The sequence below is a fragment of the Pseudochaenichthys georgianus genome, chromosome 8, assembly GCF_902827115.2.
Source record: "Pseudochaenichthys georgianus chromosome 8, fPseGeo1.2, whole genome shotgun sequence".
Taxonomy (NCBI): domain Eukaryota; kingdom Metazoa; phylum Chordata; class Actinopteri; order Perciformes; family Channichthyidae; genus Pseudochaenichthys; species Pseudochaenichthys georgianus.
This window is the reverse complement of record NC_047510.2, coordinates 27,948,005-28,092,183: the sequence shown is the minus strand read 5'-3', so window position 1 is coordinate 28,092,183 and position 144,179 is coordinate 27,948,005. Positions and strand designations below refer to the sequence as shown.

Genomic DNA, 144,179 nt, shown 5'->3' with positions numbered 1-144,179 from the left:
AGTGCACAACACCTGGGGAGTGAGAGCCACGTTTGCGTGCTCTAATCCCCGGCAGGACTCACACCGTGAGCTCCGGTCGTAACCCATATGTTGGGTTGACACCGGGCCCACGCCCTGTTTCCCCCGTCCGGAGGAGAGGGAGGATGGGCCCAGGGGAACCAGGAATGTTTGCTTTTTAGTAGTGCTGTCAAAATTATCGCGTTAACGGCGGTAATTTTTTGAATTAATTGCGTTAAAATATTTAACGCATTTAACGCATGTGCAGAATGGCCCGCCCCATACAGTGGCAGCGCCAGGGTATGGCTGGGGTAGGCTACACCCATACCAAGAAATGGCTTAGCCCCACCATGAAAAATGATGTTAAAGTTAGCAAAATAAAGTCTGCCAACTCGCGCGGAGTAAATTGCACAGACAGCAGTTAGTAAGATTGATTTCAGTAGCCACGGTTTTGAAAACTTTTGTCACGTAGTGATCGTCTTCTCAATAGAACATCTTTGATAACAGCGTGGTGTTGTTGCAGGAAGTCCCGACGGAGAATACTTTTGCTGTAGTACAGGGCAGGGCCATATAATAGTAATAATATGGCTCTGGTACAGGGGTGCACATAACTGGTACGCAGTTTATGTGCGTAATCTGAAATGCGTACCGTCACTTGTGTCACAAAGCGCATTTGCGTACCGACGTACTTGTGAAGCTTTTCCAGAAGGCGGTTAGATCACCGGACGACAGAGTCGGTCTCCGTGTGCACAGACAGGGCTGCTGTTAACGTCGGTCTGTACAACGGAATTGTGCCAAAACTACGCCAACCGGCTGCGGAGGGAGACTCCCCCCTTCACTGGAGAACTGCGCTAAAACAGCTGATCACAACATTCACACTCTGTGGTCACGAAGTACTCCACTAGCCGCCGCCCCCCTGTCGACTTTCCTGAAGTACTCCCCCTTTGATAGAAATCAACACGTAATGAATTAAGACCCCACGGTTTGATGATTGATAGGTGTGTGGGTTGTCTTTCATTTTGACACGCAGACATTTTTTATCATAAACATAGATACTGTATGTTAAATGGATATATCCGCCATCTTTCATTTATCTTTCCATTCCCACAACAATATACATAAATAAATGGCATATTTTGGACATAGTTCGAATGGTGATTAATCATGATTAATTAATTTTTAAGCTGTGATTAATCTGATTAAAACATTTAATCGTTTGACAGCCCTACTTTTTAGTAAACAGCTCTGACAAGAGCTTTGTGCCTGACAGTGCTTCTGCAACGGAGTGCTGAAGAAAAGTGGGAGTTGATTGTAGGGCCTACTTCCTATTTATACAGAAGTGAGCCCGAAGGTGGGGCCCACGTCATACCCACGGACCTTTTCCCTCTCTGTCTGTGTCTGTGTCAGTGTTGTAGTCAAGTCACCAATTCACGAGTCCAAGTCACTCTCGAGTCCCCACTCTTCGAGTCCGAGTCCAAGTCCGAGTCACCTAGGGAGAGTCGTAGTCGAGTCCGAGTCCAAGTCCGAGTCACCTAGGGAGAGTCGTAGTCGAGTCCGAGTCCAAGTCCAAGTCCGAGTCACCCAAGGAGTGTCTGAGTCGAGTCCGAGTCACCATTACCTGTGTTCGAGTCCGAGTCCGAGTCCGAGTCACCCAAGAAGAGTCCAAGTCAAGTCCGAGTCACAAGTCTTCATGTATTAATCTTAGTGGATATATGTGTTGAAATGTAGCTGTAGCTCCTCTACATTGCTTTTATCCTGTCATGGTATACTAATGTGTCTATTGAACTGCTGTGAAGCGAGTGTGGCTACAATCGCTGTATTAAAAAAGGTGCTATACAAATATAAAGCTTATTACTAATAATAATAATTATTATTATTATTATTATCATCATCATCATCAAGGTTGAGTCCAGTTCCAATATTGCCTCCAGTGCTCCGTTCTGGCATCTTCAAAGAGCTGCTTTACAAATGAAAATGGTATACATTAAACACAGTGACACAATGTCACAATTGAACTTATTTAATGGTTTGAAAACCCACAGAAACTGAAAATACATTATTAAGAACAATCCTTAGAGTAATGTGTTATGGCAACACACTCTCACTCCCTAAGCGTCCAATAGCGACGTTTGGTCAGTGTCCGTGGCGTCCAATTGTGACGCTCCTAGGCTCCTTCAGCGTCATAAAGGGACGCAAATAGCTTTCAACTGATTGCAATGTATTCCCATCTGCGTCGGGATTTGACGCTCATGGAAGCACGGCATTCGTTTATGTCGGCTGCCCTTAAAGGTAATGTGAGCGTCCATTCCCAGGAGTAAAGGATGGCAGAAGACACTACACTACCCAGAATCCCCAGCTATCGTTTGGACTACACCATGTGCTCTTGACAAACCCCGTGATAGTCCTCAAGCTCTGTGATTGGAGAGTGTGCTCCGAGGGTTAAGCCGATTCTCGAACAGCACTTGAAATGGGATGGAACCACGGCAGACTGTCCAAAACTGGATTTGAACGGGTCCACCGCGTCAGAAGAGCTTTATTTAACAGCTGGTCTTATGTGTGTGACCCCTGTGATAACATTACATTACATTAATTGATAAGCCTGAAACATGCACTTGTCAAGGTTCAGAGGCACATTGTGCAAATATGGCAGTAGCCATCGATCAGCTTAAGATAAGATATACTTTATTGATCCCAAGTTGGAACATTTGCGTTATATCAGCATGTGTAACAGTTAAATATGCAGTTGTGTTTATTTGAAAATCATTTAGTATAATCACATAAATTCTGTGTTTTATATTCAACAATTCTGTGTTCTTTATTTATTGATTGTTCAATACCTGACAAGGCCGGAGATGAAATATCTACATACATCTATAAGAGTATAATACATTATGTATAATATCAGTTAAAATAAGTGCTTCAACATAGTTAACATAGCTGGAGGCATGCACAAATATTGATAGATGTCTTGTAATGCACTATTGAGGAACCTGCAACCCAAGTTTTTCATTCAGTGCAGAACTACACCACAGTTGTGTAGGCCTATATGATATGTCAATAAACCTTAGAAAATCTTGAAATCTTGAAAGGGATGTGCAAAATAGTCATTACATACAGTCTTTAATTAACAATTAGTAGAGAATAACGAGTAATGAATACTTTATAGGGATCGTATTAATATCTAATAATAAAAATATTGAAATTCAATAACATGCTTTAACCACCAGGTGTCCCTTTATATCAACTGTGCACCTTTATGGTGTAAATACAGCCTATCTACCAATTGGATCAAATATAAAAGTGAGCCGAATTAGTGTTGATACTGCAAGGAGACGCATTGTGTGAAAAGAAATGTAAGATGTTGTTTAATGGCTGATATATTTATGATCCACGTCACGTTTTCAGTTCCTCATGTTTGTCTTCTCATCAGGGCTCTATAAATACAGAACTACGGCAGATATGTAATATGTAATGCAGCCGAACCGTGTATTACAATGCCGTTATGTGATGACTTTGAAAGAGAAAAGCAAGCACACTCGGAATAAGGTATTATTATTATTTCGGTCTGTTTCCGGTATTTGTTAATGACGGTGTGCTCTGAGATGTGAGACTGGAATTGCACAGGGGGGAAATAACGTAGGCTATCTTTAGATGCGGATTTTGTTAAACTAATATGTTTAGGCTGTGGACCAACACTATACATTGACGGGGAAGGGGGTAGCAATAAAGATAACACCATTAAACAGTTACACAACATAACAGAAATAATATCGATAGCAGCGTCCCTAGCAACCACCTTGGTAACAATGAAAACGTCGCGATTTCCTGAAGTAATCTTCGTAATAACTAGCAAACTAAAGATCATGTACATCCACTGCACACATAATCTGAAATAACAACTCATATTTCTCGCATCAAATGACATCAAAACGCATTTTAATGGCCAAACTAACTTTAAAATAGGCATTTTACACCTAGAATAAAATGAAGTTCGGCCATGTTTTCTTTTTCTGCAGGGAGACATTTGAAGATCACGTGACATAGACGCCAGCCATCGGAATGAATGGTGAAAAAAACGGGGTTTGTCAAACAGAGCACATGGTGTAGGCCAAACGATAGCTGGGGATTCTGGGTAGTGTAGTGTCTTCTGCCATCCTTTACTCAGAAAACATATTTGTTTCTCCGAATCGAAGGGGAAAAATACAAAAGCATTGTACACAATTTAAACCAATCAATGTTGTGTAATTAACAAGGATAATCTGGTGTTTTTTAGTCGATGAGTAGTGCAGATATCACTGTAAAATCAATCACAGTAAGAGGAGTACTTACTTCCGGGTGTAAAATTCTCCGTTATCCAATGGGAATGGATGCTCACATTGCCTTTAAGGGCAGCCGGCATAAACGAATGCCGTGCTTCCATGAGCGTCAAATCCCGACGCAGATGGGAATACATTGCAATCAGTTGAAAGCTATTTGCGTCCCTTTATGACGCTGAAGGAGCCTAGGAGCGTCACAATTGGACGCCACGGACACTGACCAAACGTCGCTATTGGACGCTTAGGGAGTGAGAGTGTGTTGGTTATGGAGCCTCCGTGACGGAGATCATTTTCAGTCTCTAATTTTCACGTTCATTGTAGGCTAGGGCTAGGCTACTCATCATCTGCAGTATCACCAAGGACATGTATAGCTTTTTAACAGTATCTATCTAGACAATAAAACTGCACTTGGTCTCTAGGATGTGATATCAACCCCTACCTCCATCTAACCCGACATCTTAAAACCTTTGTGGAGTCAATTTAGTGGCTAACGTTAACGTGGGTTAGCAAGCTAACAATAGCATTTCTACTTACTTTTCTGGGTGCCGCCGTGAAAGGTGTCGATTGAAATTCGACGTTGTCCCAGTCTTCTCTTCAATCTTCTGTCCACATAATGTGCATTTTGCGCTGCTCTTTCCCAAAATGGAAACGACATTTTAAAAAGCATACAGCACGATGCGGGGTGTGTCTCTGGACATCTTTAGACTGGTATAGCAGCGGGGGCGCGCCCAGTACGTGAACTCGCCTCGCAGGTGCACACGCCAGGACACAGAGGACATCAGACTCCAGAGAAAACTTGCTCGAGTCCGAGTCATCCAAGGAGTGTCCGAGCCGAGTCCGAGTACGAGTCATCATTACCTGTGTTCGAGTCCGAGTCCATGTCATCGTGCGGGAGAATTCACGAGTCCGAGTCCGAGTCCGAGTCGCGTCAATCAGTGCGCGAGTCCGAGTCAAGTCACGAGTCCCGAAAATCGGCACTCGAGTCCGACTTGAGTCCGAGTCCGGGACTCGAGTACTCCATCTCTGGTCTGTGTATTCTCTTGTTCCGATTAACCCAGCCAAATCTTTTTTCTTGTTTTGTGTCTATATCTACGCCGGGATCCGGAGTTGAGGCTGATCCTCTTGCTGTAGTCCTGTGTCTTGGATCCTATATCCTGAGTTCTGGATTAAGTCGTGGACTTCGGGTCGTGGCTGAACCTGTCTCTGCGGTCCTGCCTTGGGTCTCATCATGCTGCTTCCCTGATGGCTTCCACAGGATTGTAGCTGACATCCTCGTGGATTCATCTTCTTATTACAGACACATGCATTTCCTAACATTCGGTCTATATGCTGTAAAATGTATTATCTCTTCGATTTACACACGGCATCTATTACACGTCTGTCCGTCCTGGGAGAGGGATCCCTCCTCCTCCTTCAGATCATGTCTGCGGTTACTGGGGCTCATGGCGTCAGCCGTCCTGGTGGTACGACTGGGACGCTTACACATGAGGGACACGTACGCCATTTTTTGAGCGTATATCCCTTTATAAATGAGGCCCCTGGGCATTAAGCTCAAGCTCCTCACTGTTCCTATTCCTACTATATATCAAACGTATTCTATAGAGTTTAAAGGCCAATCACTTTCATAGTACTTTATTCATCCGCCCGACTAAACCTCAGGGAACTGATACTCTTAAATGCACTTCATTTATCTGACAGATTTGGTTACGAGTTACTTAAAAAATCTGGACTTTTGCAGACAAAACATAAAATATTAAAAACAAACAGCTGGAATGATTAGTCACTGAAACTATTTACAGATTTAAATAGTTTTAATCCTTTCTTATAAGAAATATATATGTTTAGTTTAGTTAAGTACTTTGTTGTGATTATTTGTACATACATTTACTTAAGTCACATTAAATGCAGTTTAAAGTTATACTTGTACCAGAGTATTTGTACAGTGTGTTATTAGTAAATGATCTGAATGCTTTCTCCACCACTGGAGGGTGAACATGAAGTTTATGATTGCTAACATGTTCTTTCTTATGAGTTATTTCTAAGAAAATGAAAGATATATAGTCTGTTCTCTCCATGCAATTTTTTTAGATTCCATTAATGTCATCTTATCTTCTTATTTTGGTTTGCGGCTCTGTCTTGCTGGCAGGAGCTTTAAGAAACATGACAGAACAGGTAGAAACGCAAAGTCATGGATGATCTACTTGTGGTTTTCACATGTCTCACCCCATTGGATGACTGGTACTCTAATGATTTAATTGTTAAATAAGGGAGGGGTTGCTTTTGTTAATGACATTCCTTTATATAATCAAGTCAAACTCAAACATGTAAAACGTTTTCTCCTTTCAGTGGTGTTAATTTACTCAAGTACTGTACTTAAGTACCATTTTGAGGTATTTGTACTTGACTATAACATTTGTATTCATATGTATAATCCACTACAGAGGCAAATATTTTACATTTACTCCACTACATATTTAGTTGCAGATATAGACTATTGATATCTATCAATAATCTATACCATACAATATGATAAACACTTAAATAAGACTTACTTATACCAATAAATTACATCTGGATTAAATGTGCATGCTACCAAGCAGTACATTAATTCATTAAATGGTGTTCCTTTACCAGCTTGATAAACAAATCAATAATTATAATCAAAACATATGATTGTGAAATGTACCAATCTAATGAGTACTTTTACTAGGCGATTGATACTTTAAATATATTTAGATGCCAATACTTTTATACTTTTACTTGAGTGACATTTTGAATACAGGACTTTTACTACCAACAGACTATTCCTACACTTTGGTATTTCTACTTTTATTTAAGTACAAGATCTGAGTACTTTCACCTCTGATGGTATGTTTTGATATCTGTACATGGCACCTGACAAAGGTGCGCATGCTTCTGTGTGTGGGTGTTTTGCTGTCACAGGGTCACACCTGTCGGGTGGTGCCTTCAGCGGGGTGTCACTCACTCTGCCTCTCGCTCTCTCTCTGCCCCGTCAAGTCTTTCGTTTGGAAGTGGGGATGACAATGTCCGAGTGTTAACGCACCATGGCCGCTCAAAGGAATCTGGGCGAACTACGTGAAGTTATGTGCAACAAGTCTGGAGATGATCTACTCAGCTGTTTAGACCACAGAGGGAAACTTTTATGCAACACGTTTGGAGAAGTTTGGAAGAGGAACTAAACTGAATTTTTAGTGTTTATTTTTTAGACATGGCTCTGTCCCAGGTACAGTGCCTGGACGATAACAACGTGAACCTCCGGACCATCGAGTCCAAACCGGAGTTTTTGTACAGCGAGGACCAGCGGGTCGCGCTCGAGGCTTTCCTTCGAGATGGTCGCGAGGCGTTTGTTAAGTACCTGGAGACTCGCACCTTGCGCGGCTTCCTGTCGGACCTGGAGTTAGACTCTCTCGCGGACACGGTGGAGCCCTATGACCCGGGCACGGACATCTTCCCGGAGGACGGCGGGGACGACCAGTCTCCGCTGTCTCTGCACTACTGGCCCGAGTTGTCGGATAGGTCCATCCCGCAGATGGACCTGGGTTGGCCGGACTGCGCTTCTTACCGGGGGGTCACGCGCACAACCGTGTACACGCAGCCACCCCTGGATGATCAGGCTCACATCAAGGAGGTCGTCAGGAAAATGATTGCGCAGGCGCAAAAGGTATGTTGGGCCACTTATAAAGAAGAAGACAAACATTAAAGAATACCATTTAATACAATACAATTTAGCTTTATTTGTTAAGAACTTTAAAACCTCCAGACCAACGTGCTTTATGGAGAAAGAAAGAAAGAAAGAAAGAAAGAAAGAAAGAAGGAAGGAAGGCAGAATAGGTATATTTAAGCATTGTCCTGTCTGTTTCTGCCTTAATTTTTACTTTCAAATAAAAGTAAACTACTAAAATTGAAAGTTAACACTCTCCGCATACAGGTCCAAAGCTATATACAAATATTTAAAGCATATTCATGTGTGGTTGTCTTCCCTTGGGTTATTGGGAAATATGAAACGGTTTAGTTTAAGATCTTTAGTATTTACATATAGGCTGGGCAATATGTGCCTCTCTATATGTGTTTATTTGTGCTCTTCTTTGTTGCTTATGTTGGCTGACACTGACATGCTGTACCCTTTAAAAAATAACTGTAACATTGATATAGTAAATGGCTGTGCAATAAGAAACACTGCTGTGTCAAATATTTCCTTTATGGTTTAACTATTTTGTAGTAGTTGCAGTGTGTTTCAGGTGTACTATTCAGAGGGTACACCAAAGAAAATATGTAGAAACACATGCATGTTACATATTAAATATTGTTGTCAAAAGGGATTTTGTTTTACACTTATTTCTCTGACCTGCTGTACTCATTCAAAAGATAAACTGTAACGTTGACATTGTGTTAACACGGGCAGCAATGACATCAGTCTGTGTGAGGTAAGAGTACAGACTGATGACAACATGAGACAGTGAAGAGTAAAGTGCAACTTGATTAAGCTGCTTTATCAGGGACTAAAAGAAGTACCGCCACTGTAACAAGGGAGCAAGATTATGTTGGATATTTGCATGATGTGCTTTTTTGCATAGGTTGATGATGCATATGAGTGTGCTTTTTTGTCTGTCTAGCAGCTGACTCATCTGAAGGCACAAGTTTAATGTGACATGTTTTATTTCATGGCAGCTGTTCTCAGAGACATGTGTCTCTCGAATGCACCAACCTATGGGAACTGAAAAGCTTCTGACAGGCTAAATTAACCTATAAGCGGAGAGCTGTGAGAACCTGCACAACTTCCCCTGAAATTATACCTTAAAGGTCCCATGTACTGGCCATTTCTACTGATCAAAATTCCATTGTTGAGGTATAGAATAGATTTACATTGTTACATTTTCCAAACTCACATTGGTTTCTCATACAGCATCTCTGCATAGTATGTGTATTCACTCTCTGTCCTAAACGGCTTGTTGGAGCTCCTGCCCCCCCCCCTCCCTGTGAGCCCAGTGTGCTCTGATTGGTCAGCTCACCCACTCTGTTCTGATGAGTCCACCAACGTTACAGCGGAACATCAGTGATTATGTGTTACCATGGTGTTAGCAACCAGAAAATGACACCAGTAATGACAAACAGATGAGAATGCTGCGTGGGGTCTGGGTGCCGTGTTGGCCGGATGTTGCGCGGCTCGCTGCTGTGAGGAGCGGACAGTTTGAGCTGGGTTACTGGTGTCGTTTCCTGGTTGCTGCGTGGGGTCTGCGAGACAGCGAGATATCGCGAATGGATGCGGGAAGGGGGGGTGCAGAGGGGGCTGCAGCACCCCCTTCTGCGAGGCTCCACTAGCTGTGACTTTGCAGACGGTTTACATGCATAAAAAGCTACATAACACACAAGGGGATGGGTAATAACCGGAAAAGCATGAGATGGGACCTTTAATAATTTGTGTGATTGTCAAACCTGTGAAACAACTTGAATCTTATTTGCCTTAGCACAAAAGAGTCAATGTGTCATGTTTTCAGTAACCTCACAGTTATGCCTGAGGCTTGATCTTGCTGCGTAGTTATACGTATGTGCATGTATTTCCTTACTTTCCTGCATAAACAATGTCTTTTTGAGTATTTTCCAGTGTGTGTGATGCAGGTGTTGTGTGTTTTTGCCTTCAGGTTATAGCAGTAGTGATGGATGTGTTTACTGATGTTGACATCTTCAGGGATTTGCTTGATGCTGGTTTCAAGAGGAAGGTTTCTGTCTACATCCTTTTGGAAAGCTCAACACTACCTCATTTCCGGTCCATGTGTCAGAGGGCACAAATGCATCCCGGACACCTCAAGGTGAGTCAGCACCAGTCTGATGTTAAGCATCAAAGAGTAAGGATTAGTTGTAGCTAGAATTAAAGAGGGCATATTATGCTCATTTTCAGGTTTATATTTGCATTTCGTGCCTCTACTCTGACATGTTCACATGCTTTAATGTTCAAAAAGCTCTTTATTTTCTCAAACTGCCTGTGCTGCAGCACCTCTTTTCACCCTCTGTCTGAAACCAGAGGCCAGTCTGCTCTGATTGGTTTGCTGGTCAGCTCTATTGTGGTTGGTCAACCGCTTCCAGATGTCCCACCCCTTAGCCAACAGTTGGAGCGCTAGCCAATAGGAATGTGAGTGTTATAGTGATGTCATTAAGATACGGAAGTAAGCAAAGGAGTCCAATCGAGGCCTTTCAGGCAGGGGGGTGTGTGAGGGATGTTAGCCTTTGCAGACCATTTACATGCACAAAAAACAATATAACACACTACAGGAAGGGGAAAACCCAATAAAGCATAATAAGGCCTCTTTAAAACAAATCCCCCATTATTATTATTGAGAGCCAATCTGTGCTACGTAAAATTAATTTGTGTTTTTGAAAAATGTTATGACAATCTTGCCACATATTGCTCTAGAGACCACCCTGTTCAACTGACTAACCAATGTGATGACCAGAATAAAAACAGAACATTTGAGTTAATTATCTATTCTGTTAGGATAAAATCTCAAAGTTGCAGTTTCATTCAGTGTCATTTCATGTGTCACTAAAGCGGAAGTAATCTTTGCTCTTTGATCACAGGGGGGAATTTCCAGATGTTCAGTAATGCAGAAAATGATCAAGTCATTATGAGACTGTAAGGCACTGTCAAGAAGTTTTCGTTATGCATGGATAAGTGAAAGCACATGCCTTCTATCATTTTCTCACACACGCACTCACACAAAGGCTCAAATAACAACCAGCTGGCACTGTACCATATGAATCTTTTACCTCCTTGTGTCTACCTTGGGTGTTTGTTTCATTGCATAATTGGCCGGCTACCATGAAAAACCCAAGTTAGAACACACATTTGGTCATGTACAGACACTTAAGCTAAAGGGAAAGTACAGCTGTCCATCTCCAGTGAATTGTTCTCCTGAGAATGGAATCTTTTAATCTAGCTGCCAGTACGCCTGTAAGAATATCTCTGTAGTGTTTCCTCCAGCCGGTGACTCTTTTAAGAACAGGATTAAAACAGTTCTTAATTTTAAGTCATCAACAACATCTTTATTAAAATGTTGTGAGCCAGGCAGGTCTCTATGTATATTGGTATGTTTACAAAGAGTTCCTTGTTTGGTTTTTATTTAATGCTGATGTCATTCTTCCTATAGTCCTCCTATCAACTGTTTTAAAGCTTATTATAAAGTATATTATTTGAGTCCGCTTGTTAGGAACATTGAAATCTTCCCAGACACGTGACTAGCACAATTGTTTTATTTGTACATGTAATTGCTGCTCTGTACATGATAAGCATTTTAGCATCTAACATTGCAATTTGTGTATTTACTAGCGGCTGAGTTTGTCCTCCTTTCCATGGGGCGATCATTTCAATTAAATAACTTACAGTATAATAAGGTTGGGCATTTTCCACAAGGGCTTACAATGTGTTTAACTAATTATGTTCCTAGTTTACTGTTAAGGTATACACTGGTTTAGATCCTAATTTGGCAGGAAGAAGTCAAACATTGAAGAACAAACACACACACACACACACACACACACACACACACACACACACACACACACACACATACACACACACACACACACTCACTCTCTGTCTCAGCTCTGCCAGTGTATGCCTTGGAGGAATTTAAGTGAATCGCAAATGCAGTAACAGCTTGACTGCCTTAAAGTACCATCTGTATCTGGATCATAAGCAAAACAGCAGACATTTTCACAGTCTCATGTGGCAGTTTGTGACTTCTAAACATAAACATATGACAATTACACATGGAAAATGAATGTCTTATTTTAGCTTAACTGGATGGCTGTTCTCTCCCTGTATTATTTGCATCGCAACTGCTTGCTTTCTGAAATGCCCACAGTGCACTCAGCCTCAAAACCTAGATTTAATTAAGTCTGATGTTTGATCCCTGAAATAAACCATTGGCTCATGGTTATCCATTTAATAAAAATCAGCTCATACAACTACTCGTTTCATGCATGGTTTCATATTTTGTACAATATACTGTTATAGTGTAACACAGCTTTACCGCTAAGGCATGGTAGTTGCAGAAATACAATCTAGTTGTCAAAGCGAATATCATTAAATAAGACAGATTTATTTTAAGACACAGTATCAATCAATCAATCAATCAATCAATGTTTATTTATATAGCCCAATATCACAAATGTTACATTTGTCTCAGTGGTCTTCACAGTGTGTACAGAATATCAGTATGACAATACGACACCCTCTGTCCTTAGACCCTCACATCGTACAAGGAAAAACTTCCAAAGAAAACCCAGTTTAAAGGGAAAAATGGGAGAAACCTCAGGGAGAGCAACAGAGGAGGGATCCCTCTCCCAGGACGGACAGACGTGCAATAGATGCCGTATCATTCACTTGTTCACAATGCTTTGTGTTTGAACACATAAATCATGGGTTTAGATTGAGCACAGTGAGGTGTGTTTGACAGCTGTATACTTCGAAACCACAGCGATGTTATGTGTTCATATATCCTGGTCATATTCTGTGTCTGTGGGGGTATCTGTCATTTAAATGATCCTGTACCTTTCTGACAGAAACCACTGTCGCAGGTCTTTGGTCTGCTCTGCCTTATTAAGATGAGGGTTGACAGAAAGAGTAGAAGACAGGTGTTTTACTGTTACTGTAAGTGACAAGAGGGAGTAGGTGGAGGATAGAATAGAGAGGATAGTAGGAAGTGCTGATATGTTGCAAGATATATATGTGTATAGGTAAAAAGGTGCCAGATTATTCTCTCCCACGCCCTCTGGCATGGATGTACAAAGAGAACTGGATACAGCATTGAAAGAAGGGCCCCCATTCATTCCCATGAAAGTTGCTCAGTGGGGCATGAAGCCAAATTGGCCTAACTTTTGAATATAAAACTCCCTACATCTTCTCTGGATCTCCCGGCAACATCATTGGGGTGAGAAAGCATGCCCGCTTGCATTTTCATTAAGCCACGCCTCCTTGCCACTGTTTTTCAGTTAGTTCTGGTGTTATGCAGAGCTATGTTTGCTTTGCAATCTAATACGGTGGTTGTGCTTTTACACAGCATTCTTTATAGGACATCTTAAGCACTCATCATCTAGAGTTTAATACACAAAGAAATGCAAGTTGCTGATTTGATCGAATCAGTTGGTAAAAGGAATGTACTGCGGGGAAGAGAGAGTCAAGGGTGGGACCAAAGTAGGGTGGAGTGTACTGTGAGAAAAGCTATACCAGGAATAATCTGCTGCATCAGGATAACTGGTTATACAATTAGTTGGCTGCTTTTCAGTTCACGACCTGGCCCTAGACACCGACGTGACTCATTAAGCTGTGTCTTTTCAAAGAAACTTATGGCTTTCCCGAAAACAAGATAGTTAAATCTAAACTACCCAAAGTGGTATGGTAATTCAAAATGTTTCAATCTATCACCAGGAAAGAGAGCTCAATCAGCGTACAAAGAGTTGAACATGTACTACCAAACCATGTCAGACAGAAAGCAAAAGCTGAAGCTAGGTTGCAATCATTTTTATTTGACCCCATATTTAAAATATATTATTTACACTATGCATTAATGCTATATGGACCATTTACTGATCACTAACATAATCGAAACACCTTGTAAAAAACCTGAATCGCATGCCGTTTCCTGATTGTTTGGAATGTTTAAAAGGACCAAATAAACGCTTCATAACTACCGAACCTAATCGAAAACTACTGATGTTCAACAATGGATTATGGGAAACAAAGGTCTGCATATCTCTCACAGAATTAGGATGCAGTTTTCGTGTTTAATGTCGGACAGATGTTGGTGAATACATCTGTTCTTAAGAAATAAAAGAAGATAGGAAAGAAGAAACAAAGAAACACAAAGTGAGTCAGAGCGATTTAACCGAGAAAGTGTTTGTTCGACGTTCCTTTCATGTGTAATCTCTTATCTGAAACATTATTACAGTCTTTTATGATTGCAGGTACATAAACTGTACCACCCATTTATTATCATAACGATTGGTTAAGTGTTAGCCCTCATTTAATATATTGCTTTACAGCTACACAGTCACGCGTGTAGGCCTTTCAGAGCAAAACAACAAAAGTGGACAGAGAACTGAGCCCTGAGGGACACCAGCTTTGAATCTGAGGGAATCCCGATACAGAAGAATTGCTTACAGTAAACATGGTGTGTTTTTCAGACGGAGATGAGCGAAAAACAAGTCAGATTAAAGACAAGACATAGATTACATTAGGATCAATTGAAATTATATTATTGTTGGTTGTGTAATATTTAATCACAGTTTTACTTTGAATGTGCTGTGTAATTGCAGTTTGAATAAGTGTGGCTACTTGGTTAAATGAAAATAAATTACTGCTAATAGTCTCTATATATGGCTCAGTGGCCTAACTATCGACGGTGCAGCCAGTGCAACAGAGCCGGCCAGGGGCCCATACAATACTTCTTTTTTTTTTTTTTAATATTTTTGTAATATCTTTTTTATTTTTTGGGGCCCCAATGGCATTGACCGGTTCACGCAGTCTTCAAAGTAACCAAGCAACCTAAATACATTTGTAATTTTTCTTTCCAATGACCTTGCTCCCTTTCATGTCATGTGATACCTTGCATGACGAGCGAACCGTTTAATCAACCTGTACTGTAGTGTAGCTAGCAGCAGCAAGTTTGGCAGCATAATAAAAAATGTAATAGCTTGCATTTATAATGTACAGCAAACCAAAGCACAAGAGTGGTGCTCAAAAGATAAAGGACAAGAGAGAAACTGACTAAATTGGACAGTTTTTTTTGTCATACATCGTCCTCGAAATCGAGCGCTAACATTAGCATTGTTGACGTGCAGCGACAGCCGGAGCCGGAGACTAACGATAGCTCACCACCATCATTGCCATCTAGCTCCACAAGTGAAGCTGTATCCGTGGCCGTGGCTGTGCAACCTTCTTCTCCAGCCAGCCAGGAGGAGAGGCTGGATTGGCCCTGGTGCAAATATTGTTTTTCACCGGGGCCAATCATAACCTTGTTACGCCACTGATATGGCTGTAGGGTTTTCTTTAAAAAAAGTACACGTAGAGTCCACAGTTTTTTTCAACTTCTATAGAATATGGTTAGATGTACACATAGAAAACCTAAATCATAGTTAAAGAAACTGTAAACACCTGGACACACCTACTGTAGCGAAAACTCCCAGGAAGAGATCTGGATTACTTTGCCATGTGTTTATATGTCTGTCTATCTGTGGATAGATTTGTCAACGCCATAAAATACAGTTATGAAACTTTACAATTGTGTAGTTGAGATCAAAACAAAGGCAGAGTTCATCGAAGGGTGTGACCCGAGCAAGGGCCCTGGAGGTTGAGAGTAGGAATGGACAAAGTAGAAAGCAGCCCCCCTGCACCACACACTGCAAAAATCTGTCCGGTTTGGTGTTGTGGCTGGCGTGATCCCATCTGTAGCCTACTTTCTTAACTTAATCGGGAAATATCATTCAAATAAACGCTTTTTTAATGCTTGTGCACATACATTTTGCTATCTAGATTGCCTACCAACCGTCAATTTGATAAAAAGGACAACCCGGTCAGCTTTCTTACTTCCTATGTCACATTCAGGCTCAATAAAATACACCTCCCCATTTGAGTATCTAAATGCGTTGAGAACTACCTTGGCAAAGGTGTGCCATACTTTTCCCGCACGCCAATCTGAGCAGATTAGGCTTTTTTTTTTCTGCAGCTGGGTTTAAACAAAACGTGTCAGATAGAGAGCAAATGCAGGTATATTCAGATAGACAACATGAGAAATATGTTGTGCTTTTTTAACGTAAAGCATGTAAACATGTTCCATTGACACCAAAATACATGTATGAACCTCAGACATTTGCATAATCCGACCCATTAATGGAAGATGAATTGGTCCCTGTCATTGTTGTGTAACCATTACATCATGCAGGTCACAGGTTAAAAAATAGCTCTGAATTTGGAGAAGATTATATTCATCTTCTTTGCATGTATGTGCGTGTTACAGAACCTCAGGGTACGCTGCACAGATGGAGCAGAGTTCTACACCCGGTCCTGCACTAAGGTCAGAGGGCGAATGGGACACAGATTCATGTTCATCGATGGAGACAAAGCTGTGTCTGGGTCTTACAGGTCAGTGCACTTAGAGTGTGTGAATGTGTGAATGTGCGTGTGAGCATTTTTTAAAGAGATTGTAAGAAAGAGATAAATATAGACAAAGAAAGAAACAGATTATCTATGTGTGCTCCACCTCTCTTTGTGTCTTTGAGCCTAGCGTGAAATGTGAATAAAGAATGTACTGTTAGTGTCTGGTAGCATTATCTCTACAAGCAAGACCAACAGGTTTTAAATGTATCCAATGCACAAGAGACATAAATGCATGCACAGTGCAGTCTCTAAATTAATGGATGGTTCAGTCATTAGTATTTTGCCAACATTTAATATCCTGTTGTGCTTAGAGGTAGACTAACTTTGTATCTGTTGTATGTTCTGTAGTTTCACTTGGTCGGCATCGAGACTGGACAGAAATCTCATCACCGTGGTTAAAGGCCAGGCAGTGGAGTCCTTTGACAAGCTGTTTCGAGTCCTCTACGCAACCTCCAACTCAGTAGACCTCCGTAAGGACGCCATCGAGCCTGAACCTGAAGCGGAGCTCATCCCAGCGCCGGCCGCAGTCGTCCCTCCTTCTGCTGAAATGGTTAGGAAACTGTACAGTGCCAAATATGTTGCTTTGGGCAACTCATACTCCACTCCTCCTCCAAAGACCAACAATCCAGAGGACTCCAAGAACCAGGAAACCAAGAAGCGTGGGGGGAAAGGGGCTAATAAAGAATCTACACAGGAGGCTCCGCCCATCCACCCTGGACTCATAGATCTAGAGAAAGTGTGCATGATGTCATACCTGCCCACCTGGCCAGAGCCCGACCCGGCCAGGGATGTAATCGGGTTCATTAACATTCGTGATAACAAAAAACAAAATCAGGTCCATCTACAGAGGTCAGAGATGTATGAAACCAGCCAAGCAGTCAGGTTCAGCAGTCCCTTCTGTAAGCCAAAAGAAACTCTGCCCGACGTCGCTAAGCCAAGAGACTTTACGACTAAACAGAAGGAGGTGAATGAACTCCAACCAGCACAAGATAAAACCAAGACTAAAGAGGTGGTGGTAGGTGTAGCCCAGCAAACTAAAACTAACAAAGGTCCGAGTGAGATCAAAAGCAAAACAGAGGAACCTGTCAAGAAATTACCTGCATCCGGACCACAGTGTGAGTCCAACAAAGACACTACGACCACTCCCAACACTGAGAAGAAACAGCATTCTCATACCTTCCCCAAAGAAGATGCAGGCCACAACAACACACCTCACCTCAATGCACACACTCCTCCCCAATCCAGAAGCAGCGCATCCACTCCTAACTCTAAGGGGTCTTCACAAACCACACAAACTGTCACCACCCTCTCTGAATCTAACACTAAAACCGATGTCGACAGTATTTTAAACACACAACAGGAGGTTGTGAGCAGGAAACAAGCCCTGAAGGCGAGCTGTACACAAGACTCACACCTGGATCGTCCCACTGAAGGGAACACAGAGCCACACCCACAAACAAAGACAGTGCTGCCACATATGGACTCACAATTGCAGGCTGATCACACACAGTCACACAACTCCTCTGAAATAACCCTTATCATCCAGACTCCCACCATCAACAGCCACAAGTCTTCTCCACAGTCTGTCAGCTCCACCCCCCTCTCTGAAAACAGTCACATCTCCATCACTACAAGCAAGAGTCCCAAGTCTTCCATTAGCTCTTCTTCCATTCCCCCTCCTGCCCTCCCTTTGTCCCCAGCATCCCCATCTGAGACTTCAACACCACCCATTCCTAAAGCTCGTACTGTCCATCTGGTTATCAAGGGCGACTTCACCGACAAAGGCCAGGAAATCCAGGATATTAGTGTTGTCCCAATGGCTGAGACAAGCACAGCACCAGAAAAGGTCAGACATGCACCTGCTGTAGCAACAACGGTGACAACATTGTCTCAAAAAGTTGCCGAGACAGTCCCAGAACTGCAGAACAACAGCAAAGGTGAGGTAGGGGCGCAGAAAATGACGAAGGACATTTTGGTAGAAGCACCACAACAAAAGCAGAGTGGGACTTCCCAAAATACAATCAATGAGAAAGCAGTTGGAGGCGATGACAGAGCAGGAATGCAATCGATAGCCGGAAACAAAGCCAAGTCAGATGTTTTGATAACAAAAGTAGAGAATGTGATTACTCAAGAAGTCATTCCAAAAAGTGTCAAGCCCAAGACTTTGGTGTCAATGCATGTCAAACTAACCCCACAGAAAGATAGTGTTGCAACAGTAAAGAAGGAGATTAAGGCCCCAGAACAAGTTTCAATGGATGTTTCTGGAGTGACAAATGAAAAAACTGAGAATGTGACAGAATGCAAAACATACCTTGCAAAAGTACACGTACCACAGAGAATATCGTATAGTGAGTTACCTGCACCAGTTAACAATGTATCAGATACTGTGGACTCTTTAAAAGCACCAACACACACTCCTATTTCTGCCACACACATATTTAAAGACAGTGCTGGTGATAGCACACACACAGTTATACACAATCAGCAAGGTAATGCAAGTTTAACACCCGAACGCCCCACAGACAGTATGCCAGATACTGCCAAACATAACACTCACAACAACATTCAAGAAAAACCTTCTAAAGCACCAGGAGGCACACACACACCTGAGAAACCCCTGCGATTACATCTCTCTGAAATACACACGCCAGACTTGCTTTCACCGACATCAGAGAGAGGATTGCAGTCACTCATGGCTCTGACCCGCAGTGCCACCCCGGATGGATTTCTCCCACGTACGCCCACCCCAGACTTTTGCACGCCTCCCTCCGATTCTCGCACATACCCTCCAGACTTTCGAACGCCAACACCTGACGGGTATTTATCACCAAGAACAGACTCCGCTCTCTCCACCACTTCAGAGGAGTTTTATGAATGTTACGACTCCCCTCTCCAAGAGCCTGTTTTGGAGCGATTAGCTTCCCTGAACCACGCAATGACAGAGGAGCATATTAGCTTAGCACACACAAATAACGCTAATGCTACCAGTCCTGTATACATAAATTCAAACTCTCCTGCTGGTACATTAGGCACTATAGACAGGTATACCTCTAGCACTGAAACTGAAAGTTTAGAGCGAAAGCGATCATCCACCGGTGACATTCAACCCACGAAAGAGAGGCCGGGGACAGAGAAGGCCGGGGACAGCGTGGAGAGGATGGGCAGACCTCAGGCGGCTGACGGACAAAAGGTATGGCATACAGTAAGGCGAAGGGTGATTTATTCTCTAAATTCCACAACAAATGTCCTCACCACACAACAAATTATATTTTTAAAGCTACTGTGAAGGTTATTAACCTAAATAATTTGTACTTTTTAATTTTCTTAACCACTCAGCGAACACCAGTCGCATAAAAGGTAAGCACGGCTAAACCAAGTTTTCAAGGGGACGTGCCGCACATCTAACAGGTGGTAGTGAAAGTAGTTTTAGACTAGAATCATTTTACCCTATTCTCCTGTAGTGTCTTGCAAAATCCACTTTGGAAATGTCTTCTTAATAACTTAATAACTAAATAATAACTCACATTTCCATTTACCCTTAAGCCTATCTATATTTGTATGCCTGTATTTTCTGATGTATTGAGCATTACAATAGCCTCTGATATGTGACTATAATTAAATGATTTGTGTAAGAAATTGTAACTAACTAACTAACACAATGAAGCTTCCACAGTTGATTACTTGCGTTGAAACAATATCTGAGATCCTCATTTTGAAACCAATCAATCCTGTTTCAAAAGCATCTTTTTCTAATGATCTTATGTTTAATAAAATCACCTTGAACATTAACATGACATTGCTATTATTAAATCATCAATTACATATACTGCCTTAACCAAAATTAATTTAACCATGCTAATCAGACTATTACTAAATCAGCTGTTGGTTTATACAAATGAAATGTCCTATTGGAAAATCGAATCTCACTAACTGTGTGTGTGTGTGTGTGTGTGTGTGTGTGTGTGTGTGTGTGTGTGTGTGTGTGTGTGTGTGTGGGTGTGTGTGTGTGTGTGTGTGTGTGTGTGTGTGTGTGTGTGTGTGTGTGTGTGTGTGTGTGTGTGTGTGTGTGTGTGTGTGTGTGTGTGTGTGTGTGTGTGTGTGTGTGTGTGTGTGTGTGTGTGTGTGTGTGTGAACAGAGCGTCACTGCCTTCAAACACACGACACTTGTTCATTATTGAACAAGGAGACTGTGTGTGAATTAAAGTGACATACTTTTAATGAAGCGCAGCACACGCTCACACTGATGCAATATTGATGAATCGGTAAAAGATTGATAGTTTCACATTCATTGCCGTAGAATAGATTAACTCACCACTGACCTGAGACCACGCTTTTCATCTAACAATAGTCCTTTCCAGTCAGAGAGGTGTTGCTGGCATGTTTTAACTGTGAACTGTCATGTAATATTAACAAAACGGACATTAAAACATATCTTACATTTGCACCCAAGTACTTCTCTTTTACATTTGCAACAATTCCATTTACGCTCAAGGCATGTTTCTTATCTGAATATAGCTCAATAATATGAGCCACTAGACCAGTGACCATCAACTGGCGGCACGCGGGCCAAATCTGGCACGCCAGACATTCTCATCCGGGACGCGCTGTGGTGCGTGAGTGGTTAGTGTGTTCGCCCCCCCCACTAATTTTTTTTACAACATCTCGTGAGTAATGTGCAGTACCGGAGTTCAACAGAGAGGCAGCAGCTGCGGGACAGTAGACTGCGTACTGCGTAGCCTTATCTGCCCTGAAGAAGAAGTGATCCTTCGTTAGGGTGAAGAGTCTGCTTTATGCGCTCCGCAGTACCTGAGCGTGCTCCACTAGCTCCCCCCCCCGCCCCCCCCCCCTCCAGAGTTATAGGATTTGTGTTTAGACGAGATAAAAAGGGACAATGAGTTCCGGTATTGAATTTGGAGGCAAACAAGGCTTTATGTGTTGGCCAGATATAAGTAGTTTAGCAGGTGATTAGAGGTGTGGTTGAGATGTTGCTCTGCTCCTGCAAAAAAATGTAGTTCAATGTATTGATACCTCCATTATACATAAATGTATTCTCATCCCCATTTTCCTTGTCTTTCCTAGCTTTCGCATGCTTCTCCCGAATTTCAACGAGGACGGCAGCAGGACAGCAAGACGTTCTCCTCCTACCAACCATCGAGGCGCTTACGAGTCCTCTCACCCAACTGGGCTATGGGGCCTCATCCCAGCCGCCAGCAGAACCAGGCAGAAAGCAACGCCTTATTTCCTCGTAGACCGCCATCCAGACCGCCTCCTCCTCTGAAAGCTGGTGCTGTCGGGCCAGCAACTAGGCAGGCCAAAGTCTCCCAAAGCCAGCAGAGGTTCTTCTCTCGACAGCCTCCAGCAGCGCAGGACAGAACGAGAGCTGGACAGACGCAGAATCCATCCCCTTACCCAAAACCCCAGGGCTCTTTTCTCCTCCCACAGTCCAACAGAGAGGCGCTGCTTCATTCTCAGACCCAGAACCAGGCTGGATCACCGCAGGAGGAAGGAAAGAATCCATTTAGCGTCACTTTTAGCAGGTTGTACAGCCTGAATGGCCTGAAGGAGAAGATGAGCAAGCTGCCAGCGCAGAGCAAGAGAGGCAGTGGCAGCTCGCATGGACAGAGACACAGCAGCATGAGCTAGTCTGCTACTGTCAGTCATTCATTTTCTATAATCTTACTGTAGCACATCAAGCCAAAGAAAGGCAAGTTAAACACAAATTAAGATACACCTCTGAGAAAAAGCTTGCATTGACACGGTATGTGTACTGTGAAAGCAAAAGGGATCCAACAGAGCAAGCTAAGACTTTTACCTTACACGTTGAACTGAACTTTGAACTTTGACCCATGACTCGTGGTATTGACCTGCTCCTGTCTCGTCATATGGCGGATGCACTTTAGTATGAAACCACTGCTATGCATAACGTTGCTCATTATAAGACCAAACAAAGTGTGATTGGATAGGTAGTTTTCCTTTTCCTTTCAATTCTTCTTCTACTTTTCTGAATATTAAACTTGAAATGTACTTTTTCACCCACGGGGCCCTAGATATTGAACAACAATGGAGTTGATTGTAAACATTTGTATGTGAAAATGCGGATACTAAATGCTTAAATTGTTTGTATGACCATCAAAATGGATATATGTAAACAATAAATAAACCCAGAAGCTGTAGGTATTTCACTCAACATAGCACTGCTGATGTTACTCCATTAACTTTACATAAACTGTGGATCGAGCAAAAAATTACTTTTTCAGCTAAATATAAATATACCCTCTTATCTTTTTTTTCTCTTTTGCTTTGTAATTTAATTCAGAAAACTTTCAAATGTGGTGGATTTCTTTCCTTACAGCAGTGTAGTATGTGAATGTGTGCTTCCAATATACACTATAAGTAACATGAGTCAACGCAATGCTCAGTATAGAAATAGGTACTATGACATGTTTAATGAAAATCAAATATTACCATGTGCACACATACTGTATGTACAGATGTACTGTATTTTGTGTGATACTGAACAATTGGAAACCATGGAATTACACACAGACATTTACTTTTTTTAGTAAATGTTGACTAAAAACAGTTTTGTACTATTCATTTACAATTTACTATTCGCTTCAATTACTTTCCACTCTGGTGGCAGAAATAATTGAAATGGCTAACCTCATGACAGTAGCTGTTTATACTATGTTTATATGAGTGAGTGGGAACATTGTTCCCACATTTGTATTATTAAAGTACAAGCTGAGTGTTTCTTCTTCTGTTCATTCAAGTGTTTGTGGTACAAACTTGAATTAAAAAAACTGTTGATGCAGATGTGTTAGACCTTTTTTTGTATTCTTTCATTGTGTGCTATACGCTAAAAATATCAAAACATTAAAGAGGCCTTGTAAATGATTTATTTTTTGTTTGCACCACATCCGATTTATATTCAAAATGCTTTTCTCTGGAAGACAAAGTTACTGTGCTCAGGCAGAACTCTTTACTCTGAAGACACATACAGATCTCTTGCTAATTTTTACAAAGGTCTACAAATTGGTGTCCTTTTTTGAAGGATGGTCCTTTGTTACAGCGGTGCTTTTTGCATGACAAATAAATTCCTAAATGACATAAATTGGCTGTTGTGCACATAATCCACGTGTTTTATCCAGAAAAGTACCTGTCTTATCTTGTAATGACAAAAGCTCCAGTCTTTTCTGTTATTATAATAAACAGACATTACATTTGTGCACTTGCTTAATGTTTGTTTAGTTGTTTTTTTCTAAACCTGCTTTTATCACTGCAGAAGGCTGCCGTGAATGCGGACTGATTTATTTCAATGTGTTTCTTCAGCCCTGTCAAAAACGGTCCAAAAGAGGTGAGCAGAGCTAATGTACAGTCCCTCGATGCCACTGGGCTTTTGGATGATTCAGTCATCTTTCACAGGGCGATACAATTCTGAAAATATCAACTGTAATTAAAATCTATGGTAAAAAGAACATTAAATATGGTCCCAAAGAACATTTTTACCAGACAGGCTGCACAGAAGCATCTCTTGAAAAAATAAACAGGTTGTGTAAGTGGTGTAAAATCTGCAGCTGAGGTGTGAGGATGTACAATTTAATTTCACAGTTAAAGATCTTGCTGCTATATTGTGTGAAACATGATTTGAAGTTGTCTATGTGTGCCGTACAAGCAGATGGCATGCCAGTAGAGACAAGTGATGAATTTGAGGGCTGAATGAATGAATTTGCATGTAAGAAGAAGACACAATGAGGGAGGGCTGATGTGAAAACTTTCACACATTGCTTATTATTCATGATGTCAGCTGGTGAAGAAAAACTAGATTTGGCTCTGTGGCTCGTCTCCAAATATTTTAAATGTAATACTCTTCTAAAACTCTCATAGCAAAATAAAACCTAATCATTTGATGAGAATATGATTAATGTGTAATACAGGGGCTGGACAAAACAATCAAATGCTGCTACAAAAGTTAATCGTATTGGGATTATAGAATATTTCAGACAACAATCAATTCCATTCTTGTTTGTACAGTGAAAATGAAGCTACAGCTAGCTGCTGATTAGTTCAACACAAAGACTGGAGTAACAGCTAGTCTCCAAGAAAACATCTAGCACACAACAAAGCTCCCTCAGTAACATGTTATATGTTTGGGTTTTTTGGAAAACTGCAAGGCAAACAACGGAAACCCCACGTAGTAACTGATCCTAACGAATCCTCTCGGTACCAGTGGCGAACCGTCAGGCCCTCCAAAGTTTTCAGAGAATACCCTGGAACACTCAGATAAAACAAACAAAAAATCGATTTAATTATATAAATAAAATGTATATAAAATGAATAAATGAGAATCGTATCTGTGTTGTTGATCTGTAATATTACAGTGTTACGTTGATTTGTTTGTTCTTCTCGGACCATGCACTACGCATTTCAGTGGTTTTGTGTTAGAAAATAAAGCAACCAATCAGATCTTGTTCTGGGTCTAGTGGCGTAGTCACGCCGATCTACTTCCGGTCCATGGGACCTTATTTCGGAAAAATTATGTATTGAAGTCAACGGAGTGAGAAAACCTATCTTTCGATCCCGTTTGAATTGTGCCACAAATTACACATATAATGTTTGTCAATCTTAAAAAATTATTTCCATGTCAAAAAAGTCACAGTTTGTCGTTAAACTGTTGAAATATAAGACTATGACAAATATGCAACTAGAAAGACTACAAATCCCAGAGTAAGTGATGTCATAACTGATGTCACAATTGTTTTCCTCCGCTAAATATAAGAGATAGCTAAGATAAGATAACTTTAACAAGATGCCTGTGTGCTTAGTACCAGCTTGTTATCATACCAGCAATGGGTCTTGCTCGTTCTTTCGCTTCCCGTCTGATGAAAGGACCAGGAGTGGCTGGATCAAGTTAGCTACCTAGCTAGTAGCAAGCACGTTAGTTAGCATTACAGCCTTAGCCTTGTCATTTTTATTAGCCTTAACATGAAGTAACATGAAGTAACATTAAGTAACCCAAAATGTTAAACAGTAAGAGTAGTAGTCATATTTCGTGAACCCTTTGAAGAGTATGCTACTGTCACACCGGTGTGATCATTCTATAATACACCATTTAAGCCCGGGGGAGAAATGCAAACGCTACATTAGCATCGGCGATCTTTTGTACTTCATGCTATCTGCACAAAATGTGTTACTTCACAGTTATACTACACTTTTTTTTTTTTTTACTGGCAAAATTATCTTTTCAATTGACAAACATTATATGTGTAATTCGTGGCACAATTCAAACGGGATGGAAAGATAATCTTTATCTCTTCATTGACTTCAATACATCATGCAGGTCCACCGGAAGGGGAGGGTCTTCGCCTCTCTATATCCTTCAACCAAGGTATTCTACATCCTTGATCGAATGCCCTGGCCGTTGCACTGAATGAGAGCGTACGTTTGGACTGACTGTTTGATCAACCAATCATATATTGATTTGTAGCCAATGGGCGTATTATTTCAGAGTTTCCCTCGGTTCCAGGTTACTCAAGAAGGCCCGCTAGTTAACTGGCTCGAGACAGACTATCTAGATGAATGCGACGAAGCAATTCATGGCGTTTTATTGTTTTAACGTTGAAATGACAAGTGCAACAGGTGAAGATGAAGTTGTTGCGGAATTGTTGTGAGTACCCTTTTCAAGACGACAATTCAGTGAAAAGACGCACATTATAATGCGGCAGGGGGTGTGTGTGTCTACAGAAGGTCCAGTTGTGATAGACACGGTTCGCCACTTGTACAAATAGCAATTAGCTGTTTTCATGGATACTTTTGGAATGGACCATTCCTTGGCTGGGAACAGTATAACTTCCTTGAATTAATTACAAGGCAATTTCTCAGCGCCATGAGATACTCAGGCACACAATATCGCCTAGAGTTTTTGTTCAGTTTTGTACTAAAGTACCTTCCTTTGAACAGAGCTATGCTAACTAACCGGCAGTTAGTTAGCATAGCAGTTAGTTAGCATAGCTGTTTTATGCTATCAGGCATAAAGACACGAAAATTCTAACAATCTTTTCATGAAACTCATGGAAAAAAAGTGTATAAGACAATAATTGTTTACAGAAATGTAAAACTATTTCTTTAAACACAAGACAGCAGCATGTGTAAGCAACAGCATAAAAGAGGCCTGAGGCAGAGAGAGGTATTTTGATAATAAGAGTTTAGAAAACATTAAAAAGTGATCTATGAAAGACCAGAAACACAAAAAGTTATATTTGGATTACATATTTTGGATATGCTAAAAAAAATTAATATATGAAAACTGTGTAAATGTACTTTTGTTTACCTCCTCTGCAGGAATCAAGTGACATATGTGCGAATAAAACTAAATTCGAAATTCATATAGGCATGAGATGCAATATGTTTTATGAATCGTTTTCTGGGTCACACATCCAGATTTAGAATGAGTCAGACACTGTCAAACACACACACACACACACACACACACACACACACACACACACACACACACACACACACACACACACACACACACACACACTCATAGCACACACAAGGAGAAAACAGGCTGAAGAGGAGAGCAGTGATTGAGATGCAGAAAGCAGAAAGAGATAGAGTGAGAAACTGAAAATCCCTCCTTATCAAAATCGACTGAGATGCAAAAGGCGAGGAACAGAAAGGAACTGAGACTAAAGCACGACGCAGGGGAAGATGGAAAGACAGAGATATACAGCGAGAGAAACAGGGACCTGAAATCTGCAAAACAGACTGTTGGTGTCAGCATCTACGACAGGCTTTTCACAAGTTTTATCGTTTATATTTAAGTGCGATGCAACAATCTATAACAACATCTCACAATACTTACTCTACCTTCCCTGTCTGTGGCTGTCAGTCCCACCTACTGAAATTGAAAATCCTTCAAAGAAAGCTGAAAATATATAGTTTGTCGTTTTTGAGGTTCAGTAATTTCCCGGAAAAAGATGGGCACTGTGATTTTCAGGCCATGGGGACTTTTTTCAGCAGTGGATTTATACACACAAGGCACTGTGAGTATTTGAAAAAGCAGGACTGTGTATGTGCGTATGTCAAATTAAACTATAGGGCCAATAGGCGCATTCACACCGCAGTACTTTTCCCACAAAGGTTCATGAGAACTTAGTTCATGAGAACTCTTTAGTTCTCATGAACTCATGAAGCGTTCACACCGGAATAAGTTCCTGGGGAAGGATTAGGCCAGTGGTTCCCAAACTTTTTCTGTCAGGCCCCCCCTTTGGAGAAAAAAAAGTCGGGCCCCCCCCAACACAAGTCAGGCTCAGTGGCGGCGCCAGAGAGTTATTTTGGGGGTGCTGTGGGGTAGCTTGACGTTTCATAGAGGGTGCTCAAACATTTAGGGTTTCCCATTAATGTACCAGGCGCTACAGTGGAATTTTCTACTGCAACAATCCCCACGCATATACACAACGTACCCGCAACTGTTACAATGAAGGCTCGATAATCAGCTCACGGCATATAGGTGTAAGCAGGGTTAAAGTGCTATTTTTATAAGTGGTGTGTGGACCTCACATAAGGGGGTCCGGGAGCAAGCTCCCCCGGGAAGATTTATTTTTAAATGTTGAAGTTAAAAGCATCAATCTGGTGCACTTGAAGAGATCTATGGATACCTCTCTCAACACCCATTTGAAACAGAACTGTTAACAGATTTACTTTTTCTTTATGGATATTTTACATATCACTCCCCTTTTAAACTTTATTCTTTTTTTACTGTCATATAGTATTTCATACCTGTTTTTCATTTATTCTCTTATTTTTTTATAACTATAATGATCATATAAATGTGTGCCTCGGAAATAATTGTTTACATTAATGGTGACCAAAACGTTTGAGACCCACTGAGATAACACTGAGAGAGTCCTTTAGTTCCCTGAGTCTCTCAGTCTGACAGGAGAGGACTCTCCTCCACTTTGTTGTTGAAAAAACTCCTTATATCCGTTAGCGTAGCTCGCTAGCACCAGAAGCTAACAACAACCACCTCCGGTACCGGTGCGCTCTCTCTCTCTCCCTCGCGCACGCACACAAAATGGCTCATTCCACACACACAGAGCCGAGCTTTCATGAAACACAGAGACCCAGACGTAATACTACTGTATCATATTATGTTCGAATCAATCATTTTTCAAATTATGATTTTGGCGGCTTCACAAAACCTTTTGGGAGTTTTACGGGGCGTGGTTTGCATTCCGCCCAGCCAATCAGACATAGGAACCTTTTTCTCCCACGAATGTCCCTGCTCTCTAGCACGGAAAAGGGGGTAAAAAAGGTTCTGATCAACTAATTTTAGTTTCGGCTCTTTTTGGTGTGAACGCAACATTTCTGAACTATATCGGAACTAAAGTGGGAAAAGTACTGCGGTGTTAACGCGGCTAATGTTTTAAACAATTTAAAGAGGCCTTATTATGCTTCTTTTATTTTTTATTTCCTGTAGTGAGTTATATAGGTTTTTGTGCATGTAAATGGTCTCCTAAGGCTAAAATTCCATAGTTCCCTACAGAGGGGTTTTCTCTCCCACACACTTGAAATGCTTCCATGAAGCAAGTATGAGACAAATAAATATATTTTTGAACATTCAAGCATGTTCATGTCACAGAAGAGACACTAAATACTACGTGAAAATGAGCATAATAAGGCAACAATAAAAAGCTGACTTTCTTGTGAATCCAAAAGTTATTTTTTATTATCAGTGGAATAAGGGAATGTTTATATTCACATCTGTTTTATTACTATGAAGCAATGTTTTTCTCACCTGCGGTTTGCGTTATTATTGTTATTTGTGGATAGAATGTAGGTGGGACAGACAAGCAGCAACCCGAAGGAAAAAATCATGTGGTGTGAATATGTGCCACAGGTAACCTGTTCAGTCAGCCAGCACTGCGACATTAACTGGAACTCAGCAGCAACACACTGCAAGGCTTTGTTTATCTCAAACACCATGCAAAACTCCTGACCAGGGAAACACACACACTAGCTTTCATGGAAGTCTTGTGATCATGGTTTGTGGAAGATTTGACTCCATGATGGTGGCTCTATCCCAGAATAGCCGTACAAACACTCACATTTAAATAGAAAGCTCCCCTCTCCCTCAGGCCATTTATATGGAGATGAGAGACTTAGTTACTATGCTGATACACACACACACACACACACACACACACACACACACACATACACACACAAAATGGCTCGTATAGGCCTCATCGTAACATCATCCATCATCCATTCAGCTTAGCCCTCCAAACTCATCATAAATGATAATGCCAGACTTCCACTCAGCCTCAGGGGTTGCAACACAGACAATGATGACACAATGGGCTCACACACACACACACACACACACACACACACACACACACTCACAAGGCAGTGACTCAGCCCACTTTTTGGTCTTTCTGCTTTGTGGATATCCCTTTGGCCCCTGCAATGCCAGATTTGCACACCCACACACACAAATATAGAAGTTGTGTGTGTGTGTGTGTGTGTGTGTGTGTGTGTGTGTGTGTGTGTGTGTGTGTGTGTGTGTGTGTGTGTGTGTGTGTGTGTGTGTGTGTGTGTGTGTGTGTGTGTGTGTGTGCGTGTGTGTGTGTGTGTGTGTGTGTGTGTGTGTGTGTGTGTGTGTGTGTGTGTGTGTGTGTGTGTGTGTGTGTGTGTGTGTGTGTGTGTGTGTGTGTGTGTGTGTGTGTGTGTGTGTGGGAAGGTGGGAAGGTGGGAAGGTGGGAAGGTGGGAAGGTGGGAAGGTGGGAAGGTGCAGGTGGTCAGGGGATTTAGTCAAGACACCCTCTGATGTCAACATCTTCCGACACAAGATGTGAGTCGCTCTTTAATAAGCAAGTATTCGTGCTCACTCGGTCCTCGGGGTAATGAAGTGTCCCATTAGCCTGTTTGGACTTGATTAAATACACACACGTTCCATTTCTTTATGTGACTCTGGGCGAAGATGGAAGATGAAGATGTTGCGTGTCTCGTTCACTGATCCCTGGTGTCTGTGTTTAACTGCTGAAACATCCTCCTTGTGACCAAACAGGAATCATAATAATGTTATGGTTTCTGAAGTAGAGAATCAAGTGTTTCTTTTTTTACTTTTCCATTGAATAAATGTCGACAATAATCCATTTTTTCCCCGGAGTTAACACAAGTCGAAATTGCTGCTGGCTCTTGGTTTACAGTTATATGACAGAACTACAGGTTTAAGTGAGGGCTAAAAAAACATCCATGTTTATTTTTGTGTTTTACTAGTAGTTAGGGCATTTTCTCAACATCATGTGCAACTGAAATAGGATCCCTCACTGGCTTCCCACTTTTGAGCATAACCATTATGAGAAGCAAGAAACCAGACGTTACTGTACAAAATACGCTCATAAATCGATATGGACAGATGTTATTGTTCGACAAAGGGGAAGTACAAAGTATCAGTATCAGATAACTGAGGTTGGTGGGTTTTTGAGGTTCTGTGTACAGATCTTATAGTTCCACAAAGGGGAAGTGCAAAGTATCTCTCACGATCTTAGTTTTATGTCACGATTTTAGTTTTGTCTGTCTTGTCATGGTTTTATTTTGCAATTCTGTTCTCCCTGTGTCTTGTCTTCCTTCCTGTGTTTTCCCTCCTGTGTCTGATTGTCTGATTGTGTTCACCTGTTGCCCTTGTGTTTCTGCCTCCCCTGCCCAGCTGTGTCTTGTCCTATGATTACCCTTCTTTGTATTTAGTCTTGTCTTCCCCTGTGCTCCATGTCGGTTCATTGTCTTTCCTGTCACCCTCCATGTTTGTCACGGTCAGTTTTTGTCTAGTTGCTGCCTCGTGCTACCTGCTTTTTGGATTCATCGTTCAGTTTTTTCATTGTCAACATTTTTGTTTTTGTAAATAAAGCTTGCCTTATGTTACATTTTGAAACCCGCTTCCCTTTTTAAACTGCATTTGGGTCCAACCTTTTCCCAAATCCTGACAGTATCAGTATTCCAGTATGTGATGACAATATTGAAGAAAATAGCCACTGATGGGACAGTTTTGTTACAACAGAATGGACATGTAGTTTGAGGGGCAGCAACAACACATTTGCAATTAAATGTGTTCGAAGAGATGATGAAAATAACTGTTTTTACTTTACTTTATATCAAACTTTAAAGAGTAAAAAATAAAGGGATTTGGCAATGCTGGGAAGAAACGTGAAACGGCAGAGAAATCCCTGATGCAGCAATATTTGGCATTTTGGTGGCAAACCAAGACACTTAAATGTATAGCTTGCAGAATAGCAGTATACTGCAATAGCAGAATTGCAGTATAGCTTCAGCTTGCAGAAGCTGCAGGGCTCACCCTGTTACACAATCACATCGCTGAACAACAGTTTTATCACCTGGCTGTAAGTTCAGTTTTTCTGCTTTCCTCAGGGAGCAACAAGCACAAAGCCGCCTCGATTCAGACGCTGACTGCACAGACTTTTTAAGGTACAACTCTCTCTCGGTTTCATGTACTCTGGAGGCCTTACAGTTTCTAACACTGACAGGGTGTCCAATAGACTTAGAGAAAGTGTTAATGTGTGGCACTGAATCAGAAGCCCTATTTGGATTTAAAAATAACTTTTATAAAACTATCACAGTCCCCACTGCAAAAGTGTAATGCTGTTATGCTGTGTGACCAAGCAGCACCTCTCTCATCTAAATGATATGTCTCCGCAGAGAGGAAGAGCGTGAGAGGCATGTTTGCATATTTCACAGGGCAGTCAGGTGCATGGGCTTGTTTAACTCCTCCTAAAGATCAGTGGGTTGTTAACTTTGGCATTTAAATGTCACGTCTAGAGCCTGAACCTTTGTTATTTATTCTTTTAAGATATCGGGAGGAAAATTCAACTTGACTCTTGAAATTATACAAGTCATTGAAATCAGAGAAAATAATCCTCAAATGACAGAAAACATAAGCCACAGGAATCGAAACACATTTCAATTAAAATGCCGACATCCTGTTTGATTTTAATTAATAATAGAAGATTATTGGGGTCGGTCGAGGGGCATAATCTTTTTTTTTCCTTCAAAAAAGTCCATGTTCTGTTCTATTTACACACCCCTTCTCAAGAGATCACAAATAAATAAGCAATGCACTCAAACGTAACAAGCAAAAATTCACATCGTCTGTCATTTTAGTTGAGGTCTTCATTTAGTTATTGGTGAGAATTAATTCAGAATCGTAAAAGGACGAACCTGTCAAACTCATTGAACTTAGTTTGTTATCCTTTTTCCCCCCAGGACTCCCCAATCTTCTCCAGTCACCTGCCAAAATCGTTCAGCCTCTGAACGCACTCAAAGGGGTTTAAACAAAAAAAAATCTTTGTCTGAATGTGGTGCAGCATCCTGTGTTATTGAAACATGATGTATTGACTCCTAAAAGTTATTGGTGAGACTTTGAAATCAACAATAGAGCCGCTTCAGCCCTCGGCAGGATCAAATCACGCTGGCACACCCGGGTGTTTAGGGGATGCTCTGCTCTGACATCTGGAGACTAGCTCAGGGCTAACTGGCAACTTTTAAAAGACGCTTGAGATGATCTTCACTGGTGTTGTTTAATAAAAGTGTGATGTTGAAAGAGGATATTTAAACCAGATCATTACAACAGCTTGGAGATTAAAGCTCTTAAGGAAGAAGAGAAGTCACAGATAGGACACAAAACAAGGTAACTATCTCCTTACAGTTACATACAAAGGACAGAATCAGATTACTGTTACATTTCTAAAAATGAGGAATGACTTTCAAGATGACAATGTTAAAATAACTTGACAGGCCACTTGTGAGTAACCCTCCCAGACCTACAGATAATGATTTTAAATCGGTTGAAGCTGAGCAACACTGACTCACACCATGAGGTTCACTCCCTCCGCTGGCATGCAGCTGATTGTTGGAGTGGCATTTAATTAATCTTGCCAGAAAAGGTTAAGGGAAATAAAAAAGAGGAAGGGAGGAACATTTAAAACTCTGACAGAGGAAGAGAACTTAAAAAAAACACAATTTCACATTCAAGCAATTAAGTTTAGCTTCACCCTTCAGATAACTGAGGTTGGTGTGTTTTGAGGTTCTGTGTTTGCATGACAAAGATGAAAGGGCAAGCAATGAAGGTGTTTCAGATTGGCTTTAAATGTGTGAAGTCACTAAAAGACTAAGTGATTTGCGGCAATGCTCTGGATGTTGCGTTACATGACACTGCTTTAAAGCCAAATCCAGGTGGGATATGTAAAGGTCATCCCCTCCCTTTACAACTATCTAGCCCTTGGGCAAGGTATTCAACCCTTCAGAGAGGCGCAGGAGGAGACTTGTTGTCGGTGTGAACATAGTGTCAAAAGCTTTTTCATGGAGAACATATTGTTTGTGCGGATTCCTTTACATAAGAACAGGACGTTTTAAGACAGGACTTATTTTTTCACAGAGGTTTTGACTGCTCTGTACCACAAAATGTCATGCAGTATCTGAAGAGGCTGGTCTGGTTGTTGATTTACTCATGAGGATTTGAGCTTTCTGTCATTTAAAATGTATTTTCCCCGACTAATTTTACTTAGGAGATTCATGATTGTCGTGATGTTAGTTTCAGGTTGGATGTTTGACAGACATTCACTGCAGATAGAGTAGCATCGTCTTAGTTTCACAGACTGTCTGCAGTCAGAGGATGGTTAGCTCACAGCCAGTCCTCACTCTTTACCACAGGGTTTCACTAAGGGACCGTCAACAAATTACTGTTTGAGAGAAAACCAATGTTTTTTTCAATCCTAACTTGGCCATAGTATTGAAAATGATGCTAAACATGTGTAAATAAACTATCTAATGAGGCACACATTTTCTAATGACTTGTCTATTTGAATATATCAATGAAATAATCAACAGTTTTTTTATTTAACAAGTCTTGAATTTTTTCAATAGTATCTTTAACATGTGAATCAATTACTCCAAATCGAGGCAGAACTCTCTTACTACAATGGAATATTGGAGACGCCTCTTGACGACCTGAGCTTTAATGACTCAACTCTTCTATATTGTGAAGCTTTATTGGTAAAGAAGTTACAGGACGCTGTCATTAAGTTGGATGCAATCTGTAGTCAGAGGTTAATCAAACCGATATATTACTTTGTGCCACATAAACATTTGCATAATGGGTTTAAAGTTGGCCTGTACTGTATCTGTTTATTTATTTACATGGTTGCAGGCCCGGTTCTACGGGGGTGCATAAGGGTGCACCCTCAGTTGAGTCGTTATGTACCCTCATTTTAATAATGAAAAGTGAAAAAAATGAAAAGTGAAAAACAAAAGTGAAAAATATTACATATATAGTAGTAATAATAAGAATTTAGTTGAAATAAAATAAATTGTAATTGTGGTTAAATAACATTGTCTGCTGCATTTATTTGGTCAATTTAAACGGTAAGTAACGTTATTATGTCAGGTGCGCGTGACCTGTGCCGCTGCACATTCATCATCTGCAAGGTGCTTACACAGCAGTCAGTGATGGACATCAGAACATGGTTAAAACAACCAGCCCTTATCGCCAGCAGTAACACTGCATCTACTGCAGGTAATAACAGTTCAGATCATGGGGACATTACGTTACCCGCGGCCACTGTCGCGGGCAGTCCTCCCGCCCGACTCGCCGGCTTTGCCCGCCTCGCCCACGGAGGCGGAGCAGCCGCAGCCGTCTTCGTTGCCCCAAACGCCGCCACCTCTCAGTGGCCCGCAAGTGCCAGAGGACCTCGGCAAAACAGAGCCTGCCCAGGTATATTTAAAAAAGTACCCAACTCGCCTGTACAGTGGGGTAAGGCGCTCATTTTACAGATCATGGTTTCAAAACAGAGATTGGCTGGAATATTCATGTAAAAAAGATGCCCTCTTCTGCTATGCATGTAGACATTTCGGTTCAAGTAAGTCAGGTGCCTTCACCACAACTGGCTACAACAACTGGTGCCATGCTCTTATAGGCTATACGTGATAAATAGCACTTTACCACTGCACCCTCTCTAATCTTAGATGCACCCTGAGTCATTTTGTTCTGGAACCGGGCCTGGTTGAGACATAGGCAGCCTAAAGGTGACCTTCGTTGTGACTCATGTTTGTGGCTGTCAGTGAAAGCGGCATAGCGAACAGCAGAGACAAAGACAGGACGCGCCACAACGATCTGCTGCTTCCTGTTGAACAATACTTTTCTAACCTTTCTAACAACTGCTCTGGGTCGCTCCATTAAACGCACACATAGAGACACACACACAGGCCGTTTCTCAATGTCGAGTAAACCTGCTGCAGAGCCACTATTTCAAGTATACTACGTCATCGAGTGGCGTTGAATTCTGGGCATTTAGCATATATTTAAACAGTCCTTCGGCGCCACTCGATGACGTAGTATACTTGAAATAGTGGCTCTGCAGCAGGTTTACTCGACATTGAGAAAGAGCCACATACTAAGCTGTTCTCCCCTGCTCACAAAGATAACTATTACTACTTGGATTAGATTGCCATCTGCAGGCCATACAGTTAATTTGATTCTTCGGCTAGAAATGCTTGTGAGAAGCAAGTGAGAACAATTATTCTGGTGATCAATTTCAAGAATTATTTCAGACTTTTACATTTCTTCTGTGTTTATAATTGTTTGTATAATTGTCAGGTTTTTCTGGCCCACTATGAAGTGAACCCTACATTCTAAAAATGACTACAACTTTTGAGGTGATCTATAAAGTTTAATATTTTACATATAACTTAAATATCAAGGCACTTAAATATAGTTCTCATGAGTTCAGACCATGGATGTATGGTTCATACACAGTCTCTGTCCCCCTCTGGTGGAGGAATAGGACAGTGACCACAACATTTCTGTATCTCTCACTGCTCAATCATATATGCACATGCCCTTGGCAAGAGCCTCTCCTCTCTCCCCCTGCCACTCTGTGGAGCAGTGATCACAAGTTTGGAAGTTTATATAGCTTATTTTACATAGTTAACACATTTATTTCTTCATGCATATTTTTACTAATCACTCCCCTTTTTAAATTGTTTTTGTTTTACTGTCCTATAGTAAACATTGGAATTATTTCATACCTGTTATTATTTATGCTGTTCTTTTATTTACAACTATAATAATTATAAACGTGTCCCTTGGAAATAGTTGTTTACATAAATGATGACCAAAACGTTTGCGACCCACTGAGATAACTGAGACTAAAGTTAACTATTTAAACACTCGGAGAGTCCTCTATCTTTCCAAGTACATCTGTATGCCAAGTTTTCTAAGCAACATTTATTTTATTTTTTTTAAATGAACGAAGTACCAAATGAAAATAAAAATGAAAAACGTGAAACTTTAATCAAAAGGAAAAACCTGGATCTACACCGGAGGACGATAAAGTCATAAAAGTCCATATTTGAGCAGGTCTTGATGTAGTTTTTAAGACATTAAAGAGATTAATATGGAGTTTTGAACACATCGTAGGGCTCCGCTCTGCAGCTGCAATACCACCAGCGGCCACGGCGGCGTTATGTCGCCTAAATAAAATTGGTTTTTGTGTTTTTATATGTATTGTTCAAACTATTTAAAATAAAGTTTTCAAAAAAGGCAAAAGGACATCTCCTTCCTTTTTTTAAACCTGCTGAACTTCAATTGAAGCGCAACAACAGCAGAGGAAGACTCACAGCGCTGGGGGGGAACCCGGCGGACTGCTGTCCGCTCCTCAGCCTGAAGGAGAGGAGCCCCGAGCAGAGGAGCCCCTGCCTGGCCCTGGCACCACTACCAAGAGATGCGGCCCCTGGAAGAAGAATAGCCCTTTCCTGCCACCCCCTCTTCCTCCTCCTCCTCCTCCTCTGCCCCGTCCCTTTTCCCTCTTCCTCCTCCGCCCCTCCTCTTCCTCCTCCTCCTCCTCATCACTGCTCCTCAGAAGGAGAGGAGCTCCGATACTGCCCTGCTCCTGCTGGAGGGAGGAGCCCTGAGGAGTGGCTGGACTTCCTCCAATAACACAATATTTTTCAAATAAAGAGTTCAAACTTAAATATCTGTTTGGATGTACTTCCTGTAGTTTTCAACACTCGTGCTGTCTTCCTCTGCTGTTGTTGCACTTCAATTGAAGTTCAGCAGGTTTCAAAAAGGAAGGAGATGTCCTTTTGCCTTTTTTAGAAAACTTTATTTTAAATAGTTTGAACAATACATATAAAAATACTGCATTGAAAATACACATAATACATGAGTAATTAATCCTAATAGGTGCTCAATGACTGAGATGTCCTAATTTTAATTTGTAAAAGTTGTTAATAAATAAATGAAAAGGTATTTTTTTTAAACTTGAATATCTCCATATGCTTATTCCTTGCTTTTGACAAGTTCCTAACATTTCTTTACCTTCATATCAAGCATGCAGCCAGCAGGGGGTCTCACAGAGTATTTGGGGTGGGGGGATCTGGGTGGTTGGTACACTGGCTTGAATTGATTTAAGGGTCTCTGTTCTGATTGGATGACAGGCTCCGGTCCCCCAGCTGATACCTTCTCATCCCAGAAGGTCTTTAATGTAAGACCCCTTCGGATCTTCTGGATTGAGAAGGTCTCAGAGATATTCAAGTTCAAAAATACGTTTTTATTTATTTATTTACAAGTTTTACAAATTAAAATTAGGACATCTCAGTCATTGAGCAACTCTCCCTCCAAGGAAATTAGGATTAATTACTCGTATTATGTGTATTTTCAATGCAGTGTTTTTATATGTATTGTTCAAACTATTTAAAATAAAGTTTTCTAAAAAGGCAAAAATCAGAATCAGAATACCTTTATTACTCCTGTTCTGGCTGCCTTACACTGGCTCCCTATAGAACACAGGATAGAATTTAAAATTCTTCTTCTCGTCTACAAAGCCCTTAATGGGCAGGCGCCATCTTACCTTAAAGAACTCATTCTACCCTACTGTCCTACTAGGGCATTGCGTTCCAAGAATGCACGGTTGTTGGTTGTTCCTAGAGTCTCTAAAAGTACAATGGGAGCCAGAGCCTTTTCTTATCAAGCTCCACATTTGTGGAATCAGCTTCCAGTTTGTGTTCGGGCGGCAGACACCCTATCCGTTTTTAAGAGTGCACTTAAGACCTTCCTTTTTGATAAAGCTTATAGTTAGGGCTGACTAGATTCAGCCCCTAGTTTTGCTGATATGCTTAGTTTGTCGGGGGACATCTTACTTCTTCCTTCTCTCTGTCTATACCTGTGTACTCTCATGTTCCGATTAACGCAGCTTCCCCACATTTCTTTCTTTTTGGTGTCTATATACGCCGGGATCCGGAGTCATGGATGATCCTGCGGTCCTGTGTCCTGGATCGCGAGCCCTGGATCTTGAGTCGTGGCTGTGGTCCTGGATCATAAGTCCTGGATGGATATCCTCGTGGATTCATCTTCTTATTATACACACATGCATTTCCAAACATTTGGACTACCTATGTTGCAAATGTATTATCTTTTCAATTTACACACAGCATCTATTGCACGTCTGTCCGTCCTGGGAGAGGGATCCCTCCTCTGTTGCTCTCCCTGAGGTTTCTCCCATTTTTCCCTTTAAACTGTGGGTTTTCTCCGGAAGTTTTTCCTTGTACGATGTGAGGGTCTAAGGACAGAGGGTGTCGTATTGTCATACTGATATTCTGTACACACTGTGAAGACCACTGAGACAAATGTAACATTTGTGATATTGGGCTATATAAATAAACATTGATTGATTGATCAATCACCCTCTCTCTCTTCTCTTGATCGCCCTCTTGATCTTCCATGGAAACGGCATATGACAACCCATAATTGACGTAGAGCTGTTGAGGGCAGGACCATTAACCATTATCTGAAGTCTGCTGCTCTGAGCATGTCAGTTGGAGTTAGGACATCATCGTGGTCCATGACACAGGTGTTTATATTTGAGCTAACGAGGTGTCCAGAGATCAAAGGTTTCCATTGTTCTGAATGAGAGATAAACCTGTTACATGTAGACGTTTTGATGAAGAACCGTAACAGATATCGGTGAAATTTCAAAGCGTGAAGCATCTCAAGGACCTTGAGTATCTGAAGTGTGCTTTTTGTGTACTTTCGGGGTCAATAATGTGGCCTTTTTTGGCAGATTAACTAAAGGTGTGCGTCTGCTGCTGTGAGGAAATATCAGCCTGAAATTACAATGGGCTTTAATGGAGACATGTTGAACGTTGTTGTCACTTCATGCCCTCAAGAGGCATTTTGTTTAATTATGTTTTGCTTAATTATATGTCATTTTTCAAGCTACGAGATGTTTTCCTACGTTTGTCATGCAAAATTATGTCCCAGGCATGTAGGGTTTGGGAATTATGGCAGTTTAAAAAAAAAATATGAAGGCAAATTTCAAGATTTCCTAGCTGTGACATCACACACTGTTTAAATCTGAAGAAAGCCTATTTACCAAGGTCTGAACAATGTTTAATATCTCTAAAAGTAAGAATCAGATTTAAAAGTTGTGTTACACGAATAATGTCAGAAAGATTTGTAACATTTTAAAGTTGGAATGAGGTTTCTGAGTGAAAGTATGAATGAACAGTTAGCAGTTGAAGTAGCATGAAGATTTGTTGAAGTGTGAAGAATTTCTCCATTGACTTCAATGGTTAAAAATGTGATGAATTATGGGATGTATCTCTGGAATTATGAAAGTTATGAATGGTAAAAGTAATAGCAATCGATTTCCGACAGAGCTGAACGTTTTGATGTTTGAACGGAGTTTCTGCGATGTTCAATGCGGGAGAAGAAGACCGGCAAAATAATAAGAATAAAGAATTCCGTGCGTAGAAGAACAGATAGTTCTCATATAAGATGGAAACAACCAACACTGGAGGGATTTTGGTGACAGTGTGACTATCTTGGACAAAGTTATAGTATAGTCAAAACGTGCAGCACCAACACCTGGTCTGCCACATGTGGAAGCCCCTCTTTAATTTTTCACCTGCTGAGGCTAGAGTAAAATGATTGTGTGTGCACAAACTACAGGGGGACAGCAAACACCAGTGTGATTTTGGTGCGAGTACGACAACCCTGGACAACGTTTTTATTTCCCAAATGTGAAAATCCACTGCCAACACTCAGATGTAACTCCTATTTGAAACACCTTGATTATAATCAGCACACAAAGAAGCACATTTTTCATATGAATATTTGTATTGGTCTTTTAAAAAAAGAAGTCAATGAACAAAGAATTACAACAAAATAAACATCAACAGCCAGTTAAAAATAAGCAATAACAACCTTGTTAAAACCAGTCAACTCTTTTACAGAAAGCTTTACATATCATACAGAATCCTGCTTATAATAAGGAAGATCATGTGCTAAATGATTTATTTTTTTAAAATATGTTTCCCTTGGTTTTTGATTTCTGTGCACCACCTATCTGCTGTCTTGGGTAATGGCTAAGGCACTCTTTAGAGAACTTTGTTTCCCTATTTACTTCAAAGTAGAAAGCTGCAACTACCTGGCGGACATTTTCTTCAACTAACAAGGAGAGAATAAAACATTCAATCCTTCCACTTGGATCACCTTATCTACTGCAATAAAACCCAGTTTATATCACCTCATTAACAGAAAATAAAACATTCATCGCCTTTCGGTCATGTTCAGTCTTTAGATTAAGTGAACTGAGCAGTTTTTGAGTTAAACATAGAATACAGAAAGCATTTCATATTCAGTACCATAAAAACGTCATGGGTTCAGGTCTGTGACGCAACCTTCTTAACTCGTTCATAAAATGCAATGACAGTAATGACAAAGACAAGTATTAACAGTTGTGTTAAAAAAAAATGCGGTTACATTAAAGCAGTAAATAACAATTTAACAGTATAGTAGCATAAGTTAACAGTAGTGTTTTTTCTGAGATGTAGCATTGTTGTTTATATTTGCAGCAGTGTTTCTATGCAAGTATCAAGTCCATTTCTCTTAATTACAATAAGCTGGATGTTGGATTCCATTATTGAACATTTGTAAGAAGAATGCAATGTCTCCTGCGGCTGAGCTAAATAAATCTAATCCATTAAAGGTGGGGTAGGTACGTTTGAGAAACCGGCTCGAGATACACTTTTTGTTATATTCCATGGAAAGCTCTTAACATCCCGATAGCAATGAATATCTTAAGTGCTTTGACAACAAATCCATACAAAAATGTCATCTGTAGAAGCCATAATACTGTAAAAAGTACAACCTACCTGCCTGTCAGCCTTCCATCGGGGCACAAATGTATCTCGTGCCCTCATTGGTCATGTGCGCGTTCGTGTGTGTTGGAGGAGGGGCTCTGGAAGTGGCAGATTTTCTCCGGTTGTGTATTTTCAAATTCTAGCGATCTCGAGCCGGTTTCTCAAATGTACCTACCCCACCTTTAATGACTGTAAATATAAGAAGCAAGAAACAGTCGATTGCATTGTACAACATAAGATAAAATTGTGAATTTATGAGCGGTCCAGCAGAGGACGCCCTAACCCCAGATATCTGCAGCCATGAAAAGGCATTTGCATAGCTAATCCCTACCCATATGAGATGTACTTCATACATTTAGTAATGAACTGTGCACGTGGGCAGCTGCTAGTTCATGAGTGAGAACATGAAAATGCCTTCAAAGCACCTGGATCACTTTGCTGAGGATACAGTAATGGTAGGAGGTACAGTATGTTGGACATGAGTTGAAGCTATGACTCACACAGTAGTATATGATAATGTCTCAGAATGTGAAATCAAGATCGGCACTGCAGTGAAGATGGTAGAGGTCAACTTCAAGTATGTTATGGGTTATCAAGGGAAGAGAATTAAGTGCACAAAATTAAGGCTTTTGCGCACGTTGTGAGTCATGATGGATGTTGCCTTATGAGGAAGAACAATGTGTATCTTTGCAGTAGCTAACAGCGTCGGTGTGTCAGGTATAAGGAAGCATAATAACATGGTTCTTTATATGTAGTTGTTAGCCGAGGTGTGGAATCGAGTAGAAAGTAATCACAAATATTTTTTGACCAGTTTCGGGTTTTTAAGCTCAAATAATAAGGATTTGGGGTTTACGATTTACTTGTTAAACAATTACTTAGTTTGACTTCTGGTTATTAGTGATTGATTTTACATAATCTCAGCAGATTTGAATAGTTTCTAACTTTACCAGCAGCAGAATACCAGTAAGAATGTATTGCAGGGCTGGGCAATTCATTTATAAAATAAATTGGACTCATCCAAATTTTGCTTTCCACAACACGAAAAATGTAGGATTTGCTTTAGATTTTTTTTTAAATATTGACAAAAAGTTTCGTTTTTGAAGGAGTCAAGAGATCAGTTTGCGTAATCTTCTTTTTTCACTTCGTCTTGGTGTCGAACGCCGGCTTGCACCTGTTTGCAGCTGAAGCCTTGTCGAGGGACACATATTAGGATCTATTGCTGCAAGAACTGAATGTGCATAATTCAGTTTGTCAATATCGCTCAACTATCTTTTTACTTGAAGTTCTAATAAAATGCTATTTCAATCATACTTTAGTCATGTGGCATTTAATAAAAATGTTTGGCCATATTGTCCAGCCCTGACAGGCAACACAATCATTTTCATACAGTCCCTAAAGAAGGAAGGTTTTCTCTGAATTTATGATGTGAAGAAATGTTAGCATTTACGCTTCTTCTTGCAGACACTTCACAAGCTCCAGAAAAAATCAGCAGGAAAATAATGTGCACTATCAGCTTATACCATTGACTGTATTGCACTCAGGATGACAGTGTAAAACCTCTATCATCTAAAACCTTCCACCATCTAAAACCTTCCACCATCTAAAACTTTCCACCATCTAAAACTTTCCACCATCTAAAACCTTCCACCATCTAAAACCTTCCACCATCTAAAACCTTCCACCATCTAGAACCTTCCACCATCTAAAACCTTCCACCATCTAGAACCTTCCACCATCTAGAACCTTCCACCATCTAAAACCTTCCACCATCTAAAACTTTCCACCATCTAAAACCTTCCACCATCTAGAACCTTCCACCATCTAGAACCTTCCACCATCTAAAACCTTCCACCATCTAGAACCTTCCACCATCTAAAACCTTCCACCATCTAAAACCTTCCACCATCTAGAACCTTCCACCATCTAAAACCTTCCACCATCTAAAACCTTCCACCATCTAGAACCTTCCACCATCTAAAACCTTCCACCATCTAGAACCTTCCACCATCTAAAACCTTCCACCATCTAAAACCTTCCACCATCTAAAACCTTCCACCATCTAGAACCTTCCACCATCTAGAACCTTCCACCATCTAAAACCTTCCACCATCTAAAACCTTCCACCATCTAGAACCTTCCACCATCTAGAACCTTCCACCATCTAGAACCTTCCACCATCTAAAACCTTCCACCATCTAGAACCTTCCACCATCTAAAACCTTCCACCATCTAAAACCTTTAAAAGCTGGTAATAAGCATTTATTTGAACCCCATTTGTCCGTCAACATTTTGTTTTTCACCTTCAACATGAGAGGTGATTTTGTTGTTATGCATCAGCATTCAGAATGTCTCCTTAACCTTGCTGATATTCCTTTCTGAATATTCACCATACCTGTGGGTGGGGATGTAGTGACCTGAAATAAACTAGTGTGTGAGGGTATAGGGAGAAACTGATGATAAAGCTCATCACCAGCAAACCAGAGAAAAAGGCCACACAGTGAAACAGAGCACTTGACTACGTCCAGCTCACATTGATCTGATGTCTCTCAATATGCAACGCTGAGAGACCCGGTGTGAAACCCTGCTCTCTCTACTTTACTCAACCGGTCCAGTAAGTGTGAAACGCTAAAACTCACTTTAAAGCTTTCGTGTGATTAGCAACTCGTATTGTGCACGCTTCTGCAGATGTAAAGCTCGCTATTAAGGGCACATTAGGTGCTGATGGCTCATTAACCAAAGGAGGGAGGGAGCGTACAATCTTAAGACGGCAAGAGGAGAGGGGATCATATGCACAGTAGCAGACCATGCCCCTCCCCCTCGCTAAGCGCTGCAGAGATGCAAGGGAATGTGTGTGTATGAGTGTGTGTATGTGAGGAGCTGTACACTACATACGGTAGGAGGAGGGGGGATGGGGGAAAGAAAGTGTGTGTTTATGTGCGAGTGGAGGCAGTTTGATGATGGTTGCAGATGAAGCAGGAGCGCACAGGACAGGAAGTGGAGGTGTAACCACAGCTGGCCATGTTTTTTTCTGCTCCACCTTCTAATGTCGTGTGTGTGTGTGACTGGTTTTGCAATTGTTTGAGTAATATAAGCTATGCAAAGATTAAAGATTTTTCAACATCAAATCCCTGGGGGATTTATAATATCTCCTTAGTAAGAAAGCTCCACTTTACCAGGCTAAGGGGGGTGGTGGAAGAGGAGGGGGGGGCTGTCAGAGCGGTTTGCCCAGGAGGGAGATTGTCGGCCTGGGGTAGCACAGTGGAACAGGGGGCGTGGCTACTCCGCGAGCCTCCCAGGACGGGGAAATGTGCTTCTCTTCACATGTTCAATGCTTATGAGGACCGACAGCAGAATGCACAATGCACTCCTCTGCCCCTGCACCGCTATGTGCCAAAGCTCCTCATGCACAATCTCACACATACACACACATGAGTGCACACACACATACATAAAGATCTCCATTGGTGATGAACACTCACACAATTTCTAACCGTTTGTCTAAGCTGGGACCAGCCAGCAGCCAGAACAACCATACATGGCTTTGACCCTGAATCAAACATTGCCAGAAAGAGGGGACGGGAGGGGGTTCATAAAAATAGGACGAGTTACTTCTGTAGAAAAATAGAGGAATTTCCAGAGGCTGATAAAATGTCTTTGGCACTTCTGAAAACACAGCATACAGAGAGGAATTGGCACTGAGTATAAAAGGCCAGACTAAAAAGTTCTACAGGCAGAAAAAGATCAAGATAATCTCAGTTCATCCACAAATGAATTTGGCCAGTCCTGGGTGGATTTGAGCCTGAACTGGCCCGTACTCCACCATCTCCCCGTCCACAGTGATCATGCCTTGTGGCGAGACGGGCTCCAGCCGCAGGGCCTTCACCTTCTCATACACCAGGTGGGGGCAGCCGCACGCCAAGTGGCCGCCCTTCTCCATGGCGAGGAACAGCCGCAAGAGGGCTGGACGGGAGATTCCTGCTGTCACATAGAACAGATGAATCACCCCGTCGTCCGCCATCGCCCCCGGCGCTGTCCACAGATCCTCGGCCAGGTGGGACTGGTAAATAGCCAGCACCAAGACAAAGTCCTCCTCCTTGACGACCGTCCAGCTGTCTGGTATCGGCTGATCGAGCCCGGGGAGAAGAGAGTCCTCCGGTGCTCTGGTCTTTCCGTCGCTCTGAGTCTCCGGTCTCTTGGTGGTGATAGCGTTGTTGGAGGAGTTGGTGAGGGTGTTGTGGTTGGAATTTGTGCTGTTGTGATTGTGTCGAGAGTTTTGGTTCGGAGAGGTGTTGGGGATGAGTTGGCAGGGAAGGGAGGAGCAGAGCGACTGATGCTGAGGGGTGGAGGGAGGCTGGTTAGACTTGATGCTCCCTTTTGGAAGTGTTGGCGCCTCTTTAACTGGAAGATACGCCAACCTGCCCTGGTAGACTCTGAGGGAGGCCAGGCGCACCAGGGTGCCCATCAGGAAGCGAATGGCTCCGACGTGGCGGTACTTCTCGCTCTCGATGTCGACGTCGGCCACGAAACCCCAGGCCAGGGACAGGAAGGAGAAGAGGCGCTGTCTAGAGGCCAGGTGGATCGACACCAGGTCCATGGAGCCAACAAGACCTTTGCACAGCATGAAGCCACAGCTCAGCAGAAGCTCCTCGTTCCAAGCTGGAGGCGACCTGAGAGATGGTTACAAACATCAAGAGTTAGAAACAATCCGTAAGACAATAATCACGATAAATTGTTTTTGCAGAATTGCAGAATTTTCAGTCAAAGGGATTTTCGAAGATTCCGTCAGAAGCACTATAGTTTCCATTTGTAGTCTAAGAAGTATTGTCCAATCAAGTTTGAGTAGACTCTGGTGGATTGCTGTTTAACAGTCTGTGTGGAACGCATTGGCCGAAATGCAATCTAAAAGTCCATCGCCTATCTTCGATCGAGAATTTAGCATATAATAAGCTTAAAATAAGCTTCAACCTGGATATTTCGGATCCCATCCTAGGCTTTGTCTCTCAACTCCAACTCCATTCTCATATATTAATATGCTAAGTGGACTGTTATCAACAAACAGCGCCTAGAAAAGGAAATATTGTCCCAAATATCGGATTGCCACACCAATACCATAAAGATATTACCAGACGCTATTAGATTGGCAGAACCAAACATCATGTAAATGTGTAATCACTGGGGTTGGGAACCAAACTTTCGTGGGTACCGACCAAATTATTAGTTGGATTTGCCGAGTACTTTATCATGTTATGTCTGTTACACATTTTCAGTACCTTGGAGAAACTGTTGGCTAATGATATTGGTTCAAAAGTGAATAGTACCCAACTAGTTTTCAGTAACTATTTCTGTGACAATAATCGGGACACATGACCACAGTAATGTTTAAATTCTGCCCACACCTGCACCCTGTAGAGCAGCATAAGTAAACACCTCAAGGTGATAGATACTGTATAGTTTTTTTAATTGACGTTGTGCCCACTGCCAACCAGCAGATGGAGATGAAAACCTGGACCACAACTGGTTCCACCGCTGTATTCTGGAATATAATCGCTCATAATGTGGACGTTTTTAAACCCATTACATCATTCCTTTGAGAGTTATCAGCGGCCTGGAATGACCTCTGTTGCACAGCGAAGCAGTTCCAGTTTTTGCTCCGCTGTCTCTCCTCCCTCCTGAGAGGTGATGTGCCCAGTCAGCCTTTGGCATAATTACAGCGAAAGGAGATAAATCGTTCTTTCTTTAAGGCAGAGTGTGGTTGTTCTCCTGCACTCTGGGTCCATGCATTTAAATGACTCATTAACGGACTGACTCACTGTGAGTAGTGGTGGACAGAGGCAGCCAGGGCGTTGCCGGAGCCACCTGGCAGAATACCCAGAGGGGTCTGGATGGCCTCCTGCCAGTCCTCCCGCTCCATCAGGCCATTTATCACCTGGATGAACAAGAACAAACAGAAACATATCATGAGCCTAATGGAAAGTAGAGTCCGTGTGTGATAAGATTAAAGGTGTTTCTTTGAGAGCTACAGTTGTTTTGTGTCAAGTAAAATAATTAATGGGAACCATCTGGACTCAAGAATAATAAATTCCTAATTATAATAAATAAACATTATCATCACTAAAGATATTGTACGTCAACAGTAAAAGAAACATAAGCCATCATTAGAAGAAAATGTAAGACTTAAAACGTTATTATTAAAGATGGCAGAGATTGCAGGTGCTGGAATCCCAGACACTGAGCTATTTTGTAGTATAAATAAATAATAAATCCAAGCCTATTCTGAAAAAAAAATACGGCTAAGAGAGCTCATGATTTTCCTCTGTATTTGATTGATTTACTGTCAGGTTTGAAATGCACAAGTAGAAGCCAAAAAAAGAAGAACAAATCTACTTCTGCAATCTCTACATGAAATATTGAATAACAATTTCTCTTAGACCATGGTGTATAATTATTAAAAACAAATACAACAAGGGTTCTAAAAATGCTAAACTAAATAATAATAATTACCAAAAAATGTACAAATACAGATGAAAAACTGTGCAGGTATAATGCTAAATTGTTAGCTATATTTTACTGTCTAGCGTGTATAGACTTTATCAATCCAACAATAAATTCATCGAATATCATATGTAAATGAAAATAAATGAATAAAGATACCAATGTGTCTTGTATTTCAAATAACTTGTTTTTTTCATGTGTTTCAATCCTGGCATTTTACATCTTCTATATTGATTATCATATCACATTAGTCTCAGTAGAGTCAAAGCACCTCAAAAAGCAGCCCGTCTCCAGACATGATAACCAGAGCGTCACATTGCGACAGGTCGGCCTTCCTCACCAGCTCCCGCGCATGGTTCTGGTGCTCTGAGGAAAGAAACAAGAGCAAGAGAGAGGACAAACAATAAAAGCAAGGGCAATGGCAGAGAAAGTGGCGAGCTGCCTTCATCGCCGGCCTCTGGGGGGTATCAGGGAGATTAGGCGGAAAAGAGATTCCATTTCCCCGTATAAGGCCAAACACATCACATTAGCCCAACCAGCGGCTACTCAACAGCTCAGAGGCAGCTGAGCCGCCCTGCAAACATCTGGGACTGACAAATATCGTGTGTATGTGCATTGACTGGATGCATGTGTTTGTGTGTGTGTTCGTGCATGTGAGTGTTTGTTAATGCGCCGGCGGAGAACTGAGCTATTTGTTCAGCCTAGATTCATTGGCGGCGTCCTTGAGAGGGTCCCTGCAGGGGCTCATCCTGCCAGCATTAAAGTCTACAGTCCTACCAACCGAGACTCCCCAGAGTGTATGTGTGAGTGTGTGTAGAGGAAGTCAGCTTTGAAGAGAGTGAAAGACAGAGACAGGAAGGCAGACAGCAAAGAAGTTAGCAAGTATCGACGCACTGCCATCACTAAGGATATATGTTTCCGCTCTAGCTCAGGTATCGATCGAGTACAGGACAGAAATAAAAACAACTTTCCTCTCACTTTGCTCAACCTCTACCTGTCTCCCCCCTTTACTCTCTCCCGGGCCTCTGTTGCTGCCGTTTGTTTGCTGTGGAGGCTGGAGGCAGCGAGGCAGTGCTGTGTTGACAGACAGAGGCAGTTAGGGAGTAACTGCTCGGCTCAGCTGACTCAGCCCTTTTAACCTGCTTGGGTTGATGCTGTGCTTCCCAGCTACTTCCTTATTCAAGGGGTCACAGACTAAACCCTAAAGGCAGGGGCCGCTTGTGGTTGGGAAGATAACTTTGGAAATGGAATAGGATTTAGATTGCTAGTTACCCTGTGTCAAAGTAATGTCAATGAATGTGGAGGAAATGCATTCCTCCGCATAAGGCGGAGGTGGTTGCAGGCATGACAGACAAAAGGCGGCGCAAATCAAACTAACTAACCAATGAAAACACTCACATTTTTATGGCATACTGTCAAATTAATTACGCGTGTCTGGGCGTAGAGACAATGGATGTAAAAAGAGAACATAGATAAAGCTCCTTAATGCTTTTATTGGTCCTTGCTGACCTGCGTGTCAAAAAGAAGGCAAACATATATAAAGCAAAAGAATGATTGTTTGTTGTCTGTGATTTACTTTTTTCTCAGTAACTGTAACAGACTACATTTATTTATTTAATTACGCAATACCGTTGTGTGTCTGTCACTACTCCACAGCCCTGGTTTTCATGTAATCCAATTATCATATCCACTGTTGATTCTTCTTTAAGCTGCAAAGACTATGGCTGATATTTACACTCTGTTAAGACGATAAATACTGTTGGTGAAGACTAGAAATCTCAGGTAAGTTTCAGTCCAATCTACCATTTCCCTCCATCTCTACCGGCTGCCTCTGAGGTTATTCAGGGTAAAGATGCAGCTTGGTGCTCTGGATGCTTCATACACTATGTAAAAGGTACATGCAGACACAAGAGGCGCCTCCACTGGAACGTGTCCTTCCTCGGGCAAACGCTGTGTGATACATTCATCAAGGAGCTGCGTGCAGGACAAGTGGGTTGTGCCAGTTAATCCACTCATGGTCGCTCCTCACAGGCTACGGTATCTGACCACTGAAGGCCCTCAGCGACCCATCTTTTCCCCCCTCCTTAGGCCTCTGCTCGCCCTAAGTCAACGTCAGTAACTAATTACTCCGCCTTTTTCCATCACCATCCAGCTGCTGACCTTTCTTTAAATCCCAGGAGTCGGCACAAGAGCCTGCATACGCATCAGCACTCAATTTGTAAAATAAACAACCGCAGATTCTCCCTATTTTTGGCCGTTATATTTAATCTCTCTTTGGTAAATATCAGATATTCAGCTCATGCTCTGCCAAACTGACACTGGGTGAGCGAATTCTAACCTGTCAAATCCTGGGGTTGGAGTAAAAGGTGCATGAAAATGAAGCTGAACATTGTTTTTCTTTGTTTCTGATCCTTAGTATTCAGGGGGGTCAGTTTAAGTTCAGCATCTCTGACGACCTTAACCAACACACTGTTTAACGTCACAAAGAACCACCAGCATTTCTCACAGAATGTGGAGCAGCTGGGGCGACTGATGGAGATTGGATGTGCATCAGAGCTCGGGTGCCTGCAGATGTGGCCTGTAAATGTATGACACAAATAATGCATCATAACCTAACATGAAGGTTAGTTTAAGGAGGACACTACAGGCAAATAATAATAATAATAATAATAATAATGCATTACATTTTTTATTAGAGCGCTTTTACAGGTGCTCAAAGCGCTTTACAAGTACACATTACACATATTAGACATGTAAGAGTCATTACTGCGGACATGACCCACAGGATAAAACAGTTGTTTTCATCCAATGATCAATGTTGAGATTATGGGCTATTTGCATTCATAAAGTATTTTTTTTAGATAAGGGGAAAAATCATGTGAGATACACTTTGTCTATTTGGGTCTGTATGTCTCTTCTAAATGCACCAACAGATAGCATTCGATAATGTGTATCGACTTTTATGATACATATTTGTAATGGCTGTTGAGCGAAAAAATCTCCACTTTAGTAGCACTTATCAATTGAACACAACTTTCCAGTTTGACTCTTATCTAAATGTTGAGGATTTGTAGACAGTGGTTTGTTCATATCATTAATAGTCTTATTAATATAACATTTGACTCTAATATGTCAACACAATGAAACAGGAACTTGCAGATTTATTTTCTGGAGATCTATTCAAATGAAGCATATTTTACAAAACAATGCTTATTTTTTTCACTTTCAGTATAGAGTTTCAGAAAACAAAAAATTGCTATAAAGTATTCACTGAAATGTTTACGCTTTTCACCTGGGGGGTGTGTGTGAGAGCTCTGAGCGTAATTGTCCCACGCTGGGGTTAAAGGTGTAATCCCTTTGTCATGGCAGGGTGACTTTGAGAAAGCGCGGGTTAAATACATGAATAATAAAGATGTGCATGTGTGTGAACACTACTGACCTGTGATGACGAGCGTGTAGGGAACAGCGGCCTCGGTCAGCATGCCCTGCACGTGGCCGGTGAAGAGCTGCAGAGCCTGGCCCCGGCCGCTGTGAGGATTCACCAGAATCATGACTCTGCAGGGCCGACGCACCTCCGCATACACCGCACCTGAGCCAGAGAGAGAAGTGAGCAAAGGCCTTGGAAGAAATGAAGCAAGAAGACAAGGGGAGGTCTTTGTATGCATGATCAAATATTCAAAAGCATGTATAAGGACAGCCTTGTCCCTGAGGGAAATAAAAGAGCATGAAAGACTAAAGTCAGAGGCTATGAAAGCATTCAGATGCCTACTGTTAATGTGACTTGCTGCTTTCTTCAAGGAGAGGACATACAGGTAGAGTGACCAGACGTCCCCGTTTTCCGGGGACAGTCCCCGTTTGTATTACCCTGTCCCCGGTTGAAACTGTCCCCGGAAATGTCCACGTTTTTTAATATGCGTTAAAAACACATAGCAACGTGAAATAAAACGTTTCATGTCAGGAAACACTGGGTGAACAGACTGCGGTCAAGCCAGCCCCCACTCCGGAAAACACAGTCAAGCCACCCCGCACGTTGTATTGCGGTCTGATTGCGGTGTGCGAATATCCTATGCATTACAGTAGAGGCCTGTAAAAACTGCCTTCAAAATAAAAGCGTTTACTCGGTCAAAAACAAATATACCTAAAAAACACACCAAACATATTCATATATACTGGAGCTTAAATTAAGAAATATGTACTATATAATGTGATCAATACTAATTTAAAACATACTACGTATAACTACCACATTATAACTGAGTGAATGTAAAATGTAAGGATACAGTTATGAAGACAGGGGTCCCTCAGGGCTCTGTTCTTGGTCCTCTCCTCTTCTCCCTGTACACAAACTCGCTCGGATCTGTCATTAGCCCGCATGGTTTTTCATACCACTGCTACGCTGACGACACCCAATTAATTCTGTCCTTTCCCCGCTCAGAGACCCAGGTCGTCGCACGCATCTCTGCTTGTTTAGCTGACATCTCTCAGTGGATGTCCGCTCATCATCTCAAGCTCAACCTTGACAAAACTGAAGTGCTTTTCCTTCCGGGAAAAGATTGTCCCTCTCTTGACCTAACTATCAACATTGGCCCCTCTGTTGTTTCCCCGACTCAGACTGCAAGGAATCTGGGTGTTATCCTAGATAACAACCTGTCGTTTACTGCAAACATCGCTGCTACAACCCGCTGCTGCAGATACACGCTTTTCAACATCAGGAAGATACGCCCACAGCTGACCCAGAAATCGACGCAGGTTCTGGTCCAGGCTCTCGTCACCTCACGCCTAGACTACTGCAACTCCCTCCTGGCTGGTTTACCTGCATGTGCCATCCGACCTCTGCAGCTCATCCAGAATGCAGCGGCTCGTCTGGTCTTCAACCTTCCAAAATTTTCCCACACCACGCCGCTCCTCCGCTCCCTCCACTGGCTTCCGGTAACTGCTAGAATCCACTTCAAGACACTGGTACTTGCGTACCATGCTGCGAATGGATCTGGCCCTTCCTACATCCAGGACATGGTTAAACCGTACACCCCAGCACGTGCACTACGCTCTGCATCAACCAAACGACTCGCTGCACCCTCGCTGCGAGGGGGACCCAAGTTCCCATCAGCAAAAACACGTGGGTTTGCTATCCTGGCTCCAAAATGGTGGAATGAGCTCCCCATTGAAATCAGGACCGCAGAAAGCTTACACACCTTCCGGCGCAGACTGAAAACTCATTTCTTTCGACTCCACTTCGAGCGATAGAATGACTAACAAAGAACTGCTAACAGAGCACTTATATACTAATAAAGGACTGGCTTAGCCAGTTGAGCAGCACTTGAAACGATTGGCTCTTTGAAACCTGATGTTCTTATATGATTCTGTTTTCCTCAAGGTTGTGTCTTCCTGGTCGAATGTACTTATTGTAAGTCGCTTTGGATAAAAGCGTCAGCTAAATGCAATGTAATGTAATGTAAAAGACATATCTGACATTTCCACTGGGTGACTCATTTCAATTGATGTTGACACCATCTCACAACACTCCTAAAATAACATTACTTTCTGAAGCACCATTTAAAATGTATGCTGTTTAAAATCTCAAATTAGATCTATTGTCCATCTATATTTTGATTATTATTTAATGGAAACTGTCCATAATCAAAGAGTCATTCGAAGTCAATCAAATACTTATTTCACTTCAGGGTGATAGCAGGTGACCCCATCTAGTCACTCAGAGAGAATCTGGACAATCTGATGTAGAGTTTCAAAATAAAAGACCTTTGAAGTCTCATATATGAGCTATCATCCCTCTATTTTTAGATAAGAATAAAACAAAAACTATCCAGTATCAAATACTTATTTCACTTCAGGGTGATAGCAGGTGACCCCATCTAATCACTCAGAGGGAATCTGGAAAATCTGATGTAGAGTTTCAAAATAAAAGACCTTTGTAGTCTCATATATGGGCTATCTTCCTTCAAGAATAAATAAAAAACTGTCAAATTATCAAAGACTTATTTCACTTCAGGGTGATAGCAGGTGACCCCATCTAATCACTCTGATGTGCAGTTTCAAAATTAAAGACCTTTGAAGTCTCATATGAGATATTGTCCTTCTGTTTGTATCCAACAGTTAAAATGTTCGAATTACATTGAACCAGAATTGTCTCCCTTTTTTCTGGTCACCTTACATACAGGTGCCTTTCAAACCATTATTAATAGCAAATCTGTGACATATTGTCAATCCCCCATGAGAAAATCATACTGTTGCTCGCTGAGTAGCTAACGGAGTGACTATACTTTGAAGCACTGGGGTAATGTAGCATCTAGCTCGAGAAGCGCAACTTGGTCAATTGACATATTACAAATAAGAAAAGTAAATCAAAGATGTTAAAAAAGAAACATGGAGATGGGAAGTCACTTGCACTACTGTTAAATCAATAGTTTGACATGTTGCTATATAGCTTAGCTTAGCAGTAAGAAACGTAATACGAAAAACACTAGCTTCATCAAGGCAATAAAATCCATCTAGAGCTCACTAATAACAGGTTCGCCTAAACTAAAAGCTGCTGTCTGTCAAACAGCTGAGACTCCAGGAAGTTACTGGTCTCGGTCAAGAATAAGCCTAACCCACAACCCCAATGAACTAGCAAATTGTTGTTTCTGCACATTGGTTTTTGTAAGGACAAAACAAATGATAGACAGAGTTAGGCTAGCTGTTTCTGCTCTTTATGATAAGCTAAGACGATCAGATGCTAGCTGTAGCTACTGTACCATACAAATAAGTGTTCGTATTAAACTCTCAGAAGTTAGCTCATAAAAGTATTTCTCCTAATGTTATATCGCGTTGAAGTGAGGAGGGGGGAGAGAGGCATATTATTTATTGTATAAGCCATTGTGTCGTGGTTGAATATCACCTGCTAAATATAATTAAAATAAAGGCCTATCAAAGTATCGTATGCATTAATAGCAATTACATGACTTCTTTAAAGAGTATTGAGTTATGTGTTTAACTTAGATAAAGTTCCCATTCTTTTTAAATCTGTTTTTAAGTGGGAGGATCAGGTTAAGCCACTGAACTGTTGCTGCCACTTAAATGGTTTGCAGCTTTTTAAAATACATTTGGAGAGAAGCTTTGCCCAGAGCTGGATTTTTCCGCTGATGCCCTTTAAAGCAGACACAGACTCACTGGACACCATAAGATGAGTCAGAGGACACAAAATGCAATGTGTGGAGGACAGAAACGTATATAAGTATTCATTTCCACCAGACTTCTTTTGTGATGCTGACTTTGGTATAAGGATGACACAATTAGAAGCACAACATATATAATGTAATATATCATGTAAATTAATTAAGATGGATACAGTAAGATGCCAGAAGCCTTGTGACTCTGTATATCTTTCTTAGCATCAATTTCCAGTCCTGTGACCTTCACTGCACTGATGCTGCTTTCACCACCCTCCACCTCATTTGGCCCGTGATGATGGGACTCGGCAGAGGTACAAAAATATCTTCCAAAGAAAAAGTGTAAACCAGCCAGGAAGGGTGAGGAGGGAGTGTGAAAACACACAGGCACATGCCAAACTCTGCCTCCATTCACTAACACAGGGTTTTGTATCAGAGCACAATGCAGCTTTCAGACACAAAGAGTCCTCTCTGCACTTCCAGAATATAGTGGAAACTGGCTTTTGACGGTAAAAGACCTTTAGAAAACAGGTTTTGCACTCAAGTGTGCTGAGCTACATAGCATATCCTCAATAAGGCCGGTTTAATATATTGTATTTGTCCTTCAATACCCTGCACGGCTCCAGGTTTCTGACTCAAAGCACTAAACTCTGATGACTCAAACAGAATTATGAATGAGGGAGTAAAGAAAAATGGCAATTAATTTGGATTATCATGCTACATCTTCAGACCCATGGGTTGCTCTAAAGTCCCCTGTGCTTCAAGGGGATTTATTTAATAGCCTAAAAAAGGTGCATTTCTAATAGATCCTTAGTCTTTTTATTATAATGAAGAACCATAATCATAATTCAAGACATGGTTTTACTTTCCTTCGGTATTTAAATAATGTAAAGTAAAGCTAAAATAACTACTCCATTAAGAGTATTGATTGAGTCATTAATCGACAGAAATATAATGGCCAACTACATCAACTACTGGTCCATAAATGTATGTAACCTACTGTAAAAAAAAAAAAGTTTTAAATGCATTCATACAAGCAATACATACTTACGATTATGTTTTTGTGTAATCAAATGGCAGTCTAGATACCATTAAGCAAAAGTACTATAAAGTCGAGTCTTCCCATTGATAAATGCGTATTACCTTCAGACTTGCCTGATGCATAGATGAATATAAGAAGGAAACCAAACGGGAAAAGTATGAATCATAAAAGTCCCTCTTTAGCTGAACTTGTCATAAAAACCCTGGGTCTGGAACCCACTGGTGTAAACAATCTGTCTTTGGCTTTACAACTAAATAAAACTCCCAAAATCAAGGCAGCTCAACACTAAACGTATGAAACATTATTGTTATGTGGTGCTCCCAATTCACGTCTCCAAAAACGTGTTTTCCCCAGACATTCCTCCTGTGCAGTGCCTGTTCGTGTGTGACAGGAAGATAGAATCAGGGTATGTGGGTGAATGGGAAATGTGTCCGTGACGTGAAGTGAGATACCTGCGGCAGTTCCTGACAGTCACACCGGCAAGCAAACTTCCACTGAAGTGTGAGTATTCTACAGTCAGATAGACACTCACACATGTAGGCAGCCTGAATGTGACAGGGCTGACAAGTGCAGAGCTGATAGGAACACCTCTCATCTCTGTGCCACAAAGTGTTTCACCATGCTGTTCAAAAGTTCTAAATAAATATGCAGCGCACCTTCCGCATCTCATAAAGAAGAACAGGTGGGAGCTGTTGAAGCGTGACACCATTCAACAAATATGTGAGCTATTCAGTGGAAGCTGCAGAAGTAGCACCGTATCCAAACCAGACTGACGTGTCCGCAAACAAGCTGCATTCCAAGGTTGGGTGAAAGTTTGCCGGAGAGATTTAAACACAGCTGCCCACTGAGGCATCACCAGACTGCGGTCAGGCGGGGCGGGGGGGGGGGGGTTGACAGGCTATCTCAGCCGTGTGTCACAGAGCAGGAGACGAAGGCTCCGGAGGGGAAGAGATGTTGGGCGGGGTTAGAGGTCGGACGTACGGTGAGGCATTTTTAGCTCTTGCTCTTGTCTCCTTCATTGAGGAGGCAGCTCAGCCTCAGGGAGGATAGATCACACTGACCGACACACACCTGACCCTGCGGCTGCTTTTGTCGCTAGCTAGTGGAATACTTTGTAAGAATTTGCAATTTTCACATCAAGGGTGCACTGGGGCCAGACCAACAAGTTTGTGAGAAATCAAGATCATCTACAATGAAATTTACAATCTCCAATCTTCAATCTTTATTGGCATCATTGCCAAGATTTCTGGCATGCAGTCAAATTCCCGTCAGTTAGGATTCCTTTAGGGTTCATCGTTCAGGAAGGTTTTAACCGGTATCAGATATTACTGATACCAAGCACTGATCAAATGTGTTGCTTCTCCAACACAGCTTGGTGGATGACAGTTGCCCCGGAGGGCTTCAAGCTAAGTTAACACAAATATTTGCAAACTTTTTTTCTCTTTACTTATTCTATGGTAACCTAAGATCCAGACATCCAATGACTTAAAACTAAATCTGGTTTAAATATAGGTTAAAAACGAAGATCTAAAAAAACAATATTGTTAAAATGTGTCTTAAAACTGGATAAACGGTTATTCTGGCACACAACCACAACCACGAGGAGACCTTTAAAGACGACCAAAGGAAACAGTCCTTTACGTTGATTTGAATGACTGATTCCTCTTCATTTGAGAACTTTTATAAATATTTGGAAGCATGGGACCTTTAAATCTCTATCTGGCTTGCTAGCAGCTGTTTGAAAAGCAGAAAAGGAAACAGCCAGTAGCAATGAAGGCAGACACTAGTTGACAAAAGTCAAAGGGAGTATCCATCATCTCCTTCCTTTGCATGCAAACTCTCTGTGGATCCTCTAAGCAGGGGCTACTGTAGCAGACCATTAGCGAGTGCGGTACTATATCATAAGCACTTAATTATTAACAGCTCATTCATTCCAATGAACCTGCCGTGAGAGTCAAAAACCCAGTGAGAGTATTGTTGGAATCAACCAAACCCAACCAATCAATAAGTAGAGTTACAATTACATGTTAGACTCCATGTTCACTCACTTTATACTCAGGGCACCACCTCCCAGACACAATTCCAATCTTGCGCTGCAATTACACTTTTAATCCAACCTTTCCATCTGCAGTACCAGATGAGATGACACGCAATTAACTTAGTTGGCAAATAGGGGATTAGTGAATCCGACTGACCTTCATTTATCCTCCCCAACAAGGCATCTATTACCAAAACATTACTCAGTTAAATCACATATCATTCTCCGTTAAATACTGTATTATTGGCTGGCCTGGATGTGGTGTACTGAAACAGGCTTATCAAATAATAATATGATCTCATCCTCGCCGAGACGCTGTTCAAAAGAGGCACACAAAAAAAGATGAGAGGACATGTTAGAGCTCTGTTAGATCCATGAGCTGGTTCATTAGTATGTGCGATTTGAAAACCTCCCAAGCTGGAGCTCTTTGATGAGTCCAGTGAGAGGACAGGGACAGAGGGGAGGGGGGGTCGCCAGATACTTCTTAGGTTACCATCTGCCTGCATGAAATAAAGGATGAAACCCAAACTGGTGCTGGCTGCAGACCAGTTCCTCTCCACACAGGAGCTCTCTGTATTCACCTGCTTGTACAGCTCGAGGCTTATTCCTTCCTACTCCGTCTTCTGAAACCAACATTCCAAATTAATCACTGTCAAGTCAAATATCCGCTTCCCTCTTTGAAAATGCCCACTGTTAAATATTTCTATATGAGTGAAAATGATATGATATAACTCGACATTCTGAGTTTGCTCCCAAATGATGAACAATTTTTTGGACAGAAACAGCTTTGTTCCATCATCAGCGAGTATCATCACCACCACCTCCTCCCAAAGGACTGATAGGGATAATTCGCTGCATACACACTTCTCGTATGGTATTCATGTTCATTACGGTCACATTGTATAACCAGGATGGAGCACGGCGTCACTAATGAGACTGGAAGACAAAAGAACCTGAGGACAGTCTGCGAGACATGTTGAGACCTAATTAGACGTAGCTGCTCGAAAAAGCAGGATGAAAAACAGGCTTTGTTTTGATGCGATTTCTCCACCCGTCAACAAAGAATCCCTCAATGGGAAATAACTGCGGGGATAATTAAGCCTGAGCACAACTACACTCTCTGCTGACAGGATCAGTGGAAAGTCTAACTGTTTAAGTGATCAGTTGTGTGAGTGTGTGTTTAAAGCATGCTCCACATCCACCATCACCCGGGCTGTTTAATAAAGGCAGCTGTAGGGGCTGCTGGCAGGCAGGTGGATCACCTTTCACGGCAGGTAGAGCAGGTTATTGAGAGCATAATGGAATGTGCACATTCTTCCTGACAAACCTGCTTGCAATAGAAAGCTGAGCTGTGGTTGCATTTTGTAAAAAAAAGTAATACGATAACCTACAGAATAGTCTTATAGGATACCACTGTGACCAAGTTTCATACAATTCAGGGATTTATCCCTCAGGCAGCAAGACTGTTAAACTCCTGAGCTCGTACTCGCATAAGCTTCTGATAGTGTGTGTGTGTGTGTGTGTGTGTGTGTGTGTGTGTGTGTGTGTGTGTGTGTGTGTGTGTGTGTGTGTGTGTGTGTGTGTGTGTGTGTGTGTGTGTGTGTGTGTGTTTATCTGTGTTTAATTCACATTTCCACATTATGTATTAAGAGTATAACATTATTCTACTTTACAGTATTTCACTTTACATGATTTGACTATATCTATCTTATGTACACAGAATACTTTTTGTTATCCCTGCATTTTACTCTATTGACTCTACTTGCATTGTTTTTATATTTGCACACTTTGACTTCCTTATTTCTAAGTATTGTGTTGCACTGGAGGAGCCTAATGCTCAAGATGTCTATTGCTTAAGATGCCTAATGCTTAAGATGAACAAAAACTACATGTTTCTCTGTTGTAACACATAGGTCTAGTATTTGTAATATACAGTTGATGTTAATTTCCACGCTGCTCACTGACCCACGGTCCCCACAGTGCTCACCTTCTCTCCGGGGAGCCTGCAGCACGGAGGCATCTCTGATGGCCCGAGCCCACCTCTCCGCCTCCTGGAGGTTAGCGAGCGGGTCCTGGACCAGCGCCACCCGAAAGCCCTGCTCCACTCTCTGCCGGGCCACTCCGGCGCTCATCCAGCGCCTCTTGAACGGGTAGAAATAGGCTGCAAAGTAGGCGCCGACGTCCGCGCTGTCCGGCCCTCTGTACGCCCGGCAGCCCACACAGTCTGTCAAGTTAAACAGCACCTTGCTCCGGCCGGGTGAGGAGCAGATCCTCTGCACGTTGAGGACGCTCTCCGTGAGGCTCACCGAGTACCGGACCCTGTCGTCGAGCGGGTCCGTGAACTCCCCGTACAGCACGCCCACCGCCCCGTTCCTCTGGCGGGATGGGTCCGCTTCGTCTTTCTCCATCCCGGGTGGACTCGGAGAGAGCGTCCCGCAGGCCGGTGTGCGGATGGCGGTGCAGACTCCTCTCAGCCTGCTTTGGGACCCTCTGACTGACAGCAGCAGCTTCCCCAGTCCACAGTCTCTCCCTAGTGACTGGAGGAGGAATGGCAGTGATGGAGCAGGAGGAGCACAGCTGACTGTCGTGCATCAGGGTTATTGTCAAGCAGGTTTGTATTTGCTTTGGCGTATTGGTGCACAGACATGATACAAATGCAGATAAACAAATATTAAAAACTAGGCTTAAAAAATGCTAATTTCTGTGAAATCAATATTTGTTTGACATGACAGAGCAATGGGAAGCAATATATGGTTGAGTATATTTCAGAAGTTGTGCCAAGATTAACAGCAATAAGAATAGAACAAGACACATGCTATACAGAGATAATAGTCCAAGAGCATGTGGATCCCGTGGAAATATACAGGAAACCAGATCGAATAGAATATTTTGAGCAAACAAACATTGTCAATTTTCAAGCCTACTACAACTAAGAAGTTCTGAACACTCCACCAAAAAGGCACACATAATGAATTGATGAATTACAAATTAAACTATTGGTTATATTGACCAATACAGATGTATTCCTTGCTCAGGCAATGCAAATGTTGTTTTCCCTTACAAAATAAGTCAATGAAATAAATCAAATGTAGGCCTATACAGTTATTTTGTTTAATGTGATACAAATAACCAGTATGAAGTTACTTTTACGTATGCTACTCGCATGTTTAATGTATGTTTAATGCATACACATTAGTGTTTTTCCGTATATGATTCATACAGTTTATATCATTATTATGGTTAAATAGTACTTAGTGTATGGAGATGTAACGTTACCATTAGACTATACGTTACTTACAAACTTTTTGCCACACCCAGTCAGTAGTCACGTGGGATGTGACGTTTCCAACCTATAAAAGCCTCTCCACGCGAGACTTCCGTTCCTGTTCTCCTTCACTGTCTGCGTTGAAGCTACACTCTGCAGCATGTGGCTCTCACAGGGCGTGATGCTTCTATATCTAAATATGAAGTTTGCTGCAGACGAAACACCCTGAAAAGGTAATACTTTATGATGATATAATGATACATAAATGTGAGAATCTGTATGTGGGTTTATGGGAATTATGCTAGCTTTCACCGTTAGCCGTTAGCTCTTCTTGACTAAGGCCAACACGTGCTTGAATCCATTTGGGCTTAAGTTGAAAAGTACGCTATTTTGAACAAGTTTTTTTGCATTAAATTCACTGGCACATTCCTTTTAACATGCATATAAGGTAAGTTGTTAAATTAAGCATTTCATGTCTTAGTAATTTTGTTTTCCTTTACCTTACAGCCACTTTTCCTCATGCAGAATGAAGCTAATCTTCCTACAACAGATGCGAAGTCCATCTTCGTGATGAAAGGTAAGAATGACGAGCTGGTGTGCATTAAATTATTGACTCAATGCAGTCTATATGATGATTCTGTTATCCCTGTCAGAAATACAAGTGTTGAAACCAATGGTATCTGACTAGCTGCATACTTACTTATGGAGTCACATGCTGCTGATGAATTGCCACTAAAGAAGCTTCTCTTTTCAGGTTCACGTGGGTCCTCGTTGACACTCTGAAAATGAGGAGGCCTGGTGAAAGGTGTGTACCACCCTACTGTGCATTATATAATTACCTTTATGCAGTCTATATGATGATTCTGTTATCCCTGTCAGAAATACAAGTGTTGAAACCAATGGTATCTGACTAGCTGCGTACTTGCTTGTAGAGTCCCATACTGCTGATGAATTATCACTAAAGAAGTTTCTCTTATTTTTTTCAGATGAGGGTCCTCATTGAGACTGGCTGGAAATGATGCGGGCCTGTTGAAAGGTGTGTACCACCCTGCTGCGTTTCATCCATGTGTCCAATTATTCAGTGATGATAACGGCTGCATAGGAAGTGCCGTCTTATGCGAAACTGACGATTGAAGCTGTTCTGAGAATTGTTAAACCGTGAGGGTTTATGTTGACCGTGCATAATCTAAACAGTTAATCTAGATGTTAAATATCTCCCTTCAGGTCCTGATCAGTAATAACAGACTATGACGTCCCTCTGGTGCTGAGAAAAGATGCTCAGGTTCATTTGGGTCCTCGTTGACACTGGCTGAAAATGATGCAGGCCTGGTGAAAGGTGTGTACCACCCTACTGTGCATTCAATAATGGTCTTTATGCAGTCTATATGATGATTCTGTTATCCCTGTCAGAATAAGAAGTGTTGAAACCAATGGTATCTGACTAGCTGCGTACTTACTTGTAGAGTTCCATGCTGCTGATGAACTATCACTAAAGAAGTGTCTTTTTTTCAGGTTCATTAGGGTCCTCGTTGAGACTGGCTGAAAATGATGCGGGCCTGGTGAAAGGTGTGTACCACCCTACTGCCTTTGATCCATGTTTCCAATTATTCAGTGATGATAACTGCTGCATAGGAAGTGCCGTCTTATGCGAAACTGACGATTGAAGCTGTTCTGAGAATTTTTGAAACTTCAGGGTTTATGTTGCCGGTGTGCATAATCTAAACACTTAATAATCTAGATGTAAAATGTCTCCCAGCAGGTCCTGATCAGTAATTAAAGACTATGACGTCCCTCTGGTGCTGAGAAAAGTTCACGTGGGTCCTCGTTGACACAACGAAAATGAGGAGGGCTGGTGAAAGGTGTGTACCACCCTACTGTGCATTCAATAATTAACTCACTGCAGTCTATATGATGATTCTGTTATCCCTGTCAGAAATACAAGTGTTGAAACCAATGGTATCTGACTATCTGCATACGTACTTGTAGAGTTCCATGCTACTGATGAACTATCACTAAAGAAGTTTCTCTTTTCAGGTTCAAGTGGGTCCTCGTTGACACTCTGAAAATGAGGATGCCTGGTGAAAGGTGTGTACCACCCTACGGTGCAGTCTATAATTAACTCTGTGCAGTCTATATGATGATTCTGTTATCCCTGTCAGAAATACAAGTGTTGAAACCAATGGTATCTGACTAGCTGCGTACTTACTTGTAGCGTCTCATGCTGCTGATGAACTATCACTAAAGAAGTTTTTTTTTAAGGTTCTTGAGGGTCCTCGTTGGGTCGGTGGGAAATGATGCGAGCCCGGTGAAAGGTGTGTACCACCCTACTGCCTTTCATCCATGTTTCCAATTATTCAGTGACGATAACTGCTGCATAGGAAGTGCCGTCTTATGCGAAACTGACGATTGAAGCTGTTCTGAGAATTGTTGAACCTTCATGTTTATGCGGTGCATAATCTGAACACTTAATAATCTAGATGTTAAATCTCTCCCTTCAGGTCCTGATCAGTAATGAAAGCCTGTGACGTCCCCCTGGTGCTGAGAAAAGTTGCTCAGGTAATTTCAAATGCTAATGTTGACTTAAAGTCAAGCCGGTGATGAGAAAAGTTATCCCTTTCTGAACATAAGTGTGGACCTATTGCTTGACTGCAGAAACAGTTCGCTAACTGTAGTAGTTTTTGTTTCCTTGCAGAACAAATGTAAGGAGAAACCGATTGGATTGATCCAGAAGTCAGACTCTGCAGTAGATTTGTTGGTGTACAAATTAAAAACAATGTTTGCTCTAAAATGTGTTTAATAAAATGGTTTGTACAATGGCACATCGAAAGTAACATGAATCTTACTGGGAGCAACCGCCATGCATTGGTCAATCTGTGTTGAAGGTCGATCTGTATGATTTCTTCTTTAAATTCTCTAAGAACACTTGCTCTTCTTGGAGGTATTCACGGTCCTGGTGGGGAGGTGGAGAAAGGCATTATGAAGAAAGTCAATGTTAAAATGTACTGATGAATATGTGACTGAGCCACTGTGGCATTTTGTTCCTATTGACAATAAAAAAACCTCAATATCAATCTTTTGGTGCTTTAATTGTATTTATGCATTCTAAGGTCTAGACCAGCTTCAGTTACATTTACCATAACTTGGATACTGTGGCTGTCACTTGTTAAATGGAAGAATAATACTTTAAATGTTATGCACCCATATAAATAATCGCATAACTTTGTCATACTAGTAAGAAATCCTAATGAAGGCATTTCTGTCAGACTCCAGTGGATACCTTTTCTGCTGTGTACTTCCAGAGAGTCAGACTAGCCTGGAGAGCCATGGACTGAGAGTTGGCCAACGAAGTCAGGGGTGGGAAGATCAGGGTAGAGGTCAGCTCTGGGTTTGGCAACACTGAATCTACACATAGAAATAAAACATCAAATGGTGATTTTGGGTTACTCTTTATTTGTTATTATAGTCAGCTGGATAAAGACCTCACCTGGTAGGCTTGGAGTAATTTGTGCAAACGAGCTAATGGGAGCGTCTTGTCTCGGCATCTTGGTGTCCTTCTGCAGATGACTTAACCGCGTTCGCTCCTGGATGAAAAATAGTTGATGTACCGTTACAATCCGTGTGATCAAAATATTTGTATAAAATAGAAGCCAAATCTGAAGAATATGGCAAAGAGCTGTCGGAGACCCTCACCTGGAGGATTCGTTGCTCTTGCTGCCTCAGCCGCTCTGTCTGCGAATGGATATGTCCGAGTCTCGCCTCGTGGTCAGTCTCCACTCGTTTTGCCTCCTGCAACGCTCGCTCTCCTTCCTCAAACTTCTCTGCAGCAAGCTGTAGAAAGCATGCATTGTCCAAACTCAAGATATTGCACTGTTTCCTGCACTTCATTTAAGAACCACGGTGTTAATGTACCTTGCTGAAGGCCTCCACCTCCTGGGCTCGTGTCTTGAGTCTCAGCGCGGTGCTGCTGATTCTGTCTTTCTCGCTGTCCAGTTCCTCTCTCAGTCTTTCCAGAGTCTCCCTCTCCTGTGCCACAACCACCTGCTTCTGTTTCAGCTCCCCGGTGTGAAGCTTTAAGTCCGCTTGTTCCTACAAGACAAAAGTACATTTATTATGTCCTTCAGTGTCCCGTCTATCCCAGGGAGCTCAACAACATGTACTCTTGAATATACCCCCATTACATTATTTTACTGTAAGGAAAAACATTTTTAAAGTATTATAATTAAAATCACTTTAAAATACATTAAAAAAACAGGCATTAAAAAGAGGAATGAATAGAAACAAACTCAAATAGAATACGAAGTTACAAAGTAGATTGATTTATTAAAAAATGGATGTTCTTAAATCTTGATTCAAAAGTAGTTTGAGTTGCAGCGGACCTGCCGTTTTATGGTAGTTTTTTCCAGATATATGGAGAATAATAACTAAAAGCTCGTTGTCTCTCTTGACTGAGGGCAGAAAGCACCTGTCCCAGAACACCTAAGAGCTCTGGAAGGTTAATAAATGAACCACATAATAAACACAATGACGACATTAGTTTTTAACAGAAAGCACCATCACCTGTGCCAGACCTATGATGGAGCCCTCCCTCCTCTCCAACAGACTGCTGACCTCCCGCTCGGCCCTCTCGTGCCTCTGCTTCTCCAGGGCGTGGAAGTGGGTCCAGTCAGCAGCCAGCTTCCTCCTCTCCTCCGCACAGTGCTGCATCACGGACTTCTGCTCCTCCAGGAGTGCACTCTGATGGAGCACGGAGACACGCAGGAGACGTAAGAAGGAACCAAGCATTGATTGGAGTTTGATGTGGATGTTCACCTGGCTCACCTTAGCTCTCTCCAGCTCCTCTCGTTCCATGTTGATCTGCAAACTGAGGGCGTGCCGCTCTCCCTCCAGCCCTCTGTGGGTCGACTCTGCCTTGGCCTGCTCGGCTGTCATCTTCCAGCGGTCCTGAGAAATACAACAATGAAGTTCGATTGTCAGTTGTTGACAGACGAGGGGAGTAACTGTACTAACTTACAGTTACATAAAAAAGTACTGTAGGAAAACATCAGATTACTAGTACATTAAAACAAATCTGAGATTGCTAACAAGATTAAAATACATACACCTGCTTTTTGGTCTTCATTTAGACTTTTTTCAAATACCTTTGACTTTTTTTAAATCAATTAGCTGGATACCTGATTTGTTAAACAAAAATACTCTTCTCCCTGTACACAAACTCGCTCGGATCAGTCATTAGCCCGCATGGTTTTTCATACCACTGCTACGCTGACGACACCCAATTAATTCTGTCCTCTCCCCGCTCAGAGACCCAGGTCGTCGCACGCATCTCTGCCTGTCTAGCTGACATCTCTCAGTGGATGTCTGATCATCACCTCAAGCTCAACCTTGACAAAACTGAAGTGCTTTTCCTTCCGGGAAAAGATTGTCCCACTCTTGACCTGACCATCAACATCGGCACCTCTGTTGTTTCCCCGACTCAGACTGCAAGGAATCTGAGTGTGACCCTGGATAACAACCTGTCCTTCACTGCAAACATCGCTGCTACAACCCGCTGCTGCAGATACACGCTTTACAACATCAGGAGGATGCGTCCCCAGCTGACCCAGAAAGGGACGCAGGTTCTGGTCCAGGCTCTCGTCATCTCACGCCTAGACTACTGCAACTCCCTCCTGGCAGGTCTACCTGCATGTGCCATCCGACCTCTGCAGCTCATCCAGAATGCAGCGGCTCGTCTGGTCTTCAACCTTCCTAAATGTTTTCACACCACGCCGCTCCTCCGCTCCCTCCACTGGCTTCCGGTAACTGCTAGAATCCACTTCAAGACACTGGTACTTGCGTATCATGCTGCGAATGGATCTGGCCCTTCCTACATCCAGGACATGGTTAAACCGTACACCCCAGCACGTGCACTCCGCTCTGCATCAGCCAAACGACTCGCTGCACCCTCGCTGCGAGGGGGACCCAAGTTCCCATCAGCAAAAACACGTGGGTTTGCTATCCTGGCTCCAAAATGGTGGAATGAGCTCCCCATTGACATCAGGACAGCAGATAGCTTACACACCTTCCGGCGCAGACTGAAAACTCATTTCTTTCGACTCCACTTCGAGCAATAGAACTATTAACAAAGAACTGCTAACAGAGCACGTATATACTAATAAAGGACTGGCTTATCTATAGCCAGTTGAGTAGCACTTGAAATGTTTGGCTCTATGAAACCTGTTTTCTTCAAGGTTGTGTCTTCCTGGTCGAATGTACTTATTGTAAGTCGCTTTGGATAAAAGCGTCAGCTAAATGCAATGTAATGTTTAAAATACTTTTAAATTCATGCATTATACTAAACCTAAAGACAATTTGTTTTCTTTATGGTTAGGGTTATTTTTGCATTGCATTTGATTTGAAGGTAATCCAAAAGTAACGGTAAGTAATCAGGTGACATTACATTTATGTTCTACAGCAGTGCTTCTCAAAGTGTGGTCCGCGGCCCACTGGTGGTCCTTGAGCGCCCCCTAGTGGTCCGTGAGTATATTGGTAACATTTCATATTGGAAATAAATTAATTTAAGTTTTCCGCACTCTCGCGGGAATATCTCCGCAATGGAGCGAGTTTAAGTTTCACTTTCGATTGCATGATATAGCCCAGCGCAACACCTTCATCAAACATGTTGCCACTTGTTTGTACCATTTTCAGGCGATTTGTAATCTGTTCTAGAAAAACGATGTGTTTTTGGATATTTGTGGAGTTGATAAAAATATCACAATAAATTAATAAATACATTTTTGATAAAATCAAATATCACAATTTTTGTTGGTTAAGTGGTCCTTGGTATGAAACAGTTTGAGAAACACTGTTCTACAGGTTACTAGTAATTGTAAACAAAGACATTTTTAAAGAAACCCTCCCAGACCTGGTTGGTGAGGGGAAAGTATCAATCTTCATTGCAAGCGTGTGTACTTTATGTATGCACTTGTGTAATGCTTAATCCTACAGATTGACCCTGACCTTCTCAAGTTGTCTCTGCTGCTCATTGAGCTGAGAGTCCATCCTGGAGATTATTTCCTTCAGGTACGTTCTCTCCTCCGCCATGGCCTTCTGCTGCTGAGCCAGACGCTCCTGCATCACTGAAACGAGCATTTAGAGAATGACCTTAACCCACTTGCAATGCGACACCGACCACAGTATGCTGTTAGCCAACTTGTGTTTTGACCCATTTGAACAAAGTGTGCACGTCTATGTGTGTGTGATGTACTTCGAAGCTGCTCGTCTCGGTGCCGTGCCCCCTGCTCCAGGCCCTGCGCCGTGTGTTCATGTGTGCTCTCCACCCGGGAAGAGAGATCCCCCAGCCGAGAGGAGAACTGCTCCATCTGCTCAATCACCCCCGTGAGGGACCTGGACCAAGGACACACAGTTGTACGACAGTAATGTTGCACAAATCACAAAAAACCCTGAATAAGATTGATTAGTGTTGAAAATGTGCTTAAATACAGAAAATAAGAAAAATAATAATTCTCGACTCACTTTTCAAGGTGAAATAACAACGTAACTCTTCCCACATAGTGTATTCAACATATCAGCACTGATTTCACACAAACACACATGGAACATACTACTAGTGTTAACAGCAGTATGTATTGCAGTGCCATTCGTTTCCATCCAACCTGGTCTGTGATGTTGCGCTTGTGACAGCATCAATCTCCTCCTCCTTTAGTTTCTTCAGTCTCTTGACCTGGTCTTCGTGGTCCTTCTTCATCTCCAAGACAGATTTCCTTAACGGAGAAAATACAGTCAGCTTCGGTCATTTGTTTATCATACAACTAATACGTTTATTGTCGGATTTAGATTTAGATTTTTTGCTTGGTTATCGGAAAAATGTGGTGCTTTTTCAATAAGTTAGTTCTTTAGACATCTGTCCACATTCCAGATAAGAGGGGATTATGGGTATTACTCTGCTAGTCTACGCAGATAACTCGGTGAACGTGCCTCTTGAATCAGGCGCCGAATGTGCAGGAAGATTAAATCGCATTATGCAATATGAAGACTAAGCCGAGTGATCTGATTACTAGGTTTCTGTCTTTTGCTTCAAATGGAACAATGATCCTGTGTATCCCCTTTGTTATTTTTCTTTCAGTCAGCATGTGTTGAGTACATTTTATATTACTGGCTAGTGTGAAATAATCACTTACTGTAATTAGGGCTTCTCTGCTCCCAATAGAAGTGCTTTATGTCAGGGAATCACTTCCATAGCTGTTGACCTTTTGCCCTCTGACGCAGATGACCAACCTTGGCATCTGTTATCTCCCTTAAGGAGGGGGCTGCCTTAGCCATATGTTGACCAGTCTATGACCGGGCAACTTTCGGTCAGAGATAGTTTGTTGTTATGAGGACGTATGGAACACTTTCTTCCGTTTGATGAACCCACGGTGTGAAATCTTCGAGGCCATAAGCGTCAACTGCAAAGTAATTCAGTGTCCCAGCTGTTTAGTCTATCGAGTGAAGAATGTTGATTACCCTCATCCAAACTAGTTCAAACCTCTACGAGAGGAAGGGTTCTTCAGAATTGATTGTGGCATCTGAACCGTGTGGTCAACTCGTGGCCCGTGACACGTCTTGTGAATTCTCCGGCCGAAGCTCCAAATAAACCGTCAGTGTTTGCCATCAAAGCTCCAGCTCCCCTCGTGTCTCTCGGAGTCCTGTTTCTAATTGCTTCAGAAGTTTCCCCCACACTTTATACGATACAATAATGGTTTAAAATCCAATGCGATGTTTAGGTATGTACTGTGCCTGTGTAGAGAAGGAACAGCTGTGTTTGCAGACCTCATGTTGACCTTATTCTGATTTCGTATAGACTTTACACAACACACAACAAATTGGGTCAACGCTGTGAAAATGATAGTACATGGAGGGGGCATGCACTTCTATAGAATGTAAGGTTGACTCAGAAGCTCTTGTGATGGTTGATCTCTGGAGTATTAAACACCTGTGATATTGTCAACTGTAAGTGTTGGCAAGAGACCCTGACTCAAATGTGTCCCAGACTTCGCATCGTTCAACATTTCTCGCTGTACCTCTGGAGGTCTCGGAGCCTCTCCACCTCGCGGTCTCGGTCCTGCTGGGCCTGGGTCAGTTTGCGCTGGTACTGAGCCTGCAGCTCGGAGCGTTCCTGCTCGGCGGATCGCGTTGCTGCCGCCAGACGTTCCATTAGGTCTTCGCACTCCTGCCGCGCTTGTGTCTCCCTCTGGGCTGCCGATTCCTCGAGCAGCTTCACGCGAGCCCTGCACGTGCACAGAGATACGGAAAGCATGTGCTAAGCAAACATAAGCAGCTTGACGTGCAGGGAATTATGCATAATGTATGTTAAACATGTACATAGGAACACATTCGCCCTACATATGTGCGTGTGTGTGTGTGTGTGTGTGCCGAGGAATTAACTACTTGTTTGTGTTCTCCATGAGTTCCATATCCTGTTTATGCCGCTGCTGGACACTCGCTAGCAACATTTGGCTTTGCTCTCGCTCCAGCTGCAGAGTCTTCACCTAGACAGTAACACATAGGATGAAATATAGGAATCTTTTTTGCAGCATTGAAGGTTATTTGTGTCCTTTACAGATTACACCAACATTGATATACCTGTCCCTCCAGTTGGACGATGCGAGCCTGTAAAGCTTGATAATCTCCAGCTTGCTGCTCTCTTCCATTGACCCCCCCGAGACCCAGCAACTGAGACTGCATCATCTTCAGGAGAAGAGTAAACAAGTCAAGAACAATCCATGTGCATGCACAGCTGGAGTATATGTGCAAGTAACATTCCTAACCTGCTGTTGTAGAAGCAGCTGCTGCAGAAAGTCTGCTGAGAGTGGCACCTTCACAGAGAAAATAGAGAAGGGTTATTCACTAAAAACACATGTGATTGCCAAAATGGTGGCAAACCTTAAAGGGGCCCTATTATGCTCCTTTTCACGTTTCATAATTGTATAAATGTATTTCAGGTTTCATAATAATTCATAATGTTGTGTCTCTACTCTGACATGTTTACATGCTTTAACATTAAACAGCTCTTTATTTTCCTCATACTGCCTGTGCTGCAGCACCTCTTTTCACCCTCTGTCTGAAACCAGAGCCCAGTCTGCTCTGATTGGTTAGCTGGCTGGCTCTGTTGTGATTGGTCAACTGCTTAGAGATGTCCCGCCCCTTAGCCTATTAATATAATGTGTAGGAGCACTATCCAATAGGAGCGCACGTGTTACATAGTGATGTCACTATGTTACAGAAGTAAACAGAAGGTCCTTCTTTCCTGTAGTGATCAGGCCGTGCAACCACTACGGCCCCTGGTAGACCCCCCACACACATAGACTGGAATACCCCTGATTTGCAATAACACCGTCTGAAACAATAACACTTTGTGGAATATACCCTCCTGCAATTTCACGTTTACTACCATGGTACACACATCTGCTATTTTTGTTGTTTTTAACTTATCGTGTTATTAATAACGTGTGCATACTTAGCAATTTTTTTATCTTGTTTGTTTATCGGCTGTTGTACATTTTCCCGTGCGGGACAAATAAAGGATTTCTGATTCTGATTCCAATGGAAGGCAGGAGGGGGAAACCCCAGAAAGCATAACAGGGGCTCTTTAAAACAGACAAGTATGAATACCTGTTGTTGGACGGCACTTGATGTATTCTGCATTTGGTTTGGCTGCTGAACAGCTGCAAAGAAAACAACCATGAGTAACAACATTATTCAAACGATCACATTTCATATTACAGCAATGGTGGATACTGCATGGAGAACTACTTCAGCTCGGCCCTAGATTACCTACACCACATTGAGCCAGGCAGTGAAGTAGAGGTAGGGTGGAGCAGTGGCAGCTGTTGGGGCGTTTCATCCGCAGCCTGACTGGGTCCTCTGAGGATCCCGGATCCCTTATGGGGGGGCAGGTGGTGTGGCTGGGATTGAGGCTGGGTGTGGCTAACGCTAGCAGTAGAGACTGGCAGAGGGTGAGGTAATTGAGGAGGGTAATCTGAGGGAGGAGAGGAATTAAGAGTTTGCTGGAGCTCTACATCGGCATGGACAGCTGAGGAGGATGTTAAGATGGAGGGGTTTGTGGTTGGTGTATATTCTGTAACGACTGACGGGGATTGTGGTGGAGTTAAGGTGTAAGAGGGAAGGGTATCTGTACGAAAGGAGTGGCAGAATGTGAGTTGATGATCCAATGAGATGGGCAGGACGTTATACAAAATAGAAAAAGGTTTTGGATGTGGGTTTTGTGAAAATGACTGGATGACTGATCAATTGACGGGGTATTATGAAACGTTTCCACGCTTTTGAAAGTCACCATTCAAATTATATCTATAAAAATGTAAGACTAGTAATGTCGATAAATACCTTGCCTGGTCCTCGTCTCTCTGACGGGAGTGGAGTGAGCGTTTGGGCTTTGCTGTCCGAGAAAAGTGCTGCTGTACAAAACAAAAGTAAAATGACAGAAATATCAAACAAAAAATCCACTTACAGTTCAATGGTTTTATGGATTTACACAACAAATATCTTACTTAGCTTCCGTGACGGATGTAAGAGTGTCCTCTCTGGCCCTGGGAGCCACTTGTTGACTGAAAAAACAAACATTCAGTACTGAGAAACAAACTTCGTCTGTGTGTTTTAATGTATTTGTATTTTCTTTCTTGTGTACCTCACAGTCGACTCCAGATCCACTTCTTCTCCCAGGCCTAAAGACTCTTCCTGTTTGGATGTTTTTGCCTCAGAGCGTGTCACAGACAGACCCTTCTTCCTGCTCAGAGCTCCTGCTAACCAATCGTCTTCCTCCTCCTCTTTCGGCTGGCTTTTAGAGACCTCTGGCTGGGTTTGTTTGGCGATAGTAGCAGGTACGGTAGGGGTGTCTGCTGCCACCTTAACAGCCAATGTGGCATTACTACCAGTCAGAGAGGGTCTCTTCTCTAATGAAGGGGAGGAGGGAGGTATTGGAGAGTCTGTTGAAGTCTCTTTGGCGTCATCCTCCGCAAACATCTGGTCGTCATTTGTCTTCAGGCCGAGCCAATCAGCGGATGGGCGCTGCCGTGTCGAGATGGGGGTGGAGGGCTTTGGCTTCTTCTCCGGGGTAGAGGGACTGACATCCTCTGTGGAGAATCTGATATGAAAAGAAAGGTAAGGGTAGAAAGATGGTGATGGCGACAGCACCACAAAAACAAGATAGCAACACCCCAAAACCAAGACATTGGCCGTTTCTCAATGTCGAGTAAAGCTGCTGCAGAGCCACTATTTCAAGTATACTACGTCATCGAGTGGCGCTGAATGCTGGGCATTTAAACAGTCCTTCGGCGCCACTCGATGACGTAGTATACTTGAAATAGTGGCTCTGCAGCAGCTTTACTCGACATTGAGAAACGGCCATTGACCCCCTTAAACCAAGATGGCGACGGCCCAAAACCAAGATGGCAACTGCCTAGAAAGCTAAAAGGGCAACCGATTAAGACACTGAGATTAGGCTTTACACACACCTGACAGAGTGTCTGCGGGACTGGCGCGCCTCAGGCGTGGACCCCAGAGTGGGCTGATAGGAGCCAAATGCGAGGTCTTCTTCTGGAAGTGTTTCTGAGAAGAAGGCAAACATATTAGCCCTTTGAAAGAGTAGTTGCTCATAATACTGACAGCAGAAGGACATGGTGCCCCGTTACCTTTCACGGTAAACGTCTTATCTTGTTGCGGCTTCTCTTGAGTTTGTTCCTTCTTCTCGCCCGTCGGAGGTCTCTCCAGAAGACGAGGGGAAGTCAAACTCTCCAGAATCTCATCTAGTTTGGTACGAGGCCTCTGAGGGGTCTCACTCCTGAGGAAGGAGGCAGAACAGAGGGAAATGAGAGACAAAAGGGGGCAGGGAAAGCATTAAATAGTGAAGGCAAAACAACAAGTATATATGCCCTGGGCGAGAGATGCTGCTTTCTTTGTGCAGCTTTGTTTTTAGCGGCACCCTGAAGCCCATAGCACTAATTATTTATTGTTTGAGCGCTATAAATAAGGACACCAGTAAGCGTGAGAACAGAGCTGTTACCTGTCCTTGTTGGACCAAAGCGCAGCCTCTTTTTTCTTCGGAGCGTTTTTATTATCACCGTCAAATCCGAGTGCGTCCATTAGATCCTCCTTATCGTCATCAAATGTGAGATCACTTCGTTTAGTTGCTGCTTTGGCTGGTGAACAAATATATAAACACAAACACATTCAGTAGCTCGTTTGTTTTTGAGAATCAAATAATAATAATAATAATAATAATTTCAATTTATATAGCGCCTTTCACGAAACCCAAGGACGCTTTACAATGGGAAGTAACTAAAGACGGATGTATCATTTAAAGACTCACATGTCTTTAGGACAGGCGACGCTGGAGGAGATGGCGGTGCTTTTTCACGTTTGGCTTTCTGTATGATAGATTTCGGCTCGGGCTTAGTTTCATCTGGAAGCAAATCATCAAGTAGATCCGCCAGGGGGTCGTCAACATCTGCAGAGGAAATGAAACGCTTTACATTATTTATACTTCTTCTTTATACACCAGGCTGTTAAGCAGTCAATGCTAAACAGGCATCACATATGTACGAATGTGCAAATATGTTTAAATGAAGAGGTTTACACATTTCAGCATGTGTTTATACACTGAGTCACATTAGGGACATCTGTTAGCACCAATATGACGCAGTAATTAGAGATTGTTATGTATTGGAATACAAGCATTTCTAGACTTGTATTATAAGAATAGATTTTATGTACTTTACTGATCCCAAATTTGGAAATTGTTTTGTTATAGCGACAAGTAAAAACACATTTCACATAAATTCAAAATAATCAGTTAAAAAATACTTTAACAATGGAAAGATATTTGTATGGAGTATTTCTAATGTAAATAATATAAAAACATGATATATTGTCAACCTCTTGTATGTGAAAAAGGGTGGACAAAATATTAGAAACACCTTTCAACATAAGGATGGATTTAATGGAAGATTGCTTTCATTGTACCGGTGTACCAAATACATTTGAACTTGTTTACAGTGTGGATATCTGTTGGATACACATCTCTTGTCTAAACTACACACAAAAAACACCTTTAACTACCAACTGATATTATTCAACTACACACATATCGGTACTAATGTACCTTTAGTGTCAGGAGTCTGACCTTCATCTTCACCCCCACTGTCTACATAAGTGCAGCAGTTTGAGGAAGAAAACAGCTAACATATAGTTATATAGTGTGTGATGGATGGGACGGGGGGGGGCGGGGGACGGGGGGGGGTGGCTAACCCACCTGAGAAAGTGAACTTCTTGTAGTCATGCGCTGTGGACGCGGGTGCAGAGTATATCTTCCTCCCTCCTGTGGTGGGTTCATCTGAGTGGAGAGGGGAAGACAAACAGCTCTCTGTTACTGCTGCTTTAAATGCAAACTTCAGTGGTAATAATGTGAAGCTGATAATGAGGAAATAATGAATTCAAGAACACTGCGTTGAATTACCTGCTCCCCCCGGCTTTGCTTTACTTTCTATGGTGGATGAGTCTTTCTTTGGCCTTTCGTTACCAAACGGCTTTAATTGTGCAGGAGCTGAGCTGGGCTTTTTCTTTGGTGCAAACAGGTCAGCATCCATATCATCCATGTCCTGTGCAAAAACAAAGGACAGTAGAGCTGAGGCTATGTGCAAAGAACTAGATATCTGAATTCTTGTATTGGTATTTCTACATGTTTCATGATGACCTACCTTCATGTTCTTCAAAATGTCATTGGGATCTGCTGCTGAGACGTCAGAGTCCTGGACAGGAAAGTAAATAGTAACAAATAAATAATGCTAGAAATATAAGACTGTGTCTATGTGTGTATTTTCATATATCGGTCTACATACCTCAGTGTCCCCACCATCCCTCTTCACCTCCTCTGCGAGCATACTGAAGATGTTATCAGTGGCAGACGTGCTGGAGAAGGAAACATTTTTATTGCAAGCAGTTGTGATTTATAATTGTTGGCATGTAACTTTGGATTCCTCCAACTTACCGATTCAGTTGCCCACTGCGGGTTGATTTGCCCCTTACTGGGAGTTCTGGTAAGTCAATCAAATAGTAAAACACACAAAACTCTTACAATAATACAAATGAAAATACTGGAGATCTGACTACTTACTTTCGTCATCAAATAAGCTGTCAAGCAAATCTTCATCTCCGAAAGAACCTAGGGAAAACCGTGGAGGGGCAGAAATAAACAAGCTTGAGACTCTTCAACTTTAGTGTCTCCTGGGGAAATGTTGTCTTGCAGACGTAACTAGACCCAGGTACAAAAACATAACAAAACAGCCTACATAAAAACATCTAGTGAGAACAGTAAACCTACAATATAGCAGCAAGAAAATGTATGTATATTACATTTTCATTATGATGTCACCAGCTGAATACTACTTTATTTTTTTGTATTCTAATATTGTGTGGCATAGCCTACTCTAAATGCTACAATACATAGTAATACAATATGAGAAATAAAATATGGAACACAGCATTACAATAATACTTGAATAACTTACTTTTGGATGGTTTGCCCTTCCGCTTTGAAGCCTGTAAAAGCAGTGATATATCATGAGTTATATTACAGCTGGGAGAGATGTACCTAGTGTCACTAAACCATGGACCTACTGCAGATAGCACATCATTGCATGTTTACAAAGAGATTGAAAACAAGGATTTAACTTGAAGAATCGAGCAAACATTGAGGCACAAGTTTGACTCACCATGTTGAATATCTCCTTGTAGCTTTAATGTTATTGTAGCTAGCTAACTAGCTTACTTAGCTAAATCTGATTAGGCGTCTCCTGTCTCCATTGGTAACCGCTCCGTTACACCGGTGAGCTTTCATTTCAAGGACATAATTTACACGATTGTAGTTTTTATTAATCTTGGTTACACGTCGTATTGTTTCATGCTTTTATACAGCCATGTTTGATCAGTTAGCAGTCCAAACAATACTCAGTTAATTTAAAGTAAATTAACATTCAAGCGAATCACACCGCCGCTACACACTACATTAGACATACATTAGACAACATCGACATGGCTGTCCGTTAGCCATATAGCACACCTAGTTATGCTAATTCAGACTTTTAAATTATTTTCAACTATGAGCTAGGAAAATCACAAGCATCTGTTTTTGAGATTTACTGTAGCATTATCGTTACCACAACCAGCGCGAGACACACACTTCCTGTTTACAGTTCGCTTTGCATTGTGGGTAGGGTAGTTTTTAAGAGTACCCTTTTAGCGTGGCCTTTGAAGAATAATGTTTCAGAAAAATGCGTTGTTTTTTTACCTGTGATTATGTATGAAGTTGCTAGTTTTACATGTTCTGCTCCATTTTTTAGATGCTTGCTTACTTTGTGAATCCTACCAAACCACCAGGTTTACCACCAGGTGGCGTCAAAGCTTAGAGAATAGGTCAAATCAAATCAGTTGCAACAAAACTGAAGGGCTGAATAATTTATCTTCTGATGCCTATGTTTAATTCAGTGAGGTCTAGGCCTGATGTTGGGCTCTTAATCAGCACAATGATAACCAGTAAGCATCTTTGCTATTTCGCATGAAATGTTTTCATTTGAGATTATACCATAGACTGAATATATAAAGGATTACATGCATGGCAACATCATGCGATTCGTTCAATGAACAAGGCCAACAAGCTAACATCCTCTATTTAAAACATTTGGTCTTTGCATGCAAGCATATTTTTATGTTTGTAGATATTCTGTGATGATGGAGTGTTTATTATTTTGTATTCAATTACATTTTAAATGCCTTTTATTGCACTGAAATACCTTTAAGTAGGAAAGTCATCCTGCAACTTCTAGAGAGACATATCTGACACATATAACTTTTAAATTGTATAGCATTCCCATTTGATTGTTGAGCTAAAGTGCATGCAGAAGTGATGTACCATGAAGGAGAACACTATTCACTGTAATGTCATTAGTATGCAATGAGAATGCTCTTTTGAAAAAAATATATCGCTAACATCACAGCATAACGACTAAAATATATATTGCCAAGAAACAAAACTGACCAAACTACGGGGCATGTAATTAACTTTATCGTTATACCTTTTTATACTATTTGAGTTGAATGTTCTGGTTGGACGCAAACTGCTTTTTCTTGTACCATGTGCTACGATAATAACGTAGAATTTAATCTAATCTGGGAAAATAAATTCTTCACCGATGCTAAAATAGGAAAAATGTACTCCTTTTTAATATATCATCATTGAATCAATAACAGTTGTTCTGAGTGCATGGAAGAGGCACTCTTCATTGGCATTGAGAAGTAAACAGCGGCACACAAATGCATTTCATTGATTTATTTCATCAGTGGGCTTCTCTTGTGAGATCATCATAACCTTTAAGTGATCCTGGGCTCCTGCCATTTCAATACAAAACTGGACGTCAGCCCCTATTTTAGAATTAATTAGGTCACTTATGAGATCTCAAGAGACGCGACTCTTAAAGATACATCCAGTCAAATCCTGTCCTCATGCATACATTTAATACAAATCATTAATTGTTTTAAAAGCAAGCAGTACAGAACATTTAAGAAATGAATATACTGCTTATATATGCAGAGGCACATCATGTTTTAATACTTTATACCCTGATCAACTTTGAAATGACACAATTCAGTTTTCATGACAAGATTTCTCAGGATTGATCTTCAAGATTTTGCTCAGTTGCTGTTTCCTGTTCCATCCATGATCAAAACAGGCTTTGTTGTTTTTATTCCTGTTGGGAACCTTGGTGTGACCACAGGAAATAGTATCTGCAGAAATAAGTCTTGATCGCAGAGGCCACTGAGGACAGAAAACAAAACAAATCAGGGTTCAGCTTTCAGAGTTTTGATGGAAACAAACACTTGTGCACTTGTCCATTTGTTTTCTGGTTCATTCGAGGTAAAATATAGCAAATGACAGAGCTCACCGGATGCTCACTACACTTGAGATGATGGCCTGTCATGTCTTCAGGGAAGAGGGAGCATAGGAGAAAAGCAAATATGTAAAGTCATGATGCGAAAAGGGAAAACGGTCAATCAAAAAAAACTGAATCACCATGGCAATTAAATCCATAAAACTGTCGTCATAAAAAAAATTCAGTTCACATACAATGGTTGGATACAATGCACCCTGTGTTTATTGGTTTATATTGGGATCTTTTGGCTGCATCAAGTGGAAGGGTTGTAGGTAATGTACTCATAATAACCCTAAAGAGATGATGGATTGTTGCTTCTGAATCATTTAGTTTATATAGCAGTGTAGCAGTGAATACTTAAAAGCTAAATGTGGGGCAGGCATCTCAGCTCTTTATGCATCCGTGCTTCTGTAACATGCTCCACTGCTCCACTTTCTCCCCTTGTCTGGAGCCCCTCCTGTTAACCTCCACTAGCACACAAGCCCCGTGCTACACAGAGATTTCACAATACTGCTGGGAAGAAGCTTTGCTGCTTTTTTATAATGCCGCCACAGTGTGTACACACACACACACACACACACACACACACACACACACACACACACGCACGCACGCACGCACGCACGCACGCACGCACGCACGCACGCACGCACGCACGCACGCACGCACACACACACACACACACACACACACACACACACACACACACACACACACACACACACAGACACACACACACACACATGCCTAACCCTAACCCTAACCCTTACCCTTAACCTTACCCTAACCCTAATCCTAAACCTAACCAAGTCTTCACCCTAAAATTAATGATTCCCCTTATGGGGACCTCCAATTTGTCCCCATAAGGGAGGCGAGTCCCCACACGTGACTATGTAAACAGATTTAGGTCTCCACAAGTATAGTAATGCTAGCACACACACACACACACACACACACACACACACACACACACACACACACACACACACACACACACACACACACACACACACACACACACACACACACACACACACACACACACACACACACACACACACACACACACACACACACACACACACACACACACACACACACACACACACACACACACACAACTGTCAATATCTCTTTGCCTGTCTGGATGTGTTTCTGTGTCTCCGTCACCCACTGACATTGACAGTTTTGTTGTTTGTATGCAGTTTTTTAAATTTGGAATTTGCAACGTCATTCACTTTTACTTGAAAAATGACTGGTTGTACTGTCTGATGATGAGGTTATGTCAGGATCAAAAGTTTAAAGAGAAACCGTGAGTTTGAATTTAATTAGGAACAAATGAATCCTTATATACAAAAAAAGGGGAACTAAGGGGAAAGTTCCCAAGAAGCCTGTTTAAAAAACTGGAATCTGGAGAACATGGATGTTTACAATGCAGGGAACACAAATAGAACATGGTATCCAGTTTCATCTTTGGAATTTTAAGTGCCACAGTTTTGAAACCATAATCAGGCATTTTAAGGGAGGATATCTTAACCTCGGCTGTTTGGAAGTGCACTACTAACATCGCTGAAACACCCCTTTGGCTAGGTTTCAAGTGTTGCAAATGACAACGCTCACCTGGTGCTTACAACATTTGAGAAGATGGCCAGCACTTGTCATGTTCAGGGGAGATGTAACCCAAGGGAATTCAAAGTAAACATGCAAAGTCACGATTATGAAGGGATATAATCATTCGTAAAAGAACGACTCATCATGACTCAGCTAAATGCACTTTCTTCAGAAGATGTGGTATCTCCACATCTTACAAAGAAACCTCGAGTTTAGAGTTCATTTGTTCCAAATGAGTTCCATTTTCAAGGAAATGATGGGAAAGTCATCAAAGATCTTGTTTTCCAAAGTGCGGTTTGGATAACATTGGTGTTTACCAATCAGGAAACTCTAAATCAGGTTTCATCGATGGCATTTGAAGTGCTGCTGGTTTGATACCAAAATCTAGCTTTTGAAGGGAGAACGTCTTGGCCTCTGCAGTTACTAAAATCACAGGAAGACCCCCGTGGTTGCACATCCTCACTTTGTTTTCATTGGATAGAATGTTTGTCCTTACCCTTTGATGTTCACTGTTTTTCTCATTTTGGGGTTTCTGTTGCTCCATTGCTCTTCATGTATGGCACGTCTTTCTCAACACTCTCTGTCTGCCTGTTATAAAGAACATACAACTCACTAGTACAGTTTTTTCTCAATTTCAACCAATGCTTTCATGAGCACAATCTGGAAACAGTTTGGTTAAAGAACTCAAGGTTTTGCTGAGTATTATTTTACTAGCGTGTGAGCTAGGTGTTGCCACGCTCCATGGTGCTATAGCCTCGCGGTGTGTTTGCCATTGCTGATGTGAGTGGCTGAGCAGGTCAGGGGTAGGTGACGGCTGAGAAGATTGCACTTTGAGTCAATTAGCAGCCATGAACTCGAGCGCCCTGATGCTTGCCCCTCTATTCAGCTCTCCATTAGAAGAAAACTGGAATACACTGTTGTTATGTGTCGAGCCACTTAATCCGCACACTGTTGCTCAAGGCGAGCCCTAAAATAGTCACTGAAGTTATTTCAAATCAATGATGCAGATAAGTATCACCCTCACCCCCTACACATGGAACAGACATGTGTTAAAGTGTTCATATTTGTTGTATGGTTGGCAGTACTTAATGTGTATTTATTTTAATCCTCAATGCTTTTCTTGCATGATGTTGAATTTGTACATTAGAATTTTGACAAAAAGCAGTCCCTTATTTCTGTTTTATAATTTCTAACAGACCGGTTGCAATGACCACCATTTTGTTGGTGCCTGCTGAAAAGCACATTCAGTACTCACGGTGAGATCTTGTTGAAGAAATGGTGCCGCAGGAGGAGAGCGATGGTGGTGAGGACCATCATGGTGGTACACATGTCCTACCTCCAGCGATCTTCTGCCTTGGGGGGCGATGGTGGTTCAGAGCACTGAGGCTTCTCCTCCAATCGAGAGGCTCAAACTATAAAAGGCAGATTTTGTGTCTCACTATTCCTGTATTTTCTCTTGGCTCTCACTCATGATTGGGGAGATTAGCTCAGTGGATTAGCCAGGATTAAGGCAGGACAGAGCATGCCGTTTGTTTCTATTCTGAAACAATCCACGTCGCAACTTTTTCCTCGAAGCTGTAAAAACATCAACCTTTATTTTGTCTTTTTTTTTAATAAGAAAGGACAGCATGTTGTGAAAGGTGCTGTAGAAATTGGCTCCGTGCAGGACTATACAGGGATTAATGGATACCAATCCATTTCCCATATATTTAGCAGGGTCTCTCCATAATAAAAAAAGAGAGAGCATTTGAATAAATGGTTTTATAAATAGGGTCTTCCAGCAGCTTATACTTAGCGCTGCTGACTCAGACAGAGCGGTAGGCCAAGCGAGAAAAAGGTAACGTCTAATTATGTCAACACAGTAGTACGTAGAAATGCAGAGGATTTTAATTACCATATATGCTTTTAAAAGGATTCGACACTGTGGCAGTAAGGTCTCATGGTTTTCTTTTATTTCAAAATATTGTTAAATACAGATACAAAGGTGAGCCGTAATGAAAAAAATGTACAATCATCACAATTAACTGTTAGAAAATGTATAAATGTCTTCCTAATACCTCATTAAGTGAACACAAGTGAGCACAGACTAATCGAAGGAAACGTCACATGAGATTTAGAAATAACAGTATTTACATGGCAGTTTTTTAGATATACACATTCAGTAGAAGGCACATCCAAGTCAAATGTGACCTCTTCCTCTTGTCCACTGTTTGCATTTACTTTCCCTCTCTCCTTAATAATTTGGTCCTTTACAAGAGTATAAAAAGCAATGAGGAGAGATTTAATTTCTACGTCTCTCTTAGCCATCAAAAGGGCACAGTACCAGTACTCATTTAAAGTGTATGTCCCATAACCCACGATTATAATAGATGAAACTGTATTCCCCAGATACAAAGCTTCCCATTAATGGTCAGTACAGTCAATTCCTCCCTCTATCATCAGCCGTGGCCCAAAAATGTGAAATCTCTTGTCCAATAAACCCAGACCAAAAGCTTCACCCACTTGAGCTTGAGTGCTTAGACCAGCCCACTTCCTCATAGATAGCATTGATGCCGCAGTACATCGTTGCCAAGAGTTTGGTCCAGGCCGCGGCCACCTCTGGTGTCACAACCTCTGAGAAGGCCTCTCCAAGGACTTCCAGTATCACACCGCTCAGGATCTGGGAAGCACAATACAATCAATCAATCAATGTTTATTTATATAGCCCAATATCAATGGGGTTCTTAAGCCATCTTTAAGGTCTTAAATTAGTAAATGAGAATACAACTCTTATTATATTGGCATTAGTTGGCTCTTTTGAAAATCATCATTCCACTATTATGTAATGAGACGTCATTTCTTGAATGACATGTGTTTCCTTTGTGCTCTCCCACCTCTGCTTCACCCAGGCTTCCTAATGGTTTGTACAGGAAGGTCTGGGACCAGTCACGGACAAAGATAGCAATAAGTGGGATAAAAAATCTGGTATAAAAAAATCCTAGATAAAGGGTTACATCACAGCACCTAAAGATTATAATTTAGTCTGCTCTCTGCCCTCTGGTGGTCAAAAATACATTCATGCAGCTTTAACTGTTTATTTTTTATTTAAGTTCATCTCTGAGTGTGTTTTACCTTAAAGTACACAGGCTCCACCTTGTGTCGGAGTGCGTGAGCCTTGCCCAGCAGCTTCAGCACCGAAGCCACTTTCTCTGAGTTGTCGAGGCTCTCCACCAGCGTGTTGAGGCCATTCATGACTCTGTTTGCATGCTTCCTGAGCTGTGCGCTCCTCTCCAGCTCCTCCGGTTCCTCGATGTGCTTGAACTGGCTGAAGTACTGCCTGGATGAGGGGAATTTCACAAACAGCCTGCAAAAGGAAGGAGAGTCATGAGTAAATGAGATATATGAAAATGAGCAGCTGCTGCAAAGCTCCACTAATCTCATCACCCTCAGCTCGATCCTGCAAACCCACGTTCATTTTCCTCTGAGCTGGCAAGATACCATGAGTAAATATATCGGCACTGACAAGATAGTGCTGCATATTTTCCTTTTAAGTGCTTGCTTTGCTTCACTGTGTTGATACTGTGTGTGTTGTGCACCGTCAAAAGTGCTAAGTCATGTTTCATGTTGTTATTCTTGTATTGTCTTTCACTTCCTGTTTTGTTTTGTCACTCAATTGTCACGTCTCATTTCAGGTTCCTTAGGCGCATTCACACATAGTACATAGTACATAGTACACATAGTACTTTTCCCACAAAGGTTCATGAGAACTTAGTTCATGAGAACTCTTTAGTTCTCATGCAATCCGCCCAGCCAATCAGACATAGGAACCTTTTTCTCCCACGAAAGTACCTGCTCTCACTCATTCACACCAACGGTGTTTCAGGGCCGGTTCGGAGCTGGAGCTTGAAAAGCACCGGGTTTTCCTGTTCACACCGCAGCGGAGCCGCCACTTATCTCCGGAATCCGGTTCATTTAAAGCACCAAGAAATTGTCCGGCTAGAGCAAAAGCACCACATACGTCAGGCTTACGTCGAGGCGGGGGCAGGGGCAGGATCAACTCCTGAACAACAACAAAAAGCCCGCGTTTTATCCAGTTTGTACACAACGATGGAGAAACTTAACAAGCAGCAGTGGTCCACTGAAGAGACCAGCTACCTACTGGGAATCTGGCCTTCCGAACGGCCATTGTTGGCCATTGTTGTCGGTGTGAGCTGTGAGGGGTTTCCGCGCGGTTTGGTTTTATGAAGCAGGCACGCAAACGGTTACGTCATGACGCAAACGATGACGCAATGACGCAGCACCAGTCGGACTCTGGGCGGTGTGAAAAGAGCTAAACCGAAGAACCGGTTCTGAACCTGAAAAGCTCTAGCACGGAGCTTGAACCGGAGTTGCGTTGCTGTTAGCAACACCCCCCAGAACACAAAACCAGAGCAGAACAATGTTTTCGCTGTGTATGTGAAAAATATTTGACAGCAGGGAGTGATAGACACGAGGAATAAGCGTTGGCAAGATAGTGAGTTCAAAGACGTTTTCGTTGGTTTATGTCCCTGATTGAACCTCAAAGGTATCATCGAGAATTAGCAAATATAACTAAAAACGCCCTCCATCCACTGTCTGGGAAGAGCGCCAAGGCATCTGGTTGCTGCTTTCTAGACCTGTTGTCCCATCTCCCACTGTCTCTGCAACAACTATCGCAAAAAGGAGGGAAATATGTTTCTGTGAAGCATACGGCTCGATATTAGAGTTAAAACGCCTGAAATGGGAAGAGATAGAAGCTAAGTGTTCTTAGTTTCGTAGCAAGCTAATGAGGAGCCGTGGTGTTTAATCCCTCTCTCTTGTAATTGCATGACCTGTGGTTGCATATAAATAGCCTCATTAGTATTTTTATGGACTCTTTATCCTTTCTTATCTTTTCGTCGAGACTAACTGAAGAGCTAAATCCAGAGAAAATGTTTAATTTCAGAGTCATAAACTGCTTTGGAGTTTGAAAAGGTTACAGTTCAAGTCTAGGTTACGGAGAGCGACAGTGATTTGCTTTTTACCACTAAAAGGATAATTTACCACAGTCAGTGACGCTTATCAAACGATTGTCATTCCTCAAATTCCTGAAAGGTCATAGGGAGGAGGAATGTGGCAGAAGAAAGTACATTCAATGAATTTGTATAGTTTCGATATGCGTATCAAAGAGTGGGATAGTGATTTGATGTGTTTAAGTGCTGCAGCTAAATCCTAAAAGTCAGTAAGCTGCAAAAATAATCGTGTTGCACCTTGCATGGCTGCTAAGCTCCCTCTCAACGTTCACCTGCTGCAATCATAGGATTATAAAGGGCACAGCGTGACTTGTCAGATCGTCACACTTGTCAAAAAAAGTCAATGTGCTCACAATATGTTTCCTTAGAGCAATAACAGCAGTGACACTAACACCCTCAAACAGGATTTTGCTAACCATGAATGTCTCCATGATTAATGAACAATATTGAGCAACACATGTGGTGATGTTGTGATGGACTCTGTCATTCCTTGATTTTAGACAAAAGAGGGACGTTTCGGAGCTCCGACTGCCAGTGATGGAGTCAAGCTGCTGCCCTCTGAACCGGCATTCAAAACATGACCCGCTCATTGGGAGGGAGCCCTTTGGGAGCCAAAGATGTCTGACTGATGGATTGCAATGTTTATCCTCTGCCTCTACTATTTGAGGAATAGGATTAAGAAAAAGGAGTAGAGGCAAGAATATCAGATGCAAAAATAGTTCCTTTTTTTTTTTTTTACAGCCTGGAAACTTGTAAGGTCAACGAGATCAGAATTTGGCAGCTGAATTCGGAGGGAGGATAATCCCTGGATTTAAATTGATTTAGGTAGATATTTTTGAAAATTATCAGTGAGCCTCGCAGGTGCAGTTATATTACCGAGGGGGGAAGAGACCGAATGCAATTTTTACCTTATTGCTGGTGGACTAATTAAAGTTGAGGAAATTGGGAGAAGATGAATGAAAAGTCAGCATTTAAGACTTCTATTATTGTCAGAATTAGAGAAACAAATATATATTTAATGTAATATGTTATTCCTTGCACACTTAATGTAAATAATATCCTATTTTTATATTGTTGCCGTAATTTGGCCCTTCACACTGTTTATTTGGCAGATTTGACAGTCAACATGTATACTTTTTAGTTATGTTTTTTTTAAATTTTGAGATGTTTATATGTTATGTTTATATTCTACTTTTTTTATATTCACATTATGTGCAATGCCTTGTTTAAAGACAAAAAACCCAAATTGGAATCAATAAAGTAAATCTTATCTTAAATATCTTCCTAACTCAACATTTCAAAACATGAGAGTAAGACTAAAGAAATACCTGACGAGTATGGCCACCCCGGTGTCATCGCAGTTCTCGTAGACTTTTGCCCAGGAGTCCTGGATCATCACCTTCTCCTTGTCAGTCAGTGGGCTTGGTCTCTCCAGGTGGTCCCCCTCTGCCTCTCCCTGCATCCTCTCCATCTGGGAACACAGAAGTGCAGAGCTGAGCACGTGCAGAAGGCAGGGCTAATGAGAGAACCCAACCTCCTTCAAAATAAACACTATATTTCTACCTTTTCTCTTGTATATGTCTCTTTCCTGGTGAGAGAGGATGGAAATCTGTTTCCCTTCCCCCCTGTTTTTTTTTCTTCTCAGTGAGATGCTTTGCTCTCCACCTCTGAATCTCTGCTGAGCGAGAGTGTGAGTGAAGAACAGCCTGAAAAACACACAAGAAACACACGCAGCGAACGAGGAGGAGCCTCTGTGCTCTCTCTTTTATACTCTCCCTTTCCTCTCTCTCCCTCTTTATTTCTCACTCCTCACCTTTGTTTGATGAGAACATAATGAGATAAAGAACAAATCCTTAATAAAAGAGTCAGATATGTATTACATGTAGGCTCGAGCGTGGATTCAATGAAAGATTATGACGTTGGAAAACGAAGATAACGGACCACACTCTGACCTTTTACCTCCATCCTCACCATCCAGGAGATTAACCTGTGATTTCTCCCAAAGCCCTGCATGTAGAAACACAAAATTAAAATAGGGCAGATTTCTATTTCATTTGGTGACTCCTGTGCTTCTGACAAGATACAGATTATATGAGCGTGTTATCACTCAATTTTTACACTTTCAGTTATATTCACACACCCTCAGGAGAGCCACACAGCTCTCATTGCACTTTCCCATGTCGTTTCTCTTTGTTGCAGCTGTGGATATCAGTCTGGGAGATCTTGGTTGTGTTCAAAACTTGAGAATGTTTCTATTCAATTTTCAGGGTGGGCCCAGCTCACAGGGTCATTTACCAGGAATACAGTCGAGTGCACTGAGGAAAACAAACACGAAAGCAGTTCAAAGACATCAGCTGTTTTTACAAAAGCCAAGATTGAGGTGATATTTATTGCCTGACTGGGGAGGTACAATGTACAGTCGGTGCGAACAACGTACTGACCCATATCAAACATTTACAGAGTCCTCAAGAGCACACCAATCACAATGAAGTTACTGAAAGAACTTGATTGTGCTTTAGGTGGAGTCATCTAATATTTTCGGTATTGCAGAGTGTCGAATATCTTAACTACCTTTGTGAGCAGATATACCATCTTGCCCGCCAGCAGAATTAAAGATGTGCCAGCTAACCACATTGTAATTAATGAAACCATGGGAAGTTAAAGTTGAACACAATTAATCTCAGGCACTCCCATTAAAATGTCATAATTCCTGTAAGAAATGTCTAACTGCACAGGTCATTTTGGATAAACAAACAAAGTGAGTTGGTCAATGATTCTGGATCGACACATTCTGCACGTATCACTTTATCTTTCTGCAGAACATTTCGTATTGTGTCACAACAACAACAACAACACTTACCCCTGTTTGCACCCACAGGGCTGGTTCAGGCTAGTAACACAAGGATAATTCTAAACTGTCAACACACCCTCCTCAAAAAGGATTAGACTTTAAGACATAACTGTACTTGGTTCAACCTTGACAAGACTGAACTGCTTTTCCTTCCGGGAAAAGATTGTCCCACTCTTGACCTGACTATCAACATCGGCACCTCTGTTGTTTCCCCGCCTCAGACTGCAAGGAATTTGGGTGTGATCCTAGATAACAACCTGTCGTTTACTGCAAACATCGCTGCTACAACCCGCTGCTGCAGATACACGCTTTACAACATCAGGAAGATACGTCCCCAGCTGACCCAGAAATCGACGCAGGTTCTGGTCCAGGCTCTCGTCATCTCACGCCTAGACTACTGCAACTCCCTCCTGGCTGGTCTACCTGCATGTGCCATCCGACCTCTGCAGCTCATTCAGAATGCAGCAGCTCGTCTGGTCTTCAACCTTCCAACATTTTCCCACACCACTCCGCTCCTCCGCTCCCTTCACTGGCTTCCGGTAACTGCTAGAATTCACTTCAAGACACTGGTACTTGCGTACCATGCTGCGAATGGATCTGGCCCTTCCTACATCCAGGACATGGTTAAACCGTACACCCCAGCACGTGCACTTCGCTCTGCATCAGCCAAACGACTCGCTGCACCCTCGCTGCGAGGGGGACCCAAGTTCCCATCAGCAAAAACACGTGGGTTTGCTATCCTGGCTCCAAAATGGTGGAATGAGCTCCCCATTGAAATCAGGACCGCAGAAAGCTTACACACCTTCCGGCGCAGACTGAAAACTCATCTCTTTCGACTCCACTTCGAGCGATAGAATGACTAACAAAGAACTGCTAACAGAGCACTTATATACTAATAAAGGACTGGCTTATCTAAAGCCAGTTGAGTAGCACTTGAAACGATTGGCTCTTTGAAACCTGATGTTCTTATAATTCTGTTTTCTTCAAGGTTGTGTCTTCCTGGTCGAATGTACTTATTGTAAGTCGCTTTGGATAAAAGCGTCAGCTAAATGCAATGTAATGTAATGTAATGGTATCCAGGGCTAATGAGTAATGACATCTGGTGGACAGTTAGAGTATTACTGATGGGCTGCCAGAAATGCCATATTTACAATGAGTAAATGATTGATAGAAAGGCAAATAGTTATCTATCTATCAACAACTGAAGGCAATAATCAAATAAATAACAGGGGCTTGTTATGACTGTCTGCCTGTAGTTTTAACCAAACTATTAAAACGTCATCAATCCATGAATCTTAGATGATCACTTTATCAGTTCATCAGATCAGTCTAATCATTAATGTGTGCACACATTATAAAATAATAACGTATAAACAATATTTCTTGAGTAAATGCACGGTTTGAGTATTACATTATTTAGGGATATCTCACTCAGATGTCTTTCAGTCACACTGGCACACCTGTGTGAAGTATGTAGTTCGGAGTAAGAATAACATATATTAAGCAATTTATTTGCCGTCAACTCTAAAATAGAGTTGGATAAATGGTTGTTATCACAAATGGTAAATGCAGAGATAATTTGACTAATTTGATATACTGCTTTTGGATATTTTAATTTATGAATATATGTCAAAGTGTATTTAATAATGGATTTAAATGAATACGCAGGTTAAGTACAAGTACATCAAAATTGTACATCAGTACAGTACTTGAGTAAAAGTGCTTTGCTACTATCTCCCACTGCTAATGTGACGCAGTATCATCCTCAAACAAATATATATTCCGCAAAGCGTATTTGGCAAGATTGACCGAAAGGGGATTCCGTAGTTCAGTGCTAACACAGTTGTAAGGCTATAGTGCTACATTGTGACAGTTATGTGCCGTTTTTCCGCAAGCAATTGGACAAATAAGTAAAATAAACTCAGTATTTAATGTTTAATTTTAAGTTTAGCTGTAGCTGAGTTTATGTCGCACACTGGAGGTCATTTCGTGTGATTTTCTAACCTAGCGGTACAGTGTATGGTAGGTAGCTAGCTAGCTAGCTAGCTGTTTAGCTAACGACAACGTCATTAGAAGAGAACCAGAAACAGACGCCGAGACAAAAAGGAGCTTCTGCTGTCAGTGAGAAATAAACCACCTGCTCTGCCAAGATGAACGTCGCTAAAAGTGGTTATCGTGTCTTTTCCGCAAACTCCTCCGTAGCATGCACAGAATTGGCAAAGAAGATAACGGAGTAAGCATATTTTCATTTTATTCCAGCGTTGCTTTCTCAAAATGTTGTAAACAAATCTGTTCCAAACGAGAGCCTGTCTAGTCATAAAACAATGAAGGAAACAATGAGCACCTCACGATTGTGTATTTGTATCTAGAACATGTTATATTGAGTTGTCTCTGTGGTTCATGACCTTTCTACTGTAGATATGTATATTTACTTGCTGCTGTTTATTTATTTGTATTTTATTACGCTTTACTTTTTTACACTTTTTTTTAAAGATTTCAATTGCTGCTGTAACAACCTATCTATCTATCTATCTATCTATCTATCTATCTATCTATCTATCTATCTATCTATGTCACTTCACAGGAGGCTGGGAGTTGAACTGGGGAAGTCTGTGGTCTTTCAGGAATCTAACAGAGGTGAGGAGAATATTAAAAACACATTCCTGCTAACAACAAAAATGTTTGGTAATTATAGATTTCTATTCTATAGAACTTTTTGTAATAGTACCCTATTAGTAAAGGATAGAAAACATAATTAAAAGTGAGTTTAGAAGACATTTTAAACAGGTTATTGATTTCATCTGCCTGGGGGTCTTAGACAGGAGTTCCACAACTTGGTCAGCACGAGGTCAGGTGTGGTCCTTTTAAAGTGGCTGGGAGAATAAACATGTTGAGTGAGATTTAAAAACAATCAGTACGGTTGCTATACCATATTTTGTAGATTGCTGAAAGCTTAACACCTAGCTGCCACCATGCTTGACCCCCACCCTCCTTCTACACAAACAACTGCACTTAATTCATAGACTACCTCACTTTACTGGTTACCATAACCAGGTATGACTACCTGCATAATACTACAAAAAGTACATGTCCAGTGCAAATACCTATCATCAGTGACTGATACATTTGCTACATTTCCCCCATTATTTACACTTATACGACTCTGCTTCTATGGCTCTTGCATAGTTGTCCTGTGGGTTGCATGACATGTTTTTGAAGGTGAACAGTTACTGACAAAGTGCAAAAAGTCATCAGTATTAGACAGCACTGAACTTAAGATGCCGCTTTGCTTAATCAAATGATTGTGTCCCTAATTTTCCTACCACAACAGAAACTAGAGTGGATGTGAAAGAATCAGTTCGTGGACAAACTATCTTCATCATCCAGACCATACCGCGGTGAGTTTAACATCTGCACAAACTACAAACTACAGCTTTGAACAGTTTATTTGGTTTTCACTAAACGTGTCTTTTTTATTATGTTTTCATGCAAACAGAGATGTAAACACGGCTATTATGGAGCTGCTGGTAATGGCCTACGCCCTCAAGACCTCTTGTGCAAAGAACATCATTGGAGTCATTCCTTACTTCCCCTACAGCAAACAGTGCAAGATGAGGAAGAGGGGCTCAATAGTTAGCAAGTTGTTAGCTTCAATGCTAGCAAAAGCAGGTAAAGAGAACACAATTAATCAAAACCTGTGATTTGTGTGCCCGTCTTTTTATCCCTCTCCATCAGTAGTGTTTCATTTGATGTTCACAAATTAACAGTTGACTGTGTACCTGTGTTAAATGGGGGAGGGGGGGAAGACCCGGCTATTAATCTGTATTTTACCCCAAAGGGATAACACATATTATCACCATGGACTTGCATCAGAAGGAAATCCAGGGCTTCTTCAGCTTCCCAGTAGACAACCTGCGTGCCTCTCCTTTCTTGATTCAGTACATCCAAGAAGAGGTGATCAATCCATTGTCTTATCTGTGTGTGTTTTAAATCTTTCACATGATGTAAATATTGACATCCATTTTCCTTCATTCTGTCAGATTCCTGATTACAGGAATGCCATCATTGTGGCCAAGTCCCCATCAGCGGCAAAGAGGTAACTGAAGGATAACAATCAACACATTTAACCTCCGCTACTTCTCGCCTTCTGTTAGCATTGTTTTGATGAATTACGTTGAAACTGTCTTCATTTAAAACACTAAAGAGATTTATTGTTGACAGCCCACCCAGAAGTTAGCATTGCAAGGGCTCCCTCAACAAAGGGCGATTACATTTTTCTATTGGATTTTAGAATATTGCTGAAAATAAGATCAGTGGCAAACACACATTTATTATACATGCACAATTTGTTCAGCAGGTTACTCTTCAAATATGAACACTCTCTTTATAATAGTGAAAGTGTAAATGCAAGCAATAGAACTGCTAACAAAGCACTTGTATACTAACCCTTTCATGCATAGAGGTCACTACAGTGGACAGCTATTCAAAAGGTGTTTTCTTGTATATGCATTGTTTGTTTTTGCGTAGTTGCACCATCAGCCACTACATAGGACCCTATTGCATCATCCCACACACTGCCACTCAGTGCCAAGTCAGTGTCAGTGCATGATACATGTCTCTAAAGCAAGATGGACGACAGAAAGCCACATGGACCAAGTCACCCATCTATATCTTGCCAATCCTTTTATGGAAAGCGTCCCCTGCAGGTATAAACAAGGTGGTGACATCAAGTAACAACTAAGGAATCATATAATTCATAAATGATCAAAGTATTGATTTTATGTTTGCAGGAAATCATGGTTAACCACTTCTCCACTACAGTGGACGTCATGCATCACTGGCTATATTTCAACTACAATTCGTACTGGTACTGCTGCTGTTGTTCCCAGGGCCGTCCCTCCCTACAGGCAGATCATGCAGACTGTGTGGGGCCTCACCTTGTGGAGGGGGGCCTCATCTGAGGCGCACCTATGTGCTTAAGTGGCTCCGAGGCTCCACTAGCACTCATCAAATAACTGTGCGTGGGGCCTCAAATTGGCCCCTGGCCCTGGTTATTCTTGAAAAGACTTCATCTGCAATATCTTTTTGGGCCGTAAATCAATATACTTATGTTATTATAATGTAATTTTAAGTTTGCACATCTTGATTTATAATTTTTTCAAAATGTACATCTCTTCAGTTCAAACCCTGAACGCATACTGTCCACCTGAGTGGACATTTAAACATCTATTTGAAAAAACTAGATTTAAAAAAAAAAAAAGTTCAAATCTTGTTTTTCATGCCCCAAGAGCAATAATAACACTTGGTAAAAAAATCCTGACGGAGGCTTTCATAATTCATGCATGAAAGGGCTAATAAAGGGCTGGCTTATCTAAAGCCAGTTGAGTAGCACTTGAAATGTTTTGCTCTATGAAACCTGATGTACTTATATGATTCTGTTTTCTTCAAGCTTGTATCTTGTTGGTCGAACGCACTTATTGTAAGTCGCTTTGGATAAAAGCGTCAGCTTTTTACATTACATTGCATTTAGCTAACTTAAAACAAGCTACATCACGGGCGCATGACTAAGCTAGATGTGGCGAGATGTAGTTGTCTTATGTAGTCACTTGCTAGTAACTGCTGTTTTAATGATGCATGAAAGCTTCAGACCTTCTCCAGTTGGTAACCACAGATCATATTTCAGGCATATAACCAAAACATGTCAAAGAAAAACCACACATGTTCTGGGTTTTCAGTCTCATCCCTGCACCACTCGTTTGTTGATGCCAGAATTAATGTTCTTTTGTGTAAATGCCAATGTCTTGTGAAATCCATGTGACTAAATATGTGTTTTATCTCCATCCTCATTAGGGCGCAGTCCTATGCAGAGCGCCTGCGCCTGGGTCTGGCTGTGATTCACGGCGAGGCTCAGTGTTCAGAGTCCGACATGGCTGACGGCAGACACTCCCCACCTTGTGTACGCAACACCACCGGACACACAGGGCTGGAGCTTCCTCGTAAGAACACCCATTTCTATAGAATGCTGTTTCTCTGCAGATCAATAGGTCAAACGCCGGCTCGATTTGACCCTCTGTACAGATAACATATTTATTGTTTCTCACAGTTAGATTACCTTTTTATTTGTCGCACCATGCTGCAATTAAACAAGGAACGTCTTCTTATTCCTGCCAGTTAAATCCTTAAGTGCTTCAAGTTTACGACACCCACAGCCCGATCCAGCTCCTATTTGTGCTAACCTGTTTGGGCGAGTCTGCCGTTTCTCACTCATACCATCCGCCACATTCCAAGGAATTGATTTCTCTGTGTCACTGCATGTTTTAATTCCACAGATACAACACTACTTCTATTCATGCTGCATCCTCCGCCAGCTGCAACTCCTAACTTGCAAAAAAACAGACATGCTTAATAATCATAGATCATAGTTCCTGCCTATTTCTTTGGAAAGTAGCTCTATTTTTTTAATATTTATACTATAACGTGACTCTGGCTTATTTGCGTGGTTTATTCCCGTAAGGCCTTTTGGAATAATTCCGTATGAGAAATGATTGTGTCATGGGCAAATATCTCCGACGTAACTGCGTCCAGTATTCACTTTATTATTTAGTAACAATATTTCTTACTTGTGTTCACCCTTGACTTAAAAAATCCTCCTTTGAAACTTCCTAAATATCTTAAACTATAAAAAGTCTTGCATTTTAAAATCTAATCTGATTAGTTGCTTTGAAATATTTTTGTAATCTCTGCCTACCCATTGGGAGGATTTTCCAAGTCTCGGCATCATGTGTTTGTCATGTCAAATATTTGTGCATTTGTGTTAACGTGGTGTTTATTTGTTGGTAATAGCAGGCAAACAACAAGCTCCGTTCCCCGGCATAGAGCTCCCAAGTACGACCGTAAAACATAACTTCCACCTGACTATGAAATGATTCCTCTTCAAATGGTTCCTCAACTGGTGCATGTGGAGACAAAGGGTTTGTGTTGCATCTTGGGAAAACAGTCTGGATTCTGGAGGGGGAGTTGTGACAAAGTGATTGGTCGTGCACACGGGCAGGTTTGCATTGAGAAACCTCTTGAATCGGCTACAGGATGCTATTTGCATGGCGTGTTTGACTTGAAATGAGCGTTTTCATTCGTCTAAGATTCCAGACCGTTGTTCTACAAGATGGCCAAACTCCTCTTGGGTTTGTTGTGTTCTGATTTAATTTCGAAATCCATCAATCAAACCAGAACCATGCCAAACGTTATCATTTTCCTTTTTTTTCCCCCCTCTGGACTCATCCTGCCAATCAACACATGGTGCACCCTGATTAAATGCCCCCCCCCCCCCCGCTCTTCAGAACCTGAGTCACTTGTGGTCACATTGCATGTGAGGAGAAGAACAAAGCATGCTTTTGAATCCTAACATGTAATGATGCGAAGAAGAAGCATTATGAATGGAATTGTTGACATGTTTTAAGCGAGTCAAATCAAAGTTTTATTTCCTTACTTTAGTTCTAATACCAGAACTTATTCGTTCAACAATAATATGAAGTGTCGTCTCACACTTTAATCCGTCCGGTTTCTGGAATGCGATGCTAACCTGCTGTTCAAAAGCTATTCAAATCTATCAGGATAATGTTGATTTTTATTTTAAATAATTTCAAGATATCTGACCAGATATTTCTCAGGTAACTGGTTTCAGTATCTCAGCAAGCTGTAAGCCATATTTTAGAGAAGTGTGTGTGCTGCTAACAACATGGCTTTGGTTAATAGTGCTAAAAGTCTGAATGTGACCCTGGCAGGTTTCTGATGCTGTGCGGCTCACGGTATTCAGCGTTCTGCAAGGCATGCTCCTCCTGTCTCTGCTTCGATATCCGTCTCCCTCCACAATCGGCTTGGCGAGCTGATTGTTTACCAGTGGATTCTCTCCCTTTGAATTACTACATTTACATGCACAACAATGCTTCAAATGCAGCTTTTAAAACATTGTTAAAAAAAAAAGTGATTCAGATCACCTCATTGTCGTTGTAGGTTACACACATTATTACGTCTGTCACAAAGTAGAGCCTGTTGATGTTGTCTTTACCAGGTTGTGTTATAATGCTTCCACTTAACCTTTATTTGGACAATTTGTATACTTCCAGCTGATTGACTCTTGGATGTGTGTCATGGGCAAAGTAGAGCTGCATCTTTTGGTTTTGGATCGACAGAAAGTCCTCGTAAACTTTGAGAAACTGTTATTGACTTGGATCAAAGATGAGTTTGACAAGAGAAGTGCCCCCTCAGAGGAACACACATGTTGTTGCTTGTAGCATGGCGTGGATAGGATTGCGTGAATGGATTTGCAACCTTTCACGGAAGTATTCACAATGATAAACAAAGCTGCATGGATATCAATATCTGAGCCGAATCAGGAAATCATTTACTCTTACAACATGTAGCTGCCAATAAATAGTTTATCTTATGACATTGGTAAATAAATACAGCTGCCGCATCTCCTGTGATCGGCATGTGAGATACAAACAGGTTATTGTGTGCATGTAAAAGTAGTCGCTGGCAGCTGTGATGTTCCACTGAGGACTGACCCCAGAACGTTGGCAAGTGTGTTTGAAGAACCCTCATCAGTGCTCGTCAGCCACTGTGGTCCTGTGTGAATACGACTGTCTTCTGCATATCGGTGCATATGCAGCCTGCCACAGCCCGGCCTCAGGCTGTGTGTGATTGGGTATCCTGGGCAGAAAATAAAGAAACTGTCCTTTTGATTTTTGCATGGCATGTGCTGTACTCAGTTTTGCATTTCACTTTAATCTCGTAGGGGTAGGTGGGGTACAATGGGGGGAACACTTCTAAACGTCTTTTAATTTGTGACAGCATTATAACAACAGAATCTCTACTAATCATTTACATCATCCAATAACAAGCCCATAATCCACGGGTGCACAATTTGCCTTGATTGCAAAACATCTTCTCAACCCATTTTACCCAATCTACAGAGATTTATTTTCCATTGGGTGAAACACAGCACACTAATCACCTCTTGGAAGTTCTCTCACAGGTAACACGCTCTGCTTTCCTCTACAGTAATGATGGCCAAGGAGAAACCCCCCATCACTGTCGTCGGAGACGTGGGAGGGAGGATTGCCATCATTGTGGTAAGATGCCGTGATGAGCTGACGGTCAGCTGCTTTGCCATGTTTGATAATTATTCTTATTCTTATTCTTATTATTATAGCACTTAGTTCTCCTTCAAAAAGTATTCCATATTGTTTTCTGATGGATAAAAAACTCGTGTTTGTTAACCACAGCAGACGTTAAATCGACAGGACTTCTTTCTGCGGATTGATATGACGTATCCTCCTTAGCAACGGTCATGCTTTCCTTAGTAGCGGTCTGTTATCGAGTATTAACAACCTCTGAAATGTACTAACCAGAACTGAGTATTCAACCAAGCCGTCTAGTAAAAAGATATATTAGATTATATTCATATATAACGGACATTATTGAGTCAATTCAGCGTCTTGAAGTTAAGGCAGTACTTGTTCTTATATGTTCTGCTATTACCCTCGGCTACTTGCACTGTTGCAGCGCATTACCAGAGACAAAGAGGCAGGGGTGTAATTTTTACATTGCCGTTTATTTTGTCTTCTTCCAGGATGACATTATAGACGATGTGGGAGACTTTGTTGCAGCTGCAGAGATCCTGAAAGAGAGAGGAGCGTATAAGATTTATGTCATGGCCACACACGGCTTACTGTCGGCCGACGCTCCTCGCCTCATCGAGGAATCCGCCATCGATGAGGTGAGTCCACGGCAACGCTTTTTTACAATATTGCGTAGTTAAGTTAAATCAGTAAAAGCAGTTACTGTTGATTGTTTATGAATGTGTTGTGGCAAACCTGTAAAATATAAATAAGGAAGTAACCAAAGGCCAATTTCCTTTAAACCAGCAAACACCAACATCTTTTTTTTTTTTCATTTATTCTTTATGAACGCAATGTAAAACAAAGAAAGATGATACTTCCTTTTTTTTTTTTTTAGCTCTAACAACAATAAGGAAAGTAGCATTGTGTTGTATTTGTATTTCTGTACATTTTCAGTTCCTCCTAACTATACAGGTTTCAAAAAACAATAGTTACCGTCAACTTGTTGTGTTATGGTCAAATCTGATTAATAGGAATATACTGGAATAAAGAGGTGTTTAATTTCACGTGCAGTCAGTTTCTAAGCATGATCAGATGAAGGGTTTAAAGACCATGAACGGCAGTAACCACTGACAGCTCACCGGTGTACCAAAGCAAACGAGTACGAGTGGCCCTATTATGCTTTTGCGGGTTACCCTTTCCTGTAGTGTGTTATAAAGGATTTGTGTGCATGTAAATGGTGTGCAAAGGATCCCCCCCCCCCCCCCCTGAAACGCCTCCATTGCACTCTTTTGTTTAGTTTTATAACACGGTGACATCACTGCTTAACACTTGCGCTTATTGGCTAGCGCTCCAACACTCTAAACTGTTGACCAATCATAACGGAGCTGACTGGCCCCTTCAATCTGTGATCCTGAAGATTTTTTGTTTATCAGCATGAAAATAAATTGCACCTTTCTTTTAAGTCCACAATCTCTTGTGATCATCCCCCCCCTCAGGTGGTGGTAACCAACACAGTCCCCCATGAAGTACAGAAGCTACAGTGTCCCAAAATCAAGACGGTGGACGTCAGCATGATATTAGCCGAGGCCATCCGGCGCATCCACAACGGAGAGTCCATGGCTTACCTGTTCCGCAACATCACCACGGACGACTAAAGCTCAGAGGGAGAGGAGGGAGAGGAGGGAGAGGAGGGAGAGGAGGGAGAGGAGGGAGAGGAGGGAGAGGAGGGAGAGGAGGGAGAGGAGGGTGGGTCAGGGACTGAAGGAGGAGCACTCCTATCCAGTGCTGAAAAACATGCCAACGCCATCCATCCATGTGTTGTATGTCAGGACTACATGTATCAGTTTAGAAGTTTAAAAAGTTAATACTATCTAGTTATTAAATTAAACTTCTTTTCAAAAGGTGTAAACATGTGGATTTTTAGTTTGAGAGAACCTGATAAAATGGCAAACTTTGATGTATTCAGTCATGTTTTGAAGCCACTCCTCGTCACGCTGCGCTTTTCCAACTTTTGCAAAAAATGCTTTATATTTAAACAATTATTTTGTCTTACACTGCGCCGTTGGCTCATCTACGGAATGAGCTTCAACAGCAATACATAAGAGAAACGGTTCTCCAGTATCGAGCGTTTGTGCTTTACTAACAATTCTCCATCTGTGAGTCAACACTTGTTTTGCTTATCGTTGCCCAAAATGAATTTATGTACCTTTTTCTTTTTTTATATTTGGATGCTTGGTCAAATGTCCTGTGACACAAAAAGGTTTTCAACACTGGTAGAAATGAATGGATAATATGTTTATGTTGTGTATATATATTAGGGGGGTTAGTTCAACTAAATGATGACAACATATGTCCCCCTACCTTCTGTTAGAGAACTGCTGGTACCTCTGTGAGTGGAGCTTAATGGAATCTCATTTATGGTCCTAAAAGTTTTTATATGCTTTGTTTGAAAAAGTCAAATGAGCGGCTGAACACATTTAAATATGTCCCAACAAATGAAATTCTATTGACTTCCACTTTATTGCGCCTGTAACATAAATTAAACACGGTTATATATTGTAGCATTTAGTTTGGATTTTTCTTTCCTACAGTTATTATTGCGTTTTATTTAAATGTACTAACCCTTTAATATATATACCATAGCACTAGACCAGAAGCACCAGACTGAACAAACATTCTGGTACGGTTTTTATTTCAAATGACAGATAGTGTAATCACCACATGACGCACCAATGAATTACACGCCATGATTCTTAAATCGTGACTATGGTCATTGCAGCAAACATGTTGAAGTCTTAAGCTTGAGTGTTGAACCAGCACCTGAATGTACCACAAGGTGGTCTTTGAGTGGCTCCATGCTTAAGGTGCATCACTTTTTAGAAAGACAACCAAGGGCTCTTAGGTTGTTTATGTACTGAACCAAAGTAATTGGAAACTGATGGCTGCTTTAAAGGAAGGATGTACAAAAAAATAGCCAGCATTAATGTGAAATATGTGTGTATTTATTCAACTGGCGAAAAAAGCACTGTGGTCTTGATGTACATGTACAACATACTTTGATATTTTCCCATTAAAAACTGTGAACAAGCACCCCCTTTTTGCCCTCTGAATAAACTTCAAAGTGTGTATTTCTGTGAGGTTCAAGCCTTCTGCTCAGGGAAATATACTGAAAAAAACACAATTATTCGTTCAATGTTTGTTCCCATTTCACATGTTGATATGTCTTCCATACTGAACGCCTTTTGCTACGTTTTGTTGTAACTATGGATACTGGAATTCTCCTGATGGGTATTTTCGATCCTTAATGCACACAATGGTGTTGTATAGGCACGGATGTGAAGGTTGTCGATATTAAATGCTGTTGCTATGCAGACTCAAATGTTATCCGTCACTGGTGTACTTCATGTCGTTTACGAATAAAATGTTCCCTTGACTTGAATTTGCAGTCTTCTGATTTAGACTACCAACTCTGTCTAGCTTGTTTATCAAGTTGTATGAAAATACAACCGTTTCCTCTTGCTGTGTCTCTACCAAATAAGGAACTATCATACAACATACTAAACAGGAATTACAAGTAAAATGCAGAAATACATACAGACATGAATAGAATAAGATCAAAACAAAATGTGAAATTAAATACTTTACATTTAACCATACATATTTGATTGACATAAACAATGGTAATCAACAGAATAGAGGTCATAAAAACATGTAAATAGTATGGGTGAACAGGCCTTTAACTGTTATGTGCAGTACTACAGTAAATCTTGTTGAACTCGTGCCAGTAATTTTCTAATTACCGGCCTTTACATGTGATGACGTGACGTCAGAGATCCTATACTTGTTCAAAACTTTTCAGGTATATTTAAAACACTGAGGAGCTATGACCAAGTCTAGGAGCAGAGACAAACTAAAAGCACTTTATGGTAGACATTGAAGCTGTCATCATATACAAAGATGCTTCCATGTAAATCCTATCTACAACAGAGCCATATATCTGAGTTCACGACAACCTGAATGGAAAGTGTAGTTCCCACCTGAGCTTTAAAAGGGACGATCTGCCTCTCTGCGTCCGTCTGTGTGCCGAACAAGACGAGTGTCTGTCTCCTGCTGTGAGCTGGCAGTGAGTTTAAACGGGATACAAAGAGGAACCTGAGATCTTATCATCATATGTCACTTCCTCGTCTGATTCCGGGCAAACAATGCACCGTGTCTATGAATGTTTTTTGGAAAGAGGAAGCATACCTTTTTACTCGCCTTCTTGGCCTTTAACAATCAGATGTTGTCAACACCACCTATGAAGGGCTCTGAGAGAACATCGAAAAGTTCATCAAGAATGAATTGAACCAGCCTTCGTATTTCATGGCAGGCATACAGTATATAATATTTGTAAGTCAGAGTTTCAAATAATATGACAAAATGAAACATAAACAAGTGTATTTTGATTAGTTTATTTAACTGTTGGATTATAGGGTTATTTGTTTTACTTTCTATCATGCATTGAAGCAGGTATAAGAATCAGAAGCTGATACATTCTCTCAGGTTTTTTGGTTCCCCTATTTTCTTATTTTACATTATTTAAAATTACCTGCTTCCCCATACAAAGAGAATTCATCTTTCTTTTGTATACAATGACCACCAGAGGGCAATAAAACACAGAACAGAGATCGTGGAATTGGTTTTGTTTGTGTTACCCCAATGCAAAATGTGCTTTATTTAATCAATACACTCGGTATGAAGACCCTTTTCCAGGGATTTTTGGTACGTATACCACAAACAACAATCAATTTGAATACAGGAAGGTTGGTGGAGTGATGCTGCAGCTATTTTGTATTCTTTTTACATTTCCTGTTCAACAAGCACTATCAGTAAAAGGAAATAAGTTGTGTCAAAACAAGGCAAGTAGTGGAGTAACAGTCATTTAATATGCCATTTGATTGTGGCTCAATGGTACACACCTCCTCACGCGTGTATGTAGACGAGCTAAGAGGAAGAAGGATGAGCTCCAAGTCTTCTGAGGAATTTTAAAGTCTGCTTATCTAAATACCAGAGAGCTGTAAAGCTTCAGCTCAGATATCGCATCTTGTCTTCTGAGTTATAATGAATCTTTATTTATATAGCATTCTTCATACAGCAGGTGCAGCTCAAAATGGCACACATCATCACAAATTAAAGCAAACAAAAAGAAATATGCCTCAGATCAGATGTTATAAGATGTTGTTATGATAAAATAGTATTTTAATGGGTTAAGACACAAGGTAAAAGGTATAACAAAAACAATGAAGAAAGATAATGATTCCTATCGAAAAAAGACAAAATTAATTAAGTTAAAACCTAGAAAACCTTAAAAAATAAATTAAAAAATATCAAATGAAGTCAATAATAAAGACTAGAAATCAATTTAAAAGGATTGTGTTGCTAATAAAAACCTAATCTGAAAAGATGTGTCTTCAACTGTCGTTGAAAAATGTCCGCTAAATTGGCCACTGATATTTCCTGGTAGGGTGTTCCACAGTTTAGGAGCAAAGTGAATAAAATGTGTTATATGGGAATGCTTTTTTATAAGCTCTCAAATCGCTCAAAATGTCTGTAGCATATCCCAAAAATCTGTGAAAATTATTATTATTATTATTGGCCTGCTGGAGAAAGCCTCACGTTAAAATCCTTAATATTTTTTTATTTCTTCTGTTTGTTGTTTATTGATCTGATTTATTTGCCTGTTTAGCACTTTGTTTTTTAATGTGCTATAAAAAAAATGGTTTGGGTTAAAAAACAAAATATCTCTAAATGCAGGAAATACTTTCTGTAGCCCATGCAAGCTTTATCTTGCTTTTATTGTATTCAGTTTAGGATGTGATAACTTAATGTCATACCTTTATATTTTTGTTCCCCGAAAGAGAAACATGATATTTTTAATCTGCAAATAAGTCCAGTGGATGACTCACTGTGACAGGAGGTATTCAAACTGTTCAAATTCCAACCAGTTCCTGTTCAAATGATCAAAACCAAGTCAAACAATAAAAAAGGGATTTATTAAGTCAAACAAAAAGAGGGATAAACATCATTAAGCATGTTTTTCAAAAGGCTGTACAATAATTCACAACATGTCTGATGTGCAGATATCAAAAATATAAACTGTTCTCCTTGATGTTCACTTCTTAAAACAATCTTATGTCACACACATTTTTGCATTAATACCCATCACTTCACAGTTATTGCACTTCTTTAATAACAAAAACTTCAAAATAAAACCTCACACATTTGAACATAACGCTGCTTCTACACAATGTATTACATCATCATTTTTGACATTCACAGTAAGTGCACATTTTTTTTGTTTTAAAGAAAAAGCCAACCACATTCGTCGTTAATCTGATATCTGTTGACATGTCCGTTCTCATTGTAGAATCTCTGTGCCTCCAGTGCTGATGCAGAGTTGGATGTCATGCTTTCAAGCCAGAAGACATTCATTAAAGTCTTTAATGCTGACTCTCGGTATGTAGCTCCCCACCAACAGAGTCCTTTCTGTCTCTCGTGAGCAGTTTTTTCATTCTCTTTTGGCGTTGTCGCCCACCGAGCAGCTCCCCATCCTTATGTGATGAGGCAGCTGTTGGTCTTGTTCAGTTTGGGTCGTTTGCGGCTCTCCTTGGGGAAGGTTTCTCGTCTCCAGCACAGGGGCCGGGCTGAACCTACTGGGCAGGTTGGCCTGCTGGAGCAGCTCTCTGAAAGCCTCCATCACGTTGACGTTGTCTTTGGCGGAGGACTCCATGAAGCTGTGGTTCCAGTCCTGCTCCAGCATGGACAGCACGTCCTTGCTGGACACCTGGCGCTCGTCCAAGCGGTCTATCTTGTTGCCTATCACCACAATTGGCGTGAACTTGTCCTCTTTGACCTCCAGGATCTCCTCTCGCAGAGTCTTGACCACCTCCAGGGATTCTAGGTTGTCCACGGCGTACACCAGGGCGAAGGCGTCGCTGTTCTGGATGGAGAGCTTCCTCATGGCGGGGAAGGAGTAGCTGCCACTGGTGTCCATGATGTTGATGGTGACTTTGACACCCGCCACCTCGTACTCCTTCCTGTGGAGCTCCTCCACTGTGCGCCGGTGCTTTGGCTCGAAGGTGTCTTTGAGGAATCGTTGGATCAGGGCTGTCTTCCCCACTCCTGCTGCTCCAAGAAACACCAGGCGCACCTCCGTCTTCTCCTTCACTTCAAAAGACATGATACGTTTCTGTCTCTTTTCTCCAAAACACAGCTTGAAATAATCTCTTCTCCTCGGGATCCTTGCCTGAGAACTGGATTGATGTCAGTGATGGAGCTGCATACAGTTCTGTTTAAGAGATGAAAGCAGATGCATAAGAGTGCCTGTCAAAGCTGCTCTCTGTATTTATGTTGACACACAGCTCCTGCCTCCTCCTGCTGCCAGCAAATCAGGAGAGGGCAGTATTCCTGAGTTTATGGCAGCCAATCACAGTCACGAATGGAGGAGGTAAGGGAAAAACAAAAGGGTGAAAGAAAGGGTTTGACTTCAAGTTCTTTGTATGCAATGCAGAAAACATGTCGGTACGTTCTGGACTACTGCTGCAAGGAGGATCAGAGGTGGTCATAAATCCAACATCCTGCAATCAATCATCTCACTTTTTGTCAAAGATGTTGCATGTAAATCACAGTTAAAGTAGAAAATCAAATATGCAGATAATTTACTTATGCTTCAATAATGTTTTTCAGAACATTAAGATAACTGCGGTGAGAGCTTCAATCATACAAAAAGCAATAAGGAGTGACGATAGTACCAAGCTGTCTCTGGTTTTATCTGCACTCATGATCAAGATATCACATCCATGTCAAGGACTGAGGAGATAGGGAGAGACGTTGTGCCCTATAGGTTTTCTTTTTACACAATTACTTCCATCACTTGGCCTAATAACAAAGCATTTCAACATATGTTCTAAATGTCAGCTGTGTGGGAAGCTTCACGTGGCCATTTAATTCAGATGTACAAGACAGGCATCATTATCATACGGACATGTCTCACATGCTCTCCACTCACTTACTTTTCCACTTGTTGCTATGATACCAACAAAGCCATTACCCAAGCTAGAAGGGGTTTATCAGTAGAAATGTGCACCTTATTAAATCTGTCATTCACTTCAATCGTTAACTCCGGATAATGGTAATGGCCAGTAATGGGGTAAATTGGCCAATTAGGTAATTTAAAAGCACACTTCATGTCACCATTTATGTAATTGGCCTCACAATCTGAGTATGCACCTTTTGGCTTTTTAAGGTTGGATTGGTCTGTGTCAAAAATTGCAGAGGTGGGGGACTCGAGTCACATGACTTGACTCGAGTCAGACTTGAGTCGCATATTTTTGGACTTGATACTTGCTTGACTAACATTGATAACATACTTAACTTTTACTTGCTATTGATAACTTGAGACTTGACTTGACTTGAGACAGATGACTCGAAAGGACTTTACTTAAAAAAATTAAATATTTGCATTTGTTTTTGTATTGTATGGAGCCCCTAAAGGGCAATGAAAAATAAATGAATACTGTATCTCGTTCCCACGACAAAGTTACCGGAGCGCCAAGTAGGAAGTGGAGCGCACAGGAGAAAACCGTTTCATTGCAGACTGTTATGTTTATGTTGGGAAATGGCAGTGCATACATTATTTTAGATATATTTTGAACTCGGACTCTCATTCACTTCATGAAATCGCTACAGCACCAGGAGGCAGCGGGACGTGTAACTCCTCCTCTGAGAAGTGCAGCACCAGCGCGCAAAGAGCTGTGCCTTTTACGCAACGCCTTCACTGTGTTGACTTTCATTAGAACAACTGAAGAGCGACCGCAGGTTGCTTCGTTTTAACCACACACACCTCTACACACATCGAACTGCCCGATGAATCACCCTATTACTCGTTTATGAATGAGATGTCCGGTCACTAAGGCGCATGATGTGTGTTCTGCTCAGCTCTGCTCTGCTCTGTATGTGTGTGTGTGTGTGTGTGTGTGTGTGTGTGTGTATGTGTGTGTGTGTGTGTGTTCGGTCTCGGTGTGTCTGTGTCTGTCCAACAACGGCATTTGTTTTCAAATTACCATCAACAGTAATTTAAAACACATCTGGCCAACTTTTGGGGGCCCTAAGCGAGCTTTGGCTTGGGGGCCCCCTCACTCTAGCGCGTTCTCACTACACACAACACGGAACCAACTTTTGTCTTATGATGTTAGCATAAGCACTAGGGATGTGCATCTCCATCACTGAGGCCGATGCGATGCGCATCTCGATACGTTGCCACGATACGATACATTAACGATACATACAACACCAGGCGATACGATACGATTGGATTCAACATTATGCGATACGATGCGATTCAACACGATGCAAAGCTATGATACTTCAATATGGTACGACAGAGGATTTTTGTTGTTTGTGTTAACAATGTGCAAATAACAACTACCATAGTGCAATGCCCATACAACTGCCAGCCTGATGTGTTTAACACTCATTCATAGGCTAACTCACCAGTGAGCAGAAAGCAGTGGTTTCTATATGAACAATAAAAAATAACAAGGTATAACAGGTATTTCATAACTGCTTACAATTGTAAGGAAGACATTTAAACTATTATTGGCAGTCACAGGCTGCTGTAAACTAAACACCACTCTCTCTGACAGAACACCTCACTGAGTGATTTCACTCATGTCTAACTTTCAGGTTTTACTTTTCAGCCGCAGACCCCATGTCGCCTCTTTATGTGCGGCGCTAAGTTCCTCGTACTACTTGTGTACTTTAAAGCGGCACGGCAACGTTTACAATTTGTGTTGCCAAACGTTTGAGTTGTAGGTATTTTTTCGGTGCGCTGTGTTTCTCTTTCTCTTCGACTTCCATGTGTGTTGACAACTGAGACTCTCGGCCTCCGTAGTGCGAAGCAAAGATCAAAGATCGTCTCTGCGGAGTGCTGACAGGATGAGGGGATATATGAATGAATCGTTTTTTTACCGATGCAAAGACGCTACAATCGATGCATCGCGAGTTCAACCAAAACTGTAGCCGATGTGCACTCTTTCAACCGGTGCACTCGCATCTTGAACGTTTATGCCGGTGCACCGATGTGAATCGGTGAATCTTAACATCCCTAATAAGCACACATATTGTATAAATAAGCATGTAAACACCATGAACCTAACATCCTCTAGGGGGGTCCGGGGGCATGTTCCCCCGGGAAGATTTTTTTATATTGAAGTTAAAAGCATCAATCTGGTGCACTTTGAGAGCAAAATTAAGAGATCTTTGGATACATCTCTCAACACCCATACTGTATGAAACAGAACTGTAAGCAGATTTTTCTTTATGAATATTTTACCAATCACTCCCCTTTTAAACTGTATTCTTGTTTTGTCATACAGTATTTCATAACTGTTTTTCATTTATTCTCTCTGGCTGTCCATCTCATAATGTTCACATAGAAATTAGCTGTCAATCGGAATATCATTCAGACATGCAGATTCGAAGGATTTATTTCTTTTGGAAATGTTATTTTAAATACAATTAAATCAAGTTATTTTGGTAAAACTAATGAAAAATGTAACAGCAACAAAATATAAAAAATAATAGAGGGCATTGACGGCTCGCCACTGTAATGTATTATAATATTGATTCAATAATATAATACATGACTTTGAGAATAGGCAATCTATGCATATTAACAACATTTATTAAACATACTTGCGATGGTGTTTTGAGATTATTATTTTTTTTCATTATTTTTGTCCCGCAAGGGGTCCCTTAGTGGCCGCTTATGTCGCTTAAAGGGAAATGGAAACACTTTTCAAACTGCTTTCCATGCGACAATATTACCATTAGGAAATGTATTTATCTAGTCTATTTCCAATGTAAACGATCGAGATACGCGAATTTACTTTTTGAAATACGTGCCTAATGACCATGGGCGCTTCCATTGCTCCGGGACTTTTCCAGTGACGTCACTGATTGGGTACGGCTTCCTGGGCCAAAGCTCAATAACAAACAACATGGCGTGCAATGCACCAGTAGTTTACATTACAAGAAAACGGTCGTCGTCAGGAGTTTATTGTATTGCCCCAGGCTGCACAAATGGATTTTATACAAAGAAGGAAGAAGTACATTTCCATAGGCTGCCACTAAAGGATGAGAAGCTGCTCAAAGTCCAGTCTGGATGCCTGGTTCAATACAAAACATTGGATTTGAAGCCAGGATCTGTTCCCACAATATTCAATTTCTCAACGTATGCAGTCGGGAACACCGACCATCCCAGCACGTCAGCCGCGCAAGACAATGACAGTGTCAACAAACGTGAAGTTCGAGCCACCAAACGAGTTGCTTCAGCTGCCGAGAGAGAGGTACATATTGCAGCACTATCAGATTACTAGCTCACACATGTATTTACTGACACAGTGTGACCTTATTAATTAACGCAATCGCGTCCAAACTAAATGGTAGCTATTATTATGACGCACAATAGAGAATTGGGGGTGTTCTATAGCTCAACTAATTAAACTGGCATACACACACTCATCTGTCGAAAACAGCCCTAAAAAGGCTAGTATTGCTATTGATGGATGGTATTGCAGGACCCAGAGCGCACGGAGCACAGAGCGGACAGCAGATAACGGAATTGCAGTTGTATTGCTTATAGATTATCAGAACATTTCAAAGGGGACACAGCCCCATTGGATATTAACCTATGGATTAACTACATCATCGTTTTTATCGTTGTAATGCCATTGAAGACCAGTTTAGACCAGACAATGAGGAAGGTAAGCCGTTAGCCTGGCGTATGTTAGTACCTAGCGCCACTTGTTTTGATGTACGTTTTTGTGGATAACCTCGCGAGTTTGTATCTTTCAGTGTTGAGGTGGGCACCGTTAGATTCTGTCTCCTTGCGATCATAAACGATGTGTTGGATGTGCGGCTAGGATAAGTAATAAGGGAGCTAGGAGTGATTTTCGGTGCAGTAATAGGTTAGCATTTTCGCTCGGGGCTAATTCAGAGGCTCACTGTTAGCATTGTGTTTTTTAATTTTTTTTATTCCGGATCGTATGCCACTCTATTCGACCGAATCGGTTCATAAGCATAGGCCATGGGATGCCTGGTAACTGTAGATGCTTCCACATCAATGTCATCTCCCGACGAATAGTCAAATTCATCGTTCAAAACGTCGATCTCATTGCAAAATTCCTCCATCGCTGCCATATCTGCTACGTTGTGTTGACTTCAGGTGGAGCGAAAACACAGCCAGTGACGTCACCATTTGGGACTCCCCTAATGGCGGCGGCCTGGTCCCGGAATTCCCCACCCGGGCGGCGGATAATTAATTTTCTTTTGGCGAGTAATATCATATACAATAAATATTACGATCAATATCCATTGTAAAATGAATAAACTACCGGAATATTATAACTGTAATTGGTGTTTCCTTTCCCCTTTAATGGTTCGGGCCCTGGTACATACTCTATTCCGTTGTATTGGCTTTGATGCAATATTTCTTTGTGCACAAACACAGCTAGGAAAACAATGAGACAGTGTCATATGGGAGCACCTTGGACAGGAGAAATGATGTGACCCTGCTGAAGGGGAGCCAGGGCAGGAGGCTTAACATGTTGATGTAAACTATTTGTGTTGTACTCCTGTTATCACTCAAGAGCCATTTGAGAACTTATAGGGTTATAATTTTAGCGTCCCACTCTCCATTGCTGTTTATGTTGAACATAAAACTAAACTTTTCATAACCACAATATTTTAACTGATTTAAATGCAGAAACAGGGGTTATTCATCAGAATTGTGTATGACTTGACTTGTGACTTGCTTGAGCAATGACTTGACTTGTGACTTGCTTGAGCAATGACTTGACTTGACTTGCTTGACTCTCATCACAGTGACTTGGGACTTGGTTGAGGTCTTGCAGGTTAAGACTTGAGACTTGCTCATGACGTACTCCCACCTCTGCAAAATTATGTTTAAACAGACCTGGTTATGTGTTCATTATTCTATCTCTGATGTGTCAAAATCAAATTTTCTGCTGGGAATAATGTTGTTAGGAATGTAGCAGACTCATTCTCTTCGGGAAAAAAAAATCATAATTCAAGCACATTTCCGGTCACATGTTATGTACGTATGCTGTATTTCATAAAGGCAAAGGATTCTGGGATGTTAAAGGGGACCTATTATGCAAATTCCACTTGTTCATGTATTTTATACATAAACATGTGTCCCCTCTGTGAAAAGAGATTCGCTCACCTTTTGTCCTGATCCATTGATATAAGAACCTGTATGAAAATGAGCTGATCAGATTTTGGCCACTTTATGATGTCATAACGATTTTTTGGCTTGTGTAACCATGGCCGTATCCACCATTGAGGTCACCGAAGTCCGGACCTCGGTAATATTTTTCGAGCTGTGTAACAAAACTTGTGAAATAATTGCACTAAACGGGATTCTTTGTAGTACTTCCATTTACTGAAGATGGGGGCGCTGCATAACTACGTAGCCTCGATTAAAGCAAACAGAAGAAGACGACATGTATCAACAAACCTCCGCAGCCCGGACTTGAACCGGAGCAGCGAAGGAGTGATGAAGTATCTAGAGATCTGAGTCCAGCGGGCTGCTTGTGTTTCTGTTCATTAGGACATCATATGACCAGCAGATCCTGTGTGAACGCTCTACGTTAGTCAGTGGACGTCCGACAACATGCACAATGTATGTGTGTCGAGGAAAAGATGCCTGTTTTTGTTGTTGTTATTACTGTCAGGAAATGTACAACCTAACCCTGGTCCGCCCAGTAGTAGTAGTCAGATCGCTACTCCTGCTGATTTTAAAGCTAGGTCTGGGTTGGGTTTCATCCACTTGAATGTGCGCAGTCTGTTAGGTAAACTAGATTTTGTCCGCATTTGGGCGAGCTCGACTGACGCTGACGTCATTGTTTTATCAGAAACATGGCTAAATACATCTATTTTGGCCTCTGACATGGCCTTAAATGGTTTTTAATGTGTATCGTACCGACCGGCCTAATAAAGGTGGTGGCGTTGCCATTTATGTTAAGAATAAGTTCAGTGTAACCACATTAGTTTCCAAATCTATCAGTAAGCAATTTGAATGTTTAGCCTTAAATGAAGTGGGGCAACAGGTCATGGTGGTGGGCTGACCCCCCTCAGCTGGCAAGGACTCCTTGTCTTCACTAGCAAATCTTTTATCGCAACTAGACTACAAGGAAATAGTGCTACTTGGAGATTTTAACTGGGACTGGTTAACTACAGTGTCAGAGGATTTTAAAAACCTTTGTATCTCTTTGAATGTTACTCAGATTGTTGACAGTCCGACTCGCCCTAACATTAAGTCCCCTAATAAATCCTCCCTAATTGATCTAATTTGAACTAATGCTCCCTATAAATACTTATCTGTGGGAGTATTTGCGAATGATCTGAGTGATCACTGTGTTGTAGCCACAATTAGGGACACTAAGGTTCAAAAGGTTAAACCTTGTATTATCATTAAGAGAGACATACAACTTTTTGTGGAGCAGGGTTTTGTGCATGATCTGTTTGGGTTTGATTGGGGAAAAATCGATCTGTGTGCTGATGTAGAAACTGCATGGTCTTATTTTTATCTTGGTTTTATGGAGATCATTGATAGACATGCACCCCTGCGTACATTTAGAGTAAAGGGACGAGACAATCCTTGGTTTTCTGCTGAGCTGTCTAGTCTCCTTCATGAGAGAAACAAGGCCTGGGCAAAGGCTAGGAAATCAGGCTCAGAGATAGAATGGCTGCGTTTTAGGCAGCTAAGGAATAGCTTCACTTCAATTGTCAAAAGTGCAAAGTCGAAGTACTATTTGTCAGTTACCACAGAAAAGCTAAATAATCCTAGGACATTTTGGAAAGTCATAAAATCGATATCCACCGGTGAGATCCGTAATGAGCTACCTCCGTGCCTTACCACAGCATCTGGCTCTATATCGGACAGGGCCACTATGCTAAATTGCTTTAATGAGCATTTTGTGTCCTGTGGCTCTCTGTTTGATTCTGTGACTAACTGCTGCTGTGAACACCCCAATCCGTGACTCTGAACAATGTGGTTTGGAAAACCCTTTCAGTTTCACTCCTTTTACTGTCAATGTTGTTCATGAAATATTATCTAAGCTAGATCCTGAGAAACCGGCTGGCCCGGACAACGTAGAACCTTTCTTTTTAAAGATAGCTGCAGATTGTATTGCTCTTCCTCTCACTACTCTTTTTAACCTCTCCCTCAGCACAAATGCAATTCCAAAAGTATGGAAGTCAGCTTATGTCTTGCCTTTGCTAAAAGGAGGGGAGCCAACTATTTTAAATAACTATAGTCCAATCTCAAAATGGTCAGTTCTGGCGAAGGTGCTCGAACGCCTAGTGAGTGAACAGGTAAAGGAGTTTTTATGTAAAAATGATATCCTGTCTAAACATCAGTCAGGCTTCAGAAAGCAACATAGCACCATCACTGCGACAATGAAAGTGGTGAATGACATTACGAGTATTTTAGATAATAAGCAGAGTTGTGCAGCTCTATTTATTGAACTTTCCCAAGCGCTTGACACCGTTGATCATCACATTTTGAAGCAGAAGCTACTCAGTATTGGCATATCCAGCCTTGCAGTGGGGTGGTTTGTGAACTACCTCTCTGAAAGGTCCCAATGTGTTCATTTTGATGGACTGTCTTCTGAGTGGTTAAACATTGCTAATGGTGTTCCTCAAGGTTCTTTTTTAGGTCCATTTTTATTCTCTATATATATCAACAGTTTAGGTGAAAATGTGGATGAAGCTACTTTACATTTGTATGCGGATAATACCGTGATGTACTGTGCAGGTCCCTCCATTAAGGAGGCTGGTGTTAAATTACAGGCTGTTTTTAACATTATTCAGACTCAGCTCGCTGAGCTTAAGCTTATTTTAAATGTTGATAAAACCAAGGTAATGCTCTTTTCTAAAGCTAAAAAGACTGCTTTGGATATTGTTACCATGCAAGGACAAGTACTCAAAGTGGTTACCTGTTATAAATACCTAGGTATCTGGCTTGATGATTGTCTTACTTTTAAACTTCAGGTCATTAATCTGCTTAAAAAGCTGAGGATTAGACTAGGTTTCTTTTTTAGAAACAAGTCCTGTTTCTCGCTTGAGGCCAGGAAAAGGCTAGTCACTGTGACCTTTTTACCTGTGCTGGACTATGGTGATTTGATATGAATGCACCTGCCCATTGCCTGGAAAAGTTAGATGCCGCCTATCACAGTGCCCTGAGATTTGTTACTAACGGTAAAGCACTTACTCATCACTGTACCCTGTATGCCAAGGCAGGTCTGCCTTCACTAACTGTACGGAGGCTCAGCCATTGGTAGCCTACATGTTCATCTATAAAGCCATGTTGGGTAAACTACCTTTTTATATCTGCTCTCTGATCTCTCGACAAATTGAAAGTACTTATTATTGAGATCTCATGATGTTGTTTTTTTAAATGTTCCAAGTGCTAGGACTGTCTTAGGGAAGAAAGCTTTTAGTTGTGCAGCTCCACTAAATTGGAACAGTCTGCAAACATGTTTAAAACTGAGCACTTTGGTTCCCCTGCATCATTTTAAAACTCGGCTGGGTGACATGCTGTTTGATACTCATGGTACCTGTCACTGTAAATAGAGTTTGTAAACTGTACCCTGTACATTATGTTCTATGTCATCCTTATTGTTGTTCTGTTGTTTTTATGTTACATGTGTAACTAATGTCCTGCAGGTCACCCTCGAAAAAGAGATCTTTTGATTTCAAAGGGCTTCACCTGGTTAAATAAAGGCTACAAACAATTAAACACAGCAGGGAAGAGGGACTGTATGGGAGCCAATAAGCTTCAGTCTTTGTTTCCTATATATATTAGAGCACCCTCAAATTAGAACGTTAAAGGTGGGACTTAGGTCTCGTTTACACGAGGACGATACGGGTTGTATCCGCATACTTTCTCTTGCGTGTAGCCCTTTCGTTTACACGGGGCCGTAACAAAACGATAGAAACGGACCCCACAAACGATAACGGGTCCCAAGTTGGATAGATCTGCAAACGGAATGCTATGGGGCGGCAAACGGCTCAGTGTGTAGGCCTACGCCCTATACGATCATTTTCTGATAACAATGAAATAGCCCCGCCTCCCTCTCCCCACGTCTCCTGCTCAGAGATCAGCTGCTGGGCTGTCAGAAGAGGGGGAGGAAAAGAGAGGCTCCGTTTATTATTCTTATATTATTATAGAGTCGTTATCAATTTGTTTTAAAGCTCAATAAATAACAAAGAAGACCTCTGACCGGCACTTTTCTAATTTTGTCGGGAAGATTTCAACTTTAACGGACATGTTGACCGGCGACATTTTTTTTTAACGGAAACTCTGCCGCATGGTTCCCTCATCCCTTGGAAGAGGCAGAGAGGTGGGTGTTTTTCATCTGCTGGTGGACTACCGGAGAGATTTCCAGCAGGATCACACGCCGTCCACCGCGGAGAATAAATGTAACAATTAAATAATGCTCAGAAAAACTTCAATTTGCAAATTATCGGGGGACATTTCCCTACACTTGTTAGCTTTTAGCTAAAAACAAACATGACCAAACTTGTTCTTGAATAGGTAGCTTTCCTGCTTCTGTCTTGATGTATTGAAGTCACGTTGAGCGATTTTCGTAAACATTACGAGCTAACTTTTTACTCATTTTATTTGTAGAAATGGGAGAATAATTGTTGCTGTTGAGTTTTTAAAGCTGTGATCTTACCATTGGGCGATCACACTGGCTCAGATGTGTTAGGTATCATGTTAGCGGATTGTCGGTCTCTATCAATTGAGGGTACTTGTCTGTCATGTATAATCTTTGTGTGTAATAATAAGGTTTATTAAGAAAGGAGGCATGCTTATTCTGTATACTTGTGGCTTGTTAAGCACGCAGTTCCCTCATAAAAGTAGTAGTAAACAGTTTTGGAAAAGACAATATTAGATTTGTCAGAGAGCTGATATCAAATGCAGTAGTTCGACTACAGAGACTGTTTGTCTATGTGGATTCAGCAGGGTGTGTTGATATGAGTAAGAGTCCGGCCTGTCAGTCAAACAGGGAGTGTGTGCCGGGAGAACATTCCGGCCCTGTCACACTATGTTGATCCAGTGCAGCTGACATGCACTTGGGCCACCGGTCTTTACTTAGAATTTCAAGTTCGCTCTACAAGCTTGAGAGAACAAAATAAACACCTCCTGATAATTGATATTATGGATACGCAAGTCTTAAATGCCAAAATTAAACTCAGATGTACAATTCGCTGTTTTAGAGGCTGATCTAGAAACCTGCCACCATGCTGTAAAGCCATTTGATCTTTACAGCTGAGCTTAGTGGGACATTTAAAGACTCTGCACTCCAGTGGAGGGTATGATGAAGTCTGAACAGACACAGGATCGGCACACTTTGTTTGCCAATGGTGTAGAGGTGACGCTGATTGCTTTCTATTATTACAATGAAATTGGTGTCCAAAGTTGTAACAGTTTGCTCTTAGTTATTAATCAAACAACGAGATGTTTTGATCAGTACATTGCGTGTCTAACAGGTACATTTCAGAAGCCAAAAGTTTTCTTCCCATAAGGGTTTTAAGTTTGAGTCTCATTATTTCAGCAGTATCGGTGACAGTTACATCACCAAGGTCTGATTCTGCAGACAGCTCATCTGTCTCCCACATAAAACAGCTTGACATGTACATAATGGCCTTTGCAATGGTTTTACAGCATATTATAGGATGGATTCCGCCCCATTGAGACTGTAGCCATTTGAACTTCTTTTTTAATTAAAGGGCTAGAACTTGGCCGCTGCTTGCCTAGGAAACAAAGATGGATAACGAATTATTTTTGTGTTGTACCAGGACGCTGGCCTTAAGTCTGGGGATGGAAAAGTTATATCCAGAATTGCTTCGTCCGCTTTTGTCAGTTTTGGTCCACTAAGAATGTATCTGCAATGGCTGAAAATTGGAGATAGTAAGGCCAGAGCTTTTTTACATTACATTACATGTTACTTGTTAGATGCTTTTATCCAAAGCGACTTACATACTCAATACTGTGGGCAATCCCCACAGGAGCAATTTGGGGTGTCTCGCCCAGGGACACAACGACATGCTGACTGCAGTGGGGTTTGAACCTGCTCCCCTGATCTGAACACCAACGCACTAGTCCACTGCGCCACAGCCTCTGTTTTCTGTTTGTTTCAACATATAACATATATTTTATACACATACATTCTGTATACATTTCTACATAAAAAACTAGAAATATGTTATATATTTTATTGAGTTGTGTACTTACATTATACCAAATGATTCCAACCGTTTTCAAAACAAGAATCTGTGAGTGTGAGTGTCATTTTGAATCAAGGTAAAGGTTTGTCTAGGTTTGGTTCCTTTTATTGGCCTCTTTGAGCATTGTGGTTTCTGCAAGTCAAACATTGACTTTTTTTCCATTTCACACATTTTTATGATCAACTTAGATCTTGGCCATTTTCCAAAAATATATTTGAACAAGATGAACGTTTTTATGTCATCTGATGTCTGTATTTTGAGTTCATTTAATTTCAAACCTTTATTTATACAGATAAATCCCATTGAGATCATTGATCTCTTTTTCAAGGGAGACCTGCTCAAGTAGTTCCACATGAAACATAAAAACTAGGGCTGTCAAACGATTAAAATTTGTAATCAGATTAATCACAGCTTAAAAATTAATTAATCATGATTAATCACCATTCGAACTATGTCCAAAATATGCCATTTCTTTATGTATATTGTTGTGGGAATGGAAAGATAAATGAAAGAAGGCGGATATATCCATTTAACACAGTATCTATGTTTATTATAACATTGTTCTGTGTGTCAAAATGAAAGACAACCCACACACCTATCAATCATCAAACCGTGGGGTCTTAATTCATTACGTGTTGATTTCTATCAACGGGGGAGTACTTCAGGAAAGTCTACAGAGGGGGGGGCGGCGGCGGCTAGTGGAGTACTTCGTGACCAGAGCTATTTAATAGAAGAGTTACGACATCTCCGTTCACTCCAATGGACCACTTTTTTACAGCAATGGCGGATCGTGGAGCCTCTCAATCGTTCCCCGGAAGTTAGCGCCAAGGCTGGCAGAGCTGTGGAGTTGCAGCATAATACACCGTTCGTGACGGACTTTTAAAGGTAAGAAGAAGTTTAAAGATTTATATTGCGGATATTATCAGTACATCTGATTCAAATGAACATGTGTATTAAAGGATGTCAGTGGATTATCCCTAAATTAGTAGATTTAAGGAACGTTTACAGATAACAGATTAAGCTAGCATACCGAAGCAAGTTAGCAACACACGTTGAACAGCCTTTTAATTGTAAATTCCGTTCTCTTAATGTCATTTCGTCCAACATGTTGAATTAGAGAAGAGGGGCTTCTAAACGGGATTGTATGCGGGGGTGGAGGGAGTTAAATATTAGATAAATATAACTTTGGTGCGTGTAAGAGTGAGTGTTTTTAGCAGAGCCATATTGTGTCCTTGTGATTCTGTTGATTATTACCTGTCTGTATAATGTTGCAGCTCAGCTGATTCTGGATTGATGGCAAAGGGAGAGGCACTTAAGTGAGAGTGAAAACACAAAGTACGTTTAATACTACTGTTTTATATAAGTAAACACCTTATCTCCCCAAGGCATTTCCCATCCAATAGGTGTGCTGTGTGTGTATAACCCTTTCTCCTGTCTGTTACTCCCTCTTTCAGCACAAGAACCAGAGGGGGATTCAATGGAGCCTGAATACCTGCACTGAGACCCTCACCCTGCACCCTGAGTCTCAACTCAGTGTTTTTCAAGCCTTTCCCTGTTTTTTTGTATTAAACAAAACATTAAGCTTTCCCAATGGTGTGGTTTTCGTTTTGTGAAAAAGTGCAAATGCAGTGTTTGTATATAATTACATCACATATTTTGTTGCTGTTGGTCGTGAAATTGCTCCTGCTGACTTGAGCCAGCCATTTTCTCCTCCGCTCTGTGTCAGTGGGGAAGCCGTACATTCGTACTCCTTTCTCTGAGCAATTTGAGCATCCCCAGGCAGCACATCAAACCATGGTGGCTACTAGGAGGCAGCACAGCAAACCAGGACAACACGGAGGAAAAGGCACCGACAAACTGCATGATATGCTATTCAATGTTTATTGAATTCCATGTATTTGTAATGGATGTTCCTAAAACAACACATTTAACATCATCATTATCATCATCATATGCTGCTAGTCCTGCTGCTGCTGCTAGTCCTTTGATAGCCACCTGTCGGTCTCCTGTCCTTTCTGAAAGCCATAAAGATGACATTAGTCATTTAGATAACTTGTGTCCTCAATTACCAGGGGATTACTGAAACTACCATGAATTTAAGAAAATGGTAGAAATGAATCCAATCTGAATTTTAAAGCATTACTTTAGATCCCCTCCCTCTAAATGTATCAATAAACATTAGAAAGTGATGCTCCTGACTACCATACAGGTTTAAGAAGATAATATTGGTTTGAAAGAATTCAAAGCTATAAATAAACAGCAACAGGCTCTTTAACCAAGGCACTGTTAGCCTAACATGTAAACTAGTTGTTCACACTAATCCTAATATTATCACTTAATATTAGCAAATTCGATTTTATTTTTTAAAACATTGATGTAAATACATACACATATCGATTTGTTGTATAAATATTGCAAATCAAAACCTTTATTCACTAATAATTAACAAAAATCGTAGTTCTATCTCCTGTTATCAATGCATTCACATTGCCCGCCATGAACTTCCGGGGAACGATCCTCTTCTACATGAACCACGTGACGATAACCGTTTTTGGACTTCCGGTGTCGTAACTCTTCTATCTATATGGCGCTGTTCGTGACCACAGTGTGAACGTTGTGATCAGCTGTTTTAGCGCAGTTCTCTAGTGAAGAAGGGGGGGAGTCTCCCTCCGCAGCCGGTTGGCGTAGTTTTGGCACAGTTCCGTTGTACAGACCGACGTTAACAGCAGCCCTGTATGTGCACACGGAGACCGACTCTGTCGTCCGGTGATCTAACCGCCTTCTGGAAAAGCTTCACAAGTACGTCGGTACGCAAATGCGCTTTGTGACACGTGACGGTACGCATTTCAGATTACGCACATAACCTGCGTACCAGTTATGTGCACCCCTGTACCAGAGCCATATTATTACTATTATATGGCTCTGCCCTGTACTACAGCAAAAGTATACTCCGTTGGGACTTCCTGCAACAACACCACGCCGTTATCAAAGATGTTCTATTGAGAAGACGATCACTACGTGACAAAAGTTTTCAAAACCGTGGCTACTGAAATCAATCTTACTAACTGCTGTCTGTGCAATTTACTCCGCGCGAGTTGGCAGACTTTATTTTGCTTACTTTAACATCATTTTTCATGGTGGGGCTAAGCCATTTCTTGGTATGGGTGTAGCCTACCCCAGCCATACCCTGGCGCTGCCACTGGTGGCATGTATGGGGCGGGCCATTCTGCACATGCGTTAAATGCGTTAAATATTTTAACGCAATTAATTCAAAAAATTAATTACCGCCGTTCACGCGATAATTTTGACAGCACTAATAAAAACATTTACATAACTATCCACATGAACAGGTACAGCTTCCGATTGAGTAGCATCCAACCGAGCTTTAAAAATATTTAGTGGCACCAGATTGGTCAGTTTCCATTTAATTTGCAGACTATTCCAAGACAGAGGAGCTGCGCATCTAAAAGCTGTCTTCCCTAAGACAGTCCTAGCAGTTGGCACATTTAATAAAACCACAGCATGCGATCTCAGGCAGTAGCCACTTACAATTTTCCGTGAGATCAGATGTAGGATGGAAGTTTCCCTAACATGGCTTTGTATATAAAAATGTACCAGTGACTGAGCCTCCGTACAGTTAGTGAAAGCAAACCAGCCCTTGCATACAGGGTACAGTGATGGGTTAATGCTTTACAGTTTGTCACAAATCTCAGTGCACTGTGATAGGCGGCATCTAACTTGACCAGGCAATTGGCAGGTGCATTCATATAGATCAAATCACCATAGTCCAGCACAGGTAAAAAGGTCACAGTGACTAGCCTTTTCCTGGCCTCAAGCGAGAAACAGGACTTGTTCCTGTAGAAGAAACCTAGCCTAACCCTCAGCTTTTTAAGCAGGTTATTGACATGAAGTTTAAAAGTGAGACAATCATCAAGCCAGATACCAAGGTATTTGTAACAGGTAACCACTTCAAGTGTTATTCCTTGCGTAGTTACAATATCTAAAACAGGCTCTTGTGTCTTTTTAGCTTTAGAAAAGAGCATTACCTTGGTTTTCTCAACATTTAAAAGAAGCTTTAGTTCAGAGAGCTGAGTCTGAATAATGTTAAAAACAGCCTGTAATTTAACAACAGCCTCTTTAATGGAGGGACCTGCACAGTACATCACGGTATCATCCGCATAAAAATGTAAAGTAGCTTCATCCACATTCTCACCTAAACTGTTGATGTAGATGGAGAATAAAAGTGGACCTAAAACAGAACCTTGGGGAACACCATTTGCAATGTTCAACCACTCAGAAGACAGCCCATCAAAGTGAACACATTGGGACCTTTCAGAGAGGTAGTTTACAAACCACCCCACTGCATGGCTGGACATGTCTATACTGGCTAGCCTCTGCTTTAAAATGTGATGATCGACGGTGTCAAACGCTTTTGAAAGGTCAATAGATAGAGCTGCACAACTCTGCTTATTATCTAAAATACTCACCACATCATTCACCACTTTCATTGTGGCAGTGATGGTGCTGTGTTGCTTTCTGAAGCCTGACTGATGTTTAGACAGGATGTCATTTGTACATAAAAACACCTTTACCTGTTCACTCACTAAGCGTTCAAGAACCTTAGCCAGAACTGACAACTTAGAGATTGGCCTATAGTTATTTATAAGGTGGCCTCCCCTCCTTTTAGCAAAGGCAGGACATACGCTGACTTCCACAATTTTGGAATTGTGTTAGTACTGAGGGAGAGGTTAAAAAGAGTAGTGAGAGGTGGAGCAATAACATCTGCAGCTATCTTTAAAAAGAAAGGTTCTATGTTGTCCGGGCCAGCCGGTTTCTTAGGATCTAACTTGGTTAAAGCTTCACGAACAACATCAACAGTAAAAGGGGTAAAACTAAAAGGGTTTTCCAACACACGTTTTTCAGAGTCACATACTGTAGTGTTCACAGAAGCAGAGTTAGTGACAGAATCAAATAGAGAACCGCAGGACACAAAATGCTCATTAAAGCAATTGAGCATAGTGGCCCTGTCCGATATAGTGCCAGATGCTGTGGTAATGCACGGAGGGAGCTCATTTTGGATATCGCCGGTGGATAACGATTTAAACACAGTGATCACTCAGATCATTTGCAAATACTCCCACAGATGAATATTTATGGGGAACATTAGTTAAAATGAGATCAATTAGGGAGGATTTATTAGGGGACTTAATGTTAGGGCGAGTAGGACTGTCCACAATCTGACTAACATTTAAAGAGATACAAAGGTTTTTAAAATCCTCTGACACTGCAGTTAACCAGTCCCACAATCTCCAAGTAGCACTATTTCCTTGTAGTCTAGTTGTGATAACAGATTTGCTAGTGAAGACAAGGAGTCTTTGACAGCTGAGGGGGGTCTGTAACAACTCACTACCATGACCTGTTGACCCTTTGCCACTTCTATATTTATGGCTAAAAATTCAAATTGCTTACTGATCGATTTGGAAACTAATGTGGTTACACTGAACTTATTCTTAACATAAATGGCAACGCCACCACCTTTATTAGGCCGGTCAGTACGATACACATTAAAACCATTTAAGGCAATGTCAGAGGCCAAAATAGACTTATTTAGCCATGTTTCAGATAAGACAATGACGTCAGCGCCAGTCGAGCTCGCCCAGATGCAGACAAAATCTAGTTTACCTAACAGACTGCGCACATTCAAGTGGATGAAACCCAACCCAGACCTAGCTTTAAAATCAGCAGGAGTAGCGATCTGACTACTACTACTGGGCGGACCAGGGTTAGGTTGTACATTTCCTGACAGTAATAACAACAACAAAAACAGGCATCTTTTCCTCTTAAACGACACACATACATTGTCATCTACTTTAGAAACACCGGAAAAGTCTGCGAGAGTGTGATTTGAGCTTAAGAAGCAGTCCTGAAGAACCAACATCGCAGGAAAACAAAAAAGACAAACATATTTTGTCGAGCAGATTGTCTGTGACAAGGCAACCGGTAATTGTTTGAGCAACACATCCGAACCTTTGCAGGGGATGCCCACTGCGGGTGGCAGAACAGACCTGAATCCAGTAGACTTCTCAGAATGACTAGAGATCTTCTCATAGTCCAAAACAGTTAACAGGCACAGCAGAATCCCGATATGGGCCATTTCCCCAGACCAGCATACAGTATCCGCGATGTTCCTGGAGCAAAATCAGCACAGCAGCAAAGGACAGGCGAAAACAGCAGCGTGGAAGCGCTCCGGTCCCTCCGTGGTATCCCCGGGGTGAAAGCAGGCCTCTGCAACAGCAGAACCAGGACAGGTGGAAAGCAGGCCCCAGCGGTGGTAAAATCGTCCTCCGCACAGCAGCACACGCCCGGTGGAAGCAGGCCAAGCCCGAAGCGTGGATCCACTCCGTCTCTCCGCGACTACTCCGGGGTAAAAACCTCTCCAGTACAGCCGTATTCTACAGGTGGGAGCAAGCCTCCGTAGATCGCAGATCCCAGGCAGCAACAGGTGGAGCCGCTCCGTCTCTTCGCGACGAGCAGGCCTTCCTAAATCGCAGATCGAATGCAGCAACAGGTGGAGCCGCTCCGTCTCTTCGCGACGTCTCCGGAGGAAAAACACCTCAGTACAGCTGTACTCGACAGGTGGGAGTAGGCCTCCGCAGATCGCAGACAACTAAAACTACTACTTGTATAAGCATGGATGGCTAAAAGTTTGTAAGCAGGAGAGCTAAATGCTAACAGATGCCAGATGCTAACAGGTAGTGCGAGCCTGTAGAAATTGCGACTGCCTCCAATGATCAAGGATCAAGGAGTGTGTGCGTAGATGCAGCGGACAGACAGGTCTCTGAGTTATCAGGAAAACAAGCAGTTTAAATGTGGTGACAGATGAACAGTGTTTTTTTGGGGGGGGATTCTCAACTCAGTGTTTTCCTTAGTTTCCTTAGTCACAGAGAGGAGCAGAAGAACTACTGTATGTGGATAATTCGTCTTCACGTAAAATCCGCTTTAACATTTGGATTAGAAAGACAAGCCAAGCTAACAGAAGCATTTCATTGCTTTAAAAAACACAGATATTTAAATTGAAACTTTCAAATGCGTTTTAATAGATGTATTCAACATGTCCACTATTGGGGAAAGGGAAACCTCTGCTATAATCAGGAGGGAAACGTCACATAACTCGGCTTTTTGTTGTTATTTAGATTGAGAGACCCCTAAATGACATATCATACATTCAACTTGTTCTCATATTTTTCTTTATTTAGCTCGTCTAATCCTATCAAAGACAGATACGTCCTTCTGTAAGTAAACAACACGTACACATCACAGAAGCTGACTAACACCAACCCTCTAACTTCTCCTAATCCATTCTTTTCATTCGGTGGCTTTACGACTTTCAGAGAGCTGAAGCCGGTTTCTCTGTATTCAAACCTCCTCCCTCCTAAAGTTGTCTGCAAGTCCTCTGACATTGTCATTTGGCTCTGGAACATCCTGTCCTGGGTAAGATGTAGTGGCAGTGGTGGGGGCGTAACAACCCCAGGTAGGCAGTAGAAGGCGTTTTCTCCATTTGAGAAAGCATTGGCTGTTTTGAGTAAAAAAGTGCACTCCCCGTGGGTGTACAGTTAATTCTAATTGGAAATAATCACCATTTGGGAACATACACAAGTGATTCAACACATTTGTAAGTGTTTTGGGCCGGACTCATCATACCCATACATAAATATGTGGCAGCTTCTTTTCCGGGTCAAGTCTAATGATGATTGAAGAGGATGCTTTGTGTGCATCAGAAACGTCCATTAGAGAAGCCCAGTGGGAGACAACGTACGAACACATATTAAATCAGAACATCCCGTGATGAAGCTAAAAACATTTTGGACTGGCTGTTCAAGGACTTTGTTATGCAAGCTGTGGCAGGGAGGGGAGGACAACGGATACAATGATATAACCAGATAAGTGTTATTTGAGTAACTTATGCGGATTGTAACGATGTATGTGTAATTTAAATTCATTTCAGTCAGACAACTCACGTGTTTCTTTAACGTGTTTATTAGAAGCAGCTTATAGTTGAGTTTGGCGTCTAGGCTCGGGGCTCATCACTCCACAGATATACATAGCACGATGAGTGATGATTAAATAACTAACCCCCCGAGCCTACAGGTGGAAGCTGGGGTGGTGGTGGGGCAGGCAAGCAGCAGCGACGTGGAAGTAGCTGCAGCAATAGCAGCAGCAAGCAATGCATAGAGAGATATCTGGCAGGTTAAATAGAGCGGCGTATTAAGGAGACTCTGTTTGGTTGGTTGTAGAGTGGCAAGGGGCGTTATGTATGAATGCAGCATAAGTGCTCGAGTTGACTGCCTGCACTAGCTCGCAGGCTTTGCCCCATTTTGTGGAGCTGGCTGTCTTCACTGGGCAATCACAATCTGTTATCTGCCAATGTATTTTGTTACATTTTTCCATAAATGGGTTTCTGTTTTGCACTTTTGCTGGCACGAATATGGTATTTTGCTAATAAAACAACAACATTTATAGAAGGCAAGATGTGGCCTTTACCACTAACTGCTTAATTACAAGCACAAAACAAACTGAAATCAAGTTTTTTTTATGACAATAGTTTCGATATTCATTTATTCTGAAGCATAATTGTGTGATAAGGAAGCTTTATGCTGCATGGCATACTCTACCAAGTAGCTCTTTCACTGCATTAATTAACTCCACCTTACAAACCAAAATGTCAAATGTAATTGTTCTGATAATGTGTAATTTAATTAGAAACATAATTTTCTACACCAGACCACCATTAAATCATGTCAGAGTTCCAAGCTAGTTCATTAACATTGCATGTAGTTTATAATGAGACTAATTCTGTTGAATCCTCGTCTTTAACCTCTCTTTTCACTGACCAAAGTGTTTTAAAAATCATGAAAATCATGAAAGCCCAACTATAACCTAGTTGCTGTGATTGAGTGAATTTGAACCTTTATGCACACAACGAGCAGCCTGTACTACGAAGCCGGTTCAACCTAACCTGGATATGTTTGAGTCCTACGATGCGGGTTATCAAGTGGATCGCTCAAGCCAGCCGTGTCCTATATCTAGTTAGGTGCGCGTTCACATAAAAGGGGTGGTATTTGGAGCGATCGACCAATCGGAATAATGGAGAAACCCGAGCGAATTATTTGACGGCGGAGGAGCAGACAATGATCATGAGCCGCTACGAAGATGTGAAGCACACCATTAAAGCCAAAAGCAGTACCCTTGTGGCTGCCAAACGTCGCCAACAATGTTGGCAGGAGATTGCAGACTCCGTGAATGCGTAAGTAAAATACGTATATATACCTATATATATATATATACACAGCGTGCACAGCTGCACATCTTTAAAAAGTGTATTGGATGCACGGCAGTCATGTACAAAAATAAATCCGGCGCTTCCAGATTAATTTTCTAGTTTATCGGATAAATAGTCATTAAAATACCAAATTGATCATTGAGTGGCAGCCTTCTTTCATTATAATATCATCGCCCGAGGGTCACAAGTGGACTTTAAGCCTAATATGTTTGTAATCCTTTTCATTTATAGCATTTTTTTCAATTTTTTTTTCGTTTTTCAGATGTAACCCCGGCGGGTCTAAAAGGACCTGGGAGCAAATGAGAGTCAAACACAAAAACCTCATTCAATCTGGTAAGTTTCCCAATAATACAACTAGACGTTTTGTATTGCTTCAATTAGTCTGTGTTTCATAACTGTATAGGATAGTTACATTTTTTCACAATTCTTGCAGCCAACAGGAAAATAAATGAGCAGAGAAAGACAGGTACTTTTGTAACATTCGGTCATTTATTTTCAAGTCAAATGAAAGGTGCATAAGGTGACCTTTATCTTTTAGGATATCTAAAAGAGAAATCCCTTTTTTCTTTACAGAAAAAGTAAACCAAAATTATGTTTTTTTCTCTTTTTCCTTCAGGAATGGCTGAGAAAATAAAAACTCCAACATAAATCACCAAAGGCCTCTCTCTCTGTGTGTTAATTTTTTTATTATGCAAATAACAATGCAATAGCATCTCTGACAGCCCTGCCAGTAGGGTAGTCCATGGGTGATGGGGTCTACCCTTTATATATATACAGTCTATGGGTCTACCACATCAGGAGGTTGGGGGTTTGCAGGAGGGGCCCTCTCCTTCCTCATGGTGGCGATGTTGTGCAGCACAACACAGGCCGTTATAATGCGGCATGCTCTTTCAGGGGCCACTCTGAGCCCCCGCAGGCAGGTGAATCTGGCCTTCAATAGGCGCATTAGGCGCATTCACACCGAAGTACTTTTCCCACAAAGGTTCATGAGAACTTAGTTCATGGGAACTCTTTAGTTCTCGTGAACTAAGTACAGACGCGTTCACACCGGAATAAATTCCTGCGGGAGGATTAGGCAAATGAAGCCTCTGACGTCATTTCTTCTTCTTCTGCTTTTGGTTTACTGGCAGGTCACAAACAATTTCACGGCGTATACTGCCACCCGAAGTCCCCGGCCGGAAGTCCCCGGAGTTGGGGACTGGCTTCAGTAGAAGCTGCTCGAGTAAATCGCCAGAACGCCTCCACCGCTCCCATGTTTTCTTTTGTGTTGCCATAAGTTAGTCTCTCTGCGTTTGTGCGCTGGGCTAATGCTAATGCTAATAATGCTAATGTGAGGATAATAAAATGGCGGCTTCACAAAACCTTTTTGGAGTTTTACGGGGCGTGGTTTGCATTCATGCTCTCTAGCAGGGACGGAAAAGTGGGTAAAAAAGGTTCTGATTAACTCATTTTAGTACCGGCTCTTTTTGGTGTGAACGCGACATTTCGGAACTTATCAGCAGGTCTCCCTTGAAAAAGAGATCAATGATCTCAATGGGATACACCTGGGTAAATAAATGAAAATCAGGAATGGCTGGCAGGCATAACCCCTGTCCCCGAGCAGCACTCCTCCTTCAGAGCCCTGAAGATAAAGGAGTATTTCCATAGTAAGTAACACAAAAGGCAGCTTAAGAAGCAAAACACAATAAGAATGTACAGTTGCCATACCCTGCTCGAGTTTGTGACACAGTGAAGACTGAGAAGATCCTCGAGTCATGGACTGACCCAGGCCACTTTGCCTCAAGGCTGGTGATGACACACCTGTGGTCACATGTGGCCTGCTAAAGCATTTGGGGTTAACCAGAGCTATTTAATAGAAGAGTTACGACATCTCCGTTCACTCCAATGGACCACTTTTTTACAGCAATGGCGGATCGTGGAGCCTCTCAATCGTTCCCCGGAAGTTAGCGCCAAGGCTGGCAGAGCTGTGGAGTTGCAGCATAATAGACCGTTCGTGACGGACTTTTAAAGGTAAGAAGAAGTTTAAAGATTTATATTGCGGATATTATCAGTACATCTGATTCTAATGAACATGTGTATTAAAGGATGTGAGTGGATTATCCCTAAATTAGTAGATTTAGGGAACGTTTACAGATAACGGATCAAGCTAGGATACCAAAGCAAGTTAGCAACACACGTTGAACAGCCTTTTAATTGTACATTTCGTTCTCTTAATGTCATTTCGTCCAACATGTTGAATTAGAGAAGAGGGGCTTCTAAACGGGAATGCATGCGAGGGTGGAGGGAGTTAAATATTAGATAAATATAACTTTGGTGCGTGTAAGAGTGAGTGTTTTTAGCAGAGCCATATTGTGTCCTTGTGATTATGTTGATTATTACCTGTCTGTATAATGTTGCAGCTCAGCTGGTTCTGGATTGATGGCAAAGGGAGAGGGACTTAAGTGAGAGTGAAAACACAAGGTAAGTTTAATACTGTTTTATATAAGTAAACACCTTATCTCCCCAAGGCATTTCCCATCCAATAGGTGTGCTGTGTGTGTATAACCCTTTCTCCTGTCTGTTACTCCCTCTTTCAGCACAAGAACCAGAGGGGGATTCAATGGAGCCTGAATACCTGCACTGAGACCCTCACCCTGCACCCTGAGTCTCAACTCAGTGTTTTTCAAGCCTTTCCCTGTTTTTTTGTATTAAACAAAACATTAAGCTTTCCCAATGGTGTGGTTTTCGTTTTGTGAAAAAGTGCAAATGCAGTGTTTGTATATAATTACATCACATATTTTGTTGCTGTTGGTCGTGAAATTGCTCCTGCTGACTTGAGCCAGCCATTTTTTCCTCCGCTCCGTGTCAGTGGGGAAGCCGTACATTCGTACTCCTTTCTCTGAGCGATTTGAGCATCCCCAGGCAGCACAGCAAACCATGGTGGCTACTAGGAGGCAGCGCATCAAACCAGGACAACACGGAGGAAAAGGCACCGACAAACTGCATGATATGCTATTCAATGTTTATTGAATTCCATGTATTTGCAATGGATGTTCCTAAAACAACACATTTAACATCATCATCATCATCATCATATGCTGCTAGTCCTGCTGCTGCTGCTAGTCCTTTGATAGCCACCTGTCGGTCTCCTGTCCTTTCTGAAAGCCATAAAGATGACATTAGTCATTTAGATAACTTGTGTCCTCAGTTACCATGGGATTACTGAAACTACCATGAATTTAAGAAAATGGTAGAAATGAATCCAATCTGAATTTTAAAGCATTACTTTAGATCCCCTCCCTCTAAATGTATCAATACACATTAGAACGTGATGCTCCTGACTACCATACAGGTTTAAGAAGATAATATTGGTTTGAAAGAATTCAAAGCTATAAATAAACAGCAACAGGCTCTTTAACCAAGGCACTGTTAGCTGTTCACACTAATCCTAATATTATCACATAATATTAGCAAATTCGATTTTATTTTTTAAAACATATTGATGTGAATACATACACATATCGATTTGTTGTATAAATATTGCAAATCAAAACCTTTATTCACTAATAATTAACAAAAATCGTAGTTCTATCTCCTGTTATCAATGCATTCACATTGTCCGCCATGAACTTCCGGGGAACGATCCTCGTCTACATGAACCACGTGACGATAACCGTTTTTGGACTTCCGGTGTCGTAACTCTTCTATCTATATGGCGCTGGGGTTAACAAGCCTACTTCCACAATAAGAGCATCATAGTCAGTGTAGCATCAATGTTCATTTGCAATGAGTCCATGTTATATATAAAGATAGTCCAAGTGTGAAACATGTACTGTGTGAATATTTAAATGTGCGATTTCCTTTAATCATCCAGACTTCAATGTGTGTTCTAGTGAATGTGCAAGATTTACCTGAATGTTGAGGCTGTGGAATGATTTGCGATTCACATAGTCGTCTTCATTATCTCCCAGGGACGCAGAGATCGGTATATGTGTCCACAGTCGATACAGCAAAGCACCCTGGGAAACCCTATGATATAGTAGGCTGCATTTATTATACAACAGTGTACGTCATAGGAACAACATTCACTGTAAAGATATACTCACATATCAATACCTGCATGCTGTAAAATCCCTCTTTGATCGTCTGCGTGGGACATGTGCCAGGAAACACAACAAAGGATTCTGCGGGCCCTGTCAGAGCATGTGCGACCTTCTGAATAGCACTGCAGACTGTATTCTTGCTTAGGTTCTCTGCATCCCCCACAGCATAGAGAAAACTGCCGGTTGCAAAGTATCGCAAAGCAATACATACAGTCTGCGGCACTGTAAGGGCACAACTCCGATGTGTGGCATTAGCAATATATAGCTATACATATGGCAACAACATACATATCTTTAATGTATTTCTACATTTATTTGTTAGTAAAATTAGGTTTTTCTGGAACAGATATGAAAAATTGATGGTTACTTCTGGAACAAAATCGCATGTGTGGTGAAGATGGCGTGAGTTGGGAGAGCGGTCGAGGGCGGTCAATGCGAGAACAGAGTACCTTTTGTTTTACTGGAGGCCAGCCTTACGGCCCGTCTACACTACAGGCATCGAAAAATGCTTTCAACGCTTCGCCCATTCACTTGAATGGGGTGACGTAGTTGATTTTGAATCTTCGCCGAACTGCATTGTGGGGAGCGGAGCGTGGCTTTGCAAGCATCGCGAGCATCAAAAGTTGAGCAATGTTCAACTTTTGAGGCTCGATGCTTGGCATCAGCCAATCAAATCATGCGTATGCAAATCTGACAGTACAAGCGCTAGCCAATCAAACTGCGTGTATGCTGGGAGAGACTACGCAGGTCATTTCCTCATATTCAAAAAAATGGAGCGGTAGTGAATCACCCGGTGCTGTATGATCAGTCTCTGTTCATCTACCGGGATACAAACCGGAGGAGCGAGGCATGGAGGGAGGTGGCAGAGACAGTGGATGAAACTGGTAGGTTTTCGTCTGTTTGGGGAGTTTATATCCAGTTTACTTTGTTTTAACATTGCTATTGCTTTGTATGCCGGGGGCGGGCGGGAGATTCCTGATTGGTTGTTGGTCACCTTGGGCGCGAGAAATCGCCAAGCCTCAGACACGCCCAGCTTCAACATTTTGTTATGCCTGTAGTGTAGACGGGCCGTTAGGTAGACGCCCCCCCTATACCTCTGGCGGATGCAAAACAAAAATTGGTGACAGTAAAAAAATTATTTAAAAAGATTATTTTAATAAATAAATAATACATTCTTTGTAAATAAAAATGGGTAACAATACAAATATACTGTACATTTTTTTATAAATAACATATTAATACAAATGTAATAACATTTTATAAAAACATCAAATAAAAAAATCATAGTACAACATAATAATAAAGATATACAATAAAGTTTGATAAAAATACAATAAATGAATACAAAATAATAATATTGGAATAAATACATACAAAGTAATATAATAATAATGAACAAAATAATATAATAATACTATATTATATTACTATAATTATAATATTAAGAAAAAAATACAAATAAAACATTTCTAAAATCAATAACAGACGTAGGTGCGGGTCTGCCTGGGTAAAATAATGGAAGTAAAAATAAACTTTGGAAGTTACCCCACCACCTCGGAAAGATTTAGTAAATACAGATCTAACTAGCAGGCAACTGTTTGGTTAGAGCAGGCAGACCACAACCACAAATTATCTGGGAGTGTGGGTTAAAATCCAGAGAATTAACACTGTACTTTCGGTGGGAATGTGGGTTGGAGAAATATACATATTTATACAAAAATAAAGAATTCAATAATTAAACCAAAAAAATACATAACATAAAACAAAATAAAAAATATATAAAATAGATGTATCTTTGTAAAAAATCTTTGTAAAAAAAATAAATATATTATTATAATTATTTAATAAAATAATAATAAAATAAATAAAATATAATAATTGTTCAAAATACATGGAAATAAAATAGTGTTCAAAATAAAATAAAATATGAATTAACCTTGGCGCAGTACGCAACATCACTACTCTATACTCCTGTCCAATAGGTGGCGCTCATGCAACTCTAAACTGGTTTGCCAACTGCAAATAAATACTAAAGAAGAAGCAGAAGAACACAAAGTAGTAGAAGAAGAAAAACAGGTGTGTTGCTATGGTGACATTTTCAGGTAAGGCTGTTTTTAAAATGATATGAGCTGTGATTATTCAGTCAATAAGCTAAAACCATAGACTGTATATATAAAACAGAACAGAAAAATACTTTTAAGATGACGTGAGATGCGTGTTGACATAATATAGACTCTTTGCAATTGCATTTCATATATTATTATATTGTTGTTTTTTTGTTCTAGTTTGAATGAACTGCTAAAGGTTTGTAGAGTAGCCCAACCAACAGCTAGCAGTACGAATTAGCATGTTAAACGTGTCTCGTTTAAGCTTCATTAATGTGCTAATAGTGATTCATGGCACCCAAAGTTCCCTCTTATATAATTTTTTTGCTTTTATCTACAAAGTTAACCTGTGAAATGACTTGTTCCACACTGTAAGACAATGTCACATAATGCAAGATAATTTATATTTTATTTCACAATGAAAATGACCTTCATGTAGAGCGTGGGTGTTGTGGCCTTTATGTAAATGTGTGAACAGCCACCGGGAGGATGGCTCATTGTTGGCATTATGTGAAAAACTGTTTTGAAAACAACACACTTATGAAGACGCCAACAGCTGATTCCATATAGTGCCAAAACATTATGGAGAATCTTTTGATTATTTGAATTATGTAAGCTTGCTATGTCTGTTTGTGTGATGGCATGCTTTAAACTGCACTTTTGGTTTTGTTTGGTGCTGAACATTCAAACGTAAAAAGCGTGATATCCTTGACTTCATCTCCGGCCATAGGTGGCAATGTCCAACCTTTGTGAATGTTGAGCAATAAATCACACGAGGACCTACCAGGAAGGTCTCTCTGAGTGCATTCTGCCCTGTGCAACATTAACATATCCACTCATCTTTTGTTTTGAAGGCCCTGCGTTTCTGCCTCTCTTCTTATTCAAGGTTAACTCATTCTTCAAGCTCTGAAGATAACTTCAGGCATGCAATAACCTTGGTTATATTTGCATCAGCCTGACTAAAATGGAGTAAAGCACTGCCTATACTGACATGTTTTACTGTATTTTACTGTATGACATTTTTAAATAAATAAGAATTATTTAGTTTCACAATCACCATATTGGTTATTCATCTTCGAATGCTGCTGGTTTTTATATGTACAAAAGTGGTGGGGCACGAACAACTTAGATGTTTATATATAAGCTTCTGGTGCTTTTTTAAACACGTAAACAAATAGCTGTATCCATGGTTCCGATAGAGAGGGGGGGAAGTGTCAAATGATATACTGTCTGAAGCCTTGAATGGAGAGCACGGAGCAACACTGTCAGCACATACATTTACGTACACAGCGTGGGGATGTCATATTGTAATGCACTTTAATACAGGGAGTAAAGGGCTCCATCACAAAGCAATACTTAACAATAACAACAACCGTAATGCGTCAGCATTAAAACACCAGACTGTAAATATAAGGAAAACACAGATACTCATCACCGAGGTCACAATATCAATCGATCCAGCAGAGCAATAGCCTATAGGCAAAAACACACCAAAGCTGAAGTAGATGGTCGACTTCATTCATTTTCTTTCCGTTTTACTGATTTTAATTGCTATAAGCTGCTCTCTCTCGTCTCCTCTTCACAACTACACCTTTCGCGGCACACGTACTTACAGCCAATCAGCTCCCTGAATTATGAGATGACGTTTTGGTGGGGTTGCCAGCACTTTGCCCCACTTGTGATTCTTTTTTTGCCGCACACATTGAATATAAAAATACTCTGAGCATGCACACTGTAGTTTTCACAGCACCCATTCATTTTGACAGCAGAGAGAGGGGCTAGATCGGGGATTTTTGCATATTTTTGGAATTATTATTTTAATTGCTTTCTGCTGACACTAGGTGGGGCTGTGCCCCTAATGTCGAGTCACCACTGTAAATATTATACACAAGTAATTATTATGTATTTATAAATGTGAGTAAATTGTGTGAGGGTTACACAGATGTACAAAGTGTAACGGAAATATTAAACACATTGTTACAAGTTGTTTTCATAAATAAGAGTTTTATTTAACATTTATTTGTATTGATATCTAATCTTTTTACTTTTATTTCAGAACCAAATGTTTATTTAATCTCGCTTTTCATTAGTGTTCAACTATGTCACCGTAATTTTTAAATCACTTTAATGTAAAGCTGTTGCTGTAAGTAAACACAGTCCAGATTACAATCTTATTTTGTGCCAAAGTTAGTTTTGTTCTTTTTGAAACTTTCAGTAAAAGAGCCAGCAGATGGCACTAAAGCCGGGTACTTCCAGCTGTAGTTTCAGTGGCTCTTGAAATGATATCTTGAAATGATAGGGATGGCAATTTTTAGGGTCGGTGAAAAGTTACCCACCCTAAAAAGTGACATCATGAAATTAAGGGCTTGGACTGTGAGCCGCAGGGTCGCCGGTTCAAGTCCCCGACCAGACCTAAATATGGAGTGTGGACTTCTACTTGGAGAGGTCCCAGTTCACCTCCTGCCCTGCCGTGGCATCCTTGAGCAAGGCACCGGACATCCCCCTTCCCCCCTCACTCCCATTGCTCCCCGGGTGCTGTCGCTGCCCCCTGCTCCTAGCACTAGACTCCTGGTACTAGTCCTGGTTAAAAGCAGAGAACACATTTCACTGTGTGTGCTGTGTGCTCTGCATGGGTGACCATTACAGAGGGTTTCATCCCTCCCAATTCTAATTAAACTTTCATAAGATTGAGTTGTATTTTAAGAAGTTCTTCAATTATTCTCACAGATGGTTGGCTTACATGAGTTATATATTTTACAAAAAAAAAAAAAGACTATTTACCTTAATTTCTTTCCTTATTTGTTTATTACTGAACACTTCAAGACAGAGAGAGAGTAGAGATATCTCCACTGTTTGTACACAGAGCTGATCATATGATGCTATCAGTGTTGAATCAGCTCTGATAAGCTCCTCCTCCTCATCACCGGTCAATGAGTTAGACTATCCTGAGCTCTGGCATGATCGCTCACTGAAGATGCTTATGGGCTGAAAATCTGTGTGTATACAGTAAGTGTGTGTGGACATAAGCTACTGTATTGAGTGGCGATGCACAGAATCAACACATGTAAGAAAGCCAGGGGATCTGAGTGAAGAGGAGGAGCCTGAACAACCAGTTACATAACATAATTGGAATGTTACATAACGTTTCAATGTGAGATCTTTTTGACAGACCTCCAATTCTGCTGCCAATTGAAAACATAGTGGTCTTTCCACATACACATCCATATCACTGTGACCCACTCTGGATACAATCTGACTGTGATGCATTTAGATGAATAAGCACACTGGTGGTGCATTACCTACAAACAGAAAAATCTAAAAAGTTTTATCATACAGTCGACATATCTTACCTCTAAGACTGTAATGTCTGAAAGCTGCTATGCAGTGGCTTCCTGTTTACATTGCTTTTGATTGGGCGACATTCCAGATGTTTGCTGTTACATGCACTAAAACCTAAATAACAGTACAGGAAAGGGAAAACCCCAAAAAGCATAACAGGGCCAACTTTAAAGCTTTACCTCCTCTACAAATGTATTAAATGTATAAAACCCACCCTTTTCTTCCAGGACTTCAGTGCATCCTGACCGTTCAACTACAAAGAAAAAGAAAATGCAAATGATTCTTAGATAATACCCACACATCTATGAGTTTGACCTCCCTGTTTAATGAGAAGTTGCTCCTCAAAACATAATGTATTTCAAAGCAAAGCATATTTAATTGCTTGTATTTTTGATGGACTTCTTAAATTGTCCGCATCCGAAAGAAAAGCCAATTTATTTTCTTGAAGTGAGGCTTCATCGGCTTCAGTTTACCATGGCAACAGTGTTTTGTATCTAAATGGGAGAACATTAGAGCAATCAGGTTGTCTTTGCAGACTCAAATGCTGAGAAGCGAAAGCCTGAAACAGCTGTTTGGATGTTCCACAGTCGCTGGCAATATGAGATAATTTATTCATTGTTATGTTTCAGTTTCTGGATGACTGTGTTTTGCAAACACACACCTACACACTGCTCTTGTAATTAACGGCATAGTTTATTATTTTGGACGTACCGGGAGATAAACAACATTCTCCACTTGAACAAACAACAAACACTAATTTGCATTTCCATACAAATGATTGGATTTTATTTGAGTAACAGTGGGCGAATGACTGTTCCACGCTACTCACTATTTTCAATTTTACAAAATGTTCTGCTCACAAAAACATTTGGATACTGATGCTTTTAAAAAAGCTAAATTTGACATTTAGAGAATATTACTTATGAATAATAAGATTGATATAATGCGTATGACCTTTTATCTATTTTTTAATTAATAGATTAATTTAATTTAATTCTACCGTGTTGTGTAATGTTTATTTATACTGTTCATGCTCACTACTTGTAGCACTTCGGGATGAAGTGCTTTATAAATGGAACCCATTATTATTTATTATTATTATATTTATATATATATATATTTGGGTTAAAGTATTCCTTTAAGGGTTTAATAATTATACTTTTGCTAATTTCTAATTTCCGTTAGACAGTATATTTAGAATATGTTCATATGTAGACTCACACAGAATGTAATATTACATGATTCCACCATCGGCATACATCTAGACTAGAGGATTACATGTTAAAGATGTTGTTCTCTAACGGTCAAACAATATTGATCTCCAATGCAAGCAATCAACTTGTTTTTTTCCTGGACAAACAATTCAGTTCCTCCAGTTCGATCCTTTACTAATATGCTCTCTGCCGGGTCTCCTGAGGTCATGCTATCTTGCCCCTGAACCACTCGGGATTGTTTTATTAACTCAAAGCCCTGTCTAGGGACATATGTATTGTTATTGCTTGTGTAAGCATGTCTACTTCCATCAGACCCACACAGGAGAAGAAAGTTATTGTGCAACGAAGTACCTGCACTTGTCCACACTCGCTTTTTCGGTCACTGACTCTTATTATTAAAGTCAATCTTATGACTCATAGTTATGTTATCTTTCTACAGTCCCAGCTGAATTTAAACTATCCACTGATACGTTGAAGAATTGAGAATGTTTTTGCTCCTCATTTAAAGGACTTCATCAGGTCCTTTGCATTCATTGTAATATCAGTTTCAAATCAGAAGAAATGAATACATGCCCAGAAAACACAGCTTTTCTTTTTCCTTTGTCACCATTCATCCGAGAAAGACATGTTACCAATGTGAAACTTACCACACTGAGACTGAAGGACGAAAGCATATTAAACAGGCGGTGCAACCTGTTTTCCACTTTAACTAGCTTTTAAAAATTAACAGCAAACTTAAAATAACGTTTTGAAAAAAGGAAAAACTTGCTGTAACTAGTTTAAAGGAATGCATGCCTAAACATCTCCAAAACAAATAGGTTTGCAGCCAGGAGTGTAAACGTGCAAAACCAAAGCATCCATCCACAGACCCATAGTCACACCACAGATGAGTAAACACATTTGGTCAGAACCACAAAATATAACTCGGATTTGAGCATTTATGAAGCATAGCAAAAATAATTAGAAAACAAAAGTAAATCTTTAACAAACAACATTTTTATTTGACAACTATCACTCCCCTTCAGTGTTCATAGTTTCAGAATACCGATGCTCTCCTTTGCAGCATTCACCAAAGGCCAGAGGTGTGTTATTTCTCTTGCACGAGAAGACTGCCTCCTTTTGGCAATAAGGAGGAGGTGAAGGTTTAACAAAAGCAAAAGGTCTGTTTACAATGAGTATACAACTACCAGTAAAACAAGGCTGCATCTTTAATTTCTAACAAAAATATATAGCAGCAGATTTTTAAAGCCTATTTTCTTAAAAATAGTGTTTCCAGTCCTCTGAAACAACATTTAATAACTAAACACCCTTTAACTAAGTGTGGCAGTTTGTTTTCACAAATTGTGGGGGTCAAAATACGCCTTCAGATTCATCTTTCTCTAACAGACTGCCTCCCCTCCTGTTACATATTTAATAATCAGTGAAATATATATATATATATATATTTTGTTAGACCCTTGCTAATTAAAACCCTACACACTCTTGTTTTTACCGAGAAGTTCTCCCTAAGCTCTTAAATGCAGGTAACAATGGGTTAAAAACTAAATGTACCCATTGTACAACAAATAAAAAACAAAACTGCACCCAACACTTCATTTACTGAATTAATCTGTGGCTCCTTTTTATTTCAACATCTGAATTCTGTTGGTTTGTTCCCTTTATGTCATACATTTAACCATTATGATTTCCATTATCAAACAGATCCACTGCAGCGTGACCATGCTTTCTGATGACCCTTTCAATCTCTTAACCATATGTAGTTCGTGACTAAAAAGCGCCTTACTGGTCGAAGGCATCCACAGTGAGCAGGTATACGGCTGGTTCCAATTTCCTTTCTGGACATCTAATTGACTCAAGATATTGTACCGTCCATGATGGTCCATTTCTTCTTTCTGGTAGAAGGCAGGGGCCGTGAAGTTAAGCTCTCCTTGGGACCAGCGGACGCTGCCGCCACCGGGGTAAACTCCATTGAACCAGCACTCAGCATTAGACTCATTTCTGTCGTAGCCAGAAGTTGCAAGGCAATCTGTGAAAACAAAGGACTTTTAGACGGGTAAAAGAAGACATTGAGATTTGTACTTCTCTTTTTGTATCTGATAACTCACCTTGTACTTTAACATCAGTAGTGTTAGACGTCATACCATGGCGGGAGCGCAGCTTGCAGAGGTATTTTCCCTGGTCGCTGGGCATCACGTTGAGGAGAGTCAGAGTGAGGCTTTGTGGCAGCGGCTCGTCTATATATTCACATTTAACCTTGGGGTCATCATGCTGGCTGTCATATTGACACAGACTTTTATTCTTATGCCAGGAAAAGTATTTAATATCGAGGCGTGATGAGCTGACATTACATGTCAGTGTCACATTTTCTCCACACCGTGCTGCCGCCTGGGAAACGGTCTGTAGCTCCAGCCCGTGACTGACTGAATTTTGAGAGACAGGGATGACTTTTAGTTAAAAAATATAACACTGTAACATTGTATTGTATGTAAGTATCACTTTTTTCAACTAAAGAAAACCAGAGTTCAAGTTATTATAACTTTTGAGAGTAGTGCAGCTTTTAGACTAAAGTCTGGTAAATTAGTTTTAAGATTATCTTAAAAGAATAGTACACATTTTTACTCAACGGAAAGAAAGCTAGATAATAAGAATGATACCTTGTTCGTGTCTGTACGATAAATATTTAACTACAAGCACCAGCCAGTTAGCTTAGCTTAGCACAAACACTGGAAACAGGAGGAAATAGCTAGCCCATGCTACTTTCTAAATGTAACACAACTATCTACCAGCAACTCACACTACATCTTGTATCTTTAATTTGGACCTAAGCAGAAACATTAGAGTTGGTTTTGTGTTGGACTATTATCTGGAAGAACCATGCTAGCTGTTTGCAGTCTTTTTGCTAAGCTAAATCATGCCTAGTTAAGTTAAAGATATGTTGCTGTAGCTACACTTTGCCATACTTCTAACTTCAAGCAACAAATCCAATTTGAGTGTGTCCAGAATTAGAAATGATTTCAATATTGGGGTAAAGATAGGCATATTCCCAGAATCACAAGAGAAACCGAGTGAAAAATCAATCTTAGATTATTATAACTGGAGGTTTACTGTTAGAATTATTTATTTAAGAGCTAATGTGTATTTGTTTAATCATAATGATGTGTAAAACTTCCACAAAATCGAGCACATTGACCACTACAGCCCTGCATAGGCTGAAACCCTTTAAATCAGTGAATACAAAAAAAGAGAAACACTTATTTTCAAGTTCAAAACCATCCCTCACCTGCAATGCCTGCAGTGAACCAGATGATGGAAACCCAGCCAAAAACACGTCGCTGTGTACTCACATCAGAGAAGAGACTCATCCCTTTCATCTGTATTGAAATCAATATTTAACACATTAGATGAACTAGATAAAAGCCTGCAGTACAAAACAAGTGTGTGAATACTCACCGTGTGAACACACACAGACGTATTAATGTCTTTCATCAAGTGGAGATGTTGTTGGTGAAGAGGTGTAGGTGCACTTCATGTAATGCATTTCAGCTGAATTGGACGTCTTGGTGGGAACACGGTTACTGAGTAGATCTCACCCTCTGAAGGGGAACTACAAGTCCTGTGGTGTCAGGTTTTCCTTTGAGCAGGAGTGGACATGCCCTGGAATGAAAGACTGCAAAGGACAAAAGTAAGAGCGAAACTTTTGTTTACTGTCTGCTTTATTTAACCACAAAGGAGTATCATGTTGATACTTTCTGTTTCTCTTGTACAGTTTATATATTTCAAATAGGCTCAACTTTCATAGTCTATCATTATACCAAGTTTATACTTTTTTCTTGCTTATTTTTTAGCCCTAAAAGGTTGTCAAATGTTCATTTTAGAAAACATTTGACATGTTTAATACTTCATTAATAAATTAAACCAAGCATTTCCCTCTTTTTTCTAGGTCATTGCTGCCGTTTCCATCAGAATTTGACCCTTGACCCTGACAATGTTCAGTGTCTGAACCATTCGATAGTAGGAGTTCCATTTGGCAGTTTCCACTGGAGAAAATAGGAGTATTACATGTTCTTTAGAAAGTAGAATGGGGTCCCAACAAATAACACCACACAAAATAGCTTTCTAATAAGTTCTATTTTACATTTGTATGCATTCTTTTTTAATGCAATATTTTAGAAGAAGATCAACAGCCCTTTGTACCAGTTTATTTGCTTATGGTGTGGAGAATATAATTCAATAATAGCTACTAAATCTCACTCAAACCACATATCTAAAAAACGCTAAAAACCGGTGACTCACTTGGTAAAGCTCAGATTTACAAGCAGCTTTGGTGGCATTTATGTTTATCAGATTATTGCTTAACACCAAGGCGTCTCCATTATCTTGGAATTGGCTTTTATTTGAGCAAACACAAGTTTGGGCAATTTATATTCCGTAGGTGGATTTCGTTATGCAGTCACAGCTTGGCCTGGCATGTGGCTGTAATGCCAGGAGAACAAACTGTGCAGGCTGTAACTAATACAAAAAAGCACAATAACAAGCAGATTTCTAAAATCCTGCAGCTACATAAGCATCACGTTTTTGTATGTCCTGCTGACAACAAATCAGTATTTTTGCAACATTTGATGTGTCTCTATTCACCACAGCTGCATTTTAGATGTATTGGATTTGACAATAGTGGCACTTTCTCCCCTCTGAATTTTTAAATTATAGTCCCACTGACTTTCTCCAGTTTTACAACAAACAGTAAAAAAAAGGGCTGTGATGTGTGTGGAGAACGTGGGTCTGCTGGTGAAGATAAAAGCAAGCAATTTGCTTGAACCAGCTACAGTAGATGTGGTGGAGAACACAAAAGCAAAGCTCTCTGTCTAGACATCAGCAAAGTATGAACAAGTAAGATAAGCATGAAATAACAAGTTACTCTTCATCATAATACAAACATGCATTCACTTCTATTAGTGAGGGACCTTTTAAAATAGAGTTAATAGTTGAACTAAAGCCGGTTAATAAAATGTGATTTTTATTTGGATATGTATTCCGGATAGTAATTCATTGGTCTTTGCATTCACATCTGGTGTTCAAATGTGTTCTCATTATTGTGTCCACATTGTGATCATGCCTAATATGAACATAAATGATAGCCAGAGTGGAGAGACCAATCAAAAAACATATACGGTCCTTGTTAAATGTCCACAACATTTCATATTTTAATGCAGGTTTGAATGGAGTCTATATGTTTAAGGATACATATCAAATAGCCTTGCATACATCATTTTAATAGAGAAAATATAACAATGTAGTTGGACTATAACCATTATTTCCAGCATGTCTGTATATAATAACCAAAGTTTCACAACAGACATGCACGCTTTTCATTTTTAAATGTAATGGACCAAAGTATTTTGAACACCTTGAATGCAAGAATTAGGATTTTAGGATTAGGCCGTCAGAATTGATTTCATTGTGTATGTGTTGCCTTTGTTCTGCACATACCCTAAACTGGGTGGGAACAGATAACCTAGAGAAGCCAAGAGCAAACAACACCCCCATATAACTGTCTGGTCTTTACATGCTAGATGTAATTTAAGATGAGGAGCAGTTGGCCAATCAGTCAGCAGGTGAGCGCCAGGTGCTGAGGACGCCTGGTGGACAGGTGATGAAAAGAGAACAGCTGGAGTCAGGTATAATGTCAAACCATTTTCTGAAGAAACCAAAACAAACGAGAATAAACCATGATACAGTTGCAAGGAAAATGTGAACCCTTTGGATTCTCCACACATAGCGTTGTGTGTTCCTTCCAAACAACTCAACTTTGGTTTCATCTGTCCACAGAATATTTTGCCAGTAGTGCTGTGGAACATCCAGGTGCTCTTTTGCAAACTTCAAACGTGCAGCAATGTTTCTTCTGGACAGCAGTGGCTTCCTCCGTGGTGTCCTCCCATGAACTCCATTCTTGTTCAGTGTTTTACGTATCGTAGATTCGTCAACAGAGATGTTAGCATGTGCCAGAGATTTCTTTAAGTCTCTCGCTGACACTCTAGGACTCTTCTTCACCTCATTGAGCATTCTGCGCTGTGCTCTTGCAGTCATCTTTACAGGACGGCCACTCCTAGGGAGAGTAGCAACAGTGCTGAACTTTCTCCATGTACAGACAACTTGTCTTACCGTGGACTGATGAACATCAAGGCTTTCAGAGATACTTTTGTAACCCTTTCCAGCTTTATGCAAGTCAACACTTCTTAATCGTAGGTCTTCTGAGAGCTCTTCTGTGCGAGGCATGGTTCACATCTGGCAATGCTTCTTAAGAATAGCAAATTCAAACTGGTGTGTATTTTTTATAGGGCAGGGCAGCTTTAACCAACACCTCCAATCTCGTCTCCTTGATTGGACTCCAGGTTGGCTGACTCCTGACTCCAATTAGCTCTTGAAGAAGTCTTTAACCTATGGGTTCACCCTGCACTGT

General features: G+C 41.2%; 6 protein-coding genes, 2 long non-coding RNA genes, 3 other non-coding genes and 2 pseudogenes across 17 annotated transcripts; 7 read left to right on the top strand and 6 right to left on the bottom strand.

Moving 5' to 3' along the window:
• Positions 1-7,393: 7,393 nt before the first annotated feature.
• Positions 7,394-23,475, top strand: LOC117450728 (protein FAM83G-like). 2 transcript variants are annotated; one of them, XM_034088655.1, is made up of 6 exons: positions 7,394-7,995; positions 9,974-10,141; positions 16,346-16,470; positions 16,834-19,675; positions 19,822-19,842; positions 21,565-21,651. In XM_034088655.1, exons 1-5 carry the CDS (start codon positions 7,543-7,545, stop codon positions 19,837-19,839), a joined length of 3,606 nt encoding a protein of 1,201 aa, XP_033944546.1. In that variant the 5' UTR covers positions 7,394-7,542; the 3' UTR covers positions 19,840-19,842; positions 21,565-21,651. The 2 variants fall into 2 exon arrangements, with proteins under 2 accessions (XP_033944546.1, XP_033944545.1); XM_034088654.1 differs by lacking the exon at positions 19,822-19,842 and having other exon boundaries at positions 21,565-23,475.
• A 21,455-nt stretch (positions 23,476-44,930) lies between these two features.
• On the bottom strand, positions 44,931-60,855 carry LOC117451627 (sphingosine kinase 1-like). The gene is made up of 5 exons (XM_034090026.1): positions 60,435-60,855; positions 51,641-51,790; positions 48,473-48,567; positions 47,520-47,635; positions 44,931-46,376 (listed from the first exon to the last, which is right to left on the bottom strand). Exons 1-5 carry the CDS (start codon positions 60,853-60,855, stop codon positions 45,467-45,469), a joined length of 1,692 nt encoding a protein of 563 aa, XP_033945917.1. The 3' UTR covers positions 44,931-45,466.
• A 989-nt stretch (positions 60,856-61,844) lies between these two features.
• LOC117451326 (uncharacterized) lies at positions 61,845-64,493 on the top strand. Of its 2 annotated transcripts, none has more exons than XR_004552640.2 (11): positions 61,845-61,945; positions 62,220-62,289; positions 62,467-62,517; positions 62,699-62,748; positions 62,937-63,048; positions 63,225-63,278; positions 63,472-63,571; positions 63,747-63,797; positions 63,972-64,024; positions 64,211-64,268; positions 64,405-64,493. It is a non-coding gene; the product is annotated as an uncharacterized lncRNA (long non-coding RNA). The 2 variants fall into 2 exon arrangements; XR_004552641.2 differs by having other exon boundaries at positions 63,469-63,571.
• LOC117451793 (small nucleolar RNA SNORD49) lies at positions 62,790-62,859 on the top strand. Its single transcript, XR_004552712.1, has one exon. It is a non-coding gene; the product is annotated as a small nucleolar RNA SNORD49 (small nucleolar RNA).
• LOC117451794 (small nucleolar RNA SNORD49) lies at positions 63,320-63,389 on the top strand. The gene has a single exon (XR_004552713.1). It is a non-coding gene; the product is annotated as a small nucleolar RNA SNORD49 (small nucleolar RNA).
• On the top strand, positions 64,066-64,135 carry LOC117451795 (small nucleolar RNA SNORD49). The gene has a single exon (XR_004552714.1). It is a non-coding gene; the product is annotated as a small nucleolar RNA SNORD49 (small nucleolar RNA).
• An 83-nt stretch (positions 64,494-64,576) lies between the features above and the next one.
• LOC117451325 (fas-binding factor 1 homolog) lies at positions 64,577-77,929 on the bottom strand. 4 transcript variants are annotated; one of them, XM_034089571.2, is made up of 31 exons: positions 77,477-77,929; positions 77,273-77,303; positions 76,879-76,926; positions 76,753-76,798; positions 76,604-76,673; positions 76,463-76,513; positions 76,222-76,363; positions 76,018-76,098; positions 75,076-75,213; positions 74,770-74,905; positions 74,399-74,547; positions 74,222-74,315; positions 73,396-73,851; positions 73,259-73,315; positions 73,095-73,165; positions 72,529-72,729; positions 72,363-72,415; positions 71,519-71,566; positions 71,334-71,438; positions 71,139-71,239; positions 70,772-70,978; positions 69,365-69,472; positions 68,956-69,095; positions 68,709-68,827; positions 66,531-66,653; positions 66,270-66,446; positions 65,622-65,798; positions 65,403-65,540; positions 65,197-65,293; positions 64,990-65,114; positions 64,577-64,662 (listed from the first exon to the last, which is right to left on the bottom strand). In XM_034089571.2, the coding sequence occupies exons 1-31, from the start codon at positions 77,477-77,479 to the stop codon at positions 64,579-64,581; spliced, it is 3,576 nt and encodes a 1,191-aa protein (XP_033945462.1). In that variant the 5' UTR covers positions 77,480-77,929; the 3' UTR covers positions 64,577-64,578. The 4 variants fall into 4 exon arrangements, with proteins under 4 accessions (XP_033945462.1, XP_033945463.1, XP_033945464.1 ...); XM_034089572.2 differs by having other exon boundaries at positions 73,095-73,162; XM_034089573.2 differs by lacking the exon at positions 72,529-72,729.
• Positions 77,930-83,231: 5,302 nt separating this feature from the next.
• LOC117450556 (cytoglobin-1-like) lies at positions 83,232-88,594 on the bottom strand. The gene is made up of 5 exons (XM_034088381.2): positions 88,451-88,594; positions 87,874-88,317; positions 87,639-87,781; positions 84,413-84,644; positions 83,232-83,960 (listed from the first exon to the last, which is right to left on the bottom strand). Exons 3-5 carry the CDS (start codon positions 87,779-87,781, stop codon positions 83,796-83,798), a joined length of 540 nt encoding a protein of 179 aa, XP_033944272.1. The 5' UTR covers positions 87,874-88,317; positions 88,451-88,594; the 3' UTR covers positions 83,232-83,795.
• Positions 88,595-90,961: 2,367 nt separating this feature from the next.
• LOC117450898 (phosphoribosyl pyrophosphate synthase-associated protein 1) lies at positions 90,962-101,722 on the top strand. 2 transcript variants are annotated; one of them, XM_034088914.2, is made up of 11 exons: positions 90,962-91,394; positions 91,746-91,798; positions 92,493-92,559; positions 92,658-92,830; positions 93,000-93,115; positions 93,202-93,257; positions 95,012-95,157; positions 96,005-96,046; positions 98,222-98,292; positions 98,793-98,939; positions 99,780-101,722. In XM_034088914.2, exons 1-11 carry the CDS (start codon positions 91,312-91,314, stop codon positions 99,936-99,938), a joined length of 1,113 nt encoding a protein of 370 aa, XP_033944805.1. In that variant the 5' UTR covers positions 90,962-91,311; the 3' UTR covers positions 99,939-101,722. The 2 variants fall into 2 exon arrangements, with proteins under 2 accessions (XP_033944805.1, XP_033944806.1); XM_034088915.2 differs by lacking the exon at positions 96,005-96,046 and having other exon boundaries at positions 90,963-91,394.
• A 2,571-nt stretch (positions 101,723-104,293) lies between these two features.
• On the bottom strand, positions 104,294-105,625 carry LOC117451490 (ras-related protein Rap-2a pseudogene; annotated as a pseudogene).
• Positions 105,626-118,402: 12,777 nt separating this feature from the next.
• LOC139434342 (uncharacterized) lies at positions 118,403-119,173 on the top strand. The gene is made up of 3 exons (XR_011643697.1): positions 118,403-118,527; positions 118,917-118,977; positions 119,097-119,173. It is a non-coding gene; the product is annotated as an uncharacterized lncRNA (long non-coding RNA).
• An 8,587-nt stretch (positions 119,174-127,760) lies between these two features.
• LOC117451722 (putative nuclease HARBI1) lies at positions 127,761-132,106 on the bottom strand (annotated as a pseudogene).
• Positions 132,107-138,696: 6,590 nt separating this feature from the next.
• Positions 138,697-141,362, bottom strand: LOC117451624 (uncharacterized). The gene is made up of 4 exons (XM_034090021.2): positions 141,173-141,362; positions 141,003-141,093; positions 139,828-140,142; positions 138,697-139,748 (listed from the first exon to the last, which is right to left on the bottom strand). The coding sequence occupies exons 1-4, from the start codon at positions 141,206-141,208 to the stop codon at positions 139,381-139,383; spliced, it is 810 nt and encodes a 269-aa protein (XP_033945912.1). The 5' UTR covers positions 141,209-141,362; the 3' UTR covers positions 138,697-139,380.
• Positions 141,363-144,179: the final 2,817 nt, after the last annotated feature.

Coding starts and splice junctions, on each gene's coding strand:
- LOC117450728 (XM_034088654.1), top strand. CDS start 7,543: ATGGCTCTGTCCCAGGTACAGTGCCTGGACGATAACAACGTGAACCTC. Junction 10,142..16,345: donor TGCATCCCGGACACCTCAAG/GTGAGTCAGCAC, acceptor TGCGTGTTACAG/AACCTCAGGGTACGCTGCAC. Junction 16,471..16,833: donor GCTGTGTCTGGGTCTTACAG/GTCAGTGCACTT, acceptor TATGTTCTGTAG/TTTCACTTGGTCGGCATCGA.
- LOC117451627 (XM_034090026.1), bottom strand. CDS start 60,855: ATGGAGAAAGACGAAGCGGACCCATCCCGCCAGAGGAACGGGGCGGTG. Junction 51,791..60,434: donor GCAGGCTCCCCGGAGAGAAG/GTGAGCACTGTG, acceptor TCTCTGGCTCAG/GTGCGGTGTATGCGGAGGTG. Junction 48,568..51,640: donor CTACACGCTCGTCATCACAG/GTCAGTAGTGTT, acceptor TTCTTTCCTCAG/AGCACCAGAACCATGCGCGG.
- LOC117451325 (XM_034089571.2), bottom strand. Junction 76,364..76,462: donor ACATTTTGAAGAACATGAAG/GTAGGTCATCAT, acceptor GTTTTTGCACAG/GACATGGATGATATGGATGC. Junction 73,852..74,221: donor TCCCGCAGACACTCTGTCAG/GTGTGTGTAAAG, acceptor TTTTCATATCAG/ATTCTCCACAGAGGATGTCA.
- LOC117450556 (XM_034088381.2), bottom strand. CDS start 87,781: ATGGAGAGGATGCAGGGAGAGGCAGAGGGGGACCACCTGGAGAGACCA. Junction 84,645..87,638: donor GGGGTGGCCATACTCGTCAG/GTATTTCTTTAG, acceptor TTCCTTTTGCAG/GCTGTTTGTGAAATTCCCCT. Junction 83,961..84,412: donor TGGAGCCTGTGTACTTTAAG/GTAAAACACACT, acceptor TGTGCTTCCCAG/ATCCTGAGCGGTGTGATACT.
- LOC117450898 (XM_034088914.2), top strand. CDS start 91,312: ATGAACGTCGCTAAAAGTGGTTATCGTGTCTTTTCCGCAAACTCCTCC. Junction 91,395..91,745: donor TTGGCAAAGAAGATAACGGA/GTAAGCATATTT, acceptor GTCACTTCACAG/GAGGCTGGGAGTTGAACTGG. Junction 93,258..95,011: donor TCCCCATCAGCGGCAAAGAG/GTAACTGAAGGA, acceptor CATCCTCATTAG/GGCGCAGTCCTATGCAGAGC.
- LOC117451624 (XM_034090021.2), bottom strand. CDS start 141,208: ATGAAAGACATTAATACGTCTGTGTGTGTTCACACG. Junction 141,094..141,172: donor CGTCTGTGTGTGTTCACACG/GTGAGTATTCAC, acceptor ATTTCAATACAG/ATGAAAGGGATGAGTCTCTT. Junction 139,749..139,827: donor TACTGATGTTAAAGTACAAG/GTGAGTTATCAG, acceptor TTGTTTTCACAG/ATTGCCTTGCAACTTCTGGC.